The sequence below is a fragment of the Eretmochelys imbricata genome, chromosome 5 (genome assembly GCF_965152235.1).
Source record: "Eretmochelys imbricata isolate rEreImb1 chromosome 5, rEreImb1.hap1, whole genome shotgun sequence".
Lineage (NCBI taxonomy): Eukaryota > Metazoa > Chordata > Testudines > Cheloniidae > Eretmochelys > Eretmochelys imbricata.
In genome coordinates this window covers 38526834-38657590 of record NC_135576.1, presented here as the reverse complement: position 1 = coordinate 38657590, position 130757 = coordinate 38526834, and the positions used below count along the sequence as shown (strand labels likewise).

Below are 130757 nucleotides of genomic sequence, written 5' to 3'. Positions count from 1 at the left end.
TAGTTTGAATTTCTTCACTAATTTTATGTTCATCTGTGTAAAAGACCTAATACCCCAATAAGCTGTTTTTTAATAACATGATGAAAAAACTCCATCAGTTGTTTTGAAATACTGTAATAAGATATTAAAGAAATAAGATTTAAACCTATCTTCCAGCATATAGTTATTAATCTTTTAAATTAGTGTTTTATAACTCATATTTCCAAACTTGCTGGGTGAGTGAAGTTTTGATTTACTGTTTTGGTGGATTTTTTTTTTTTTTAAGCCCTTCATCTTGCACAAACTAGATGAATTGGCAAACAAATCTTGGGGAAGACCAAGATACACATTTGTGTTAGCACTGCCCATCTGTCTATGAGAGTAATGTATGTACAGCCACTATTTACATGGAATACCAAGTTTCCAAAAATTACTCCTCATGCCTGTTAATTCCTAGAAAAAATTTTCAGGCACTGGTGGAGGTGGGGAAAGGGAAATAAAGCTACATTTTCCTTCTGTGTATGTGTGGTAAGGAGAGGTTGCTACTGCTTAGTTTTCTTACAGTAAAAGCCTTGCTTGGTAGCTAGACACCTGAAGAGCAAACATTCTCTACTTCAATAATTTCTTATCCACATACTGGATTATTTTTCCATATCTTATGTGGCCAGACTTTGTAGCCAGCCTCTTTGCCCCAGGAAGTCCTATTTAACCAGCAAACAAAAGAATAGGTAGACAATAAGAAAAGAATGTTGCTGACCTATTTCTGGAAGGTGAGTAGTGATGCATAAAATAATCCTATCTCCTTCATGGTGTACACACTTGGCTCACCCCTAAGCAAGAGCAGAGGCAACTTCAGTTTCACAAGTCCTTTGGCCTACTTCTCTCCACCTCAAAGTTGTTGAAAGTAAACATCTGAGTTGGTAACAGTTGAAGGGGAACTCCTCCTTTCAGAGGGGTGGTCCTGACTCATCCTATAGGTTTGTATGTATGTGCAGTATGTTGTAATAGTTTAAGTTATTAAATCAAATTATTCTCAAATTCACTACAGTGCACAAAACCCTTTTGGCCACTCAAAACTATAGAGCCTGATGTAGCATTTTTAGTGACTCTCCTCTTTAATAACTAGACAGGCTTCTCCCTAAGTCCAATACATTTTTGTATAAAATGAATCAGTTTGTCTCTGTGCCCAAACCATGCTTGGAAAAACTCAGACCCACTCTCTCTTATGTTTTAGGTCAGAATAAGTGGATAGAGAAAATGGAACAATCAGTATGAATGGGTGTCTATTGTTACTGAGGGAAATTTGGTTTGAGTCTTGTTTCAAAGGTTTAGCTGAGGTATTAGAGCCCTCTGCTGGATGAAACTCTAACTTTAGGAGTTTCCTGAAAACCTAGTGCTCGCACTGTCTGTACTACATAGTGTACATGACATCTTCACTTTATAAAATAGTGGCTAAAATCCATTCCCAAAGCAGGATTAATGTCTTATTGGGAAAGGCGCTTTCTAGACATATATGAAGACCAAGCTCTTGTGCTGAAGAGTTTGCAAACTTGTCTAGATAACGTCCAAATAGGGAAGTGAGACAAAGAACAAGTAAAACAATACTGTTCATTAGTGAAGCTAAGCAAGGCGTGTTTTAGGGTTTATTGGCCTCCTGGAAGAAAGGTGGTACTGAGAGCAATTTAGAAGAGAGGGTGAAGGCATAGAGGGCAGTAGATTAGGCCTAGTTTAAATATGACTCTCTCAATCGGGAGAAAATCTTTGAGGGGAGTTTGAGTGGCTGGTGAGGGGAGATTATTTTGGACAGCTCTGGGGTAGAAAGGTGGATGTCTTGGAGGCCAGAACTGGCTACCTGTAATAGGAGTGTTAGGAAAAAGTGACCAAGAAAAATATTTGATTGAAAAGATGGGCAGGGGAGAAATCAGCAAGCATTTGTAGATGCTATGTTATCCTTAAACAATCAGTTTCCCATTGCCAAGATTATCAGATGTAGCAAACTTTTCACAAGACTGAAAATTCTCTAAAATAGAGTGCAGCACTGGTAGCTCATAAGTGGCTCTAGGTTGTGTGCGCACCCATGAATTTTCTTAAAGTAGCAGCAGAGAATTTTAATGTAGTTTTAGTATCATTAAGAAAAAAGTTACTACTCTTCTGGCTACGAAAACAAACAAAAAGCCCCCTCAGGCACTAGTCTATAAGTTATTCCCTTGTGAGAGCCAAATTCAATATTAAATGTTGGTCCATAAACCATGCCTACAATATTAGAGCCATATACTACCCTTTCTTCACAGACATATACTACTCTTACCAATGAGGTTTGGACATGTACTATTTGAAAGTACAAATATTGTAACTAAAATGTCAGTAAAATTTCCTGTTTGTCAGCATTACTGAGTGAGGAAAAATGGTATTAACCACCTTTAGGAGCACTGCTGTATAAATATTTAAATAGTCATTGGGTCAGAAAGAGAGGGACTGAGAATAACTCTACAGCCTGACAGATCACCCCTGACAGGAGGTGAGACAGGCCAGGTCCAGTTCCCCCTACTCCAGTGACTCTGTTTAGTTATACACATTGGAACAGCTTCAGCAGAAGATGCTGTAGGAGCTGTGCATCAGAACAGCCTGTAGTTCAGTGATTAGAGCACTCAACTGAGATGTGTGGGAGACCTGTGTTCAAACCCATTTTCCCCAGCAGCAGAAAGGGGGGGACATTGAACCTGGGTCTCCTACAATCCAGCCGAGTGCTCTGACCACTGGGCTAAAAGTTATAACAGAGGTGATAGCAGCACCTCCACCACCTCTGGCAGCCAGCTTGCGATTGAGATCCAGGCCTGAAAGTAACTTCTGAGCACACCTACGGGATTGGGTCTCACAAGTGAGCTAGGTTCTCCTTGGCCAGTCTTGTCTGGGTTCATGGATAGCACAAGGACTTAGGGGTGAGATAGACATCTGGATGGCCAGAATGAGTCAGCGCACGTGCCCAGGGGCAGAAACTTAGGGTATCTCAACGCAGCAAGCAAAAAAACATGGTAGAGTCTCATAGCCCAGGTCTACAGACTTGGGCTTATGTGATGGTGCTAAAAATAGTTGTGTGGAGGTTGTGCTCAGGCTATGAACTCCACCCCTATCTGGACATCTACACAGCTATTTTGAGTGTCAGCATAAGCCCTTCAAGCCCAAGTCTGTAGACCCAGGCTCTGAGACTCGCTGCTCAGGTTTTCCGCTTGCTGTGTAGGTGTAGCCATAGGCACCTAGGGAACTTTTACAGTGGAAATTTAGGTGCTGAGTGAGTTTATGCACCTACAGTGGTAGGCAGCAGCTGCATGGTGTTTTGTGAATCACGGTGGTACCTAAAACTGGGCCTTAGGTGTGTAGGTACCTCTGTAGTCTGGTACCTTCCAGTGCTTTTGTATAGCCATCAAAGTTTTCACTGGAGGAAAGTTTCCAGGTTCCTGCAAATGATTCACATGTTATCCCGGGCTTGCTAAGCAGATGTCCTGGAGACAGTAACCAGTAGAAAGTAGAAGCAACAGCTATACACAGCCATTCAGCTAGCTACTTATGGACAAACTCCTACACCCACATCTCCCCACATCTTTTCCCCATGGCTTCCCTTACCTATCCTCTACCAGCCCCTACACCAGCCCTCAATTATCACTAGTTCCATTCAGACACTCCCTCAAACCCAGCTGCCCTGTTTCTTGCCCTCAGTAGCCTTTTGCCTGTGCTCCTAAAATACCCTTTGGCACTCACTTACCAACAGCAGCTGCCACGTTTTGTGGTGTTCCTTGTCTACCCCTGGCACTGCTTAGAGAAAGGTGTATTGACTTGGAGCTGAAGTTTATAATCCTATACAAATTTGATGATGAGCCAATTTGAACATCATTTGCATAAAATGTCACATGGAGCTGCACAAAGCTTGGCAGTGATGTTTGGCAGTGATATTTACAATGCTGGTTCTAACTAGAACCAGCATTGTAAATACCTCTCCTGAACTCTAGATGCTTCAGAGCCTGGCCTTTTTCTGTAACTACTTCTTTTAGATAAAGACACTACTCTAGGCTGCTGAGAGAGGCATGGCTGCTGCCTGCTGCAGGCAGAGACTTCCCATTCTCTCTCTCACATTTCTGCCTGTGCTGGCCATGTTAACTCATTCTCTCCTCCACTTCTGTCCCATGGGAGCAGTAGGTGCTATACTGCTCTCCCAGGCCTTACCTAGATTAGGGTAAAACCAGAGGTGAAAGTGGGCTGGTATGTTGTACTGGTAAGACGTGGGCGCCGGGACCAGCCTGTACACAGCAGATGTTAAAACACTGCCGCAGCAGTGCTTTAATGTTGCTGCTCCTTTTGCCCCTCCCTCCCACCAGGGCTACTGACCGGGGCGGGCGAGGGGAGAGGGCAAAAGGGGTCCCTGCCCCAGGGTCCGGCTATTTAAAAGGGTCGATGGCTCCCGGCCACAGCCGCTGCTATCATGGCAGCGGCTGGAACCCCAGGCCCTTTAAATCACAACCAGAGCCCTGGGCAGTGCAAGCCGGGCACTGTGGAAGGGCCGGCTGGGGGAGGCTGACCCCAGCCCCACCCCTTCTGCCCAAGGCCCCGCCCCTTCCAGGGGCCCAGAGCTAGGCCCCCATACCAGTAACTCTTTTATGTTACTTCCACTCCTGGATAAAACATGTGTTGCTAGCATATGTTAGAAAAGTCTAGTGTAGACAAGGCACACCGCTCAACTGGTAGCGTTAAAACCCATAGGGGAGTTGTATTAATTTAATTTGAATATATGGGCCCAAAGAGCCAAAGGTGTTAACATGACCCTGCAACTGTCCAACATTAAACAGTTTTAAACAAGGGTTGGGGTTTGGTACACAGAGACCTCAGCCTGCTTAATCCCATGGCAAACACACCATTAAAAATCTTTTTAACCCTTTATTAAAATACAAGAAAAAAGGAAAAACCAGTTAAAGTATTTCAAATGTAAAGTATTAAATAAGGCTTTCATTTTAACAACATGCTTTGTTCCTTTTCTCTCGAGCTGAAGAGAGCTTTTAGAGGGAACCCACTATCTGATAGTCTCTTGGATGGCTAAAAAGATGGTACTAACCACAGGCGAAGGAATATGTCACCCTACACACAAAGGTACCTTTTAGTTCATGCCAGCAGAGTCTACGCAGCAGTGTCAGTGCTCTGCAATTCACACCCCCATCTGCAGAGCCACTTCTCCTGGAAATCTGCCACCCCATAGGCAGCTGCCACCCTCTTTAACTGCCTGTAGGTAGGGCAGCCTCTGGGTGTGGGGGAGGCAGCAAACTAGGAGAGTTCCACTAGTCTTGCTGTTAGGATCCTGGAGTTAGAATCCTGCACAGATGCTAGTTTTGGGGAATGAAACACTCAACAGAGCAAGAAAACGTACTTTTATTGGTACTATGAGAAAAAGAATTGATTTCAATCCTTTCCTTTGGCATGGCCTTAAGTCTGTGCTACATTTCAAAGAACTTGGTGTGACCTTGAACCTCTTCAACCCAGTATCTACAGAATGGAAGATGTGGTGTCTAATTACAAATTGATTAGATAATTAAAATGAATAGATTTCATAGAATCATAGAAGATCAGGGTTAGAAGAGACCTCAGGAGGTCACCTGGTCCAACCCCCTGCTCAAAGCAGGACCACTCCAACTAAATCATCCTAGCCAGGGCTTTCTCAAGCCGGGCCTTAAAAACCTCTAAGGATGGAGATTCCACCACCTCCCTAGGTAAGCCATTCCAGTGCTTCACCACTCTTCTAGTGAAATAGTGTTTCCTAATATCCAACCTAGAGCTCCCACACTGCAACTTGAGACCATTGCTCCTTGTTCTGTCATCTGCCACCACTGAGAACAGCCAAACTCCATGCTCTTTAGAACCCCCCTTCAAGTAGTTGAAGGCTGCTATCAAATCCCCCCTCACTCTTCTTTTCTGAAGACTAAACAAGGCCAGTTCCCTCAGCCTCTCCTCATAAGTCATGTGCCCTAGCCTCCTGATCATTTTTGTTGCCCTCCGCTGCACTATCTCCAATTTGTCCACATCCTTTCTGTAGTGGGGGGCCCAAAACTGGATGCAATACTCCAGATGTGGCCTCACCAGTGCTGAATAGAGGGGAATAATCACTTCCCTTGATCTGCTGGCAATGCTCCTACTAATGCAGACAAATATGCCTTTAGCCTTCTTGGCAACAAGGGCACACTGCTACCTCATATCCAGCTTCTCATCCACTGTAATCCCCAGGTCCTTTTCTGCAGAACTGCCGCTTAGCCAGTCGGTCCCCAGCCTATAGCAGTGCATGGGATTCTTCCGTCCTACACGTGAGCCAAGAACTTCCGGATGCCAAGTGGTAGAGGGCACAGGGGTACAGAGATCCCCTGAGTTCACCAAAAGAACACCTTGTCAGGTCTCTACTTAAAGTCTGTGTCACACTGGTCATCATAATCACTGCAAAATATATGTATGGGTGTTGTGTAAGGAATTATGTATATCTACTGAAAATTATGTTCTTAAATTCTGTGACTAGGGACTGGTCATCAGAGAAGTAAAAAGCAGGTTTTCTTTCAGGCAACAAATGTTTATCCATCTGTCTGTTTACATGTAAATTAGGTATTGTATGGTTCAGAAGGGGCAGTCATTTAGCGTCTGAGTGGATTGGTAATGAAGGATTGTGAAATCGTCAAAGAGAGGACATTGACAAGAAGAAAACAAGGGAGAGCCCTGTTTGAAATAAGGACAATGAACTTTTGTGAGTATAAATTAAGGGGTATGGAGATACACCCCTATTCCTTCAACGTGTGATGACGAGACGCCAGTGGGCCTGATCTTATGAGAAGGGATCTCAGCCAAACTGGTTGAAAAGGCTGAGAAAAGGACTTGGTGTAAGTTATTTTGTAGTAGATGGGGCAGAATGCCTTGTGAGCTTAGGCTTTAAAAATTGTGTTATGATTTTTTATACGATTTATATGTTATATATTATAACAATTTATAAACAATTTATATGATTTTTTTTCATTTCCCCCCAATATTCTTACTTTCTGTCACTTGAATCTGTTCTTTGACGATAAGCTCATTCTTGTATTTTTTCTCTCGCTCTCCCTCCTCCTGCCAATGGTGTGTATTAAGTAGACTGGGGATCCTGAATTGAATCTTGAAAGCAGGGGGTACTATTCCTTCAGGAGTAGTGGATCTGAGTGTTCTATGAGTGTTCAATGAAGCAGGAGCGGGGCACTCCAGAGGGAAGCTTGGAGGACTCAGAGGTTGGTGTGTGCCCATTGCAACCTGTACAGAGAGAGCAAGGCTTGTGGAGGCCTGCAAGGTTGTGCCTATGTTGCCAGAGGCTGGTGGATTCAGGGAGCTGCTTCATAGTAGACACAGAAAAGACTTCCTGACACTAAGGGCTCACATCCCTGTGTTATCCTGAGACACATCATAGGAGGCAAAGGTCTATCTAAACATGATGAAAATCTGACAAATTTAAACCAAATAGGAGTATTTCCAATTCTCTCAGCATTCCATGAACAATTCAGACTGATTAAGCATGAAGTAAGGTGTGACCGTGGGACTTTTTTTTTTGGTTAGTTGTTTTAATTTTTTTTTTTTAAATTGCATGGCAATATGGATCCTTGTGTTTGATTTCTGTGACACAGAGAACACATTTTCAAAAACAGGATATAAATTTGTTGATGACCACTTGTTTGCATTTGGTGCCCAGCTGCATGACTGGGGAATGCCCAACAAATGCTGTTTGTGCTTAAATTGCAAGTTTTTCCAGGGGCAAAATTGAGGGTTCAGATATAAAGGGGCCTGCTTTTAACTCTGCTTTTACAGGGATGTAACTCCATTCATTTAGTTCCAGCAGAGTTACACAAACTTGAAACTGAAGTAACACAATGGTGACTCAAGAACTTTGGTGAGAACCTTTTGAAAATTCAGCCAATTAAGCATAAACTCACATGCCACAGAGGCCCATGAGCATTTGTGAAATTAACAAAGGAAAAGTGGTAATTCTCATTATTAGCTCTCTGACATTAAGCAGGCAGAAAATGTCTCGTGCACCTTTGTTCATAATCCTGCTCTAGAAGAGAAGTGTATAATCCTTTATCATAAAGTAAATCACCTGATACCGTTCCAAATTTGCAGACTCGAAACTTAAAATCCATGTAAAATTTGAGATCAGTGTAAATTACTCTTTTGGAAACTTAAATGCTTTATTTGAAGTTTGTAGAGAATATTAATGTTGTAAAACCAGTATATTACATGTATCGCCCATGAGCTTTTTGACGAAATGCATATGTGCTTTGGAAGTGCCTTGCTACTTAGCCCTGGTCTACACTAGGAGTTGAGGTTGAATTTAGCAGTGTTAAAGCGATTTAACCCTGCACCCGTCCACATGACAAAGCCCTTTTTTTCAACTTAAAGGGCTCTTAAAATCGATTTCCTTACTCCACCTCCACAAGGGGATTAGTGCTGAAATCGGCCTTGCTGGGTCGAATGTGGGGTACTGTGGACGCAATTTGACGGTATTGGCCTCTGGGAGCTATCCCAGAGTGCTCCATTGTGACCGCGCTGGACAGCACTTTCAACTCAGATGCACTGGACAGCTAAACAGGAAAAGGCCCGTGAACTTTTGAATTTCATTTCCTGTTTGGCCAGTGTGGCAAGCTGCAGGTGAGTGCAGAGCTCATCAGCAGAGGTGACCATGATGGAGTCCCAGAATCACAAAAGAGCTCCAGCATGGGCCGAACGGGAGGTATGGGATCTGATTGCTGTATGGGGAGAGGAATCCGTGCTATCAGAACTCCGTTCCAGTTTTCGAAATGCCAAAATATTTGTCAAAATCTCCCAGGGAATGAAGAACAGAGGCCATAACAGGGACCCGAAGCAATGCTGTGTGAAACTTAAGGAACTGAGGCAAGCCTACCAGAGAGGCAAACGGCCGCTCTGGGTCAGAGCCCAAAACATGCCGCTTCTATGATGAGCTGCATGCCATTTTAGGGGGTTCAGCGACCACTACCCCAGCTGTGTTGTTTGACTCCTTCAATGGAGATGGAGGCAACACAGAAGCAGGTTTTGGGGACAAGGAAGATGATGATGATGATGATGATGAAGTTGTAGATAGCTCACAGCAAGCAAGCGGAGAAACCGGTTTTCCCGACAGCCAGGAACTATTTCTCACCCTGGACCTGAAGCCAGTACCACCCGAACCCATCCAAGGCTGCCTCTCAGACCCACCAGGTGGAGAAGGGACCTCTGGTGAGTGTACCTTTTTAAATAGTATACATGGTTTAAAAGCAAGCGTGTTTAATGATTAATTTGCCCTGGCATTCGCGGCCAGTACAGCTACTGGAAAAGTCTGATAACATGTCTGGGGATGGAGCGGAAATCCTCCGGGGACATCTCCATAAAGTTCTCCTGGATGTACTCCCAAAGCCTTTGCAAAAGGTTTCTGGGGAGGGCAGCCTTATTCCGTCCACCATGGTAGGACACTTTACCACGCCAGGCCAACAGCACATAGTCGGGAATCACTGCAGAACAAAGCATTGCAGTGTATGTTTGCTGGCATTCAAACAACATCCGTTCTTTATCTCTCTGTGTTATCCTCAGGAGAGTGATATCATTCATGGTCACCTGGTTGAAATAGGGTGCTTTTCTTAAGGGGACATTCGGAGGTGGCTGTTCTTGCTGGGCTGTTTGCCGTTGCTCTGACGGAGGGAGGGGCGACTGACGACATGGCTTACAGGGTTGGCTTACAGGGAATTAAAATCAACAAAGGGGATGGCTTTACATTAAGGAGAAACAAAAACAACTGTCACACAGAATGGCCCTCTCAAGGATTGAACTCAAAACCCTGGGTTTAGCAGGCCAATGCTCAACCCACCAAGCTATCTCTCCCCCTAGTATTTCAGGCAGGACTGAATCTCCATTAAACTTTTCAAGGTGCCCCTGACAGACCTCATCGAAACAATTGTCGGCTGTTGATTTCACGGAGGGAGGGAGGGGGGAGCAAATGAATACAAAACAAATCTGGTGTATCTCTTGTTTTGATCCACTCCATCTATCTTTTACATCTTTGGCTGCCAGCAGACGGTGCAGCAGGACTGCTAGCCATCCTCATCTCCTGCCTGCTCAGCAGAAGATGGTACAATAGGACTGCTGGCAGGACTAAAGAGAATGACCTGGTCGAGTCATTCCTATTTTAGTCCCTGTGCCCATGTCTGCCCAGGCACTCCTGACCGACCTTACCGAGGCGGCCAGGAGCACCTCGGACATGATGACAATGGTTTTCAGGCCTATTGCACCATCTGCTGCCACAAGGCAATGGGTTGCTGCTGTGTAGCAATGCAGTACCGCATCTGCCAGCACCCAGGAGACGTACGGTGACAGTGAGCTGAGTAGGCTCCATGCTTGCCGTGGTATGGCGTCTGCACAGGTAACTCAGGAAAAAAGGCGCAAAATGATTGTCTGCCATTGCTTTCACGGAGGGAGAGAGGGAGGGCCGACGACATGTACCCAGAACCAGCGACGGCAATGTTTTTGGCCCATTAGGCATTGGGATCTCAACCCAGAATTCCAATGGGTGGCAGAGACTGCGGGAACTGTGGGACAGCTATCCACAGTGCAACGCTCCGGAAGTCGATGCTAGCCTTGGTACTGTGGAAGCACTCCGCCGAGTTAATGCACTTAATGCACTCAGAGCATTTTGTGTGGGGACACACACAATCGACTATATAAAAATGATTTATAAAAAAAAGACTTCTATAAATTCGAACTAATTTCGTAGTATAGACATACCCTTAGTTTACTGTTTGGCAGATAAAAGCTGAGTTATGTGTGTTTTATGTTGATGAGATATGTGTATGTATTACTAACGTGTGAAGTCTCATAATTGCTGTTGCACAGATTTTCAGTTAGATAAAATTTACTGGTAAAATGTTAGTTAGGTTTTGAATATGGGTACTTTATGGTGATGTCACACACAAGATAGATTTTAGAAACTATCTCGTGTGACAGAATTACCAATGTGAGATCATTTCTGCAGGGCTCCTGTACTATAAAATTTAGCAGTACATCACTGGTAATAACTGGGGAAAAGAGAAAATGCTAGTTAATATGGACTGAAGCTGCTGTTTCCTGTTTCCTGGAAGACAAAACAGGACAAACACGTACAAAAGGGGAAAGAAAAGAACAGTAAAGATAGCAAATGCAGCTTCTGTCTCTGGTGCTGACTTTCACTTGCAACCTCTCTGCTGGAAAAACACAGGCACAGCCTTTCAGCCTTATCAGCGTCTCCAAAACCTGGCAAACTTGTTCCAGTGTGGGGCTGTGTAGGGCATTGTTTTGCTTGGTTTTCTGGTCACAGGCTCTCAGCGGTATTGTAAAATATGTAGTATTGACTGGCTGAGCCAGACTTTTATTAGACAGAAGGAAAAAGGAGAGGGATAAGAAGAAGAAATAAGGTTGGGGGGGGGAGAGGGAAGGAAACTTGCGGGGGCGGGGGGTAGGAGAACAAAGTCTCACATTCCAGCCAGCACAGGTGACTGGTAAAAATGTTCTTTGGGGGACTGAATGAAACTTAATAGCAACTGTGCTCAGGAACATTTTGTGTCATTCAGAATTGAGCGATTCCGACAGCAGTGGTTTTGGTGTATAATAGTGTATATGTAAGGGGACTGTTGCCCCCTTACTAAAATTCAGTAGGGATGTTTTGGTTGGCTAGCTCCCAATACTAAAAGGGGAAGTATCGACAGGAAATCAGGACCCTGAGACTGACAGTCCCTAGGAGCAATGAGGAGAGGCCAATGCTCCAGGTCAGCCTGAATGACAGGGCGGGCCGGCTAATCAGAGGGCGGACCGGCTAATCAGGGAGTCAGGAGGCCAGGGAGGTCCTGTCCTCTGTGTGAGCTCGAATTGCCTGGGTCAGACAGAGTGGGGCCGAGCTAAGGAGAAAACAGGGGCCCAAGCTGAGCTGTGCCAGATCCAGAGGGACCAGAAAAGCAGCCCAGAGAGAGCTGACCCTGTCCTGGGAGCAGAGCTGCAGCCCCAAAGCCAGAGGCATAGCCCAGAGAGAGCAGACTTGCCCTGGGAGCAGAGCTGCAGCAACCAGAGCCAGAGGGGCCAGAGAAGCAGCCCATGAAGTAGGTCAGTGCTGGGAGCAGAGTCACAGAAGCAGCCTGCAGAGCAGACCTGTCCTGGGAGCAGAGCTGCAGCAACCAGAGCCAGAGGGGCCAGAGAAGCAGCCCAGGGAGCTGGAGGCAGAGCAGCAGCTGTTCTGAGACAGAGTGGGGCTGGAGCTGAGACAGCATGGTGGAGCTGGAGCTAGAGCAGTCCAGAGCCGGGTGTGGTGAGCAGCTGGGGAGAGCAAGGGGGGACCCTGGGCAGCGGGCCCAGCACAGGGAGACGCCTCAGCCAGGAGGCTCTGCAGACCAGACTCAGAGGGGGATTGGTAACCCCGACAGGGCGGGGGCAACACTGGGAAGAAGGGCCCTGCCACCTAGAACCTGAGAGCGTGTGGCCACCACCAGAGCGAGTGTCCGACCCACAGCGTCCCTGCAGCACAGCCAGAGCCTGAGCAGGAGGCCTGGGACTTACAAGAACACACTGTGAACTGCCCTCACATTCCAGAGACACTGTTTGTGATGTTCCCTGCCACAGAGCGGGGTGATGTGTTTCCTTTAACCTTTCCCATTTTTCCTTATTCTTTTTAAAATTAATTGTTGATTAAATAACTTGCATTTGCTTTAAATTGTATGTAATGGTCAGTGGGTCAGAGAAGTGCCCAGTGCAGAGAGAGTACCCCAGAGTGGGGACACCCTGGTCCCTGTCCTATGTGACCACAGCAGGGTTGGGGGTTGAGCCCCCAAGGAATCTGAGGCTCAGCCTTGTTGGAGTTATGAGGACTCTGCCAGACAAGAGAGTGGAAGGGGAATCCTCAAGAGCAGGGAGGCCTCTGGTTAAAGGAAGTGGGAGCGAGGACTCAAGATCCTTTTGCCAGCCCACTTCACCGGGGTAGTGCAGAAGCCAGGAAAGTTCCCCACAATAACAGGATTATTCCCCTGCTTACATATATATTCAAGCTGCAAATAGAAACATTGCTTGCTTACTGTATACAACATTTGACCACAACCCAGTGGCCAGTCTGTTTATCTTGTGTTAGTCCACTTACATCGGTAGTAAAACACATTCAGCAAGAACACAAAAAATAAAAACCTTGCTCTTACCTTCTTATTCCAGTAGAAGTTGTCTGTTTCCCTTGGTAGCATAAATTATCACAGCTTCTGAAGGATCAATGTCTTCAGTGATGTCAGATTCAATGTTCAGGATAGCCAAAGCTGAAAACCTTTCCTGGCTCATTGTTCTCAAGTATGTTTTAATTTGATGCATTGCTGAGAAGGATGTTTGAGATTTTACTGAGCCAGCAGACAGTGAAGAGCTAACTGAATCAGTTTACAGAAATCTGAGGCTGTTAGCTTGGATCTCAGATTTTCTAACATTACAACCTGTCCATGAGATTCAGTATCAGTATGTGCAATCTGCATTTCAGATTTTGCTAAACTGGCATTGCTTGCTATGATCTTCCCTTAGATTTCCAGCACCTTGTCAACTGTGAGAGGTTCACAAGTCAGAATGGCATTTACACTTCTGGCAAGCATTGACGTTTCCTCAGAAAACCTTCTTTTAATTTCCCCATTAATGTATTAATAACTGGGGGAAAAAAGTGGTTGGCACCACTTTTGCTTAAGGTTCTGGGGTTCAGCTGGAAGGTGTTCTCTTGCTCCACTGCTTGAGTACACAATGAAGTTGCTTGGTTTTAAATTTTACCTTGGTCTCCAAACACCTTTTGTCTTCTTCTCCCTTAACAGAAATTCCTGCATTTTTGGCATTTTGCAAAACATCGTCCCAAATACGATTCCATGATTTTTTATTTCTCAAGTTTTCCAAACTTGTGGTAGTAGTGCTAAGTACTTTTCCTGTTCAGGAGAGTGTGACCTTGTTGGTTTGCAGGGCCTTGTGTGTGATCTAATGATCAAAAACTAATAGATGTGATAAAAATCCGTCTTTTGCACTTGTTGCAATAAACCACTTACTTCAACAAAACTTCAGTTACTTCCAAGCTGGCAGAGCTTGTTTAGATACTAGATGATAATATGAAATTAGAATAACTAACATGAAAGCTAAGTCAAACTTCAGAAAAAGAGCGTCACTTGCATTTTGAAGTTATTGCATGGAGGAGAAAAATCCATTTGATAACACCCTTACTGAAACGGTAGAACATACAGGATTAACACAGGGTCTTACCATTTTACCACACACCTACAAGTCAGAGCTGATATGAAAACTGTGTGGGTGGGGCCCCACCAGCAAGATCGAAGGAAACACTATGATGAAAAATCCACTGCTCACCACTGATACCAGCTCCTGGAGAGGGATATAGATAGGACCCTCCCAAATTCATGGCCCATTTTTGGTCAATTTCATGGTCATAGGATTTTTAAAATAATAAATGTAATGATTTCAGCAATTTAAATCTTAAATTTCACGGTGTTGTAACTGTAGGGATCCTGACCCAAAAAGGAGGTGCCAGGGGCGGGGGTGGTGGTTTGGAAGGTTAGTGTAGGGAGGTTGCAGTACTGCTACCCTTACTTCTGCTGCAATGACTTTGGAGCTGGGCAGCCGGAGAGCAGTGGCTGCTGGCCAGGAGCCCAGGTCTGAAGGCAAAGTCACAGCCAGCAGCAGTGCAGACGTAAGGATGGCATGGTATGGTATTGCCACCCTTACTTCTGTGCTGCTGCCTTCAGAACTGAACCCTTGGTCAGTAGCTGCTACTCTCTGACCACCCATCTCTGAAGACAGTGCAGAAGTAAGGGTTGCAACACCATGACCCCCCTAAAATAACCTTGCAATCCCCTTTTCGGTCAGGATTCCCAGTTTGAGAAATGCTGGTCTCCCCCATGAAATCTGCATAGTATAGGGTTAAAGCACACAAAAGACCACATTTCATGGCTGGAGACCAGATTTCGTGGTCCACGACACATTTTTCATGGCCGTGAATTTGGCAGGACCCTAGATATAGATAATCTTAGCAGAGTGCTGCCCTTGGGACACTGCATATGTGCTCCATCTTTTACATATTTCGTATCACCCTAAGTCTAGTGAGTGTCTGATAGGTGTGAAGCAACCACCCTCAGCTGCTGGATGAGAGAATCGCCCTCTTTCTTATGCTACTGCCATATAGCCTGCAAGATGCTGTGAGTAGGGGGCATCTCCACAACACTATACCTCTCCCCGTACCTTCCAGGCTACCAGTGAATATCTCCAGTGCTCTATTCCTCTTTCAGCCTTTTAAAAAAAATTATTTGTATTATTTTATCCCCCCAGCCCACAAATAGATTCAGTACCTACCTCTCCTGTTCATCACTTTCCTAAATAGCAAGTAAACATTACAATTGATTATTGTTAGTTTTAGTGCTGTCCACAGGGCTTCAAACAGCATAGAAAACAGTGAACACTCTAGGTGCTCACAAGCTCCTTAAAGGAATAGTACCCTATTCCTGTATATGACAGTTAGCTGAAGTAGCTAGTGTTTTTAGTGTTGCTATGAGACTCAGACAGTGGCAATGTGGCTTGGTACACTTTAATGGAGTGTGGTGAACTCTGTTTGTGGCTAGAATATCTTAGCCTCCTTTCTGTTTTAATTCCAGAACTCCATCACAGACATGCCAGTTTGATCAAGTTTGTGGAAACATACAAAATGGTTTCTAATGTTGTATGTGAGTGATTCCCAAACTTGTTCCGCCGCTTATACAGGGAAAGCCCCTGGCGGGCCGGCCAGTTTGTTTACCTGCTGCGTCCACAGGTTGGGCCGATCGCGGCTCCCAGTGGCCGCGGTTCGCTGCTCCCGGCCAATGGGAGCTGCTGGAAGCGGCGGCCAGTACGTCCCTCGGCCCGCGATTCTGTTTCAGACAGAACCATTAGATAATCTAGTTTGATATCCTGTATATCACCATAGAATTTCATCCAGTTACCCCTGTCCTGAGCCCAGTAACAAAGTGTCTTTGACTAAAATGTATATTCAAAAATGGCATCCACTCTTGATTTGAAGACATGGAGAATCTACCATTTCCCTTGGTAGTTTGCTCCAATGGTTGATCACTCTCGTTAAAAATTTGTGCCTAATTTCTAATTTAAATTTGTCTGGCTTCAGCTTCCAGACATTGATTCTTGTTCTCTCTTTCTCTGCTAGATTAAAGATCCCTTTAATGCCTAGTATTTTGTCCTCATGAAGGTGCTTACACACCCTAATCAAGTCAAATCTCAATGTTCTTTTTGATAAACTAAACAGATGGCGCTCTTTAACTCTCTCGCTGTAAGGCATTTTCTCAAGCCCTTGGATCTGTGCCCTCTCCAGTTTTTGATAATCTGTTAAAAAATGTGGACACCAGAACTGGATGCAGTATTTCAGTATTGGTCTCACCATTGCCATAAATAGAGGTAAAATCACCTCCATGTTCTTACTCATTTTTCCTGTTTATATATCCAACAATCACATTAGCCCCTGCACTGCACCGGGAGCTCCTGTTCAGTTACTTGTCCACTTCATTAATGACTTGGATACCAGAGTGGAAGATGGGGAGTATGCTTATACAATTTGTGGATGACACCAAACTGGGAGGGGTTGCAAGCACGTTGGAAGACAGGATTATAATTCAAAAGGGCCTTGATAAATTGGAGAATGCATCTGCAATCAAGATAAAAGTCAGTAAAGACAAGTGCTACACTTAGGAAGGAAAAATCAAATGCACAACTATAAAATGGGGAATAACTGGCTAGCCAGTACTACTACAGAAAAGGATCTGGGGATGATAATGGATCACAAACTGAGTATGAGCTAACAATGTGATGCAATGGCAAAAAAGAATAATATCATTCCGGGGTGTATTAACAAGCATCATATATAAGCTATGGGAGGTAATGGGCCCATTCTGCTGGGCACTGGTGAGGCCTCAGCTGGAATAAGGTGTCCAATTGTAGGTGCCACTCTTTTGATAAGATGTGGACAAACTGGAGAGAGTCCAGAGGAGAACGATATAAGTGATCAAAGGTTTAGAAATCCCAACCTCTGAGGAAAAGTTAATAAAACTGGTCATGTTTAGTCTTGAGAAGAGAAGACTGTAGGAGATGGGGGTAGAACCTGATAACAGCTTTCAAATATGTTAAGGGCTGCTACAAAGAGGACAGTAATCAGTTGTACTCCATGTCCACTGAAGATAGGAGAAGAAATAATGGGTTTAATCTACGGTAAGGGAGATATAGGTTAGTGTCACACGTAAGCCACCACTACTCCCTGGCTCTAAGCACATGCTGCCACATTCAGTCTCAAGTCTCAGTCAAGGAGGTTTATTTATTTAAATTTTTTATAACAAAGGATAGCAAAACAAACAAGGCCGTCTTAGCTCATTACCCAGGCTTCAGGGCCACCCCTCCCACAGGACTCTGGTACTCTAGCTCCTGGCAGCTTCCTCACCTCTGCCAGCTCTGCTCCCCTTTTGGAGCTGCAGCCACAGGATTGTTTCCTTGAGCTCCTGGCCACCTTGCTCCAGGGACCCACCACCAGCATTAGCTCTACTCCAACATGACTGCTCCCCAGCCCTCTTTAATTAGCTGGATTAGGATCAGCTGTTCCAGTGCAGAGGAGCTAGACTCAGTCTATCCCCAGAGAGCAGTTACCCTGTGACCGTTAGCTATTACAAAAAACTTTCTAACTATCAGGATAGTTGAAAACTAAGGGAAGTTGTAGAATCCATATCACTGGAGGTTTTTAAGAACAGGTTGGACAAACAACTGTCGGGGGGGGTCTAGGTTTACTTGGTTGTGTGTTAGCAGGAGGTGGCTGGACATTTCCAGCCCTATATTTCTATCATTCTATACTCCTACGTTGGGGTATATATACCCCACATTGGGATAGAATTGGGTTAAGCAGTTTTGGGCTCCCACACCACTGCCGCTGCAAAGCCTGCACTAGCTAGAAGAGGAGTTTAAAAGAGAGCCAGGCAGCTCAGTTAGCGGAGGAAATAGCACATAGGCTAGTGGAGTAGCCCAGCAGCTCATGTGCAAGCATATAGCAGAAGCCCTTGCTGCAGGAAAGGTGGGTCCACAAACAGCAGCTATCCCAGAGCAGGGATTAATTTATCTCTAAGGATTAAGGAAGCCTTCACTTGGATTGTTTGGTACTGCGATCATGCCCAGGGAAAGTAAGTAGTAGGAAGTGTCCCAGGGAGACACTTGATATTGCTGCTACTTGTAGAGCCCTTAGTCAGCGCCTAGTGGAGAGGGAGGACCCAAGTTCCTCTGCCAAACCTCTCTCATGAAACAAGAGCAAACCCTTCTCCAGACTAAGGGGGAATACAGATGTTGTGAGATCTGAGTCAAGGGCACGCAGCCCATAGGAACCTGGAGGAGGGCTGAAGGCTCTTCATTTTGTGGGGACATTGGACATCTATATCTTGTTGGATTCTGTTACTCTGGAAGGGAATTGACTCAACTGGTAACCTGGCTGGAGGGCCAAGGTACTACCTACTGGAAGAGGGACTGCCACAGAGCTGGAGTGAGTGCTGGCAAGGGATACGCAAGACAGGGGAGAGCTGGGAACCAGTGACCTAAGTGCTACGCAGCACAACAGTAAGTCACAGACCCCTAAATCCTTTCCAGAGTGACTGTTTTCCAGTCCCGCATTTGGTAGGTATGGCCTATGTTCCTTGTTCCTAAACATGTTTTATTTGAATCCAGATCTCTCTGTAAGACTACTCTCGCCTCATCATTATTTACCACTTTGCCAAGCATTGGGTCAGCCACAAATTTTATCAAGAGTGTGTTTATATTTACTACCCAGTCATTGGTGAAAATGTTAAATAGTGTTGGACCTAGTACTGATCCCCGCAGAACCCCCACTAGAAAGACCTCCATTCGGTGATGACTTCCCGTTGACAACTACCTTGACAATTAGCCATTTCTTAAACCTTTTAACGTGTGCTTTAATGATGACGTATAGAGTGGTCACGTTCCAATCAGAATGTCACATGGTACTGTGTCAAATGCCTGACAGTAGTCTAAATATATTACATCTATTGTATCGTCCTATATCAAACTCATCACTGCAGTATCTGAGTGCCTCCCAGTAGCGCATTAAGCAAAGTGACTATACATCTGTCATATGGTGTTTGTTCTTTCATCCTCTCCACAAGGATCGAAGAGTGTGCAGTGCAGTGTCTAGTTCTGGCTGGATTTTAGGTTTTGTTTTTAATTATTTGAATATACATGTTGCTATGTGTTTATATTAGAGTAGACATAGACAGAGGCCTTGCACTTGGAGCAGAAGGTGGTGAGGTTTATGTGGGTCCTTCGTTCTTGGGGGCGTTCAGTCACGCCCCTCACAAAGTTCTGTCTACTGCACAGACAAGTTTCATCCTTATTGTAGAGAGTTGTTCTATTGTGCCTGAGGAGCGGAGCTGCTGAACGTGATCTTTGTTCAGGAACGTAGGAAATCTTTTAGATATTGTAATGCTGGCAGACTAGATGCCAGCTCATGCCAAAGCCCCTAGGCCTCACTGAACACTGACAGATGAATAGCTGGAAACCAATCTGGCTCACCTGTGTGTTAGCATTGTTAAAATAAGTATTAAGTTTATGAAAATGTTTTTAGTGTTTAGACTTTATGGAATGCTTATAAGCTGCTGCAAGCAGTAATCTCATTTATAATAGCCATATCCCATGTTAGAAGGTAATATTTAAGTGTTTGCCCTGGAACTGTAAACCCTCAGAGTCAGGAGAAAAGCACTACCAAGTATGAAATACTAGTTTGCCACAGGAAGTGTTATCACCTGTCCAACAAAAGAAGGCCCATAGACATCAGACAAACCAATGTGGAACATCAGTGGACAAATTACTTTCATTTCTTTCCCCGTGCCCATGAAGAGGAGATGTGCATGGGGACTGGTCCCATCAGCTAGAACTATGGGAGAAGGAAATAAAAATCTCGGACAGGAAGAAACTGCATCTCTATGCTGCTTGGACTTGGATATGGCAAGATTTCTAAGAATAAGCAAGGGATCCACAGCTACTTAGCGTGGGCTAGGCCTAAAGGACTTAGAGGGCTTGCATATTAAACAGCAGCCTCTATTATCTTTTGGAACCAAAGACTGTAACTCATTTGTGTGTGTGTTTGTGTATTTTACCTGGTCTGTCGCACTACCCACCTCCAGCTGGGAAACTTGTAAATAACTCTTATTTCCTTTTCCTAGTTTAGTTTATTACAGGATTGGCTACAGGCATTGTCTTTGGTGTGAGATCAAAGGTGCAATTTACCTGGGGTAAGTGACGGTACTTTGGAACTGGGAGTAACCTGAATAGTACTGTGATTTTTTTTTTTTTTTGGGTGTAATGGACCACCTACCACAAAGGCAATCTTATCTGGATATGCCTAATGGATTACACTGCTCAGGTGCTGAAAGAAAGGCTATCTGGAAAACTAGTCCTATGTAAAAGAACTTGTGTAGCTCCAATGGTATGTTACTGTCACTGAATCTGAGTACCATCCTGAGCTCTGTGTGTTTGACTCCAACCCAAGACAGATATCTGAAGTTAAAAAAGCTGGCATTCGGCTCCAGTCTGCCTCTGTCAAAGCTTTTTTATTTCTGGAAATTATAATCTGAATACAGCAGAATATTCAAAAGGCCCTGAAAAGCAAACACTTGCTGGGAGAGGTGGATGATTGGCGTGCAAGAGTAGGGGAGAATAGCAGGAGAGGGTTGTGGATCCAGGTGATGGGGAGGGGAGAATTAGGACACCAGGAAGAGGGACACAGACAGAATTTTGTTGCCATTTAATTGCTAAACAAAGGAATGTGTGTTACCTCAATTTACATATAAACAGTAAATAGACCCATCAAGCTAACAAAAGGTGGAAGCAAACCATACACTAACAAGTGGGGAAGATGACACAATAGTGTCTACATTTAACAAGAGAGCGGTTGCTCTGGGTTGCACTTTGCAGAAGAATCCATTTCAAAGGTTTACTGGCATAGAAAGACAGGGAACTGAACCTGAAGTGATAAGCAACAGAATCAACTGACTGTATACAATATTACTGTATTATAAAAGTGTACAGTGTGGTTCTTTTCTGAATGCTAATGACACACTGGTGATTAATATAATTGTGAAATGTATGTATTAACACTACATAAGAAATTATGGATACTCATTGATATTAGGCTGTATAGTCTGCCCAGACAGGAGAGAAAAATCACAGGAGGACAGGAATGGCTACAGATCTCATACGTAAATTAAGCAGGGTGGAATCAGAAACAGTGGAAGCCCCATTTACATAGAAATCATACAGGTGCATGGGAAGCCCATAGGAAGGGAAGAACATCATGAGGTCATCCTTCGTCTTGAAACAAGTTAATTGAACTTTGGAAGATACAAGGAAGGGCAGGAGCCATCTGTGGCATCCATCACTAGACAGACACAAGAGGCCAGAGCTCTTGCAACCTGAGAAAGATGGGTCCTTCAACCAAGCGGGGTTGAAGTCTCTGGAACTGCATATAGGTGAGAAACCTGAGTAGGCAAAGTTCTTTCACAAGGGAAGCCAACATCTTGCACTTTTGTGGAAGATCTTGACTGAGGGAAAGTCAGCCATGGCTAGGAAAAAGAAGGACTGAGAGAAACAACCTTGAATAAAGCCTGTATCTTCCGAGATTAAGTTGTAAACTCTTAAAAGTGTATTTTGTTTTACTTGTAACTCTTTCTATCTTCATTCCTTATACTTGAATTCACTTAATTGTATATATATTTTTGTTAATAAATTTATTTCATTTTTACAATAAACCAGCTCAATGCTGTTTTTCAAGGGAAGGGTGTATTTACTCGGTTAAGTTAATAAACTGTGGTGTATTTTTGTGTCTTTCGAGGAACAAATCAACCAAATTATATCTCTGAACTGCCCAGGAGAGAGCTGGACATTGCAGAGCACGTGGTTTTGGAAAAAATCTGGGACTGGGATTATGTGGGGGTCACACCGCAAGTAGTAACTAAGGCTGGTGGAAGCCAGAGTGGGGCTGTAGACAGGCTGCTGGGGTCAGAGCTGCTGAACCAGGGCTGTGAGCACACAGACACTCAGGGTGCAATCTGCATGCTGGGAGGCTGGTTGTGAGCAGCCCAGCTTGGGAGCTACAACAGCAAAGCATTGGGAGGCACCCAAATTACAGGGTAGACAGTGACACAACACTTCATGGTCTGGACTGCACCCAGAATGTGACACTACATCATCCTGCTTCTTTCCAAACACAAAACAGAAATAATTATTGAATACTTTCTGAATCATTATTAACAATATGACCATCTCTATCTGGTAATGTGCTTATATCCCTATACCATTTCTAGAACGTCTTTAGTTCCTAATATTCTTTAAAAAACCCTTTTTATTGTGCTTTAGCCCTCCCAGCTATGGATTTTTCCCTGTTTTCCCTTCCCTTATCACTTTTCTACACTTCATAACTTCTAATTTCTATTGATTGCTATCTATATCTTATTTCTAATTGCATACTCCACTTCAACACTGAATCAGGATGGACTTTTAACCAAAGTTTTCCTCTTTCTTGATTGTGGAATCTTTTTGTCCATCCAATAAACTCCTCTTAAAAAAATCCCAGTTTCTCTCTAATTTTTTTCTCCCAATCAACGTCACTCATAATTTTCCTCATCTTGGTCCCTAGGCAAACACCAACATCCAGTCCAGTGATTAATTTTTTATCTGTCGTAATAAGGATCAAAATAGCATTCCCTCATGTTGGATGCTGTACCTTCTATATTAGAAAATCATCTATAATTTTTAGTAACTGGATGGAAGTTTTATTACTGACCACGTGAAACCTCTAGCATATCTCTCCCAAATCCAACTCCCCCATAACAGCACCATTTCTTTTAACACCTTAAGCATCTGTCTGTAATGAGTTAACTCATGCTGTGGGCATGCCACTCCACACACCTCTTCTACCCACTCTATTTTTCCTGAAGAGGTTATAGTTAATGGTTTCAAGTATATAATTTTTTTCCTCATCAAGGAGAATTTATAATTCCTCTTGATGGTTACCCAGACTGCTAGCATTGATATACAGTATGAGCAATTGAAAAAATTCTCCTCTTTGCATTCTTTGCCACATCAGTACAATTTGTTCTTTGACGCTTTGGGTTTGAGTTTTGCCTCCTTAACACTCTCCCAATGTGTTGGTAATTTAATACCCTTCTAGCTGCTCCAGCTAATCTCTAGTTGAGAAATTTAGCCCCCTACTTGTGAGGGGTGACCTGAGACTGACTTTGTCATATACAGCCAGTCAAAACCCAGCTCTTTATGTGTTTCTTTCATTAATCATAAAGAAACAAGTAATTTAAATTTGATCACATTCAATCACATTAATTTGATTACTTTTTTTGGAAATGTCATCTTACACTGATGTGTTTAAATAATTTTGGCCATTGAATAAGGAGCTGGGAACCACCAATAAGGAGCTGGCACCGCACCATGAATATTGTACTGGGAATAAGGAACCAACTTCAGCTTCATTTGTTTTAAGTTATTGTAACACTTTACAAACTTTTGTCCACTTTCCCACATGTAGGCTCACAAGTAGGGTAAATTTGTAGGTCCAGTTATTATAACAGACCCACGCTTTAACAGGAACGGCCCAGCACATGTTATAGCAGACACTGACAAAATCTAACATAGACCAGGTAATGTGTGAGCAGCTGTTAGCACCTTTCTAACCTGGGTGAGACAACCTGAGGGTATGTCATTTTTTGGGGGGGGAATGTGTTTTTAACACAAGTTAAATTAAATACCCTTACCAGAAGACAGAAGCAACTGGGCTTCTAATTCAGATGAGCAGCTTGAGTACGACATCATGCTCTCCCATGCCTTGAACTTGAGCTGCTACTCTGAGGCTACGTTTATACTTATGATAGTACACTCTTACATGTGATTTGTTGTGCCATAACTCCCCTATTAGGCCAGCTTCCACAGGGCAATAGGGCACCCTCCCAATGTCCCTTCCAAGGACTCCCCCTCCGTCACCTCCCAATGCCCTTTCCAAGTGCCCCCCGCCATTACCCTCAATGCCCCCTCCCAGTGCCCCCTCCATCTCCTCCCAATGCCCTTTCCCAGCACCCCCCTCCAGCACCCCTCAATGTCCCCTCCCAGTACCCCCTCCCTCCCCTCCCAACGCCCTTTCCCAGTGCCCCCGCCATTACCCTCAATGCCCCCTCCCAGTATCCCCTCCATCTCCTCCCAACGCCCTTTCCCAGTGCCCCCACCATTACCCTCAATGCCCCCTCCCAGTGCCCCCTCCGTCACCTCCCAATGCCCTTTCCCAGCACCCCTCAATGCCCCCTCCCAGTGCCCCCTCCCTCTCCTCCCAATGCCCTTTCCCAGTGCCCCCGCCATTACCCTCAATGTCCCCTCCCAGTATCCCCTCCATCTCCTCCCAATGCCCCTCCCAGTGCCCCTGCCATTACCCTCAATGCCCCCTCCCAGTGCCCCCTCCGTCACCTCCCAATGCCCTTTCCCAGCACCCCTCAATGCCCCCTCCCAGTGCCCCCTCCCTCTCCTCCCAATGCCCTTTCCCAGTGCCCCCGCCATTACCCTCAATGCCCCCTCCCAGTATCCCCTCCATCTCCTCCCAATGCCCCTCCCAGTGCCCCCGCCATTACCCTCAATGCCCCCTCCGTCACCTCCCAATGCCCTTTCCCAGCACCCCTCAATGTCCCCTCCCAGTACCCCCTCCCTCTCCTCCCAATGCCCTTTCCCAGTGCCCCCGCCATTACCCTCAATGCCCCCTCCCAGTGCCCCCTCCATCTCCTCCCAATGCCCTTTCCCAGCACCCCTCAATGTCCCCTCCCAGTACCCTCTCCCTCTCCTCCCAACGCCCTTTCCCAGTGCCCCCGCCATTACCCTCAATGCCCCCTCCCAGTGCCCCCTCCCCGTACACTCCCCCGAGGCTGCACAATGCTGGGAGCTGGCCGATGCATTGGCCTCTTTGTCCTGCCCCTGCCCCTGCAATCAGGGAGCGATGAGGGGTCACGTGGTCACTTTGCAGTCCAATGAGAGGGCAGCATCGTGGGGGCCCTAATTCAAACTCTTCTTCGGCTCCGCCTTGTCCTGTGTCTTGTCGGGTTTCCGTGGAGACAGCGGGGCCTACCGGGCTATGGAGCCGCGACTGGTGGGCCCCGGGCCCTACCGGGCAACCCGGCTGGTAAGTCCCCGGCCGGATGCTGCAGCATCCGGCCGTGCCAGGGCATCGAGCTCGGCACAACCCCCCCCCGGCGCAGCTCCCCCCCCCCGGCCTCGCGCCCCCCCCAGTCCTCCTGCCCCGGACCGGTCCCCAGAGCCTCCCGATCCCGTCCCCTCCGAGCAGTCGCCGGAGCCCCCCGCCTCGCCCCCCTGCCCTGGAGCGGTCCCTGGAGGCGAGCCCTCCGACCTCGCGCTCCCCGGCCTCCCTCACCCCCTTGCGGTCCCCGGAACCCCCCTGTCTCGCCCCCCCAAGCGGTGCCCGGAGCTCCCGGCCTGACCCCCCTCCCAGCGGTCCGCGGAGCCCCCCTTCTCGCCCCCCCTAGCGGTCTGCAACGGCAGAGCCCTCCCGAGGGGTGCCTGGAGCCCCCGCCCCTGTCCTTCGGACTGGTCCCCGGAGCCCTGTCTAGTTCCCCTCCCCCCGCATCTGCCTCTTTCCCTCTCTAGTCTGCCTCCAGTCGCCTGGCTGCCATATCCTGGCCACCCCCCACCTCCGCAGTGCTGCTATTTGTAGTCTCCTTGGTCTCTCCCTCTACCTGCAGCCTTCTTCCTGCCCTCTGCTATCCCAGCCCCCAAATGGCCTCCCACGACTGTATCCTAGTCCAGTAGCTTCACCTCCTGGCTCTGAGCCCCAAAATACTGACACACACTTGTACACTCGCACCCTGCTGGGTCTGTTAGACTGTGAGCTGTTGGGGGAGAGAAAAGGAAGAGTGACACCAAGAAGGATGTTCAAGGTTTAATAAAAGCAGAAGTGACCTACAGTGAGCTCTTCCTTATGCACAAACTTACACCAGTTTAACTAAGGCTGTGTCAACACTTAAACTGCTACAGCAACACACCTGCAGGAATACAATTGCGGTGCTGCAGCTATGTTGCTGTAGTGCTTCAGTGTAGACACTCACTACAGTGACCGGAGTCGCTTTAGTAGTTAATCCACCTCCCTGAGAGGCGGTAGCTAGGTTGATGGAAGAGTTCTTCCAACATTGTGGAGTCTATGCTGGGGGTTAGGTCAGTTTAACTGTTACACAGGCATGTGGATTTTTCACACCCCTGTGTGACATAGCTTGGTCAACCTAACTTTTTAGTGTAGACCTGGCCTTAGGGCTAATGTACACTCAGCAATTGAAGGAGCAGAGTCTGTCACTAGTAACTCACCTCCCCAGGACATAGTAGCTAGGTTGATAGAAGAATGTCTATTTTGGGGGTTTAGGTGGGTATAGCTGTGGTGCTCAGGACTTTTGATGACCCGAGTGTCATAGCTACGTCAACCAAAGTTTTAAGTGTAGACCAGGCCTAAAAATATGTGTGTGTTTTGTTTTAAACTGATTTACTTAAACCGGTGCAAACTCCTCTGCTTCTATTTCAGTTTAAGAGCGGTTTATATTGTTTTTAGTTTAAGCCAGACTGGAATAAGTCACTCTGAAACTGAGTACCTTCATAGGCATTTGCACTGGTTTCACTACATGGGTTTTTAAACTGATTTTAAATTAAGCTGGTGTAGCTTTCTCATGTAGATGTACTCTAAGGTATAACTTTCAGAATGTATTAAATGAGGAGTTGATACTTTACTCCATGCTCTATTTAATGAATATTCTCTATGTTCAGCAGATTTATTTAACTTGCTGGGGGCATGGCACTGGAGATGTAGCAGTACAGGTATTTTTCATTCTGTCTAGTGGTTTTAGTCCTCAGGCTAACAGCAAAACTTTGGCCACAGTTGTGACATGATTGATAACTCCGGGACCTGAATATTTGCAGTTTTATTTTGTATCCATTAAAACCAATGCCTGCAAAATGCTCTAATTGTATTGGTATTGATTTCACATACAGCATCATTTCACCCATAAAGATTATTTTTAGAGCTCCTGTAATTGTATCTCTCTCCCCCCCCCTCTTTTCCAGTGGAATCAGACCATTGAACTCTTTCGTGAAGGGATGCCATTACGGAGGCATCGTAGTCTTTTCAAAAACTATGAGTGTTGCTTCAAAGCCTCAGAGGCAGTAGACTGGTTACATAAACTGCTCAGATGTAACCAAAACTTTGGCCCAGAAGTGACTCGTAATCAAACAATTCAGCTGCTTAAAAAATTTTTGAAAAATCATGTTATTGAAGATATCAAAGGAAGATGGGGCAAGGAAGACTTTGAGGACGACAGTCATTTATATAGGTAAATCATTGTATGATGTATCCTGGGTGAATTTAGTTCTTGTGAAAGTAAGGAATTAATGACATTAGTTAGGGGTTTTGCAAACCCACTTACTTTGTGCATCTACTTATCTCCAAGCATGCTCACCCGTTATCTTTTATTACAGTCCTGCTCTTCAGTAGACCCAGAGATTCTATGTTATTCTAATATTAGGAATCAAGTATCAGGGAGTAGCCATGATAGTCTGTATCCACAAAAACAACAAGGAGTTCGGTGGCACCTTAAAGACGAACAAATAAATCTGTTAGTCTTTAAGGTGCCACTGAACTCCTTGTTGTTAATATTGGGAATGTTACTTGAAGCACCCTTGTATCTGAAGTTTTATTTTTTGAGCAACATATATAAACAGTTTCTAGTCACTCCCAAATAATCTGTAGTATACAAACCTAGTTTTTGCTTACTGTGACCAATATTTTTACTAAATAAATCAAAACATACACTAAAGTCCCCAATGGACTAACACTTATGCATGTGATTAATTATACACGCTTGAGTACTTCCCTTGGTGGACTCCTGACTACACTTCCAGGAAGTTTTGGTCCTCGTTTATCAAGGGCATCTGGGAAAATCAACTCCAGAGATAACTCCATTGAGTTTCTTCTGGGTCTCTTCCTCCTGTTTTCTTTCTCTCTCTTAGCCTTCAGCCCCCTAAATTCCTTACTCTGCTCTGATGTTCAGGAGTTTCTGCAGGGGCCATTTTTTCCAACACCTTAGGGAGAGAAGAGACAGGTGTTTTCTGAATCTGAATCCTTCTTGCACTGTTAGATATCGCTTAGCATGTGAACAAGACTCCACCATCCCTGTCTATCCTGAACTGCTCTTTGTGTGGCCTCTTTGTTAAGTCCCATAAGTTTTCCCTCTCTCAGTAGTGTTAAATGGAGGGATTCTTTCAGTTAGTGCCTTTATGTTTTCCTCCAGCTGCCTAATAGCATACCTGCCATGGTAGTTGTTCTGGCTTCATTCCTAAACCATGTACCAAATATTTTGATTGTCTTTTCTGGATAACTTTAGAGATAGAGGGTTGATGAACTCTGATGATTTTCAGCATTTGTTACAAATTCATTCCATTTATTACCTTGTATTTTTCCAAGGCATTTGCTTTTGAAGGCATTTAGATGTCTGTCTGGACCTTTCACCAGCTTCCAGCTTTCACATTCATGTATTAAGATGGAAATAACATTGGAATTGAAGATTTGTAGTTTGGGGTGTAAATTGTAGATTTTCAATGACCAATTCTTGTTTAAACTGGAAAATGCGGCTGCAAGCTTGCTCATCATGATATTATTTCCTTCTGGACACCCCCCATTGGCTTGCACGTTCCTGCCAAGATGTGTGAATTAATTCACTTCTTGTATTCCTTTGCCTTCTAAAGTAATGCTTGAGTGGGAGTTTCTGGAGTTCTTATTACACTTGTTTTTTCATAACTGATTAGTAACTTTGCCTACTTTGCTATGCTGGACAGACTTGCAATCTCTGCTTGCATGTTAGTAGAACTGTGGCTTAGAAGAGCTACGACTGTCCAAACACTGGGTAAATCTCAAACAAGACTGGAGGCTACGTATGTTGGGTTAAAAAGAAATTTAGGTCACCAAAAATTAAAAATCAACTGTTCATTGAGACCATCTTAGGAGGATGGGACAATTTTTTAAAAATTCCTGTCACTGGGGCCCTCTTCCTTAGCTACTTGAATTAATAACCAGGGATTTATCCCTAGGAAATACCAGTGTCTATTTGTTGTGTGGAAGAGCTGAGATTACTCAATTCAGACAGCTATTCCTTGGTCTTGGTTTGAAATAATACCATGAGATATATAATATACAGATCCCATATTTTCATTGTTCACAAATAAAATATTTTATTGTGAAATTTGGATATAAGACTGCTCTATCTTGACCTTTAACCACATTTGAGGCACTCCAGAGCAAACTGGAAGATCACAAAACATTTAATTTCTAAGACGTATATAATTTTGGTTGAAAAAGATGTTGATCGGAAAATAACCCAGATGAAAAGGTGGGAGAGGGATTTGGACAAGTTGATCTAGATGTACAGGTCTCTGTATGGCAAAGGGGATATACATCTTCAATTAGTTTAGCTCACAAATGAAATTTTTATAAATTACTGTGTAGATGGCATTAGACTCCAGTTAAGATGCATCATATTTTTGCTACTAGGGATGCACTCCATTTGAGGGATTGCAGGGACAGGGGAACATACTTGCACATGTGGTGGTTGTGTCTAGAAATTAGATGGTTTGGGGAGAAAATTATTAAAGAGATTAATCTTATAGCAAAATGCCAGCTTCTGAGAGATCCCCTGACCAGTTTACTTAATGCTCCAGTAAGGATCTACATTTTAAACAGAAATGACAAATTTAATTTTTTTCATTGTTAGCAGCAAGACTTTGTATTGAACGTTATTGGAAAAATGTGACTTCTCCTATGGAAGTGTGGTGTAGTAAAATATGGACCGGCCTTATAATGGAGAAATTTTCATGCCCAGTACATATACACAAGAAGTGCCCCCAAAAGTTATTTAGAAATTTGGTCACTCTTTTTAGCATACTCTGAAAGGGGGGACTCCTCAGCCACCAAGCCAGAATTGCTAGCTAGGTACTTCTGAATATTAACCTGATTCTGATAAACATATTACACCGTACTATACTTATTACTTAATGTTTTATTGTAATTTCACCTTAATAAAGTTTCAAAAAAGGAAGGGAAAATAAAGGGCAACATCATCAGCAAAATCTAGATCTTCTAGCGTACTGCTGTTGAACCGTATGATGGTTGCGTTGTATCCATTTATACTTTTTCTCATAATGAAGTTAATGGGAATACCCAACAGTAGATTTTATTCCTGCTATTTCTTGGTGCAACCTATGCCCAGTAGGAGTCCATCCAACTCTGGACCTCCAGAGCTCGATCACCATCTTGGGAAGAAAAAGTTCTGGATGAAAACACCTTCCAGATTGTGCTCTTTCTTTCCCCCCTCCCCTCCCTCCCATGGTAAAACTATATTATCTGGTCAGCCTGAAGGATACCTACTTTCATGCCTCAATTTATCCCAGGCATTGGCAGTCCTTCCCTTTGACTTAGGGGAATCTTTATTTCAGTTTGTCTCCCCACTTCTTCCTATTTTTACGTTTCAGGCTTCCAATAAGATCCTGGTAGCATTGCAAGGGCATATACCTATACCCTTATTTTGACAATTTTCTCATCCATGCCTTCTCTGAGTCCCAGGAGATTCACTCTCAGGACAGTGTTCTTCAATATCTTTGTTTCCATGGCTTCCTGATGAATCTGCAAAGCTCTCTCTCCCACCCTGGTAATGCCGCACTGAGGAGCGGTGGTATACATTTAAATGGGGTAAAGCAGGTTGGGAGCCCTGTTCCAGGTTCTTATTTCCTCTCTTGTCTTGGTAAAGGCTATTTTTCATCTGCCAGGCCATTTCATAACCTGTGTGGACATAGTCTCTTGGGCTTGCTGCTTGCCTTCACCTTGTTGGTTTGGTCAGGTCCTCTCCTTCACTAGTCCTTCTCAGGTTGAGTGGAGCTTGGCAGGCAATCTCCTTTTGTAATGCTGGTGCCGTGTAGTGCAGTTCATTTCAGGATCAGGTAAAAACTGATGGAGAGAAAGATAGCAGGAGATGAAAAGGGATACTGGAAGGAGAGGAAGACAGACCAGGATCTCACATGTATCCGGCTGGAGTCCTCGCTGGTGCAGCGCTGATAGTCAAAAGTTGTCCCCACTTGGTGTCATGATGAAAATCCTTCTGTTGTGTGTGCAGTGGGGTGGGAGAAGTTCCTTTCTTTCCTCCCCCACGTCTTTTTTTTTTTTTAAGGGTCCCGAAAAGGGGCAATTGGCAGACTTGTCCATCCTTTTGTTATTTTGTCCACCAATTAGATCTAATTTTTTAAGCACCAATTTTGGTCCCTTGATTTCCAAGTCCCCATCTCCTCTTGTTTACTAGTCATATCTTAAAAGTCCTTGGGTAGCATCAGTAGATCCTCTCTATTTTTAAATAAATTCTGTCTTTTTTGTCTCCTTCTTACATCTTTTCTTAAACAATCGTATAAAACAGATCATTGTGACAATGCATTAACCTTTACCTACTTTTCACCTGCTAGGCCCCAATTATTACATCATCATGTGCTGAGCCATTTTGTAACTGTCATGTACCTAACGTGTTGGATCTGTTTTCACCTTTGGCTATTTCAACCATACCCAGCTAACCTAGTGCTATTCTCTGAGAGAATCACTTTGTTCCTCCAGTCTTCCCTTTTGACAGCTTCCATTTCCTCAAGAGGGTCTCTACATCCTACTTTCTGACCCTTCTTTCCTTATAACCATTATTATTCAATATTTTATATTGCAGCTTTTCAAATTGGGGTGCCTACATTGGGCTACTTTTCCATTCAAGGGGTTTGGTCTTTCGCCAAACAGAGGCCAAATATCACTCTTCTATAGCTCAGGGCCTTCTTCCTAGTCCTTTAGGCCTGAGAGCTCCGTGTCATGAGCAGACATGTCTTGATTCAATGTGGCACCAGGGCTGCTGTTGCCTACATGAATAGATGGATATACTAAAGCCACCTTCCCCTAGTAGAGGTTCATATTTTCTTCTGGTGTGTGGTTTCTCCAGGGCAAGAGCACTACTGTTGCACAACGGCTCAGCTGTCATTCACTCACTCCTGGGGGTCGATCTTTTTTACCTCTCAGGATGCATAGTTTTAAGGTGTGCAGTCCTACAAGCATCACACTGTCAATTTTCTTTGAGTAATGGTTGCTACATCCACAGCCTGTCTGAAATATTTCTTCCTAGCATGTAAGAAGATAGAGACATTTGAGAAGGTAAAATTATACACCAGTAATTCCCTTTCTCTTTCCCCGCTTGCTTGTGTCTCTTGCATATCTCCTCTAGTCTGTCTTGTCTATTAACATCTCTTTAGCCCAGGAAGTCATTAGTTGATCGGAAGAAGGCTGATTAGATGCTCAGATAGGTAACTTGATTGCTTGCACTTCTGGTAAGTGGAGCCAGAAAGCAATCTATTTAGAATCTTCTTTCCGAGAATGAGAGGTGAGGAGGAACAAAAGGAATTCATGTTAGTAACTTCTCCTGTCTTCAACTTTTGCTAGCTGATAATTGGCTGGGGTCATCAGAATAGGTAAAATTCATTTAAGTGTTGTCTGGGTTTTTGTGTCCACGTACTCCCATGGTAACAACCACCGTTAAAATATTTGTAACGTTTTTATTAAAGATAGAGAAAAGAAGAAAAAACTTAATATTTGAAACATAAAGAATTAAGACTTTCATTTTAACAATTTCTCTTAATTCCTTTCCTTTAACTCAACAGAATCTTTCATTTGAAAAAACCCTGTTTGACAGTGCTTTTACATAGTATTAATGGTATTAATTGTCCTATTCGGATCGTCCTATTCACCGCAGCAGTGAAAGGAGCAGACCGTGGGGCCGCCCAGCGGCTCCACGCCAGCAGCTCCTCTGGCGTGACTGTAGCACCTCCAACCATGCCTCCAGCCCTTCCACGCAGTGGCGTCTCCTGTCTGGGGTCTGAACTGCAGGGCTCTCCTGGGAACTGCAGTGGCGAAAGAAGCATAATGTGCAGCTCCTCTGGTGCGGCTGTACCGCCCTGGGCCCTGCCCCCCAGCCCTGTCCTCTGGCGGGGCTGCCTACAGACCCTGGACAGAGGACGCTAGACACAGCCGTGTGGAAGGGCTGGGGGCGGTACAGCAGCTCCATGTTCTGCTCCTCCAGTGTCTTTCCAGTACAGCGTACCGGCTACAAATATCCTACTGGTATGGCATACCGTATCGTACCACCCTAGTTGCACCACTGGATGTGGTGAGATGATTTAGTTGTCCCTGCCTACAGGCCAATCTCCTTTCTTCAGCAGCAGCATATGCCCTGCACACTCCCCATGCCCTACCCTAGTCATAAAGGGGCAGCTCCCATTTCTGTTATATAATTTATATCACTATTAACAAAAACAACAAATAGAACAATAAATGATGTTCAAAACTGTTACTAAATATAAACAATATTAACCTATTTCTAAAAAGTCTCTTCTAGGGAACTCACTCACATATGTTCTTGACGGGTTCATTGATATTCCTTCTGAAGACCCATCTTTCTCTGGTATCTTGACCACAGTTCTTTGCTCAAGGGAAGCAATTTCATGGAGCTAATATGGGCTTTTTCTTTTTTAATTGTGATGCATGTGGGTGGAACCTGTGATGGGTCAACAAGTATTTGGATCAGGGTGTGCTCTGTGACTGGTCCATGACACACTTTATTGAGAAGGAAGATACATACGGATCTGTTTCATGTGCTGTCTATTTTGCTTTGATGCGTTGTGCAACTGTCTTGAGAGCTAACGCTTGACAAGTTCTGCATGTGCCATCTTATTATTTGTCGTTCATTGTTGTGAAACTTCAACTCTAAGTAACCATTAATCAGTGTAAATGTGGTGGTGGTGTTTTATTATGTTGGAATGAATCTCTGCTTGGGCAATAAGCATTGAACTCCAGGTGGGTAGTAAGGAATGCTAACTCTCTAATTTTCATGCCTCTTTTCCCCCTTCCTCCCACATTTTGAGAGAACTTTTTGAGGTATTTTTGTATGCATTTATATAGATTTTAATCTCTGGCAGATTATATGTTTTACCAGTATCTTTTAATTGACGTAGCCTTCATTCATTTTCTGGTTTATTTTTATGATCTTAACTCATCTATTTTAGTAATAATTTCAAAACTCTTTTGAAAGATTAAACCAGGTTAATAGATCTTTGATCTATAGGTGCAACTGCTTACTATAATTCTCATTTTCTTTATGAACCTTGAATACCGTGTGCAGTTCTGATTGCCCCATCTCAATAAAAGATATATTAGAACTGGAAAAGGTACAGAGAAGGGCAACAAAAATTATTAGCATTATGGAATGGCTTCCATTTGAGGAGAGAGGAAAAAGACTGGCACTGTTCAGCTTGCAAAAGAGACAATTAAGGGGAGATCTGATAGAGGTCTAAAAATCATGACTGGTGTGGAGAAAGTAAATAAGGGAGTGTTATTTACTCCTTCTCATAACACAAGAACTAGGGGTCACCAAATGAAATTAATAGGCAGCAGCAATGTTCCCTCTAATTTTTTCCACCCATTTGCGGAATGAATTTTGCTATGTGCACCAAGGTGATGTGCGCCACCAGTAGAAACAAAAAACCTAGAGATAATATATATATTTTAAAAAAGTTACCATAGGGATAATTACTCCAACCAGGACAGGTCAGGCATTTTAGAACTCACAACTCAAAGAATTAAATTTAAGCATAAGAGAGAAATAAAAATGATGAAATATAAAATAACGCTTTGAAAGAATAAAATTACAGAGAATATATGTGCATTGCAGGAAGTAACAACAACAACAATAATACAAGTGTGTGAAAGACTTTGTGTGTATGTGTGGGAGACATAGACTCTGTGTGTGACAAAGTGTGTGTGTGTGTGTGTGTGTGTGTGGGCCGTGGAGGGGAGAGGGATGTGTGTGGGTGTCTGAGAGAGACCCACACACACACACACACACACACACGTCTCTCCCCTCCACGGCCCCGAGGCTGTGGGGGAGAGGCACCTCTCCTGTCCCAGCCGCAGCCCCGGTCGGAGCTGGGGCTGGAGGGGAGAGGCGCCTCTTTTCCCTCCCCCCCCAGCACCCCCAAACACCCGTCACCTCACCCCGCTGCCCCCACCCTCCACATTCTCCACGCTCAGCAGTGTGCGTGGCTGGTGCACAGACCCTTGATGACCTCATGTGTGGCCATGTAGGCACGCACCTGAGAGGGAACACAGCAGGTTTAAAACAAACATAAGAAAGTACTGAACTTCTTCACACAACACACAGTCAATCTGCAGAACTTGTTGCCAAGGGATGATGTGAAGGTTAAAAAAAGAATTAGATAAGTTCATGGAGGATAGGTCCATCAGTGGCTATTAGCTAAGATGATCAGGGACACAACCCCACGCTCTGACTGCCGCCAAGGCTCTGACTGCCAGATGCTAAGACTGGATGACAGGGTATGGCTCACTTGATAATTGCCTTGTTCTGTTCAGTCTCTCTGAAGCATCTGGCATTGGCCACTATTGGAAGACAGGACACTGGGCTAGATGGATCATTGGTCTTACCCAGTATGGCTATTCTTATGTTCTTATGAACTTGGAATACTTTTTATTTTATTTTAAAGTATGCAGTAAGATTGTGACTCTTTCACAGCTTGTTTCTTCTTATTGCATGAAAGCTCAGCTATCCTGAGAAATGGTTTTTCTACATTGTATCTTATAATATACAAGATAATGGTTCAGGTTAACTAACAGTACATGTTTCAGTGTATGACTATATTGGTTGATCCATGTTATAGTTAGAGCCCTGCACGGATACAAAAATGTGGATCCGTATCTGATCCGCAAGAATCAACTTGTATCCGACCCACGATCCACAGTCCGTCTTTTATCTGCATCCGCACCATACCCGCAGCAGCACGCTATCTCACAGTGCCTCTATGGCTTAATAATTGTGCATACTATTATTGTTGTTTGTTTGTTTGTTGTTATTTTAAACATCAATCTTATTATACAACAGGCATCAGAACAAATAGCCTTTTACACTAAAAATAATAAAATAAACGTCTCAAGTCAATACTGCTCAAAATCACAAACTGAACTATAAAATAAAAACTGTCACCTATTTAGAGCGATTTATAAAGTCATCACACTTAGAGCTCAGTAAGCCCAGTTTCTTTGCACCAGCCACTGTTCTCCCTGTGGAAGCATGCAGGGGGAATACTATCGCAGGGCTACAGTGCTTAATTTTTGCTGGGGCTGAGCCCTGGCACCTTTCAGCTTGGCAAGTCATCCTCCTAGAGGGATTGTGAGGGGGCAGTGAGGAGCAATGACAGGCGCTCCATGACAGTTTCCCCATGTGGATGCAGGAGGGGGGTGCACAGTTTAGGAGGTAAAGGGGGCATAGGAGGGGGAGTGCAGGGGGTAGGGGCGCACAGGAGGGGGGTGAAGGTGCTCTCTGGCTGCTCAGCCAGTGCTTAATTTGTGCCATATCAGGTCAGTTGGAGAGGGAGGCAGCTGTTTCTGCAAAGTAAGTCAGTATGGCTTCCCTCTCCGACTGACCTTATACGGCAATGAAGTCAGGAGAGGTTTTCTAAATTGCTTGACCGCTTAAACTGCGGCAATAGGAGCATGTGGGATTTTACTACCTGTCTTAATCTATCGCCTCCCCTTTCTCTGTATATGGAGGGTGAGGGAATATGGGATCTGGAAGGTGGGAAAGCAGCCTCATAGGCTATGAGATGCAGACAGTTGTTTCACTGCCTTTTGAGACCCTATATTTAGAACTCTGCATAAATACAAAATTTGTGTTTGTGTCCCATCTGCGATCTGCAAAAATGGTCTGTGGATATAAAGTGGATATCCGTGGATTTGCAGGGCTCTAGTTGTAGTAGAATCACTTTATTTGTTTATAGTTCTGTCACATGTTACTCTTATAACAAACTAATCTCCACTCAACTCATTTCTTAATTAAATGTAATTTATCTTGTGACATTTTGTGACCTAAGGGTTTTTTCCCTGGTGAAAAGACTTTCTTTTGTGTGCTGAAAATTGTCCTTTCACATTCATGTCCTCCTTTCAAATATCTTCAGGCAGTTTTGATTCTGTCTGTAGTTGGATTTTTTTAAAACAAGATTATAGATCTGCTTTATAAATGCAATTCTGTTGGTATAGTACACTTGGATTTCTCCAAGGCATTTGACTTGGTACATCATGGCATTCTGATTTAAAAAATCTTGCATTATATGGACTTAATAGGGGACACATTAAAAACTGGCTTGCTGACAAATCTCAGTGTCAATGAGGGGGCCATTTCTAGAAAGCTTTCATGGTTCAACACTTTTTAATATTTTTTTTAATCAACTATCTAGATGATGGTATAAAGTCTTTGCTGTTAAAGTGTGCCCATGACACACAGATTAGTGGGATAGTAAAGGAGGATAGAGTACTGTAGCAGAGTGATCTGAATCACCTGGTAAAATGGTCACAGGCTAACAAAATGCATTTTTAATACAGTTAAATGCCAGGTAATATATCTGGGAACCAAGAATGCAGGTTATACTTAAGGGGTGCAAGACACTGTATTAGAAAGCAGTGACTCATGGCGTGTCTTCACTATGACACTAAATTGGTACAGCTGGTCGATGCAACAGCATTGATTTAGCGGGTCTGGTGAAGACGCTATATGTTGACAGGAGAGCATCTCCCGCTGACATAGCGCAGTGTAGAGACCATGTTAAGTCAATGTAAGTTACATTGCTCAGGGGGGATGGGTTTTTTACACCCCTGAGTGATGTAACGTATGTCGACTTAAGCGGTAGTGTAGACAAGGCCTCAGAGAAAAACTTAGGGGTCATTGTATAAAATTGCCTCAGCATGAGTTCCCAGTGTGGTGTCATGGCAAAAATGACTAATCTGATCCTTGCATGTATAGAGGGGAATATCAAGTAGAAGAAGGGAAGTGATATTTTGTCTCTGTATACAGCATTGGTAAGACTGCTGCTAGGATACTATGTTCTATTCGGGTGTCTGGGCTTCAGGAAGGATGTGAAAACGAACAGAACATAAGAATGGCCCTACTGGGTCAGACCAAAGGTCCATCTAGCCTAGTATCCTGTCTTCTGACAGTGGCCAGTGCCAGGTGCCCCAGAGGGAATGAACAGAACAGGTAATCATCAAGTGATCCATCCCCTGTCGCTGATTCCCAGCTTCTGGCAAACAGAGGTTAGAGACACCACTCTTGCCCATTCTGGCTAATAGCCATTGATGGACCTATCCTCCATGAATTTATCTAGTTCTTTTTTGAACCCTGTTATGGTCTTGGCCTTCACAACATCCTCCGGCAAGGAGTTCCACAGGTTAACTATGAGCTGTGTGAAGAAATACTTCCTTTTATTTGTTTTAAACCTGCTGCCTATTCATTTCATTTGGTGACCCCTAGTTCTTGTGTTATGAGAAGGAGTGTAAATAACACTTCCTTATTTATTTTCTCCACACCAGTCATGATTTTATAGACCTCAGTCCTATCCCCCCTTAGTCATCTCTTTTCCAAGCTGAAAAGTCCCAATCTTATTAATCTCTCCTCATATGACAGCCGTTCCATACCCCTAATAATTTTTGTTGCCCTTTTCTGAACTTTTTCCAATTCCAATATATCTTTTTTGAGACGGGGCGACCACATCTGCACACAGTATTCAAGATGTGGACGTACCATGGATTTATATAGAGGTAACATGATATTTTCTGTCCTATTATCTATCCCTTTCTTAATTATTCCCAGCATTCTGTTCACTTTTTTGACTGACACTGCACGTTGAGCGGATGTTTTCAGAGAACTATCCACAATGACTCCAAGATCTCTTTCTTGAGTGGTAACAGCTAATTTAGACCCCATCATTTTATATGTATACTTGGGATTATGCTTTCCAATGTGTGTTACTTTGCATTTATCAACATTAAATTTCATCGGCCATTTTGTTGCCCAGTCACCCAGTTTTGAGAGATCCTTTTGTAGCTCTTCGCAGTCTGCCTGGGTCTTAATTATTTTTAATAATTTTGTATCATCTGCAAATTTTGCCATCTCACTGTGTACCCCTTTTTTCAGATCATTTATGAATATGTTGAATAGGACTTGTCCCAGAACAGACCCCCCTGAGGGACACCACTGTTTACCTCTTTCTGTTCTCAAAAACTGACCATTTATACTACCCTTTGTTTCCTATCTTTTAACCAGTTACCAATCCAAGAGAGCACCTTCCCTCTTATCCCATGGCAACTTAGTTTGCGTAAGAGCCTTTGGTGAGGGACCTTGTCTGAAAATCTAAGTACACTATATCCACTGGATCCCCTTGGTCCACATACTTGTTGACCCCCTCAAAGAATTCTAGTAGATTGGTGAGGCATGATTTCCCTTTACTAAAACCATGTTGACTCTTCTTGAACAAATTATGTTCATCTATATGTCTGACAATATTGTTCTTTATTATAGTTTCAACCAGTTTGCCTGGTACTGAAGTCAGGCTTACAGGCCTGTAATTGCCAGGATCACGTCTGGAGCCCTTTTTAAAAATTGGCGTCACATTAGCTATCCTCCCGTCATCTGGTACAGAAGCTGATTTAAACAATTGGTTACAGACTACAGTTAGTAGTTCTGCAATTTCACATCTGAGTTCCTTCAGAACTCTTGGGTGAATACCATCTGGTCCTGGTGACTTATGGCTGTTTAATTTATCAATTTGTTCCAAAACCTCCTCTAATGATACCACAAATGCTAGGGAAGAAGGGGCCAGAAAAATGATCTTAGAGCTGGAAAACGTATGATTTGAGGCTTAAGGAGTTCAGTTGATTTAGTTTATAGGAAAAAAAAAAAAAAGGTTGAGAGGTTACCTCATTGCTATGTTTTAGGTACTTACACATGGAAAACATTTGATAGTGGGGTTTTTCAATCTTGCTGACAGAGGCATAAGAAAATTTAATGGCTGAAAACTGAACAAATTTAGTCTTGAAATAAGATGCAATTTCCTAACTATTAGGGTAATCAGACATTGGAAGACCTTACCAGTGGAAGTGGTTGTCATCATTTGGAGTCTTTTTTTGGTGGGGGGGGGGGAGGGTGTTAATATGTCTACACTGCAATTAAACACTTTTGTCAGCTGATTTGGGCTTGTGGGGCTCAGGCTACAGGGCTGTAAAATTGTGGTGTAGATGTTAAGGCTGGAGCCCAAGCTCTGGGACCCTGCAAGGGTGGAGGGTCCCAGAACCTGGACTCCAACTGGAGCCTGAAATTCTACACTGCAATTTTATGACATGGGCCAGCTGGGGGTGTTTAATTTAGGCATACCCTTAGACAAAATTAGGAATCTTTTGAAAAGATAAACTCTAATACATTTTCTAAGGAAAACTCCTCAGCCTGTGTGTGCAAGCAGTTGAGCCAGATAGTTGTGATGGTCTCCTCTGGACTTGGAATCTGTAACTCTGTGAATCCCCCAGTTCATCTCCTTCCTTCATGAGCCTCCTCTTCATGGGGAGAACAGAAATGCTTGCATTGCCCTCAGCATGCTCATAACCCTTGCAGCTCTGCATTAAAGACCACGACTGTCATCAAGTTTTATGCTTCAGGGCTTCAACTGGCCACCTGCAGTGGGCAGGAAGGAATTTTGTTTCCTGCAATTGACCAGATGTATTCAGAATTATTCATCAGATTTGGGGTTCGGGAGAAATTTTTCACAGGTCAGATTGGAAGGGACCTTGGATTTTTTCGACGTTCCCCTGTAGCATGGGGCACGGATCACCTGGCTAGGGTAGGGGTAGTCAATAGGCGGACTGCAGATCAAATTCGGACTGCCAGATCCTTTTGAATTGATCCCCAAATCTTTTTATTTACTTATAATTATTATTTTATTTATTATTATCATTATTTTTATTATTTTCTCTAGACTCTGGACCTTGACTGTACCTTGACCAAGAAATTTGGACCTTTTAAAAAAATTAATTGATTATCCCTGTGCAATGGTCATCTGGTCATATCTCAGCTAATCAATTCCATGCCATTGTGAAGGCTTTGTGGATTGATGGCAACTTAATCTTTCCTGTTTTCTGCTTGTGATACACAACTTAGTTTCCCGAGGACTGAAATGCTTTGGTCTAATTAAAGTCTTTGGGCTCGGTATAGGGATATTTGGGTGAAATGTGATGGCTTGTGATATGTGGTAGGTCAGCCTAGTTAAAATAATGGTCCCTTCTGGCCTTAAACTCTGAAATATTGGTGGCAATCTTTTGGCACTGGTGGGTATTCAATTCTTATCCTTAAATACTCAACATATTTTGTGTTTTCTGCTTAATATTTGCAGAGAGAGAAAGTCAGTTAGGCAATTTTTGAGTGAAATCAAGAATTTTGCATGATTTCTTCTTGAATAGACACAATCTTTCTTCAGGTATGCTTGATATATTTTTTTTGACTTGTTTAAGCCATCTATGACTGTGGAGTTTGGATTTCCAGTACCCAATCATGCTCAATATGCACTAAAACAACTTTCGCTTTCCATCTTTATTTTTCAGTATATTTAATATCCTGGGAGCTCCCTCTGGTGCACTTGCCTTAATGCTGCTTTGCAAATATGTCTTCAGCTGTAATGGTGTAGGTAGGGGTGAAAAAGAGGTGAATGTAGGTATGTTCCTTTTTTTAATTGAATCAACAAATACTACACAAGTTTTGGGGACAGTAGTCACCTTTATACTTTATGTAAACTGTTAAATTGATCCTTTTTATGGTGACTTTCAATGATGCAGTACATAAGACCATTACTGAAAGATGTAAAGGGTAGTCTTCCATTTCTGTTTTATAGGAGTGGAGAAAATAAGTGAGTAAACTCTGACTAAAACTTCCAGGCACATGGTCAAATGCCTAAATTGCTCATGAAATTAAACCACCAAAAATATGAACATATTAAGTACAGCCTAATGCAAGAGAATACTTATCATTTTGTAATGGCAAATACCTATGGTTTATACATCAGTCTTCACTGATTGCCACAATTTGAGGCTTCAGTGCTGTTGGGTGTTATATTTCATTGTGGTGTGTAAAAGCGTTGACACCTGTAGGTTCTGCAGTTTCTGGAATCTGAGCAGTTGCATTTAAAGTTGCTCAGAAAAAAGACCTGCACCTCAGATGGCTGGCTGACATCTGGGAGGATTGTGGCAGCTCTTTCACTACTGGTGGCAGTGTGGGTGGCACTGTCTCCAGTCACCACTTCAACCGTAAACTTCTCTGGGGCGTTGTTTCCCTCTTTTCCCACCCCCTCCCACATCCAATACTCTCAGCTGAAGGCTTCACTAACCCCAAAGGTCAGTCTTGGTTTGCTGTATCTAGGGTGCTTGCTATGAATAATTAATCAGATTAGCTTTAACCATCTCAAAGCCTGAGGTGGTCCGTCCGTTGGCTCCACAACCCAAAAGCGTGACTTTGCCTAAAGCTGAGTTCAATGCTATCAGGAGGAGGTGAAAAAGCCCACTAGTACCTCTTACTGTGAGAGGTATGATAGCCTACTTTACCTTCCTTCCAGAGGGGAAGAGGGTAGATCTGGGGTGTGACAATCTTCCCTCACTGTACAAAATGCTGGTACCGTTGTTTATTCTTAGACTGCCAGGAGTTGGCTCTATCAGTCTCATTTCCTCATAGCCAGTGCTTCTGCCTGTTAATCACTCTTCCTGAATCTATGGCTTCAGCAGGGAGGGCAGCAGTGGGAATGCTGAAACAATGGAGATGAAATGGAGGTTGCTTGGAAAAAAGGCGGGAGAGAATTATAGGCAAAGAGACCGTAAGAAAAGCACCACAGACATGGTCATTTAAAACTCTAAAAATGATGTAATAGTTGAAATACCAAAATGTTACATTAGTAGTGAGGGTATTAATTATATTGCTTATAAGACATACTACTAGAGTTGTGACATTTGTGTGGAGGAGGCTTTTGTTGTCTGTAGTTAGAGTTCATGCCCTTCTTTGGATACTGCTAAACCATCCCTGCCAAGGCTTTGACATGTCTCTGGTTTATAAAGATTCTTTTGAAGAGGGATTCTGGTGATGGTGGTTGTGACGTTAAACCCCATATTCTTCATGGAAATATGGTTGTGATATGAATATGGTACGACTAAGATATACTTTATGCAAGATGGCTCATGTAAGGTATCATTGGAAAGGTTATGATTTACTGAATGTGTTTATCCAATTTGTATGCATGTATCATTTTTATATCTGAAGCTGGGAATATTGACCATGTCTCTGTATTTCAAATGTGCTATGTTGGATGAGGCCAAACAATGGTAGTGGCTTCTTGAAGAAATGCACACAAGCATAAGGATCACCCCAGGAATTGTGTGCAATAGAAACCTCTCAGAGATAGCACTACACAATGGGAACTGTTTAACCCAGGTCACAGCAAAAAGCTTTCCAGCAAGTGGGGGGAAGATATAAAAGAGGGACAATGACAACAGGAAGGGTCCTCACTCTCCCTACAACAACACACCTGAAAACACCTGAGGAAAAAAGACTGAACTGTGAGAAGTGATGGTCCCAGGCTAAGATCTTTTAGCCTGTGTATGAAAAGCTGGGAAAGCGAAGGCAACTTGTGCCTTAAGAATCTGCCAACCTGTTTATCACTCAGGATGAGAATTTGTTAATTTGTATCTTACCTATCTAGTGTGTTAAGCTCAGTCTGTGGCTTTTGTTTATTTACTAAGGCAATCTGCTTTGTTCTGTTTGCTATCTCTTTAACCACTTAAAATTCACCTTTTGTAGTTAATAAACTTATTTCTTGTTTATAATAAAACCCAGTTTATGTAATTTCTAACTGGGAGGGCAAGAAGTTGTGCACGTTTCTCTTCACACTGAGGAAGAGGGTGGATTTTTGAGCTTGCGCTGTGCAGATTTTTCTATACAGTGCAAGACAGCATTATTTTGAGTTTATCTCCCAAAAGTGGTGGGCACGTGAGTGCTGGGGGAGTCCTCTCGCAGAAAGCTGACTTCAGTTTGTGACTGCAGCGGGGTGTGGCCCTACCTGTGTGTGTGTGCTACAAGAGGCCAGAGAGCCTAATTCAGCAAAGCAGGGAGAGGGAACCCTGGCTGGTTGAGCAAGAGAGGCTCAGTGAAATTCCAGTATATCAGGTGGCACCCCAGAAGGGGGATCCAACCTGTCACAGTGACGTTTTGGGAATGGGTATGTGTGTGTGTTCGTTTGTTCAAAAACGCTTCCCCATATAGGATAACCTGCACCCTGAAAGGACTTTTATCTTGCATACTGCTCTTCCCCCCCAAGATGCAGGTGCAGAGAACCTGCAATCTACTCAGTATTGGCTGAGTCGCTTGCACTAGCTAGTTGAGCTTTGAAGAAAGCCTTGTCAACAAAACTGAAGGGAAGAGTGTGTGTGTGTGTGAGAGAGAGAGAGAGAATCCCCTTGAAAATCAATGAAAATGTTTGATCAGTTGGAGGAGTGGGTAGTGAATTTTGGGGAAAATTTCTGTCACTCTAGTTAAAATGTCCCCCTCCTGTAGGAGACAGGCCTAAGTTCCTTGTTAGCTGGCACTTCTTGGGGAGCTTCCCCTTGGTTGTAGGGACTGTGCATGGGTGGTCAGGCTTAATGGTTAGTTAGGTTCCAAGCCAAAGATGAGAGACAGAGTCAGATGTCAAGCTAGGGGTCAAAGTGTTGGGTATAGAATCATAGAATATCAGGGTTGGAAGGGACCTCAGGAGGTCATCTAGTCCAACCCCCTGCTCAAAGCAGGACCAATCCCCAATTAAATCATCCCAGCCAGGGCTTTGTCAAGCCTGACCTTAAAAACTTCTAGGAAGGAGATTCTACCACCTCCCTAGGTAACGCATTCCAGTGTTTCACCACCCTCCTAGTGAAAAAGTTTTTCCTAATATCCAACCTAAACCTCCCCCACTGCAACTTGAGACCATTACTCCTTGTCCTGTCCTCTTCTACCACTGAGAATAGTCTAGAACCATCCTCTCTGGAACCACCAGAGAGTAGGAGGGTAGGATGTGGGAGCAGGGACCTGGAGTGAGGCAGGTACCAGGAATACATAGGAGTCTGGGTTAAGGAGGACAAGAACCAGGAACAGCCAGAGAGGCGGGAAGGCAGGGCTCAGGAATCATGTAAGTAGGCAGAGTCTATAGTAGCAGCCAGCCAGGGATTCCTGTAGTTGCTTGGACAACTTCCTGTGACTCTTCACGGTTTAAATAGAGCTTTCCAGCTAATTTGTGGTGCTGGATGTTTTTTCCAGTGAGGAACTTTGAGGGTGGGTCCTTTTGTGAGCTAGCTCCCTTCTCTAGTTGTTCAGGTGAGCTGCTTGGTAGTGTCCATGTGCTGAGCACTGCCTGGGGACCCGTAGGCCTGGGTTCAAGCCCATTATCCCTCACATTGGCTGGACACATTCTTCCAGGGTCCAGTTCCTCACCTACACTGGCTAGGGGATTGAGTCCCCACTTCCTAGGGACTATTGAGTTAGCCCTTCTGGGGGCTCTAGGCCCATATTAACTCCACCCACTACCTCTGAGAGTACTCCCAAATTTGTCCCAAGATAATGGGATAGGCCAGTCCCACTACCAGGATCATAAGAACGGCAATAGTGGGTCAAACCAAAGGTCTCTCTAGCCCACTATCCTCTCTTCCGACAGTGGCCAATGCCAGGTACCCCAGAGGGAATGAACAGAACAGGTAATCCTCAAGTGATCTGTCGTCCATTCCCAGCTTCTGGCAAACAGAGGCTAGGGACATCATCCCTGCCCAGCCTGGCAAATAGCCATTGATGGATCTATCCTCCATGAATTTGTCTAGTTCTTTTTTGAACCCTGTTATAGCGTTGGCCTTCACAACATCCTCTGGCAAGGAGTTCCACAGGTTGACTGTGTGCTGAGTGAAGAAATACTTCCTTTTATTTGTTTTAAACCTGCTGCCTATTCATTTCATTTGGTGACCCCTAGTTCTTGTGTTATGAGAAGGAGTGTAAATAACACTTCCTTATTTATTTTCTCCACACCAGTCATGATTTTATAGACCTCAATCCTATCCCCCCTTAGTCATCTCTTTTCCAAGCTGAAAAGTCCCAATCTTATTAATCTCTCCTCAAATGGCAGCTGTTCCATACCCCTAATCACTTTTGTTGCCCTTTTCTGAATCTTTTCCAATTCCAATATATCTTTTTTGAGACGGGGCGACCACATCTGCACACAGTGTTCAAGATGTGGACGTACCATGGATTTATATAGAGGTAACATGATATTTTCTGTCCTATTATCTATATCCCTTTCTTAATAATTCCCAACATTCTGTTTGCTTTTTGACTACCGCTGCTCATTGAGCGGATGTTTTCAGAGAACTATCCACAATGACTCCAAGATCTCTTTCTTGAGTGGTAACAGCTAATTTAGTCCCCATGCACTCACCAAGGCCACTGTTCTGCAGTGCTGGGCATTCCATCACACTAGTCTAGTCATAAGGGACTTGGCCTCTGGCTGAGCCCTAGACAGTCTGCCTCCTTCCAGGGTTGTCAATGAACACAAAAAAGAAACACAAATGAATAATCCCACAGCCTGAAGAAAGAGCACCTTACTAAACATGTTCCTGTTAAGCTGTGGTCCCATAGATTAATATAGGGAAAATAGTCCCCTCAAGTAGGTGGATCAGCATCAAGCCCTCTCTTCTTCCAGGGAGGTGCTGCTGGGCAGTGGTCATCTGAAAAGCTCTTGCCTTCAGTCAAACCTCTCTCCAGGAGCTGGAGACTGGGGTTCTGCTCTCCTTTCTGGTCTGCCACCAACAATACTATGTCTTTCCCTTTTAAGTTCCTCCAAATCTGACATTTCTTACAGGTGTTGTGGGATGGGGCTACCTAAACCCATATTAGCTCATTAACCCTGTATTGCCCAGTGTGAGATTTGTTATACCACATCACAGTTCACAATTATTGGATCGCTTTTTCGTATTAGCTACAGCTTTCCTTCTGCTTACCCAGAAGGAGTTGGAATCTAGACTTTCTTCCTGAACGCTTCAAGTTTCTCCAGCTCTTCTACCTTCAGGAGAAAGCCCTCCACAGAGAACTAGTCTTACCTCCTAGGCTCTTCTCTGTTTTTACATGAGTTTCATGTTTTAAGATTTGATTTATTTAATCATTACTGTAACAAGCCTTTTTAAAATTCAGATTTCCGATGTTATGAGTAGCTCATTGTTCAGTTGTATGATTGTGACACAAGCGGTAAATCATACAGTTGACTTGATTAAAGAAAAATAATACATTTTTATTTGGTTTTTGAAAGTAAAACACATCAAGACTGGACAGGCAGGAACCTTTCCCAAGCTGCCGTAAAACAAAGTGCATACACTATAGCAGGGGTGGGCAAACATTTTGGTCCGAGGGCAACATCTGGGTTTGGAAATTGTATGGTGGGCCATGAATGCTTATGAAATTGGGGGTTGAGAGGCTGAGGGCTCTAGCTGGGGGTGCAGGCTCTGGGGTGGGGCCAGAAATGAGGAGTTCAGGGTGTGGGAGAGGGCTCCCGGCTGGGGCAGGGGTTTGGGGTATGGAGGTGGGGTGAGGGCTCTGGCTGGCAGTACAGGCTCTGGGGTGGGGCTGGGAATGAGGCGTTGGGGGTACAGGAGGGTGCTCTGGGCTGGGACCAAGGGGTTTAGAGGACAGGAGGGGAATCCAAGGCAGGGGGTCGGGGTGCAGGCTCCAGGCAGTGTTTACCTCAGGCAGCTCCCAGAAGCAGAGGCATGTCCCCTCACCAGCTCCGTTGCAGAGGTGCAGTCAGGTGGCTCTGCACACTGCCCCGTCCACAGGCACTACCACAGCAGCTCCCATTGGCCATGGTTCCCAACCAATGGGAGCTGCAGAGCCCCTTGTCTGACCCTATGCATAAGAGCTGGAAGGGGGACATGCCGCTGCTTCTGCGAGCTGTGTGGAGCCACAGCATAGCACAGATCCTGGCAGGAGTTTGAGGGCCAGATTAAAATGTCTGAAGGGCTGGACGTGGCTCCACATCACCTCCATATACGTGCACATAACAAAATTTATGAGGCAGGGGTGGGACTGAGGGGTTCGGAGTGTGAGAGGGGGCTCAGGGCTGAGGCAGAGGGTTGGGGTGCAGGAGGGGGTGAGGGCTCTGGGGTGGGGCTGGGGTTCAGGGGTTGGTGTACCTGGGGCTACAGCAGGGAGAGAGGACTCCCCCTAGCTCTCTCTCCCACCACAGCAGCACCTGGGCTGGAGGGGAGAGGCACCTCTCCCTGCTGCAGCAGCTCCGGGGCTGGGGCCATGGGATAGGCGCCTCTCCTCTGGATGTGGCAGGTCCGGATTTCGGCTGAGTTGGGGCGCCTTTTCCCTGTTCGCAGCAGGTTTGGGCTGGGGCTGGGTGGGGGTGCCTCTTCTCCATCTGTGGCAGTTCTGGGCTGGGTTGGGGCCAGGGGAGGGGCCACGATTCCCCGGCTGGCAGTCCTAGAGGAGTGCAGGAGAGGGGCTGGAGAGGAGAGGAGAGGAGTCAGCGCTGCGGCCTCAGGGCCACAGCACAAGTGAAGTGGAGGGCCAGGCCAGTGGGGCTCCTGCTGAGTGTGGGCCTGGCACCATCATAAACCTGGTACTGGCCAGGCTGGGTTGGGGCCGGAGGAGGGGCGCCTCTCCCCGCCGCGACATCTCTCCCACTGCAGCCCTGAGTGCCTGCACAGTGCTTAATAGGCTGCTGCACAGCTGTGCAGCTTAGAGGGAACTTAGGTGATCAGCAGCTGCGTCTGAGCACCTGGGTTACCCTAGCTCAGGTGTGAGCAGCCACTGCAAGGTCACACTTGAGTTACTATGTTCTGACTGGTGCTTCGTTGATCTGTGTGTATCAGTGGGAACATAATCCAGGGTTCTTTGTACTGCTGTATGGTTGATTGTTTCCCAGTGAATTGTGGAAAAACTTGTCTTTCCTTCTGGGAACACAGAGAGGGATTTGGGAAATCATTGGAGGACTGTCAGCATTCGAATGACTTGCGTTGTGTCCTCACTGCAAAGGGAATGGGTTACCAGCTCACGTGAAATCTTTACTTGGGTTTTAGATTATAGACCAGTGATTCTCAAACATTTTTTACTGGTGACCCCTTTCACATAGCAAGCCTCTGAGTGCAACCCTCCCATCAATTAAAAATGTTTTTTTTTTATATATTTAACACCATTATAAATGCTGGAGGCAAAGCGGGGTTTGGGGTGGAGGCTAACAGCTCGCGACTATCCAGGTAAGAACCTTGTGACCGCCTGAGGGGTCCTGACCCCCAGTTTGAGAACCCCTGCTATAGCCTCAGATAGCTCGTGATGAAAGAACCACTAACCTAGAGAGATGAAAGAACCACTAACCTAGAGAGAAAGTGTTTTGTATGTGAATGAGAAGGATCTCAGGGATAACATCCAAGGAGCCCAAATTATCCCTTCAGTGAAGATGTAATCTAAGAGGTGCAAATGAGTGACAACCCACCTGATTCAGTAAGAAAGCAGAATCCACTTAAACCTTTCCTAGCAGGATCAACATCTCCTAATGTGGAGAAGTATTCAGACATACTAGATGTATATATGTGCACCCACATATCAAGTAATGTAGAAAGACACAGGTTGAAAATAGTAAATATAAAATTGCACAATATTTAGAAGCTTTTTTTTTAAGTGTTATCTTTAATGTTATTTAGGTTTCCTCCTTCCTCACCACTGAAACCATATCCAACAAGGCCTCCATATAGAAAGGAAGTAATTAAATTTCCAGACTGGAATGTTCCTGAAGCAGGCACTTCCCAAGAACACATCCCAGTGAAGCCTTTCATGATGGTAAGATTTCTTGTTTCCAGTTTCTAAAATATTTGATATTCTGAAGGGAAAATAGGTAATGGGAAGGGATAAAATAAACTAACAATCTTTTCTTTTTTGATGTATAGTGTTTGGCTGTAGAAAAATTGAAAGAAATAGATTTTTGTTATGTTGAGTTTTTGCTTAAAGGAAGTCATTGTTCTTTCATTTTTAATTATAGTTCATTGGTTGTTTTGATTTTTCTCTCTCAAATGGGTTGCTTTCTCATTTGATTATTTTTATGTTCACAAATTACATTACAGAATTTACCAAGTACATAATTTAAAGGATAAATTCATAAATTTGAGAGGGTTCAGAGAAGAGCTACAAGAATGATTAAAGGAGTAGAAAACATGCCTTATAGTGATAGACTTAAAGAGCTCAATCTTTTAGCTTAACAAAGAAGGGTGAGTCCATAAGTATCTACATCGGAAACAAATAGTTAATAATGGGCTCTGCAGTCTAGCAGAGAAAGGTACAACACGATCTAATGGCTGGACATTGAAACTAGACAAATTCAGACTGGAAATATGGCATACATTTTTAATAGTGAGAGTAATTAACCATTTTAACAATTTACCAAGGGTCATGGTGGATTCTCTATCACTGACCATTTTAAAATAAAGAGTAGATTTTTTCTAAATGATAAGCTAGAAATTATTTTGTGGACGTTTTATGGTCTGTGTTATACAGGACACAATGGTCTCTTCTGGCCTTGGAATGTATGAATCTATATATTTGACATTTAACTCATGTGCTAATGTATTGTAAAACAACAACAAATTTGCTTCATTCCAGGATAAAATGGTCATTTTGTTGGAATTGTATCGCATGATTGTTTCACTTGAAGGTTGCGCGACCGTATTGGTTTTTTAAAACTCTTATAAAGCTACAGTTTTTATGGCTTCCACATACTTGCTCACAATAAATGTTACTCATGGAGGAATTCCGCACCACTGTGGAATGCAGAATTGCCTGTTTTCCTCGCAGAATTTCTGGCCGCCACTAGGGGCCACTGGACTACGCGTAGCCCAGCTCGCAGTGAGCAGAGCGCCCAGACTGGCTGGGCTGGAGGCTGCACGCTCTTTGATCCTCATTCTCCCAGGGACAGGAGAGTGCCCGGGAGACCCAGCCAGCTCTAGCAAAGGGTGAGGAAGGTCAGGGCCAGGCCACACCGCACCATGTCCTCTGGCGGGACAGTAAAGAAGTTGGGGAGGAGTAAAGGCTCTGGGTGTCCTGGTGTCTGGGCCGGGGACTGCCCTGCAGCTGGGCTCTGGGGGGAATGGGAATGCAGGTGTCTGGGCTCTGGGGGCCCCACACTGCTCTCTCCAGCAACTCCAATTGGAACTGGGTTGTTTGCAGGGGTTTCTTTAACTCTCTGCTCCTGAGGGAATCTTTGTTCCTGTTGTCTGTTTTGTTGACATACTTATTGACAGGTATTTTGAAATAAAATACCAAAATAATTGAAACTGGAGTGATTATATTGTGTTATTTTGACAAATAAAATATGCAGAATTTTCCAGAATTTTAAAATGTAGTGCACAGAATTTTTAATTTTTTGGCACAGAATTCCCCCAGGAGTAAAATACGCTGCAGCTATAGAGAGCAGTTGTGTTGGATTGTTTTGCTGTGTGAACTTGGAGGATCTCTCTGTTTTAATCCTTACCTGATCCCAGCATTTCCCAAACTGCCTCCCAGACTCCACATCATAAACATGAAACCAATTGTGCTCTAGCTTGCATCCCTGACATATGTTGTTTAAAGGCCTGAGCATTTTACTTTATGCATCTTCGTGTCTCCAACCCTCCTCTGGGCTAATCCTGTGTGTTTGCGCAAGCACACACTCCCCATGCACACTTTGGAAATAGGTGCAGATTTTGATAATATGATAATGTCTTTCTTACATGTTTTGATCAGTGAAATTGTTAACACTGTTGATATTTCAACTGTCGTTGGCATCTAAGTTATCATCCCTTGAAATTAATGGCACAGTTCAGGCCGCAGAGCAATTGTTTCAGGATTTCGTAAACACAGTCAGAGATCTCTGCTACTTTTAGCATGTTAGCTTGGGCAGAGTTAGCAGTTGTACATCTACTCAAGCTGGAAATTACAACTCCCAGCTGCAGCGCAAACATAGCCAAAAAGCTAATAGAGTTCAACCAATGCAGTATGGGCATGGCGGTGCAGGCTAGCTGCCTAAGCACAGCCCTGCTTGAGATCCTAGGTATGTACTTGGGTGGCTAGCCTGAGCTGCTGTGGCCACACGGCTATTTTTGGCATGCTAGCTCGAGCAGAACTAGTGTCTGTAAATCTTCCCGAGCTGGGAATTAAACCTCCCAGCTGCAGTGTAGACTTATCCTTCGAAGGTTTTCTTTGCAACCATTTATAGCTACACCTTTTTTTTATTTATATATATATATATATGTAATATAAAATTAATCTTTAAGACGGTGGAGAGCCATTGAGAGGTCTATGCACACACTGCTGCACCCTGCCTCCTCCCCCCCAGTCCGCTGCCCTACCTACTGCCTTTCTTCCATTAGGGTGCACCTTTCATTTTGAGAAATAATACCTAAACCCATGCTATTGAGGCCATGTTTTTTACTCACCATTCTTCTAATCAGGGGCTAGATGGAGTTCCTTCTGCTGTTAGTCAGTAACATGGCTTAACTTGGTTACAGTTTTTGGATTTATGCAGAGTAGGACTGCCAACTTTTCAAGTTCTGCTCCTCATTCCCCTTCAAATGTCAGCAGTCACTCAAATAAGCTAATGTCAATGAAACAAGCTATATCAGCCTGTTCCTTAAAGAAAGACAGGACAGGCATGCCAGTTGCTCTTGAATGCAGTGACAGGATGATAGCATCTTCAGTTTAATTCCTTTTTAAAGAACTACCAAAAAAATCTTGAGGCACAAGAGGAAAAGGCACATCCATTTGGAACTTCTGTAGTGGGTGGGAGATGTATTGTGAAGCAGGGAAGGTGGCAGATTAGCAAGGTCAGTGCATGCAGCATCACCCTCTGATGTACCTAATCAGATAAACTCATTCGTTACTGAAGTATGTGAGACTCATAGACTTTAAGGTCAGAAGGGACCATTATGATCGTCTGCTCTGGCCTCCTGCACAACACAGGCCACAGAATCTCACCCACCCACTCCTGTAACAAACCCCTGACCTATGTCTGAGCTATTGAAATCTTCAACTCGTGGTTTAAAGACTTTAAGGTACAGAGAATCATAGAATATCAGGGTTGGAAGGGACCTCAGGAGGTCATCTAGTCCAACCCCCTGCTCAAAGCAGGACCGATCCCCAATTAAATCATCCCAGCCAGGGCTTTGTCAAGCCTGACCTTAAAAACTTCTAAGGAAGGAGATTCCACCACCTCCCTAGGTAACCCATTCCAGTGTTTCACCACCCTCCTAGCGAAAACGCTTTTCCTAATCCAACCTAAATCTCCCCCACTGCAACTTGAGACCATTACTCCTTGTTCTGTGATCTGCTACCACTGAGAACAGTCTAGATCCATCCTCTTTGGAACCCCCTTTCAGGTATTTGAAAGCAGCTATCAAATCCCCCCTCATTCTTCTCTTCCGTAGACTAAACATGCCCAGTTCCCTCAGCCTCTCCTCATAACTCATGTGTTCCAGTCCCCTAATCATTTTTGTTGCCCTCCGCTGGATTCTTTCCAATTTTTCCACATCCTTCTTGTAGTGTGGGGCCCAAAACTGGACACAGTACTCCAGATGAGGCCTCACCAGTGTCGAATAGAGGGGAACGATCACGTCCCTCGATCTGCTGGCAATGCCCCTACTTATACATCCCAAAATGCCATTGGCCTTCTTGGCAACAAGAGCACACTGTTGACTCATATCCAACTTCTCGTCCACTGTAACCTCTAGGTCCTTTTCTGCAGAACTGCTGCCGAGCCATTCGGTCCCTAGTCTGTAGTGGTGCATGGGATTCTTCTGTCCTAAGTGCAGGACTCTGCACTTGTCCTTGTTGAACCTCATCAGATTTCTTTTGGCCCAATCCTCCAATTTGTCTAGGTCCCTCTGTATACTATCCCTACCCTTCAGCGTATCTACCTCTCCTCCCAGTTTAGTGTCATCTGCAAACTTGCTGAGGGTGCAATCCACACCATTCTCCAGATCATTTATGAAGATATTGAACAAAATCGGCTCCAGGACCGACCCTTGGGGCACTCCACTTGATACCGGCTGCCAACTAGACATGGAGCCATTGATCACTACCCGTTGAGCCCGACTATCTAGCCAGCTTTCCATCCACCTTATAGTCCATTCATCCAGCCCATACTTCTTTAACTTGCTGGCAAGAATACTGTGGGAGACAGTGTCAAAAGCTTTGCTAAAGTCAAGGAACAACATGTCCACCACTTTCCCCTCATCCACAGAGCCAGTTATCTCGTCACAGAAGGCAATTAGATTAGTCAGGCATGACTTGCCCTTGGTGAATCCATGCTGACTGTTCCTGATCACTTTCCTCTCCTCCAAGTGCTTCAGAATTGATTCCTTGAGGACCTGCTCCATGATTTTTCCAGGGACTGAGGTGAGGCTGACTGGCCTGTAGTTCCCAGGATCCTCCTCCTTCTCTTTTTTAAAGATGGGCACTACATTAGCCTTTTTCCAGTCGTCCGGGACCTCTCCTGATCGCCATGAGTTTTCAAAGATAATGGCCAATGGCTCCAGTAAGTGACCTGTGCCCCACACTGCAGAGGAAGGCGAAAAACCCCCAGGGCCTCTGCCAATCTGCCCTGGAGGAAAATTCTTTCCTAACCCCAAATATGGTGATCAGCTAAACCCTGAACATGTGGGCAAGACTCAACAACCAGACACCCAGGAAAGAATTCTTTGAACTCAGATCCCACCCTATCTAGTGTCCCATCACAGGCCATTGGGCATAATAGTCAAAGATCAATTAATTGCCAAAATTAGGCTATCCCATCATACCATCCCCTCCATAAACTTATCAAGCTTAGTCTTGAAGCCAGATAGGTCTTTTGCCTCCACTTCTCCCCTTGGAAGGCTGTTCCAGAACTTCACTCCTCTGGTGGTTAGAAACCTTCATCTAATTTCAAGTCTAAACTTCCCAATGGCCAGTTTATATCCATTTGTTCTTGTGTCGACATTGGTACTGAGCTTAAATAATTCCTCTCCCTCCCTGGTATTTATCCCTCTGATATATTTATAGAGAGCAATCATATCTCCCCACAGCCTTCTTTTGGTTAGGCTAAACAAGCCAAGCTCTTTGAGTCTCCTTTCATAAGACAGGTTTTCCATTCCTCGGATCATCCTAGTAGCCCTTCTCTGTGCTTGTTCCAGTTTGAATTTATCCTTCTTAAACATGGGAGACCAGAACTGCACACAATATTCCAGGTGAGTGTTAGGGGGCTTATTCCTTCACCCACTTACTTCCCTAGTTCTTCTCGCAGGAACAGAGAGCCACAATACCCAAAGTCCAAAGGTGCAAACAATTCGATGTTTATTGGGGTGAACTTCCAGCAAGCATGATTCCAGTTTCCTTCCTTAGTGTCCCTCTTCCCAGCTCTGACACCACAGAGCCTTACCTGTGTCCCTGTTCCCATTCCGGCCCTTAGCTAAACATGATTCCAATTTCCCCACCCCCATTCCCTGTTCCCATTTCACACACCCACCCACTTCCTGATTGACTGCAGACTATATAGTAAAACTTGAGTTCTGCTTAGCTATACCTTAACCAATCATTTTCCTGAAATTTAACTAACCAATCCTGACATACTGTAACATGATTATGTACCCAATTATATCCCACCACCTTAATTAGTTTACACCCAGCAAAATTAATTATACAGCAGGCAGAAACAATCACAGAACCAGACAGAGACCATGCAAATAAGCAATAGCAAAGTGGGAACTATAATGACAAAACAATACAGAAGTGAGGATTTCACATCCCAGCTATTGATAAGTGAGTTCTTGCCAGACAGGATGCTATCAAACTAAGTTTCCTTTTACATTTTCTAGGCACTTCCCTTTCTCTGGAGGCGATAGGCATTATCAGGACAGGATTGTATTCCTAACAGCCCAATAGCACCTTATTTCAATATGACTAGTTTGGAATGTGAGGATGTGACCGGTCGCTTCCCAGCTTATGGCTGCTTCTGTTGCTTAGCCAAAGATCTTAGCCTAAGCACAGGGCCTCAGACTGTCACAGTAAGAGAAGGACCTTACACCGGCAGACAGTGATTTTGATTCTTTCTTTTATACCTCTATAACTAGCTAAGTGATAAGAATACACCTAAATTCTTAGAGATAGGCCTTTACAGACAGGCCTGAATATCTATATCCTAACAATGAGGTCTCACCAGTGCCTTGTCTAACGGTACTAACACCACTTTATCTCTACTGGAAATACCTTGCCTGATTCATCCGAAGAACGCATTAGCTTTTTTCACAGCCATATCACATTGGCGGCTCATAGTCATCCTGTGATCAACCAATACTCGAGGTCCTTCTCTTCCTCTGTTACCTGCAAGTGATGCATCCCCAGTTTATAACAAAAATTCTTGTTATTAATCCGTAAATGCATGACCTTGCACTTTTCACTATTAAATTTCATCCTATTACTATTACTCCAGTTTACAAGGTCATCCAAATCTTCCTGTATGATATCTCTCTATATTGGCAATGCCTCCCAGCTTCGTGTCATCCGCAAACTTTATTAGCACATTCCCACTTTTTGTGCCAAGGTCAGTAATAAAAAGATTAAATAAGATTGGTCCCAAAACCGATCCCTGAGGAACTCCACTAGTAACCTCCCTCCAGCCTGACAGTTCACCTTTCAGTCGGACCCATTGTAGTCTCCCCTTTAACCAATTCCTTATCCACCTTTCAATTTTCATATTGATCCCTATCTTTTCCAGTTTAGCTAATAATTCCCCATGTGGAACCATATCAAGTGCCTTACTGAAATCAAGGTAAATTAGATGCACTGCATTTCCTTTGTCTAAAAAATCTGTTTCCTTCTCAAAGAAAGAGATCAGGTTGGTTTGGTACGATCTACTTTTTGTAAAACCATGTTGTATTTTGTCTCAATTACCATTGACCTCAATGTCCTTAACTACTTTCTCCTTCAAAATTTTTTCCAAGACCTTGCATACTACAGATGTCAAACTAACAGGCCTGTAGTTACCTGAATCACTTTTTTTCCCTTTCTTAAAAATAGGAACTATATTAGCAATTCTCCAGTCATATGGCACAACCCCTGAGTTTACAGATTCTTGCTAATGGGCTTGCAATTTCATGTGCCACTTCCTTTAATATTCTTGGAGGAAGATTATCTGGGCCCCCTGATTTAGTCCCATTAAGCTGTTCGAGTTTGGATGTGGTAATATCTACCTGCATATCCTCATTCCCATTTGTCGTCCTACTATTATCCCTAAACTCCTCATTAGCCTCGTTAAAGACTGAGGTAAAGTATTTGTTTAGATATTAGGCCATGCCTAGATTATCCTTAACCTCCACTCCATCCTTAGTGTTTAGCGGTCCCACTTCCTCTTTCTTTGTATTCTTATTTATATGGCTACAAAACCTTTTACTATTGCTTTTAATTCCCTTTGCAAGGTCCAAATCTACATGGCTTTTTGCCTTTTTCACTTTATCCCTACATATACTGACCTCAATAAGGTAGCTTTCCTTGCTGATCCCCCTCATCTTCCACTCCTTGTAGGCTTTCTGCTTTTTCTTAATCACCTCTCTGAGATGCTTACTCATCCAGCTTGGTCTACAACTCCTGCCTATGAATTTTTTCCCCTTTCTTGGGATGCAGGCTTCTGATAGCTTCTGCAGCTTTGATTTAAAGTAATCCCAGGCCTCCTCTACCTTTAGATCCATAAATTCTTCAGTCCAATCCACTTCCCTAACTAAGTTCCTTAATTTTTTAAAGTTAGCCCTTTTGAAATCAAAAACCATAGTCACAGATCTATTTTTGTTTATCCTTCCATTTAGTTTGAACTGAATTAGCTCATGATCACTCGAACCAAGGTTGTCCCCTACAACCATTTCTTCTACGAGGTCCTCACTACTCACCAAACCCAAATCTAAAATGGCATCCCCTCTTGTTGGTTCAGCAACTACTTGGTGAAGGAATCCGTCAGCTATCGCATCCAGGAAAATCTGAGCCCTATTATTATTACTAGCACTTTTCCTCCAGTCTATATCTGGGAAGGTAAAGTCTCCCATGATCACACAATTCCCATTAGTATTTACTTCATTGAAAACATTAAAGAAGTCTCTATCCTTATCCAAATTGGATCCCGGTGGTCTATAGCACACCCCAAGCACTATCCTAGGGGATGCTCTAGTAGCTTTTTTCCCCAATGTGATTTTTTGTATCCATTCCATCACTTCTTATTTCTTTACAGTCTACCTCATCATTGATATACAATGCAACTCCACCACCTTTGCCTTTATTTCTGTCTTTCCTAAACAGCACATACCCTTCAATACCTGTACTCCAGTCATGACTACTATTCCACCATGTTTCTGTTATCCTTATATCTGGTTTCACTTCCGGCACCAATAGCTCTCGTTCCTCCATTTTGTTATCTAGGCTCCTCACATTCGTGTACAAACATCTTAATTTTTGCTGTTTGGCTTCTTTCACATTCTTTACCCGATTAGGCACAGACATTCTACCGCCAGTATCACCTATTAGACTGGTATCTACACTACCCCTCCTCCTTATGTCCATTCTCCTACCCACGGCTGTATCCTTTCTTACTTCGTTTTCTTCCCTCTCAATGCTAAAATCCGGCGTGGAGATTACCTGGACATCTCCCAACCATCTCCCGCAAATTCCTAGTTTAAAGCTCTCTTAATCAGTTGTGCCAGCCTCCATCCTAGAAGTCTATTTCCCTCCCTGCTCAGATGAAGTCCATCCCGAGAGAACAGTCCTCTGTCCATGAATGCTTCCCAGTGGCTATACACCCCAAAGCCCTCCTTATAGCACACTGCCTGAGCCATCTGTTGATCATCATAATCTTGTCACACCTTTGTTGCCCTTCTCTAGGAACAGGCAGAATCCCACTGAAGATCACCTCAGCCTCGATTTCCTTAAGCGTCTTCCCCAGTCTGGCATACTCTCCCTTGATACTTCCAGCGAGAATCTAGCTGTATCATATTGTTCCCACATGAAGGACAATCAGTGGATTCTTTCCCACTCCCGTTCGGATCCTCTTCAGCCTCAGGTCCACATCCCATATCTTGGCACCCAGCAGACAGCACATCCTTCTGTTCTCTGGATCCGCTCTTGTTACAGGCCTGTCTATCCTTCTAAGTAAGGAGTCTCCAATCATGTAGACCTGCCTTTTCCTGGTGATGGTGCGATTCTTCGGTCTATCCCCTGTTCCCTCTGGCTGCAAGTCCTCTCGATTCCTATTGTCCCTTGCAATCCTCTGCAACCCATGCTGTATCCTCCTGGGGCTCATATTTGGTGTTGTTATCTCCATTGACTCCTCCCCTCTTCTTTTAGGACTAGCTGCTCTTCTCTTCTTCCTTGCCCTCTCACCTTCAGTGACCACCTACTGTGCCCCTTCTTCATTTTGCAGCTCCGCAAACCTGTTCCTGAGCTCTATTTCTCCTTCACTAGCCCGTCTTTTCCGCTGCCTGGTTCTCTTAGTCATATGCCTCCCAGCAGTCTCTCCTCAGCGTTCTTTGGTCCTGCTTCCATCTGCAAATCTGAGTTTTTCACTTCAGCCTCCTCATGTCTTTGCTTCATCATCCGCTCGAACCCCCTTCTAAACTCAACCAGAGTTTCCACCTGCCTCTCCAATCCTCGGATCTTTTCTTCCATCAGCTCTATCAGGTGGCAGATGAAACTCTTTTTAGGTACCCCCTCCAGGATCATGTACATGCTGCAGCTTCCACATGCAGTCATCTTCATTTTGTTTTCCACTGCTGCCTCTGTATCTGTCACAGCCTTCTCATCTAAGTCCTGTTAGTCCAGGAAACACAAACCAAACCAAAACACCACCACCCAGAGCAAAACAAACCCCCAACAAGCACCAAACCACTGCCAGACCACCACACACTCCCTTCACTACCCTGTTTGTTCCTCTGCCTGGCTCTCTTAGTCTTCCCCCCAAACTCCTCTTGCCAACTCCCACTCAGACTCCCCTATTTACAGCTCTGTTTGCTGGCTCCTGTGCTGCTGCAGCTGTCTTAGGTCAATCGTCCGCCCAGACCTGTGGAAATAAAGACCACTCCATACAACGCAGTTGTCATCTTTTAGGCTAAAAAGGAAAAACTCCTAGTAATTAAGAAAAGTTGCTATTTGTTCCCTTCATGCTAGCTTTGATTATTAATATACAGTATCCTGACACTCCCACCAGTGCATACTGTTTCACTTGGGTTCAAAGTGTGACCTCTGTGTGGTGGTCATACAGTCTTTCATTCTCTGCTGCTTCAGTTCTATCCTTTCAGTCAGGATAGAAATGACTATTGGCATCCTAGTTTTTGTGAAGAACTAGCTTTGCTGGGTCTCCTCAGTTTTACCTGTTTGCATTCGTTTTCTGTCTGCATTACACCTGCTAGGACTTGCTACTTAAATTGCATCAGCGTGCACAGAGCCAAACAAGATGAAGACCATGAACTGGTCTACACAGCATGGCAAAATGCATCAGAGGGGCTGCCCCATGTAGACCCTGCTGGCCTGCTCTAAAAGGTACCAAGTTTGCTTTAACATAGTCCTGTTTGAAACACATTCAAATGCTTCACAAGTCATACCCCTCTAGTGTGCTTTGCCAGTACCGTGTACATAAGACCTGAGAATGACTCTCTCACCTGGTTGTTCTTTGGGAATTCTTAAAGGGTAGAGGCTGTTGTTAAATGCAAATGTATGATCGAATAAACCTTACACATGATTGTAATAATCTTTGTACAAAGTATGCTTTGTAAAGTATCATTTGAAAACTCATAGTTTGCTGGTCAGTATTGTCCTGGTAAAATATGTGTGGCCACATTGTATGTGAAGTTATAAGATCCCCCTGTATGTTATTAATGGATGTTCCAAACCCCGCAGCTTTCCTAGGCAGAAGTCAGGTCTGTCCTAAACAAAGGAAGGAATTTGCACTTGCCTTAATTTACATTTAAGTACTAAACAGCGTCATCAAGCAGGGAGGGAAAACAAAGGAAGTTCAAGCAGGTGAAAAAAACCAGTAGCTAATATCATTCCCCCTAGATTCTTTGTCTCCTTGGTCTCAGCTGTAAATGTTTTCAATTGGGGGACTGAAACTATAAAAAGAAGGGACAGACATCCCTCCCCCCACCCATTACCTTCACTGCATCTGAAGAGACAGAACAAGTAGCCATTGGATTCTGTGGGGAGGGATCCTGACCAGTGAGTTCAAGTTGAAGGGGCTGGGCAACTCTATTTGGGGTAACAAGTAGTGTGCATATTATTCCCTTAATGGAATAACGGGCTCAATATATTTGTACTGTCCAGGAGAATCATAGAATCATAGAATATCAGGGTTGGAAGGGACCCCTGAAGGTCATCTAGTCCAACCCCCTGCTCGAAGCAGGACCAATTCCCAGTTAAATCATCCCAGCCAGGGCTTTGTCAAGCCTGACCTTAAAAACTTCCAAGGAAGGAGATTCCACCACCTCCCTAGGCAACGCATTCCAGTGTTTCACCACCCTCTTAGTGAAAAAGTTTTTCCTAATATCCAATCTAAACCTCCCCCACTGCAACTTGAAGCCATTACTCCTCGTTCTGTCATCTGCTACCATTGAGAACAGTCTAGAGCCATCCTCTTTGGAACCCCCTTTCAGGTAGTTGAAAGCAGCTATCAAATCCCCCCTCATTCTTCTCTTCTGCAGGCTAAACAATCCCAGCTCCCTCAGCCTCTCCTCATAAGTCATGTGTTCTAGACCCCTAATCATTTTTGTTGCCCTTCGCTGGACTCTCTCCAATTTATCCACATCCTTCTTGTAGTGTGGGGCCCAAAACTGGACACAGTACTCCAGATGAGGCCTCACCAATGTCGAATAGAGGGGGACGATCACGTCCCTCGATCTGCTCGCTATGCCCCTACGTATACATCCCAAAATGCCATTGGCCTTCTTGGCAACAAGGGCACACTGCTGACTCATATCCAGCTTCTCGTCCACTGTCACCCCTAGGTCCTTTTCCGCAGAACTGCTGCCTAGCCATTCGGTCCCTAGTCTGTAGCGGTGCATTGGATTCTTCCGTCCTAAGTGCAGGACCCTGCACTTATCCTTATTGAACCTCATCAGATTTCTTTTGGCCCAATCCTCCAATTTGTCTAGGTCCTTCTGTATCCTATCCCTCCCCTCCAGCGTATCTACCACTCCTCCCAGTTTAGTATCGTCCGCAAATTTGCTGAGAGTGCAATCCACACCATCCTCCAGATCATTTATGAAGATATTGAACAAAACCGGCCCCAGGACCGACCCCTGGGGCACTCCACTTGACACCGATAGATGGAGAGGATGGATAGTACAGGACATAGGTTTCTGGGGGGAAATCTGGGAGTGTGGTGGGGGTAATCCCGTGGTAGTCTTTAAGGCTGGTAAAAGCCAAGTTATGGCTGGCTGGCTGCAGCACACACAGACAAATTTGGGAGTGACTTACATGCTAGAGCAGGGATGGGAAAACTTTTTGTCCCGAGGGCCACATCTGGGAATAGAAATTGTATGGCGGGCCATGAATGCTCACAAAATTTGGGTTGGAGTGTGAGAGGGAGTGAGGGCTCTGATTAGGGGTCCAGGCTCAGGGGTGGGGCCAGAAATGAGGAGTTCAGGGTGCGGGAGGGGGCTCCGGGCTGGGGTGCGGGGGCAGGGAGGTGAGGGCTCCAGCTGGGGATATGGGCTCTGGGGTGGGGCTGGGGATGAGGAGTTTGGGGTGCAGGAGGGTGCTCTGAACTGGGACTGCAAGCACTGCTCTGACATGAGCTCCTTCTGCAGCTTTGGACAAATCACTTAACTGAGGCAAAGATGCTTCCCATCTATAAAATCTAAATAATACTTACTGCTCACGGATTTTACGAGCATTTGTTATTGTTCATAAAGTGCTTGGAAGAGGAAGCATGCTACACTGTGTAAGTGCTATACTATTTTATCATTGAAAAAATTGGTAGGTGAAGGAATGTGCTCTTTTTTCTTTTGTAATCCAGAATTCTGAAATGTGGTTCAAACGTCACAGTATAGCAATAGGAGAAGTACCAGCTTGCAGACTTGTGCACCGCCAAGAGTTAACACAGGCAAATATAGAAGAGATATGGAAATCCATGACGCTATCACAGTAAGTGTGTTTGTGAGTCCTCCACCTTTACACTAATGTGTATAGTGGGCAACAGTCTCACCTTCTCTGCTACCTCTCATAATTTCGCCCATTCTTTACTGCTATACTGCCATTAGGTGTATACTTGCTAAACTAATTAGACTTGCTTATTATTTGACTATCAGCCTGTGATTTGTGAATAATCTCTTTTGTATTTAGCAGTTTTAACAATTCCTCTTTCTATGATACTATATAGCAAATTTTTCTGTATGTGTTTGTGTTGTGTAGTGTGGTGAAATCTTTCTCCTCACTTCTCTTTCCACGATGGTAAAATTCAAACAGCTCTTCTGGGAACATGAAATCCTAAAAATCACTAATAAAAAGTGCAATCATAGAATATCAGGGTTAGAAGGGACCTCAAGAGGTCATCTAGTCCAACCCCCTGCTCAAAGCAGGACCAATCCCCAATTTTTGCCTCAGATCTCTAAATGGTCCCCTCAAGGACTGAACTCACAACCGTGGGTTTAGCAGGCCAATGCTCAAACCATTGAGCTATCCCTCCCCCAAACGTTTAGTTTGAGGACATAGGAAATGGAAGATCTGATCAGCTGGGTGAAAAAAATTCTACAAGCTTCCTACATATAGAAATAAGCTGTAAAATTTTAACAATGAGGGTAATTAATCATTGGAACAGTTTATCAAGGGTTGTGATGGATTCTCTATCACTGGCTATGTTAAAATCAGTATTTGATTTTTCTTTTTAAAATGATACGTTCTAGTTCAGTAATCCCCAAACTTTTTACCGTGCACCCCACTTACACCTGTCTGCGCCCTCTGCCCCACAGGATCCAGGGCCGAGGGGATGGGGGGGCAGCTGGGGTTGGACAGAGGTAAGGGGGCTGGGGCTGGGGGCCGAGCCCCAGGTGCGGGGCCAGGAGCAAAGCTGGATGGCGCTCCCTCCCTGCCCTCTGTGGGGGCTGACCCGGTCCCCAGCTGTGCCCCCTAAACATTCCTTAGCACCCCCCTAGGGGGGTGCACCCCACAGTTTGGGGACTTGTGCTCTAGTTCAAAAGGAATTATTCTGGAGATGTTCTATGGCCTTTGTTAGATAGGAGTTCAGACTAGATGATCGCAATTGTCCCTTCTGACCTTGTAATCTATTAATCTATATTCTATTATTATTATAGGCAATCCAACATTAATATCCTGCACAATGTAGGGGGCTGTCTATTTTGTGTGTGTGTATGAATTTTATATATATATAATCTTTTTCCTCTGGTTAAAAAATACACTGGCTGTTTGACAACACAGGTGGAACCTAACCAATAATGTTTATAGTGTAAACTGTTAAAATGGCATGTTATTTTTATGAGATGAACTGGATATACATCAATGAAATGTGTAGCATGAAAATATTAATGATCAAATAACGTTCTTGAAACTGCCTCAAGCTTCCACACCCCAAAGATGACAAAAACAAACAGAAAGGAATTAATTTAAACAAGTGAATCGTTCCCAGTTTGTTTTTTAATATAGATGATGTAAACTATTTATTTATTTTAACAGCTTGCAAAAAGATTTGGGCCTGGATTCTCTGGATGAAGTATTGGATACAAAGCTTGTGAACCCAAAACATATCATCCACAATGTGTACAATGTCAATAAACAGGGCATCGTCATTTTGGAAGACAAAACAAGTGAGTGGGCTAGAGATTTTTATTATGTTTTTAAGCCTTCCTATGTTGATTATAGCTCTTTTAAATTATTTTTTTTTCTTTTAAGGCTGTATTGTTGGCTGTCTTGGGGTCTTTTAAGACTTGTCTACACTGGAAAGTTTTTTCCTTTAACTACACCTGTATTATTAAAGTGGAAATCCCTCCCCTAGTGGGGACACATTTATGCCTGTAGAAAAGTGCTTATACTAGTACTGATTATTCCAGTTCAGGAAGCGAAATAGGCTATGTTGATATAAGGCACCTTTATATCTGTGTAACTACATCCACACTAGGGCTTATACCAGTATAAATATATTGATTAAAAAGACAATCCTAACTAGTGTCTTTATACTGGTATATCTTTTCTAGTGTTGACCAGGCTTAAGTCAGCCACTAATGGCCTTTGAAGAGTCCTACCAGTGTGAATCAGTTTTTGTTTTTTGCCCTGATCCACCCACAGGCAGTTCAAGGTTTCAAGATGCAAAGGTACTTGAGAGTGAAGGTGGAAGATTTTCTCACTAACACAAGGTCAGGGCTCCTTCATCCTTCTCCTCCCTTCACTCTAGGTGTCAGAGGAGTTTATGCCTTTTCCTACTGTCATATCAGCCCCCTACAGAACTTGGGCTTCCCTCTGAAGTACCTGGCACTGGCCCCTGTTGGAAGACAGGATACTGGGCTAGATGGACCTTTGGTCTGACCCAGTATAGCCATTCTGACGTTCTTATAATGTCTCTGAAGCATCAAGACAGTATATTCTTAAATCTTCCACAATTTCCCTGTTTTTGACTGAAAACTCCAGCCAAACCTTATATTTTAAAATTACTGTTAAAAATATATATTTTGATGTACTAGGGGAAATGTCTCAGTTGAAATTTAGATGTTTGCCACTGTTTCATAAACTACTTTACTGCTATGTTTCTCCATAAGATTGGAGTAGTATAAAATTTGGCCAGTGGCATGTAAGAGAGTGTATCCTTGGAGTAGCCCAACTGGCAGTATTTTAAGGTGTTGGAGAACTGTAATCTAAACCACATTTACTGAAAGATTTTGAACTTCTCTTGTATTATGCCAGACTGTTAACTGTTTTAAATTCTCATCTCTTCTCCACAACCTCCTTTCTGAGAAGAAGAGCTACCTCACTGGGTACTGTCAGCAATGAAGTGTCTAGCAAATTGTAAGTATATCACCAAATTCTAATAAAAACAAAATTGAAGTAACTCCTATCTCACTTCACCGAATTCATTTTATTTAAAGGGTCAGAATTATGTCCTCTGATTCATATCCTAGAAAGTAGAGATGGAAAAGATCTTTAGGGTCATCTGGTAAATACTCTTGCCAAAGCAACATATTTCCTGGAGTATATGAAGCTGTTTTGCTTTTAACTATTTAGCTTTCATTTGTGACAAATCTCTGTAAAATGGTCCAATGACCTTTTTGTAGGCATGTGGCTATAAAAATGTAGTTTTGTTATAGCAGGAGTTTATGCATATTGAGATTCAAGAACCATGTTATTTATGGATGGCTTAGCCCCATGTAAATTAAAGCAGCAGTTAGAGTGAAAATAAATTAAGTTACAAAAACCCTCAAAACAAACAAAACTGACCGTGATGGTGATTGTGAAATGCTCAGGGAGAATAGGGAGGCTACAGAAACAGAAATCGCAATAATAATGGGGGATTTCAGCTATCCCTATATTGGCTGAGTATATATCATGTCAGGATGGGATGCAGAGATAAAATTTCTAGACACTGTTAATGACTGCTTCTTGGAGCAGCGAGTCCTAGAACCCACAAGGGAAGAGGCAATTCTTGTTTTGGTCCTAACTGGAGCACAGCCTCTGGTCCAAGAGGTGAATGTAGTAGAACCGCTCCGTAATAGTGACCATAATGTAATTAAATTTAACATACTTGTAGGGTGGAAAATGCCAAAGAAATCCAGCACTCTAGCATTTAACTTTAGAAAAAAGGGGGAACTACACAAAAATGAAGAAGCTAGTTAATTCGAAATTAAAGGGAACAGTCACAAGAGTGAAATGCCTGTAAGCTGCATGGAAATTATTTAAAAACACCATAAAAGAGGCTAAAAGAAAATATATGCTCCAAATCAAAACAAACAAATAAATAAATAAACAATATGAGTACCGAAAAGAAAAGAAAAAAGCTCCATGGCTAAACAATAGAGAAAAGAGTGGTTAGAGACAAAAAGGCATCCTTTAAAAATTGGAAGTCAAATCCTACTAAGGAAAATAGCATAAACTCTGGCAAGTCAAGTGTAAAACTATAATTAGGCAGGCCAAAAAAGAATTTGAAGAACAACTAGCAAAAGACAGAAAAGCTAATGGCAAAAAATGCTTTAAGGACATCAGGAGCTGAAGCCTGCCAAACAGTTAGAGCAACCACTGGACAATCAAGGAGACAAAGCCATTGCAGAGAAGCTAAATGAATTCTTTGCATCAGTCTTCACTGCAAAGAATGTGAGGGAGATCCCTGCCTCACAGCCACTCTTTTTAGGTAGCCCCTTTCTGCCAGCTGAACATCTGAGCTGTATCAGGAAGCTAGAGAAGCAAATAAGAAAGGGTATGTGCTGTGAGATCCTCCCGTCCTCTGTGGCCTCTGACCATGAACACGGCTTGGAGGAGCCTTATGACCTGACCATGGAGAAGGACTGAGAATGGAGAGAGCCGTTGTTGCAGGAGAGGAAAAAGGACTGAGAAGTGCATTTGGAAATGCACCAGGACATCATGGGTTTGTTCAGGTAACAAACTCAGATGTTGCAAAGCATTATTGACCTATGTGCCCAAAGATCCAGTATTCAGTAGCCTTTCCAAAATCATGGTTGGTGCTCCCATCACACTCAACATAAAAGATGACAGCATGGTGTACATCCTTATCCCCTACTACTCCATGCCGGCAGACAACAAGGAGAACCATAGCTATATACCAACTGTGAAAATCCCAGGATCAGCCACAATACTTTATGCTGAAATAATTTTTTTGTATATGAACATAAATGTTCATTGTTTACTTGTGTTTTTTTTACTGGGGGTTTTAAAGTATGGTTCATCCTGTTAGCGTTGCTTAAAGGTTTGTACCTTATATGTTTGCACTTTAATTTTGTTGCCTGTTTTTTGCACACAATAAAGTTTTGTTTTTGGAAACTTACTGTATATTAGCTTATACCAAGCATTATAGACGCATTATAGAATTTGATAATGGGAGGCGATAACCGACCAGTATTTAAGCTTCGTTACAAGACAGACGATTTCATAAAAGTGTCACACAACTCTATATTGTGGCTGACAAAATGTTTTTTTAAAGCCTCCCTCAGATGTATAGCTGTTGGCTCTTCTAATAACCCTTGTGTCTGGCTATTCAAATTCTGCAGACAGCTTGTCCATCTCTCCCCTCCATCCTTGCGGTAGCTCTCCCCCCTTCACTTCGCAGCAGTATTCAACATGCAGCTATACTGCTGATCATGTTTCTCTTGCTGAGATCCAATCTAGTGAGTAAACAATGCCACTGACCCTTCAGTCTACCAAAGGCACATTCAATAGCCATTCTGCATTAGCTGAGCTGGTCGTTGAATCTTTCTCTGGTGCTATCATGGTATTCTTTGTATGGCTTCATGAGACAGGAAAGCAAGGAGTAGACTGGGTCCCCCAGAATCACTATTGACATTTCAACATTGCTAATGTGAATGTGCTTACTAGGGAAGAATGTCTCTGCTTGCAGCTTTTGGAAAAGTTCTGTATTCTTAGCGATGTGAGCATCATGTGCCTTCCCTGATCAGCTCACATTGATATCACATAAGTGTCCGTGGTGATTCACTTGTCTTTGTACAACCACAGAAAAGGTATCCTTTTCTGTTGATGTGCTTGCTGGCAAGGTGGGCTCATGCCAGAATAGGGCTTTGTGTGCTATCTATTGCCCCATCGCAGTTTGGGAACCCCATGGCTGCAAATCTTATCTACCATTTCCTGCACATTTGTGAAAGTCACAGTCCTGTCAGCAGCGTACACTTCATAGCTCTATACACTTGGATGACAACAGCCTCCGGTGTGGATTTTCCAACTCCAAACCGATTGACCTGTGACTGATAGCAATCTGGCATTGGAAGCTTCCAGAATGTGATCACCTTTTGCTTCTCCACTGTCAATGCAGCTCTCATTTTGGTGTCCCTGCGGTGGAGGTCTGGAGTGAGCTTAGCATGCAGATCCAGGAATGTGGCCTTTTGCATCCCAAACCTGCTTTACAATGTGATTCCACTAATCAGTGCTCATTTCTTGGTCTCAGAAGCAGCGATTCAATGTGAGGAACTGGTCCATGAATGCCGTCAGCAACCTGGCATTTTATTTACTGTGGTCATCGGCATCCAGTTATTGTTGTGTTTGAACATCTCCATATTTTCTTCATTGCATACTCGGTTGTTGTAGTATTCATTCAAGTTCTGCAAAGACAGGAGAATCATGTGTCCTGTAGTAACAAAGGTCATTTTAACTGCACTGAGCTCTGCAGGATCCATGCTGCTTCCAGAGAGATGGCAGAAACTAAAAAGCGGTGTGTGGGACTGTGGAAGTTTTTTTTTTAAAAGGGTGCATAAATAGAGAAAGTGGCATAGATGGAAACTTCTGTGCTGCCTTCAGAGCTGGGCGGTTGGAGAGCGGCAGCTCTGGGTAGGTGCCCAGCTCCGAAGGCAGCACTGCCTCCAGCAGCAACAGCAGCACAGAAGTAAGGGTGGCAATACCATACCATGCTACTCTTCTGTGCTGCTGCTGGCTGCCTGAAGATGGGCAGTGGGAGAGCAGTGGCTGCTGGCTAGGTGCCCAGCTCTTAAGGCAGCGCCGCCGCCCACAGCAGTGCAGAGGTAAGGGTGGCATGGTATGATATTGCCACCCTTACTTCTGTGCTGCTGGTGGTGGCAGAGCTGCCTTCAGAGCTGGGTGCCTGGCAAGCAGCCACTGCTGTACACTCTGCCTTCAGAGCTGGGATTTCACAGGGGAGACCAAATTTCACGGTCAGAGATGTGATTTTCGTGACCATGAATTTGGTAGACCCTTAATTATGATAAGTGTTAGGCAACCTGAGCTACAGGATGGCTTTATAGCTCTGTCTATAATCCATACATGAAGTTTGGTGACCATCTTTTTTATATATTTTTTTTTGAAAGCGGAATAGCTTGTTTTGAGAGTGGTGCTTTGAAATGAATAGTATGTAGGATGCTGACCGTTCATATGAATGACATATGTCCAAGGTTCAAATGTTGTGACAGCTGTGGTAATTACATAGTCGTTGTGACCCATCAAGGATCAAATAAATGTCTATCAATTCACTGTTTGAGAACTAAGGCTTAGAAAAGTCTGCTGCTTTGAATGTGTGTGTACTGATGGCTAAAGTGTTTCTAGCCGTGGAGAGTAACAAAACATTGAATCTTAAAGCAGGGAATGTTACCTATTGTAGTAAAATATTTTTGCTATGTGTTTGAATATTACCCATCTAGATGTTTCAGTACCTTCATAAAAAAAACGTTAAAAGCAGAGTTGGTATTTTTATCTCTGATGTGGTTCCTTTTCCTAGCAAAGACTAAGAAGCCATTTTGAATCTCATAAGTTTTGCAGAAGTCTGTCATAAGCAGTCCCTGTTTGTATGTTCAAGAAGCACTACTACAGCCAACTAAATTTAGTGAAGAAAATATCAACTTTTGGGTTTTTGTTTCTTAAATCTGATATTTTTTCCCCCTCCATTTCAGTTAATTGGCTGTAGTAGCACCTGAAAGTTCAGACAGAAACTGCATATGTCCTCAGCAAAAGCCTGGGAGAGGAAACCACAGCAGAGGTACAAATATTAACTCTGCTTTAACTTTTGTGTCTGAAATTACTGAGTGCGTTTACATAGGTAACAGCTATTAATGAATTTATTTTGAAAATAAAAATCATATCAGTTGCAGTTAGATAATACTGATTAATGTCTTGCTCTTTCCTTCAATTCCAGAATGATCTTAGTAAGCTATGTCTACACCAGCACTTTTGCCGGTATAACTTACGTTGCTCAGAAGTGTGAAAAAAACACACACCGAGCGACATAAGTTACACCGAAGAACACGGTGTGACAGGAGAGTGTCTCCTGCCAACATAGTGACCACTGCTTGCTGGAGGTGGTTTAATTATGTCAACGGGAGAGCTCTATCCTGTTGGCATAGAGCAGATACATGGGAGATTTTTACAGGGCCACAGCTGCACTGGCCATCTGGTTCATATTCCTATGAACGTGTAGTATTTGGAGATAAATGCTTATACTATCCGAAACCTAATTAAGTAACAACTTCAAACATTCATCTCTCATTGCCTAGCATTCTAGTACTAGTGCATTTCAACCAAGGGATGTAAAACTTGAGAGTAATACTTTGATTAAAAGAAGGTATTGTGTAGAGCAGTGTCTGAGGCTCCCTGGAGGGCCGCGAGCAGGCGTCTGCCAGGCAGGGCCAGTGTTAGACTCAGTAGGGCCCAGGGCAGAAAGCTGAAGTCCCACCGCATGGGGCTGAAGAAGAAGCCTGAGCAACTTAGCTTCCTGGGGGCCTCAGGCAATACCCCCTAACGTCAGTCCTGGCTTTTATATGCAGAAAACTAGTTGTTGTGGCACAGGAGGGCCACGGAGTTTTTTATAGCATGTTGGGAGCGCCTCAGAAAAAAAAATGTTGAGAACCCCTGGTGTAGAGCAGTAAATAGCAAGGAGTGGACTCATTTTAAGGGCAGTAAGAACTGTATGGGTATTTTTTCATGTATTATGTCTGTTTTCACTCGATTAGTTGCAGTTTGTGTAACTACTACTTTGAATAATTAATTTAAATTTTTCCCTTTTGAAACTTTGCTTGTATTGGCTAGAAACGAAAATAGGTGACCCTGTTTGTGGTTTCATTTCCTCTCTTAGGGCCCAGTTGTTCAGATTTGAAGCAACCTACATACTTAGGATTTGAAAGAGATGTCTTCAAAACAATAGCAGACTACTATGGCCAGATGAAGGAACCTCTGCTCACATTTCATCTTTTTGATGTTTTCGTCAGTGTGTTAGGTAAGTTGGCTTGTAATATAATAAATAGAAGAATTGCGAACAATTGTGCCTTTTCCACCCCATTGCCACAAATTATCTTAACTTTTATAAAGATTTAACAAGTCTCTCAAATTTTTTTATGTGTTCCTTCCACTTTAGCTATAAATAGAATATTCTAATACTTAAATGTATTTTGAAAACTAAGACAACACAGTGCTATTGTTACATACCTTAAGTTGTGTTATGAGGCTGAAGGCCTTGGACCAGGTTTTTAAGGGTATTGAAGTGTGGCTCCACTCAGCATTGCAAGGCCTGAATGACTTAGATAGCTAAACCTTATTGTCAAAAGGGGCTCAGCTCTTAAGTTTTATTATTGACTGTCTCTCTGTGCACTCTGTATACATTTGTGCATGTTTTTACTAGCTAGTATTAAAGTCTCTGCTTAAAAAATCCTATTGAATTAAAATCTTTCCCTGTTCTTTCACACACTTTTTGTGTGTGTGTTTTACTTCCATTGTACATTGTATTTCACTTCACACAGCACTGACAGGGTTTTATTTCACAGCTGCAGTACTCTTCACAAATAGAATACAACCCCCCCCCACTTCACTTATACCAAAGTTTATGTGGAAATGAAAAAAGTTTTGCACACTTCCAGTTAAAAGTGACTTATGCACTTTTGAAAATAGGATGTAGGCAGTACTGAAAGTTTTTACTCCAAGAGCACAGACACCAATGTTCTAGTAGCTGGCCTTTGGAGAATCTTTGTTCTATATGTAACATTGAGGAGGTTGCATTTCCATCTTCTAAAGAGAACCTGGTCTGTAGTAAAATATAATGGTTATGTATCGTAAGAAAAATTCTGTCTTGTGGCAGAAATGTATAGTGTGTTTTTTAAAAGTTTATTAGGAATATTGTTTTCTACAAATAATGGTACTGGAGCCAATGTTAAAGCTTGTTATTACTAAGGATATCTGAATAAATAGGCTTCAAACCTGAGAAGCAGCGGTGCAAGAGAGGGCATTCCCTGGGCCTAAGAAAGGACAAGCCCATGAAGCGGAGTGGAGTGCAACCTGTGTCTGACCAGTCCTCTGCCCCCGCTCCACAGATTGCACCACTGACTCTGCCCCGTTGACAGGCTCCGTTGAGTCTGGTGTGGGACCAGCTGTTGGCACTGGGGAACATCGTGGCACCAGCAGGATTGTGGTGCCGTCCACCAGGGAGGTATTCGTTGTGGTCAAGGACTTGCTGGCACTTTCGGTACTGCCGTAGCCGGCAGTGCAAGAGTCGGCACCGGTGGTGAGGGTGAGCAGAAGGAAGCATTCTGCCCTGAGCTCTCATTCAGTACTGGAGCCCTTGTTACCGTCTAGAGCAGGGGTGGGCAAACTTTTTGGCCTGAGGACCACATTGGGGTTCCAAAACTGTATGGAGGGCTGGGTAGGGAAGGCTGTTCCTCCCCAAACAGCCTGGCTCCCACTTCCTGCCCCTGACTGCCCCCCTCAGAACCACCAACTCATCCAAATCCCCCTGCTCCTTGTCCCCTGACCGCCCCCTCCCGGGACCCGCCACCCCCATCCAACCCCCCTGTCCTCTTACTGCTCTGACCCCTGTCCACACCCCCGCCCCCTAACAGGCCCCCCCTGGGACTCCCACGCCTATCCAACCCCCCCCCCACCGTTCCCCATCCCCTGAATGCCCCCCCCCAGAACCTCTGCCCCATCCAATCCCCCCCCCCCCCCCCGTTCCCTGCCCCCGTACCATGTCACTCAGAGCACCAGGACTGGCGGCCATGCTGCCTGGCTGGAACCAGCCACACTGCCATACAGTCTAGAGCACTAGAGCAGGCAGACAGCTCTCACAGCCACGCTGCCCGGCAGGAGCTCGCAGCCCCGCCGCACAGAGCACTGGCGGTACGGTGAGCTGAGGCTGTGGGGGAGGGGCCAGGGGCTAGCCTCCCTGGCCGTGAGCTCAAGGGCTGGGCAGGAGGGTCCCGTGGGCCGCAGTTTGCCCACCTGATTTAGAGAGAAGCTGGCCCTGTTGATGTTGACATGGGCTTCCCTGCTTCAGCACCAATCCCTGGATATGCTGCACTGGCCCTTGGAGCTGACGCATATAGCACCGCTGTGGTTCCCGACGATGACTCATCATCAGAGTTTGAGGTGGAGTTGTGCACCCAGCAGAGGGGCCGTTACCAGTGCCCCACCAGACAGCCCTACATGGTGGTGGATCACAGTGTGGGGGTTCCTACCAGATCAGTGGGCATTGGCCCGTGCAAATGCAATGGCCTTTTTGGAACCCGGGGGGTTTTCCCCCGTGGTCTGGCCCTCTTTCTAGCTTTTCCTACTCTGTGGTGTTAGAATGGCTCCTCTGTAACACCGAGCAGTGCCCAACCTAGACTCCGGTACTGATCCCAGTACTGATCCTCAGGAGCTGGAATTGCGGGTTTCGGTCTGTGCAGAAGGAAAGGAGAAGGGCCCAGTGCAGGCCTCCTCCTCCCCAGACAAGTCAATGTCGGGGATGGGCAGTTTAATGCCCCAGGACGACTTCATGGCTCACCAGGAGCTATTGAAGACAGTGGCCTCGAACTTAGTGCCGGAAGTGGATGTAGTTAAAGAGTCCTCCCACAGCCTGGTCAACCACTTGGCTATGGTGGTTGAATGTGGCTCTACCTCTAAATGAGGCCATCATGGGTCCAGTCAGAAACCTGTGGCAAACACCATCCTCTCTGCCTGCCACTTCGAAGAGGAGAGAGAAGTACTTTGTTCCCACCAAGGGGTACAAGTACTATTACTCCTACCCACCTTCTGGGTCTCTTGTGGTCTTGGCGGCCAACAAAAGAGAGAGGCTGGGGCTGCCAGGGGTGACCCCCAAAGCAAAAGACTCAAAGAAGGTGGACCTTTTTGGCAGAAAGGTACGTTCTACTGGCAACTTACAGCTCCACATCTCCAACCAGCAAACATTGCTAGGGAGGTAGGATTTCAGCATCTGGGACTCCCATATAAAAGTTTAAGGACTTGCTCCCCCAAGAGTCCAGGCAGGAATTCTTCACTCTGGTGGAACAAGGGAAGGCTATAGCCAGGGCTTCCCTACAAGTGGCCCTGGATGCTGCAAATGCAGCAGCCAGAGCTATGGCATCCGCGATAGCCATGTGAAGGTGCTCTTGGCTCCAGTCCTTGGGCCTACCAGCAGAAGTTCAATAAGCCCTTCAGGACCACACTAAGTCTTCTGAAGGCCAAGAGGGACAGGGCAAGGGTTAAGCTTATAGCCCCAGCCTGGCCAAACCAGCACTGGTTTGGCACTTGATTGGACTTATCAGTAATTGACCCTAATGCCATTACCTCCCCTCCTGGACCTGATCTTGCAAGATCACCGCCAAACCTACAACATCCTCCACCTGCCCACATGGAAGCTCCATGGTTAAATCCAGTGGAGCTGGCCTGTTTGGAGCAAGACTGCCAGGTTTTAGTAGGGAACCATCTATTAGAGCTACCTATGTCGCCAAGTGGAAGCGTTTCTCCGTTTGGTCATTCCCATTGAGGCCTCTTGTCCGCTAGGCCACCTCTCCAGACTGTGCTGAAGTATCTGCTTCTGCTGAAACAGCAAGGCCTGGCTATTTAATCTATTAAAGCACATCTAGCGGCCATCTCAGCTTTCTACACTCCAGTGGATGGTTGGTCATTTTTTTCGCATGAAATGTCCATTCATTTCCTCAAGGGCTTAGAAAGGCTATACCCACAGATCCAGGAATCCATACCCCTGTGGAACTTAGACCTGGTCCTGTCAAGACTCTCAGGCCCTCCCTTTGAGCCTCTGTCATACCTTTCCTGGAAGGTCATCTTTGCAATTACCTTGTCGAGGAGGGTCTCTGAGATTAGGGCCCTTACTTCATAATCCCTGTACACTGTGTTCTTTAAGGACAAGTTACAACTTCACCCCTATCCCGCATTCCTCCCAAAGGTGGTTTCACAGTAATCAGACCATCTTCCTGTCTGTTTTCTTCCTGAAACTGCACAAGAATAGGAAGGAGTAGTGTTCGCACACACTGGATGTTAGGCATGCCCTACCTTTTTACATAGAAAAGACCAAGCCGTTCCATAAATCCATGGAGCTATTTGTGGCAGTAACACATAGGGTGAAAGACCCAATTTGGCATGGAGAATTTCATCCTGGATCACTTCCTGCATTCTCATGTAGTATGAGCAGGCGGCTATGCCACCACCTGCCATCCTGACCACCCATTCTACGAGAGCACAAGCTTCTTCAGCAGCGTTTGTTGCCCAGTCCCAATCCAGGACATTTGTAGAATGGTGACCTGGTCGGCAGCACATACTTTTTCCTTCTACTATGCCATCACCCAGCAAGCTAGGGACGGTGCTGGGTTTGGTAGGATAGTATTGCAATCCGCATGTCCATGAACTTTGAGCCCACCTCCTAAGGAACTGCTTGGTAATCATCTAACATTGAATGGACATATGCAAGCACTTGAAGAAAAGACAGTTACTAGCCTTTCTGTAAATGTTGTTCTTCAAGATGGGTTGCACATGTCCATTCTATGTCCCAGCCTCCTACTCCTCAGTCGGAGTTAGCCAGCAAGAAGGAACTGAAATGGTGCAGGGTTGGCCGGTCTCTTTATAGAGCACCATGAGCGCATGGCACCAGAGGGCGCTAAAGCCAACCTGACGGGTACCACTGAGGGAAACATTTCGGGTGACTGCATGGGGAGCACACACATCAAATGTGGGTTGGACATGTGCAACACATCTCGAAGAACAACAGTTATAGAAAGGTTAGCAACGGGATAGGATGGGCAGAGAGCAGATGTGTTTTATAACAGGAGGGCATAGAGGGTATACATATTACAATATGTAATATGAACTGGAACAGGACTTGAAGACATATGTCTGAAGTTGGTCTGTTAAGAAGATTTAAGTTAGGAATAAGGAAGCTACTCTTACTCTTGCTCTTTATAGCAAAAAATTCAGTCCTAAATCTGTGGACCCAGGCAATGGCTCCTGAATCACTGGAAAAAAAAAATTAGAATACCTAATAATGGGCAACAGAACACGTTTTATGAGAACAATGCCAGACAAATTTGCAGAAATGGATAAATTAATATGTAATTAAATAATACCTTGCAAAGGTAAACAATACGAAAGAAGTACAGACGCCCCCTGACTTACCTAATCGTTCTGTTCCGGAAAGCCTTGCGTAATTCAAATTTTGCATAAGTCGGAAACGTATACTTGTACGTTACGCAAACATTTCCGCAACTCGAAAATCCTATTTCTGGCTTATGGAACTTTTTCTGTAAGTGTGAATTTGCATAAGTTGGGTCTTGCGTAACCGAGGGAGCGTCTGCAATGAAATAATTGAGATGCTTTGATATCGACATGATACGTTCACTTGGATGTATAGGGTGAGGACCTTTGTGGGTCTCTAATCATTCCTTGTCAGAGAGAATGCCTAACTTCACATTACCCTGCTGTTGGCAATGCTGTCTGATCTCCCATTTCTATATGGAAAGCAACCCTATTGGGGGAGGGATAGCTCAGTGGTTTGCTAAACCCAGGGTTGTGAGTTCGATCCTTGAGGGGACCATTTAGGGATCTGGGGCAAAAATTGGGGATTGGTCCTGCTTTGAGTAGGGGGTTGGACTAGATGACCTCCTGAGGTCCCCTCCAACCCTGATATTCTATGATTGATTGAGTTCAGGGAGGGGAAAGCTGCATGATACAGCAAGGTGAGATGATCCAGCCACGGTTATTAAATTTCAAACATTCTTGCATGGTAACTGTACCAATACATTAATCTTTCGTGATGAGAGAGTTCAAGCTTCTTGCTATTTTGTTTCTATCAGCATTTCTTTCACAAGACTGTGACTGCTCCTTTCGTAACCACAAATACCATAAAGTGACTTTTTCCCTCTCTCACTCACCAGGCTGTGGTGGTGGTAATGTTTACATTTTTCATTTTCAAATTTACTGGAAGAAAGTTACGTGAATTCCTGAACTAGTACACAAGGGGGAAACATATAAGTTCAAATTGTATTATTGTTCAACTTTGTGTGATGGAATTCTGCTAGGGGGTCAGAGGACTAGGTAGGAAAATTTGGAAAATAGATTTTAGATGTGTGTTCTTAAGATTTTTTGGGGGGAAACTGTAACTAGGAAAGGTAATTAATTTAAATAAATCTCTCAAATCTTGTTTAAACCAGGTCTGCTACAGAAAAACAAAAAGGCCATTGAAGCACTTCGGGTTTCCTGTCTTCTGCTGCCACCAGAAAATCGGAAAAAGCTGCAACTACTGATGAAGATGATGGCAAGGATCAGCCTCAACAAAGATCTACCACCTCTTTGTGACTCAGCTGGGACCAGAACACTGGTATGCATATTTCTAATGTGAAAAACCGAGCAAGGCTTATGAAATCTTGAAACAACATAGATGAAAGATTCTTGTTAATACATACAAAATACAGTACACTTTGGAGATGATAGCAAACAAAGTTCAGTTGATGATTTCAGCCATATAGATCGTGATTGATGAGAGCACCATTTGGAAGTTGGAAGTTCTCCCTGTTTTCATGGAAATGGATAACAGTCATGAGTTGTAACCTAAATACTTGGTCTCCCACAGTATCAAATTTGTTTAAACTGAACAGGCTGCTGTACTTTGAGAACCTCTGGTGCCTTCAGGGTGAAACTTTGACAAGCAATTTATTTGTAAAAGATTCTAGTGAGATACCATATTTCTTTTTTTTTTATATTCTAACAGTTGAGGAAAAACTCCATGGCTATGTTACCGCAGTTTGAAAGAACAAGTAGGGGCCACTTAAAGATTATTATGGTTTTAATATGGAGTATCGGATACACAGAGGATGGTTTTGGCCATGAGGCTTTTACTGCAGCAGAGTGCTTCAGGGGAGGGGAGGGATGGCTAGTTTCCCACTCCCCCAGATAGCAGGATTTCGGATGGGCTGCTATAGAGGGAAGTAGTGTGTGTGGGAGGGATGGTGCCTCTAGTAATCTGCTTTCCTTTCTCCCCCTTCACAGAAATTGCATCTGGGGGGACGGTGTGTGATGGGAGATGCTTCAGGTGGACTGCAGTCACTGCCTTTTTCAGACATAGATTAAAGGTTAAAGAGAGATTGTTGTGTGTATACAGAGCCCAGAATTTGATTTACTTAGTGCTCATCCATAGGAAAATGTATGCCAGACTCTCAATATTTTTGTTCACCACTCTGCTATAAAAATGTTGGCTTTAAGTGCCATTTTTATTAGATTTTGACAAAGCCATGGTTTATGCTCAGACCCTCTCTCCAACCCTGTTTCCTGTGTTGTGTTGCTGCTAACACCAATTGCAGTATAGTGAGGACAAGGAAGTACAGTAAGCAGTGCAAAGTCACATTGCCATTTGTTCTATTAGACATAAATGGCAAAGATTCCATGTGACATAGAACAAAGGGGATAGTGAAAATAGGGCTTTCTTGCCTTTGAGTATTTTGCAAATAAAAGCACAAAAGAAAATTAATCATGTCCCTTTCGCTGTAAAATGAAATCAGAGTGAATGCACCTATATTTGTTTTTAGTGATTAAGATTTTAATTAACTATACATGATAACTTGATTAAAACCTCCTAAGTGCCATTATTTTTAGTGGTGTAATCTATCCTCTGTGTGTATTCTATACAGTGTTTTAATGTAGCAGTTGAAAAGTTAGTCTGTTGCATGTGGCAGAGAAGTAGAACTCCGTTTGCCTGCTGTGCTTACAGTGGCAAGTAGTGACTGGAAAATAGACAAAAGATGATTGCAATTAATTATTACAATTATTACAACTAATGTGGTAGCTTGCACCTGTGTCTAACCAGCTGTGGTAATTTGGGTCCAGAGCTGCATGACAATGAGCTGGACAGCTTTCTGGAATCTAGTTAGAATTACTTAGAAACATTTTCTTTGTTTAATAATAAGGAAATCCAGATAACCTTGTGACTTTCCACTACGTAACAGTCCATGATTTATTATAATGAAATACTACTCTTGTTTTCTATTTGGTTTGATATCCCATGTGAAATGGCTATCTTTTCAGGTCTTAACAATAACGGAGTTTATTTCCAGTAGTCTAGGTTTGAAATAAAGGCTAGACTATGCAACTGCACCACTGGAACAATCTAATATATAGTGCAAACAATACATTCATCAGTCTGGTTTAACAGTTTCACTTACACCAATATTTAAACAAGTATTGTGTATTGGAAACATGTTGCTTCTGTTGAAGTCTACACTTTGAAACCATTTACAATTTTTCCTGCAAACAAGGAAAAATATATACGTCGTTTCCTGATTTTTATTTCAGATGGTTCAAGCGTTTTCTCGTTGCATCCTCTGCTCTAAAGATGAAGTGGATTTGGATGAACTGCTTGCTGCTAAACTAGTAACATTCCTGATGGACAATTGCCAAGAGATCTTGAATGTTCCCTCCTCCTTACAGACTGTCATAGAGGAGCATGTAGTACATCTCCGAAGAGTCCAGGTAGGGCTAATAGAAGTGTTTGTTCTGTCATCACATGACATTTCTCCCTTCTGTTCCTAAAAACAAGACAAGTCTTACAGCTTTTGCTATCTCTCTGATATCTTAGGCATTGCATATAGCATGAATGAATTGCTGCTGCCAGCAACACGTTATATACATTGTATATTTATACAAACACTAAGTAGACCTCAGGTAGTTCAGGCAAAGTAATAGTGAAGGGGGAGACTATACCCATTGCATGTCATGAAGCATTGCTTTTTGGTGATGATCTAATGAAACATGGTGGGGGCGGGGATTTGCGACCTGATTTAGGGTAAAATTTTCAAAAGCTCCTAACTGACTTGAGTTCCTAAATCCCAGTCGCATTTATGAAAGTTTTATCTAAAATTTAATTCAGTGACAAAACACCAACCTGCACGTGGGGAAGGCTGGGGGTTGTAGCAGTGGCTGAGCTAGTGATTCATGGCTTGGGGGAGAACATTTTATTCTTCTTGATCTCCAGGGCGATCCCAATTCTAAAAGGATGAAGAGGAAAACAAAGTAAAAAATCAAAGAGAAATAAGAACCCTAGTTATGGATAGCATGTAAGTTATTTTCAGCCGTACTAAGATGAACCGACTCGAGAAGGCACTCAGCCAAATTTAAATGAATCCTTAACTGCTTCTTCTGTCAGGGATAAAAATCACTATCCACTTACTGCAGGTGAACTCCAGAATGTATTCAGTCATACCTAACCTATAATACTAATGGCTATCTTGTTCACCTAGAGCCAGGAAGTATCTTTTCCAGTATGGCAGGACAGAGGTCAACACAGATCCTCATTCAGCAACTCCAGCAGATGGTCTAAATTAGCTGGCTCACAAATTTTGAAGCTTAAAAAGGAAACTTAATTATTTCCTTTTTCTCCTCCTGGGCTGGTTCTGCTTCAGAAGTATGGGCTTCAAATGTCATATAAAAGGGAAGCCTTGTGGAATTTCAAGGGATGTCTTCTCTTCTAACATGTCTGCCACTATATTTATATTTTAAAAAATCTGGATATTAGATGCCATAATCACAGTGCCACCCTTGTAGTCTTGTGCAGGAATTTATTTTTGATTCTTTTTAGTCCCTCCCAGAGAGAAGGTGTTTGCCACTTTTTGTTAAATCTGTTAAGGGAAGTCAAGCTTCACAATGGCTTAGCGCCACTCAACCTTTTTATGTTCAATAGTTCTTCATAATCCTAATTTCACTTTCTCACCAGTCCTGGTGATTGATGTTTCCTGCAACTCAGGAAAATTTCTTTTTGCTTTATAGAAAAATGAGATTCTTTGTCTCAAGACCTATACCTTCCCTTAATAACCTTGTCCCTTGTATTAAAGGACTTGCATTACCCATTCTGCCATGTTCCCAAACCTCACCCTTTACACCAGCCCTCCCCAAGTATGGAAGGTGGACAATATCCTCCTTGCCCTCTTCCAATCCTGCATGTATAGACATTAGTCTTAATGATCCTTCATTACCCTTTATGAGAGAGGACTTAGTTCCCCTGATAACTCCCAGCGCAGCTTCTGAGAATATCTGTAGGGGCATGTTCAGTTAGGCAAACCTTTGTGAGTCATTTGCCCCAAAGCCATCAGTACAATTTATTCATACAGAAAGTACATACAGGATCAGAAGGCTAGAACAATGGGGAGAAGCAAGATCAACTCCTTACTGAGGCTGTTGTACAAACCATTAGCTAACACTGTGTTTCGCTGACTTAGCAGAACCTCTCAACTGTTTGCGTTTTGTTGTTGTTTGTTTGAGTTTTACCCAAGTCATTCACTGATTATTTGAAGGTAGGATGGGAGGGAGTTTAATGTAGTTCACTCTGTGCTTTACTTATTTTTTCAGACTGATTTCGCGACTAAATTTAAAATAATGACTTCAAAGTTTGAGTCCTTTTTGTGACTGATTTGGCAAGAGATAGATTTATCTTGTAAAATCTTCACAGTAACACACGTAGAACTGCAGCCTTAAGTGTTACACTTTCTAATACTTTTCTGCTCTGTCTTTCAAAGCTTTAGTGTCTCTGAAGAGCTGTGAAGTTTGCTATTGTATAACACTGTAACATGCCGGCTCCTGTTAGATTAGTTTGGATTGTGGTTTTGTTTACTCTGTCTCATAAATGAGTGGTTGTATGTTTTATTGTCAGTCATTTGGACGACATGCAAATCTTCCTCCCTCCCCCATACCAATAGAGTTAGGTGTGTTTACTATGCCTACAGCGCCTTAGATTGTTTGATTAATCAATTACTATGTCTTCTTCTTTTTCTTTCATATGGCTTGTAGTTGTTGTTACCTACTCAAATTTATATCTAAGTTTGATAGCTGGCACATTGCCGCAGCAGTGAGCTGGTGAACGTCCTTCAGGCCCCCGGCAAAAGAATGAAGGGGACATTCAGCTATGATGTGCTCTATCGTTTTGTGCCTGGTGACCACAGTCGCATACAGGTGTTTGCCTCATTTTCCATTTAAAGAGGGTTTGTCCACATCTCCCATGAGATGTCCTGATGCGATTCAATCTGCACCAGTCTTTCCGACATAAATCAAAACCTGGTGGTTCCTCAACAGGATCAACGACAAGCTGTTTGTTTTGAGCGGTCAAGGTGCTCTATGTGACTCTCCATTGAGCCTCAGCATCAAAGTTGGGTGTAAGGATCTTAATACGGTTCCATAGAGGGGTGCGGAATTTTAATCTAGTCCTTGGTGGGTTCTGCAAGTCATGGTGCAGTTGGATCGTCGTATTTGCATTGACATGATTAAGAAAGTGAGATGTCTGAGCAGCTCTTCTAATCTGTGGAGGAGGCTGGATGTGCGACAGGACCGGGGAGCCAGTCAACTGGAGTAGATTTGAGCATCCCCGACACTATGCGCATAGCATTATTGAGTTGAGTGTCAAGGAGTTTAGTGTGAGTGCTATGAGACCACACTGGTGCACAATATTCAGTTGCAAAATATACCAAGGCAATTGTTGCGGTTCGTAAGATCCGTGGACTGGAGCCCCAGGATGTTCTGGCCAATTTTCTGATAAGCGTAAAAAGGGACTTGACCTTATTGTGGATGTTCTCGAGATGTTGTCGAAAGGTCAAACTCTGGTCCAGTGTAACGCCAAGATACTTTGGATTAGCTTCGTGGCTGATGCTGTCACCGCAGATCTGCACATCAAGTTTGGTGTTAGCCATTTTATTGTTCAGATGAAAAGCAGTTACCATGGGTTTTTTTTGGATTAGGCCTAAATTTCCAGGATTGGAAATAATCAGCAATTGTGCTAAGATCCTGGGTTAGGGTGCAGCTGATGGTATGGAGGCTTGCATGCTGAACAGCGAGGGCATGAATTTCCTTGACTCCGTTGCTGGTATATCTGCAGTGTATAGATTAAAAAATATTGGGGCCAGGACAGAGCCCTGAGGGATGCCCGAGTTAAGAGTTCTTGGTCTCCTGCCTCAATGTGGCTGGTAAGTGAAGCTACTTGGTCACAGCAGCTCCTCTTCAGGCGAAATCCTGTCTGCTCCAATGGGAGGATGTCTTCAATAATATCAGCCAGACGGTGGAGCAGCACGTGTTCCATGAGTTTGCTGGTGGTTGAGAGGAGAGAGATGGGGCAGTAGCTGATTATGTCCTCTGGGTGTTTCCCAGGCTTCAGTCGGGCAACCACTGTTGCCTGTCACCAGCTTGTTGGCACTTCTCTAGTTCTATGCATGACAGTAAAAAGCGCCGCCAGCCATTGCCGTCCCCCTCTCCCCAGATTTTTGAGAAACTCTGGAGGAATACCATCAATCCCTGCAGCTTTCCAGCTTTTGGTTTCCAACAGCTCAACATTGATCTCCTTGACAGAATATGGGGAAGAGAGTGGGGATTCCTCTGGGCATTGTTGAAGGTTTCTTCAGAGTTCCCGCTGGAACTTCTGACATGTAATCTTGTCTGTCGGAGTCTTGCTGTTAGAAAGAAGATGAGAGGCAACAGCATTTGCTGTCACTTTTTGTTAAGTGTTGCGTTTTGGCTGGATTCCTCCAAGTTGCTGCAAAAAAGCCCTTGCCTTGCGGCTCGAATGGGTGAAGTCTAGGCTTTCAATGGTCACTTTCCAGGCGCGCCAAATTCAAGGACCAAAGCAGCATAGGGCTTTATCTAGGTTGCCTCTCTTTTCATATTCCCTCAGGAGAGACTGATTCTTTTGTCCAGCAGGGGGTGAAAGCCTTGCAGTGTCCACACGGATTGTACTTTTTAGTGGTTGATTTTAGGATGTTTGTAAAATGACCAAAGTTTCTAGGTACCGGTTACGAGCCGTGAGATCCGAGGTTCTGTTTCTGAAGTGTAGGCGGGCCAGTCAGCCTTGCAGAATTTCCAACGTGGCTTTGTCACAGACTGCAGAAGAGGCATTTCTAAGCCAATCTGGAGGATGACTGGGCGATGTTGGCTATGCGGGAAGTGACTCAGGATGGTTCTTGTTGTGGCCAGTAGGACACCTGCGCTATTACGGGTCATAAAACACAGGTCAGGGTTGTGATCCTTTGTCCACATCGTAGACCAGAAAGATCCAGGTTGCTTCGGATCATAGAGCAGGTGGAGGTCTTCAAGGAAGGCCCATTCTGTGATCTGCTCCCCGGCTGTGTCATTTGAGCAGTATCCCCAGTCTTGGTGATGGCTGTTAAAGTCACCTGTGTAAATGGCCAGATGAGGAAGGTAAGGTAAGATGGGATCAGGCCACATGATGTTAGGTGGCTTGTATATGTTTACTATAATGATGTCCCTGATTCTAATCACTTCCACTGGTCGCTAATTCTTTCAAACTTCCACATCCACTAGTCCATTTCACATATTGTTATTTTATTATTATTGTATTATTGTTTGAATATGATGGTCTTCGAGGATCCACGAGGGGTAATCCGCTTTTCCCCTGGACATCCCTCCAACATTAAGTTGGTATATTCGGAGGACTGGCCCAACTGTTCTTTTTTGGTCCTAGAAAGGATAGTTTGAGGAAGTGTAATTGTTGCTGCGTTCACTGGGAGGTCGGTAAAACAACTTCCAGTGACCAACTGCCAACATTGTTGTGTTGGTGGATTTGCACAAAACACAGAGCACAAAAAACACCAGCACTTAACAGAAACACCACATGAAGGTTGTCATCTTGCTCCCAATTACTATGAAATAACGTAGAACTGAGTGACAAGGAAAAAGTGTAAGATTAAATTCATTAATTTGGAGTAAATGCTTGTCCATCTAAATCTGCACAGGAAATTCTATTGTAGTGTTCTGCAACTGAGTTAAGATTGCAGGGTGTCCTACATATTAAACTGTCCATGTTAAGATTCTGGGACATGTTTTACATGGTTTCAAGGGTTTTTTTAGTGGTCATAATAGTACTCTGCCCCTCTCTGACATCTTTCAACCAAGGATCTCAGTCAACTTTCTAATCTTTGCTTTACAGGGATTTTGGGAAATATAATTCATCCCTCCCTGCCAATAAAGTGGTGTTGGAAACAGTAGAGGACCAATCAAAGGGTTATGGATTTCTGAGACTGCCAAATCCCTCTTTGTGCGTGCCCACACACACACACACACACACACACACACACACACACTCTCTCTCTCTCTCTCTCTCTCTCTCTCACTATACCCTTTTGGCAAACTCTGCAATTTCCCGATGGAGGAAGTATGTGGGGGAGGGTGGGGGAGAAGAAGCCGCTTAGTAGTTGGTCACTCTCCTTCTGCCAGCTAGCTGCTTCTTGGTGCTATCCTCACTTACTCAGATCCTATCACTGCACTCCCCCGCCTCTCCTCCACACTGTCTGTTTCCTAACAACTCTATTTATTTACCTTCTTTCCACAAGTGCCAGGGTTCTCTCTCTTCCTCCTCTCCTTAATTTATGATGAAGTGCTTTAGTGATTCTGTATTTCTACAATAAATGGCCTGGGTGAACTGAAGCATCAACATGTTTCTTGATTTGATCAAGGTCACACAGTGGTCAGTGAATAACACCGGCCCTCTCTTTAATCAAGCCAATTTTTCCAGATTTATTCTTGAAATTACAGTCCTTTCCCCCCCACCCCCTTTCTCCTTCAGATAAAATATGCAGACGCTGATACTGATACAACTCTTCCTGCTCCGTCGTTTTGTCGCCAAATCAGTACAGATGAATTTGAATACCAAAGAGTAAATGGCTCTCAAGAACCACTGGCAGCTCTGTTGGAAGAAATTACAATGAATAAAGAAATATCTGTTAAAGACAAGAAGAAGAAGCTGAAGCAGGTAAAGAAAACTCTCAAAAAATCATTGCTTGTGTTTTCTTTTCAACCTCTGTGTATGTGATGGATTTGATATTATTTGCTTCTCATCTTTTACATCTGTATAAAGACCAGTTTTATAGTTGTTCAATCCTTGAGGATTAAGTTACAGTGAACTAAAGACACATCAAATCCTGACTGAGAACATCCTCATGGGGAGGGATGCAGGGGTGTTAACATACTTTTATGTATGCAAATTGACTTTGCACTTTTGGTTGATTTCCTTTTACTTTCCTGAGTGTCCCTGTGTAGACATGGCTTTAGATTAATGAAGTTAAAAGATGGAAATGTTTTTTTGTGTACTTTGAGATTTTGAGGCGTTTTCATAAAAAAGTCTGTATCAAATTATAAGCTTCCAGTTCTCAAAAGGAAAAGGAGACTGGCGTTAAAACTTAGAATGTAGACACTCTCTTGTAGATTGAATAATTGTAATTTATTTTTACTTTAATTTCTCACAGTAGGGGCTTTGCAGTAAACAAATCCTATTGGAAAAGACTACCAAGTTTTAAATGCATAGTTCTAGACTGCATGGCACAGGAAAGCATATTTTTACTGACTTGTGTAACTGAGATTTGCTTTGTTTGTTTCTTTTTTTAAGTAGTTGAATTAGTAATGTCAAGCTTTTGCTGTGGAGTTTTGTTTAAACTGTACTTCTTTTTTAGTTTCAGAAATCCTACCCTGAAGTGTATAAAGAACGATTTCCTACTCATGAAAGTGAGGCAGTGCTGTTTCCGGAAAAAAATAAACAGAAACCACAACTGCTGATGTGGGCATTGAAAAAGCCTTTTCAACCATTTCAAAGAACCAGAAGCTTTCGAATGTAACATTTCCAGAGTCATTAGTGAACTGTATCTCAGTATATTAGCGATCAGATAGATCTTGTGCAAATGTAACCTAAATAGCATTTAACGACTGGAAAAAAGTTTAACTACTGAAACAGTGGGAAAAGGTTGTAATGGCAAAATGTTTTGGAGGGGATGCTATATTGAGCCATTATCAGTATTTTTGTCACTGGCTATTTTTAATGATTTGTTATTTTTAAGTACAAGATGGGTAATCATTATGAATGATAATATGGAAAAAATTCTTTGCTTTTATACTTTTAGTTGTCATTTCAAGTGTTAGATGTATTTTTATGTGTGTATTTCACTGTCTTGTTTGTCACTGGTCAACAGCATTTTTCCTGAAAAGGAGATTGTATTATCTTTGTTTATAGCTGGCATGCCTGAGGGATTAAAACATTGTACATACTTGAGTGAACTTGAAACACTGGATCTTGTACTGCATTGCTGATTGTGTCTCAGGTAGTAGCCCTGATATATTTTACAATGCTGATTTCAACAGTGTACCCTTTGTTTCCTCATTTGTATGTTGCACTGGGGCCTGATCCAGCACCTGTTGAAGTTCCATTGACTTCATTGGTGCATGGCCAGGCCTTTGAAAACTCACATGATCTTACTAAATATTGCTGTACAAAATTAGTTACTAACTGGATGGAAGTTACGCATTTTTATCTGAAAATCAAATGCCTTATATTTTCTGTGAAAAGGGAGGTATTTGTGGCAAGGTCAAAAATTAAATAAGAACTACAGATTTTATTTTTAATGAGGATGCATTTGTTCTATATAACGAATTCTACTGTTCTTTTGTATATATTTTGGTTGTACTTGAACTGCAGCACTTCCAATTTTTTCAGTTATTAAAACAAAACTTTTAAAGGTTATTCCCTGGAGGCAGTGGTTTTCATCATAGCCGTCTGTAATGATGCTGGTTCTGGTGGGACCCAACTGAGAGTGCCAATTCAGGACAAACTGCTTAAAGCAAGGCAGTTACAGCCCAAGGCTGTGGTTTCTATGCACACCAAGGCAACCCAAACCAGACAGACAGAGAAGACTTTGGTTTTACCCCACTGGCTAACCACAGGTCACACAAACAATTCCCTTAGACACTCCAGTTTCCCAGTATCACCACCAGTGCCACACGTTATGGGGATGAATGGTTATGAAAACCAATACCCCAGTAAAGGAAAAAAGGTTCTCTCAATCCCAAAGGACCAAGCTCCAGACCCAGGTCAATATACAAATCAGATCTTACCCACAAATAACGCTGTTGCCAATCCTTTAGAATCTAAAATCTAAAGGTTTATTCATAAAAGGAAAATATATAGGTGAGAACTAGAATTGGTTAAATGGAATCAATTACACAGAGTAATGGCAAAGTTCTTGGTTCACGCTTGCAGCAGTGATAGAATAAACTGCAGGTTCAAATCAAGTGAAGTGAGCTGTAGCTCACGACAGCTTATGCTGTAATAAATTGGTTAGTCTCTAAGGGGCCACAAGTACTTCTGTTCTATCCACAGCTGGGATGGGTCATCAGTCCTTGGGTCAAAGCTTCAGTGTAGCAAAGTTCCTCCAGAGGTATGAAGCAGGATTGAAGACAAGATGGAGGAGCTGCAGCAGCTTTTTATATTTTCTTGCCATGTGGTCTTTCTTTCTTCGTTCCAAAGACAAGCTGTCCATCACATGGCATGGAAAAACCTCAGAGTTCTGACCATAGGCACATGCCTGCATACGTTGCTGAGTCACAAGGCGTGTTTGCCTTTTCTCAATTGGGTCAGTTGTATAGCTGATGGTACTTAATAGGCCAGCAAGCAGGGTAGGCAGAGCTGACACCAACTTGTCTGGGGTGTCACCCAGGGTATGTCTACACTACGAAATTAGGTTGAATTTATAGAAGTCGTTTTTTTAGAAATCATTTTAATATATTTGAGTGTGTGTGTCCCCACAGAAAATGCTTTAAGTGCATTAACTCGGCGGACTGCTTCCACAGTACCGAGGCAAGCGTCGACTTCCAGAGTGTTGCACTGTGGGTGGCTATCCCACAGTTCCCGCAGTCTCCGCTGCCCATTGGAATTCTGGGTTGAGAGCCTAATGTCTGATGGAGCTAAAACATTGTCGCGGGTGGTTCTGGGTACATATCATCAGACCCCCGTTCCCTCCCTCCCTCCCTCCCTCCGTGAAAGCAGCAGCAGACAATTGTTCTGCGTCTTTTTTCTGTGCAGATGCCATACCAAGGCAAGCATGGAGGCCGCTCAGCTCACTTTGGCAATTAGGAGCACATTAAAGCACATTAAACACCAAACAGGAAATGAGATTCAAAAGTTCGCGGTTCTTTTCCTGTCTACCTGGCCAGTGCATCTGAGTTGAGAGTGCTGTCCAGAGCAGTCACAATGGAGCACTCTGGGATAGCTCCCGGAGGCCAGTATCGTCGAATTGTGTCCACAGTACCCCAAATTCGACCCGGCAAGGCCGATTTAAGCGCTAATCCACTTGTCAGGGGTGGAGTAAGGAAATCGATTTTAAAAGCCCTTTAAGTAAAAAAAAAGGGCTTCATCGTGTGGAAGGGTGCAGGTTTACATCGATTTAACGCTGCTAAATTCGACCTAAAGTCCTAGTGTAGACGAGGGCCCAGAAGCATAGCATAAGTTTGAAATACAGACATTATAGAGCTAATATTCATAACTTCAACTATAAAAATGACACACACACATAGACAGCATAATTATAATCAGCAAGGTTATAACCATAACCTTGTCTTAGACAGCTCATTTGACCCCCTTTATATAAGATTTGGTGCCACTATAGGGCCTTGGTTGCAACGATGATCTATACGATCCCAGATTATGTCAATAACGTCCCACCTTCATATCTGTAATGAGCCACAGTTCTGAAAGAGTTGAGTCTGAGTCTCCACAGTGGACTCTATTGTAGGGTTGAGGGTGGTTTAAAAAACCTTGATCAACTTCCCACTTTCAAGTTACAAGGAATATAAAGAGGTTGGCTGTAGTATGAAGGCTGGTTGGTAACTGGCTAATCTTGTCATTGCCCCTGAGAGAGCAGAGCTCTAGGTGCTGAACTATAATCAGACCTGAGGGTGTTCCCTGTGAATTGTAGGAGCTTGCAGCTTAAATCCCTGGTCAGGCAGGAGTGGATTGAATGATCCCATCCCAAGGAGAGTGACCGCTCAAGGTCTGAGATGTGAGGTACCCCCAAGGAAACCACAAATCAGTCAGGTGCAGTTACCTCTAGAACTGAGACACTTAGGACTTGTTTTCACAAACTAGTTTCAGAAACAATTTTCCCATGTAATTTTGCTTTTTAATTCCACAATAGTCGTAAGAACAAGGCTTGGGCAAAGCACTACTTCCCACCCCTTTCCCAATTTTTACTGGCTTCTCTCTTGTTCCATCTTAAAGAAGGGAGTGTCAACAGCCTAACTAGCCATTTAAAAAAAAAAATGAAATTGTTGCTGAGATAGATCGGCAGTGGTCTTCATCTTTCTTCGAAAGATCAATTTTACCATAGAATATAAATTCCTTTTTACTACAGGTCTTCTTTTTTCTATCTGTAACCCATGCTAACACACTGGGCTCGTTCTCCCACCTAGTGACTTGCTCACAGAGATTTATCTGCCACTGCCTCCAAGTTTATGGAGCAGGTCCTTCAACTCAAGTATAGATTATGCTTTCAGATCATTAGTTTAATCACCACAGGCAACCCCTCCAGGGGTGTGAATGCACATGCATTTGTCAAATTAATATATTGTGCACTGAACAGCTAAAGTGCTTTACCATCCTTGCAGTGTATGCCAGTATGTTACTGTCTTTGTCAATTTGGATATGGGGATGCTGAGGCAGGAGTGTGCAATTTCCACAATGCAAAGTGACAGAGATGGGATGAGAATCCTAGGGAACCTGCCTCTGAACCTCATGCTCAAGTACTTGCCATTCACTTATTTCACATGAATTTTTAAAATGAACTCTTGTTGCTCTTTTGATTCTGATAAAAGAAGTGAGTTTCTATTCAAAATAAAGCTTTGTTGTGAAAATTAAATAACAACATACAAGGCCCCCTTTAACTCTCTGTTGTGGGAAAGGAGCAGGATCATGTGCTTGTATCACCTGAGGATGATGAAGTATTTTCCATTCCATTCGTAATCAAGGAGGATGTTAAATGTCTACTCGGGATAAACCTTTTAAAAACAGTAGGCCTGGATAACTTGTACTCAAGAGTCTTAAAGGAGCTGGCTGCAGAGTCCTCTGGCTTGCTAATGTTAATTTTTAATAAATCTTGGAATACTAGGGAAATTTCAGAAGACTAGAAGAGCACTAAAGTTGTGCCAATATTCAAAATGGGTAAAGGGAGATGAGCCAGATCACTGATATCAATCCTGGGCAAAATAATGAAAAACCTGATACGGGAATGAATTAAAGGATAAGACTATAACTAATGCCAGTCAAAATGGCTTTATGGAAAACCATAAAAGGTGTCTGTAGAGATGTAATCTACTTGGACTTTTGTAAAGCTTTTGACTTATTACTGCATGACATTGATTAAAAATTAGCACAATACAATATCAATAAAGCACACACAAATTGATTAAGAAGTGGCTAACTCTCAAAAAGTAGTCATCAGTGGGAAATCATTGTTGAATGGGGGTGTTTCTAGTGGCGTTTTGCAGGGATCAGTCTTAGGCTGGATACTATTCAACATTTTCATCCATGATCAGGAAAGAAATATAATATCACTGCTGATAAAATTTGCAAATGACACAAAGATTGGTGAAACTGTAAATGATGAGTACAGGGCAAGCATACAGAGCTATTGAGATTGCTGGTTAACCTGGGTCCATTCAAATACAATGTATTTTAATACAGCCAAGTACAAAGTTATACATCTAGGGACAAGGAATCCAGGCCATAACTACAGAATGTGGGGCTGTATTCTGGAAAGCTGTGATGCTGGAAAGGATTTAGGGGTCATAGTGGACCAGCAACTCAACCTGAGTTCCCAGGGTAATGTTGTGGCAAAAAGGGCTAACACAATCATTGTATGTATTATGGGGGAGGAAGGTGATTTTACCTCTGTATATGTTATTGATGAGACTCATACTGGAATACTGCACTAAATGGTGTCAACATTTTTAAAAGGATGTTGAAAAATTGGACAGTGCAGAAAAGAGCCACAGAAATAGGTGAAATTTAATGGCGTGTGATATGCAAGAAGTCAGACTTCAAAAAAAAATGGTTTAACAGTCCCTTCTGGCCTTAAACCATGAATCTCCTCACATCAGGAACATAACTCTGCACTAACTAATTAGTTTCACTTACAGCAATTTAAGGCTAACAATATATGTCATTAAAAGTTTGATTTGCTCTCCTGTCCTGTAGCAAAGTCGACAGATCCTTTAGGACTGAGCAGGGAAATCCTCATGGGTCAGAAGTACTCAGTTTATGTTCTACAGATTAAAACAATAACACTTATGCAGGTATAGGAAAAGACAAGCCATCAGCTACAGTTAACAAGGCACAGGTGCTTCCCTCCCCTACTCTAATTGTGGGGTAAGCGAACGCAGCTGTGCTCTTCCCAGGACTGTAGTCAGGCTAGCAGCTAAGTCTTTTTGTTCTAATGCAAGGAGTCTCTACTGAAAGGTAAAGGAAGGATAGAGGCATTGAAGTATATTCTGCTGATTGGCTCCCAAATGCTAAGTATGATTCTTAATGTTTTCTTTGTTTTGTACTGGTTATGAACTTGATTGATACCTGGAAAATGTGGTATGGGGGCTAAGAACGTATTCAGTGTTTATCTGGGGCTATGTGCAACTGCTCTGAGTAAAACTGATGTCTGGAATAGAAAATTATCTTTGACTTCAAAAGTGATATGATGAATTGTCTCTTGTACCCGTATGAGCCTTGGGCCTCCTATGCTTCCTTTTTCATTGCTATGTTTTTTGTTTTCCCCTGTGTGATAATGATGCTTAGATATATCACATGACTCTCTAGAATTTTAGGATTAGTTTATAGTGAGAGAACCTTCCTGTAATTCAGCTGTACTTCCTGACAATCAGTTTTTGGCAGGGGACTGTCTAGCCCCTGGAAGCCCCTGCATTAGGAGGGTAGAAAAATAGATTAAAAAAGCAACTCTGTGTGTGTGTGTTCAGCCTGACCTTTGCCTCCTGTTATCAAGATGTATTATGCAATTTTAATGTTTAAATATAATGTTCATGCTTAGAGTAAACGTTATTAAAAGCAGCTATCTGATGTTCTATCTTTACAGTTAAATTGTGGAGGGAGAGTGAGCTTCTGGATAGTTCATTCTCTGATGAATATGTGTTTGTAGTGGCAGCTTTCCTATTGCCAAAGGGATAGTAAACAGCTTTGGTGATGGAACCTACATTAAATATCTGGGGTTTGAAAGGATCCTTTCTCCCTCCCCCAGCAATACACAAGGGGTTTGTGTGTGTGTGTTTTTGTTTTGCCTCTGTTTTACGAGTTCTATCATTCAATAATTCATGATTCAGCTTGAGGTCAAAAGCTTCCCAGTAGAGGTCAGCCTTGTGACATTATTCTACCTATATAACTAAAGGAAAAGAATGGAGACAGAGTTGTGTAGTTAATTGTAGTGCACTCGATATAGATCTTACTTTATAAAATGAAACTGAAATTCCACACTCTTTGCCATCTCAGAACTGGTCTGATATTACTGCTTTACGGTTACAGTATCTTCAAACCCCCCCCAATAAATTCTCATTATATAGCACAGAAATGCCTATTACTTGTTTAAACAAAAACACAAACTATCTCTCAATATCCTGCCTATCAGCATAATAAACAAATATCCAGCTGTTGATTTGGTTGAACAGAACAGGGCTGTATTTCCAGTGTTACAGAGCTGTCTGTGAAGCTAAATTTAAAAAAAAAAATCAAGAGTGAATATAAAAATAAACTATTTAAATAGGGGTGGTTTTTTTGTGGTTTTTTTGTTCTTTGAAATACCTTCTTAAAACATTTCTACTTTATCACAACATAATGCTACACTCCCATGTTTATAATGACACATTTAATTAACATTTGTTTTATGTTCCTGGTTTGTGCCCTAGCATCACTAATGAGTTCAATAAAACTTTGGGAATACTGAGTGTTAGTTGTAGAGTCACTTTCAGAGACAGAACATAATCATGACATTTTTATTAGACTTCTTGCAAAAACATGGGGTTTTGTTTGTGATGATAGCAGAATTCCCTCACTCCCCCACACAGCAGCTCAGTAGCACAAGAGGTTATAGAAGCATGTAAAACACTGACACTACAGTGTCCCATAAACACTGTCATTGATAGGCCTGTACCAGTAATACATAATTACTAGCAATCTGCTTGTCTTCACTGCAGTGTTTAACTCAAGTTTGTCCACACAAACAACCCCTTAACTCAACTGTTGATGGTGCTTTTAATTCCAGCTGGCTGACTCATCAGATAGGTATTGACTATAGCTTGAGTTGTACAACTGATCAGATCCTAATAACACTCTGCTCAGTTTGAGTTTTATTTCACAGTGTGATTTTGCAAACTCAGGAGGACTTAGTTCAGATGTAGACAATTTGATTTAACTCTGCAGGGAAGACCTAGCCATAATCCCAGCTAGTGGAGTCTACTTCAGGGAAAGTGGTTGTGGTCTGGTGGCTAGAGTATGTGACTGGGAGTCAGAAACAGGGGCTGTTTCAGATAGTGATGTGAAAGGGAGACACTTTAAGGAAATTCTCAATATTATAACTTCATCAGTGAGTGAGGACATCTGACCACAGACTCTCAATGTGGTACAAAATCCTAAAACTAATGCTAGGCTCCTCGCATATTTTGGATTGCAACAGACGGATATTGTTCCGTCTTCTGCTATTAAGGAAACCGTGCCCTTTCCTCTTAGGGTTTATCTACAAGGGGATGTTAACTACATAGCAATAGCGGAATAGCTTAGTCTGTTATAGCTATGCCAATTAACTTCCCCTTGCAGACATAGCCTTCATGAAGGATGTTAATGAAGTCTGTGTCTGATCAGCACTTCTGGAAATCAGGTTCCTTTTTATGTAGGTGCCTAACTTTAGGTTCACACACTTGAAAATTAGATTCTAGTCCATGTACGAGGTCGTTAATGGGACTTTGATTGACTGGCAGGACCCTGGCAGTGAACTTTTTGCAAAATGTAAGAACTCAATTTCAGCCGGTGGCTGACTGTACTCAGAACAAATAATGTGACCCAACTTTTCACTGCAGAGGTGATCACAGCCCACAAGACATGGCACAGTTCTCCACTGATGAGGAGGAGGAGGAGGAGATGCAGGGAAAATACCCCTTATCTCCCCATCACTCCTCACCTAAGGCCCACCAACCAACATGGAGCCACTGGGTCCAAGTCACCAGCTGAACCAACCATGGTGCGGATCCCCATGGATGTACCCTCCTATGGCTTTCCCAATGTACTGGGCCCATTGGGAACCATGGAGCTCATCTAGGGGTCAGCATTCTAGACCATTCACAGTGCATGTACATGAACTGTGCTTTAACCCAGAGTCTCCCACACCACAACTCTTGGAGACACAGGAATGAGGAGAGGACACGGAGACAGGCACAGACCATGACACATCTCCTGTACACAATTCATCTTCTTTATGTGCTTACTCATGTCGATTCCATTTTAGGTGTACGCATGCCCATGTGTGCAGCTGTCAGAGATTTTTTGCCTTAGCAGTACCCATGGGGCTGGCTGTAGTGCCCTCTCGAGTGCCATGTTCACACTGCGGTATATCTGGCACTGCTGGCCAATGCCCTCTCAGTTCCTTCTTACTGCCTGTGGTGGTCAGTCGGAGCACCTCTCTTGACTAAGGTTCCCTGAGAGGGCAAGCTAACTGCTAAGACCCCTCTGGGGGTGGGTAAGCACTGTAGGTCGCTGGAAAAGCAATCCTGTGGCAGGTTGCAGCCGCACCGCCAATTGCCCAAACTCTCCCCCGGACTTTGAGACGTTATTCCCCACTGAGGGGTCGCTGATCCACATCTAGATGTCGGTCTCAGCTGCTGGCACCACGGGACTGCTCCCCCTCGTGTTAGCAGTCCCCCCGGCACCGTTACCTCTGACACCAATCTCCCTGGTACCGGGACCATTCTTCCTGGTATAGTCACTGGATGCTTACACCTGGTCAGCACTCACCCGTAGCCACGACCAGCAAGCAGACCCAGGCGTTGACGATTCTTCCCTGGTCACAGAGAGTGGTTCCTCCAGTGTGGAGGCCCAGTTCAGTTTCCCCGATCTCCGCAACTGGAGTGGGCACTGGAAATGGCTCTGCTGTCCACAGCAGCGCAGTGGCAGCTAGGCCAGTGGCCAACACAGTGGCCGTATTGGGGAGCACGGGGCGTTCTGGTGACGACGATGCCCCCTTCGCAAAGCACATCAGTGGCTGAGTCAGAGCGAAGATCGATGGCCCCACCAGCACCGGGCCCGGTACCGGAAGCTCACTCTGAGGGTGGAGGATCTGGTGCCCACTGCAAAACCTTCCTCTCCAGTAGCTGCTGAGCCCTCAGCACCTCCACCAGCAGCTAGGGCAGCCTCCTCTTCCCAGATGACTTTAAAGAACACCAAGCCCTTCTCAGGTGGGTGGCCAAGAACTTGGGGCTGGAAGTGCAGGAGATGGTGGAGCAGGAGGACACCCTTTTCAATGTCCTTTCAGCCTCCATGCCCGCCCGGATCGCCCTATCCATACACAATGGGGGTCCTTAAGATTGCTAAGGCTCTGTGGCAGTCCCCATCCTCCATCCCACCCACCTCGAAATGGGCCGAGAAAAAGTACCTTTGTGCCGGCCAAAGGTTTCGAGTACTTGTATACCCACCTCCCACAGGCTTGCTGGTGGTGTCGGCAGCCAACAAGAAGGACAAGCAGGTCCCCAGTGCCTCTACCCCCAAGAGAGAAGAGGCCAAGAAACTTGACTTATTTGGCAGAAAAATGTTATTCAACTGCCAGCCTACAATTCTGGGTAGCAAACCATCAGGTCCTGCTGGGCTGATACAATTTTAACCTCTGGGATGGCCTCTGTGACAAATTGGATCACAGAAAACCCCTGGGGGTTGCCAACTGATGTGCCAAGACTACTTCTGCCCTGCTTTCCCTGCCAGCTTGGGACTCCAGCACGCTGTCTTTCTGAGCCAGACACGCCAGTATGCTCCAACACAGACCCAGGGTCCGAACCATGTGCCCCAAAGCTGCAGACTTAACTGAAAGCAACTTAAGAACTGTTCCTGCCTTTAACACTCAGATGTCCAACTCCCAATGGGGTCTAAACCCAAATAAATCCATTTTATCCTGTATTCAGGGTAAACTCATAAATTGTTTGCCCTTGTCAAGGTTCCTTCCCCACTCTGAACTCTAGGGTACAGATGTGGGGACCTGCATGAAAGACCCCCTAAGCTTTTTCTTACCAGCTTAGGTTAAAAACTTCCTCAAGATACAAACTTTGCTTTGAATCCTATGCTGCCACCACCAAGCATATTAAACAATGAACAGGGAAAGAGACCACTTGGAGACGTCTTCCCCCCAAGCCCTCCACCCCCTTTCGTGGGGAAGGCTTGATAAAAATCCTCACCAATTTGCATCGGTGAACACAAACCCAAACCCTTGGATCTTACGAACCATGAAAAAGCAATCACGTTCTTAAAAGAAGAATTTTAATTGAAGTAAAAGAATCACCTCTGTAAAATCAGGATGGTAAATACCTTACAGGGTAATCGGATTCAAAACATAGAGAATCCCTCTAGGCAAAACCTTAAGTTACAAAAAGACACAAAAACAGGAATATACATTCCATTCAGCACAACCTATTTTACCAGTCATTTAACAAAAGGAAATCTAATGCATTTCTAGCTAGATTACTTACTAACTTAACAGAAGTTCTGAGGGGTTATGAAGAGCATTCCTCATTTGTTCCCAACAAAAGCATCACACAGACAGACAGACCCTTTGTTCCCCCCCGCCTCCAGCTTTGAAAGTAACTTGTCTCCTCATTGGTCATTTTGGTCAGGTGCCAGTGAGGTTATCTTAGCTTCTTAACCCTTTACAGGTGAAAGGGTTTTGCCTCTGGCCAGGAGGGATTTTATAGTTCTGTATACAGAAAGGTGGTTACCCTTCCCTTTATATTTATGACAGCCCTCTATAACACTGACAGAGAGATATGCACATCTGTTTGCTCCCCCCCACCCCCCCAGTATTAATACATACTCTGGGTTAATTAAGTAAAAAGTGATTTTACTAAATACAGAAAGTAGGATTTAAATGGTTCCAAGAAGTAACAGACAGAACAAAGTGAATTACCAAGCAAAATAAAATAAAACACACAAGTCTAAGTCTAGTACAATAATAAAACTGAATACAGATAAAATCCTCACCCACTAAGCTTCCTTTTGCAGACTAGTCTCCTTCTAGTCTAGGCTCAGCAATCACTCACACCCCCTGTAGTTCCAGTTTCTTTCAGGTATCCTAGGGGGTGGAGAGGCTATCTCCTTAGCCAGCTGAAGACAAAATGGAGGGGTCTCCCTGGAGTTTAAATAGACTTTCTCTTAGAGGTAGCAACCATGGTTCACATTCTTCTTTGAACGTCCTCAAGTAGACTTCTTATGTGGATTGGAGCATTCCAAGATCCATTGTTCATTAAGTGCTTCTTGATTGGGCACTTACTTTGCACATTCCTTTCTCCAGAAGCTGACCAAATGCTTTACAAAGGTTACTTAAAAATCAAGCCAGTACACAGACAATATTCATAACTTCGAATAAAAAATGATACATGCATACAAAGAGAATTAATAGATTCAGTAGATCATAACCTTTACAGAGATATGTTACATGGCATATGTAGCATAAAACATGTTCCAGTTATCTCAAATATACATTCATAAGCATATTTCCATAAAGCCTTGTGGAGTGCACCATCACAGCCTCCAGGAGTTCCAGGACTCCCTTGGTCAGGGTCAGGAGTTCAGTACCCTTGTAGAGGAAGGGACTGCAGCAGCCAGATGCTCCCTGCAAATGGCATGAAATGCAGTGGACTCAGCAGTGAGGGTGGTTGCATCGGCGGTGGTTACATGATGCAGCTCCTTGCTGCAAACGGTGGGCCTTTCCCAGCATATGCAGGCCTCAGTTCAGGACCTCCCCTTTGATGGAGCTGGGCTCTTCTCCAATCAAATGATGCCAGGCTACATGGGTTGAAGGACACGAAGGCTATCTTTCGCTCATTGGGCATGCATACCCCACAATCTGCCAGAAAGCCATTCCAACCTCCACCACCATGAGGCCATGGCAAACCCAGCAGGGATCTACAAGGCAAAGGGACACGAGATGAGGTGGCTATGCCCCCACCATCAACCTTGGTGGGTGACTTTAAACAGTTTCAAGAGCTGTTCAAGAGAGTCGTGCAAAGCTAAGACATCCTACTAGAGGAGGTAAAGACAAACCAGCACAAGTTGGTACAAATACTGCAACTGGCATCTACCTCCATGACTGCCCTTCCCATCAACCAGGCCTTCTTGGATCCTGCAGCGACAGTCTGGCAGACACCTGCTTCTATTCTTCACACCTGCAAAAGAGCCGATAGAAAGTGTGCCCCCTGGGATGGCACATAATATTTTCTATTTGCACACCTGCCTGCCAACTCCCGAGTTGTCAAGACAGTAGATCACTGTAACAAACAGCCACAATTGAAGGTTACACCCCATGACAACAAACACAAAAGACTTGACTTGTTTGGACACAAAGTATATTCCTCCAGCACCCTTCAGTTTCGAGTGGCCAATTATTCAGCACTACTGCCAAATACGACTATGACAACTATGGGAAACTTGCCCAGTTCACATCTGAGCTCCCAGAGGAAAAACAGACACCATTCCAGGCCATTGTCACCGAGGGCCAGCTCATATTCAAAACAGCCCTTAAAGCGGCGTTGGACACGGCAACCAGAATGACAACCACAGCTGTAGTAATGCACTGAGCCTCATGGCTTCAGGCCTCAAAGATACCAAAAGAACTCCAGACAAAAGTAGAGGATTTACCTTTCGACCAGGAACAACTCTTCTCTCAGAAGACGGATGAGGTGCTTCATTCAGTGAAGTACTCTTGGGCCACGCTCTACACTTTGGGGATTTACACCCACCCCTGCAAAGAGAAGGCGATACCAACCATATCAGAGACCTAGAGACTCTTCAAACATGCAACAACAACAGCGACCATACGATAATCAATGCCAGTGTCAACCATCGCAACGCTGGTGAACATCTCAATCTCAGGCTCTGACTTCTCAGTCAGCATCTCCAAAACCACAATTTTGAAAAGTCGGTCGAGGGTCTGAACGACCTCCTTCACAAAACTGCACTCATACCCAACCCATCCCCAATTTTTGGCCATTGACTCCGGCCCTTTTACCACATCTGGGCCACCATAACATCAGACCAATGGGTGTTGGAAGTTATCAAGTCTGGATACACTATTCCCTTTACCTCCTGCCTGCAGACATTTCCTACCTCCTACATAGAACAAATCCATTTGAATTATGACCGACAACATCACCTACATTTTCTACATCAACAGGCAAGGAGGCGCTCACTCACATTCTCTGTGCACAGAAGCCATGAGACTTTGGAATTGGTGCATAAAACACAGTGTAAACATCTCGGCGCAGGTTGAGGTTGTTAGAATGCGACAGCAGACATGCTCAGCTGGTACTTCTTTCAGGATCATGGATAGGAGATGAACAGAGAGGTCCTGAGTTCAATCTTCAAACGGTGGGGCATTCCCACCATCGACCTGTTCACATCCCTGATGAATCGCAAATGCGTCATGCTCTGCTTAAGAGCAGGACTGGGACTACAGTCATTAGGGGATTCCTTCCTCTTCAAATGGGAGGCACAACTCATGTATGTGTTTCCACCAACACCAGTGATATAACGCGCGATACACAAGATACGAGCAGACAGGGCCAACATTATTCTTATAGTCCCAACATGGCCCAGACAGGCATGATATCCTTGCCTGTTACACATGGCGATATGCGCCCCGCAAGCTCTCCTTTGCTGGCCAGATCTGCTCTCTCAACACAACGATCGCATTTTCCACCTGAATCTGGAGATACTCCATGTACAGGTGTGGCTCCTGAATGGTTCCACCATGTTGAAATAACCTACTAGGAACAAGTTAAACGTGTTATTAAACAGCAGGAAACTGACTACGAGAAATACCTACCTTCAAAAATGGAAGTGGTTCTCTATCTAGTGTCAAGGAAGACACTTGATGAGTGATTCAGCACCATTACCATTAGTCTTAGAATACCTATTCGAGTTAAAAAGCACTGGCTTAACGATGAGCTTGATCAGAGTCCATATTGCAGCCATTTTAGCATTCTACCGAGAGATTGATGGCACTTTGACTTTCGCACACCCAACTACAAAACTCTTTCATAAATGTTTACCCAGACGTGTGAAAACCTACACTAACATGGGACCTCAGTCTGGTACTGAAATGCCTCAACAGACTACCTTTCAAACCATTAGCCACTCGCTCATTACTCCACTTATCAATGAAAGTAGACTTCCCCGTCACCATTACCTCGGCCAGAAGGGTGAGCGAGATAGGGGCACTCACGGCAGATCCTCCATAAACAACATTCTTCAAGGACAAGGTCACGCTATGTCCACACCTTTTAATTTCTTACCGAAAGTAGCCTCAGCATTTCACATGAACCAATCTATTCAGCTACCAACATTCTACCCTAAGCTTCATGGTACTCCAACAGAAGTTGCTCTACACACACTAGACGTTAGAAGGGCATGAGCGTTCTACCTTGAAAGAACCAAACCTTTCAGGAAATCCCCTGAACTTTTATCTCTACTACTGAAAGGAGAGGTTATATCCACACAGAGATTATCCAAATGGATTTCCACATGCATTCAAATGTGTTACCATATCCGGAATACAGAACCACCAGAACATGTTAGAGCACATTCTACTCAATCCATTTCAACCTCAGTAGCTTTCCTCAATAACGTTCCAATACTAGAGATCTCTAAGGCGGCCACTTGGGCCTCCGTCCGCACATCTGCAAAGCACTGTGCAGTCACACAGGACCCCTGGGCTGACGCCATAGTGGGCCTCACAGTACTTACCTCAATGACTCGAACAAACCCAAAGTCTCTTCAGCCCTCAGAGAGGCACTTCTCTAGTCACCTAAAGTGGAGTACCCACAGGGACACTACTCGAAGAAGAAGAAGGAAAGGTTACTAATCTTGTGCAGTAACTGGAGTTCTTCAAGGTGTGTCCCCCTGAGCGTGCGTCACTACCCACCCTCCTCCCCTCTACTTTGGAGTTCGCAGTGAGGACTCTGCAGTAGAGAAGGAATTGGAGAGCTTGAGTTGTGTGCACGCTACTTGCGGCACAAATGGCACCGCGAGACGCCTGCTGCGCATGCATGACCCGCATGGATACTGCTACCATAAATTTCTGATCGGTGCTGGGACGCATCACTACCTGAAGTGGAGCACGCACAGGGACACACATCTCGAAGAACTCCAGTTACTGCACAAGGAGAGTAACCTTTCCTTACTGACCTCTTTCCCACAAAGAAAGGAGATGGAATATAAGGAGAAGAAAACTAATTATTGGCAGTGTGGAGAGACTGAGAGATGTGATCATTTGGGGCACTTTTAGTACTAATTCCACAGCTATGCTTGGCACTTAGATACCATGACAATAAGTACCTTAGAAATATGGAGTGAGATTCCCCCAACCCCATATGCTGGGGAAAGAGGCTCTAAACTTTGTGGATCTTTCTGACAAAGAACCCTCCTGATCCAGAAACCGAGGAGTACAGCTGCAGGCTTTTGTCTAAGAACCCCTTCACAAACTCTAGCATAGTGGGGTGTGCTGGGACAGGGCTTGGGGCAAAGCCACAGCACCTAAGGATGTGGAAATTGTGAGCAGTTTCACAAAGGCAGCCTAGGACAGGCTGCCCTTCACAGCTAAGTTACACTTAGGGCTGCTTTGGCCCCTGGATCAAGTCACCTTAGCTGCCTCAGTCGCCTCAGCTGTGAGTTCTGTGCTACAGCTCTGCAAAGCACAGCACAATATCTGGCAAATGAGGTCTTTTCCTCTTTATGATTAGAAATATGACACATTCTTCCATATAATCTGCATTTAAGAAGCTAAATGCTAGGGTTAAGTTGCTAGATATTAAAAATATCCACAAGTAGTCTCTGTTTTAATCATTTTCCTGAGAGATGCAATCTTCCATAACAAGAACATTTCAGACTTTTGCAAACCATCAATCAACTCGAGGAATGCAGAGACATTCTCCAGTAATGAATGGTGGAAAGATTTTTCTAAATTAAATCCAGACCACACATTTTACCATCTTATACAAATCTTAAAGCATATAGGAAAGATTATGGAGGATCCCTTTTATAGTGAACTCATCTGTCCTCAAACAGTTTCTCTCTCCAATTGAGTGCTCGGTGGGGAGGGGGCACGATGTGACTCTCAGACCTTTTTCAGTGCTATGGTACTTCAGAAATCATTCATATGAGTAAAATTGGGAAATGATCATAAAACAAAGCTCCTAGAACATGCAATTTATTAAGGGGCCAGTTCAGAAATGCTCTTAACCACGTGCTTAAGCCTATCCATATACAGGACAGTACTTAAGGATGGGTTTGCCTCCTCTTAAGTGCTGGACACATTTGAAATACGTCCAGTTTCAGCACCACTAACTCTTCATGTGAGAAATGTTCTGTTGGATTATAAAGTCATGTTTTGTTTTGTTTTTCTTAAAGAAAAATTGCATTGTATCTAGTTGTAAAGGGTAAAGTAACAGTAAACTTACTGTCAATCAACTTTAAAAGATTTTGAAAATCAGTGCACCATCAGAGGTGTCACAGGCAGTAATGCCTATAGTTTAGGTTGTCCAAAACTTTCCATTGTAAGACTCTGTTTGCAGTTTCTTAAAACTTTACCAAACTTTCGCTGGCTGGGCTGAAATTTTCTATGCCAGCTGTTTGCCTCAGACTAAATGTACGGTTTGGTTTGGTTTGGTTTGTTGGAGAATCTCTCTAGTGCCCTCAGTGCTCCCCCTGCTGGAGCTCCGGCAACCTGATGGAAAAGAAAGAAGCCTAATTGGAATGCAGAGGGGGGAGGAGCCAACTCCTGGGTGGTACAGAGTGGGGGTGACTAGGTCAAAAAGCTGCGGGTGGGGTGGGATAGGATGTAGAAACAAAGTTGGGACTGGACAAAAGAGAGGCTTGTGGGGCCAGGACAGTAGATGTCTGGCTTTAAGGAAACAAGGGTCTGTGACTTAGGTTGCCCTCTTTTCAGAATCTGGAGTAGAACCCATTTCCCTTGCTTTCAGCAAATAGCTATGAAACCCACTGAAGAAATATGTCCATCTCCCTCTAATGACTGGCCCACAAAGGATGGCAGCCTATTACTGCTGTCAGTTCTCCATTAGCTGAAGTGGCAGAGGTCTGTGCTGGCATTCTAACACTGCTGATGAACCATGGGGGAGTTAATATAGTTCCACAAGATTGAATTTCTTGATATTTTTTTCCACTTTGCTTTTTTAAAAATGTAGGAAATCAGGAGACTGTCCTTACTGTTCCTGCAATCCTCTGCCTTGTTCACCAGAGACCTCTCAGCTTGGCACTTAACCAGCGCATGGGGCTGTTCACCCTGAGTGTCTCCTGTCTCATGCTCTGGGAGGTGAGGGCAGCCTTGCCTTCTGCTTCTTTTCCTTTCCTTGAGCAGGTCCTGCAGACGGGCACTCTCTATGCGCTTCTTACCCCTGGCCCTCCAGAACTCATCACTGGGCCCCTGCCATGCAAGTCTCCCCGGCCACCCTTGACATTCTACCTGAGGTGGCTGTGTGGTATCCAGCCAATCCACCTCCATACCACACCCAGAAAATATCTGTATGTGCTCATGCTTCACACTGTCCACTTCTGCACCCCTGTGTCCCGCCAATTGTGGAGTGTGAGGAACCCTGGTGGACCAGTCTGTACTCCACTCTGGTCGCACAGCCTGCTGGGGATGTTAGTTGGTTGCTCCTCCATGGAGCCATAAGCACAGGCATGTGCCTGGTGCGGATCATGAACTCTCCTGGTGCTTGTGCCTTCTGCAGTGAGAGGGAGACCCTGGCACACATCTACATAGGGTGTGTCAGGTTGCAGCCCCTCTTCTGGCTCCTCCAGAGCCTCTTACTGAGGTTCTGGCTGCACTTTTCTTCTCACCTCCTGATCCTGGCACCTCCCATCCTTGTTCCTACAAAGTTTCAGGACCTCCTCATCAATGTGCTCCTGGAACTGGCCCAGATGGCCATCCACCCATGGGTAGAGATTGGGGGGCGTTGCCCTCCCCCCAACTGTATACATTGATAGTGGGGGGGCACAATTTAAATGTTCTGGGGGGCATATGACTTGCCCCATGCATCACCTCCGGATCTACAGAGGTTTTCAAACTGGGGCACAACCCCCGGGGATGGGGGTTAGCAATGATGCCAGGCAGCTCTGGGAGGGAGTGCCACCTCTACCCCGACTCACTCATTAAGTACGCTGTACTTTAAGTACCACTAACTATCCGTATATTTAGAATTTAGACCTATACCTATTAATGTTATTAAACCTCCTGCCCCCAAATACAGAAGTCAAACTATGCCCAGTACCCCCCATGCCAGGAGAAGGAAGTTGGATGGGGGTGCTCTGCAACTGTGGTGCCTATTTCCAATCCCTTGTGAAGTCATGTCTCTGAGCAGAGATCCTCTGGGTGGCCTCCACTAACTCCCTAGTTGCTCACTGCTCCTCAAAGGCACTGTTGGAGGTTCTCTGCTTGGTCTCCTCTCCCTGATTTTCCACCCAGTGACACTCACTCCCATCCCCTTTTTTTTTTTTCATTTGTTGTCCCCAGTATTCAATTATATCCTGGGTCCACTAGCCCCTCCTGCCTGGCTAAAGGGAAGGGCCTTTAGCTACAGGCAGGCCTAGGCCCATCATCTCCAGGTACCCACAATAGGCACATACTTTCCAGCTTTTGCAACAAATGAAGCAGGGGGTCCTCCAGACAACAGCAACACACTCCTGATTCTCTCCCTGACCACCATCCATCCTGTGCTCTGAATGAGGCAGAGCTCCTGTAAGAAAAAATAGTACTGTCATATAATTAAAGACTGTGTCATAATGCCTATGCATAAGGGGGCAAATTAAAGTTTCTCAGGGAAACTTATTTTGGGCATTTGCTAACTTTTGAGTGCTTGACTGTCCAACCATAACATTGTTTTAATGTATTTATTAATATAATATAGCTTTGTGTACAGCACCATGGCTTTGGCTGACATTTTATACCATAGGTGCCGACTCTGTGGGTGCTCCGGGGCTGGAGAACCCACAGGGAAAAATTGGTGGGTGCTCTGCACCCACCGGCAGTTCCCCTTCCCGCCCCACCCCAGCTCGCCTCTGCCTCCTCCCCTGAGCACGCTGCCGAGTCCTGCTTCTTCCCCCTCCCTCCCATCACTTGCACCGTGAAACAGCTGGGCGGGGAGGGGGGAAGAGGAGGAACGCGGTGCGCTCGGGGAAGAGGTGGGGCCAAGGGGCAGCGAGCTCCCACTGGAGCCATGGAAAGCTGGCGCCTGTGTTTTATATCCAAAATAAAATGCCTTGAAGCTTTCAGACTAGAGCCTCAATCCTGCAACTGACTGTATATAGGCAGAGGAATCCACCTGGCCTAAATAAGGCAGGACCATGGGCTAAATAAAACATAACATAGAAAAGAATGACAATGAACCATTAGTTATTAGTTAAGATAGTTTAATCCAAGGCAGACTGCGAAGAGCTACAAAAGGATCTCTCAAAACTGGGGGACTGGGCAACAAAATGGCAGATGAAATTCAATGTTGATAAATGCAAAGTAATGCACATTGGAAAACATAATCCCAACTATACATATAAAATAATGGAGTCTAAATTAGCTGTTATCATTCAAGAAAGAGATCTTGGAGTCAGTGTGGATAGTTCTCTGAAAACGTCCACTCAATGTGCAGAGGCAGTCAAAAAAGCAAACAGATTGTTGGCAATCATTAAGAAAGGGATAGATAATAAAACAGAAAATATCATATTGCCTCTATATAAATCCATGGTACACCCAATTCTTGAATGCTCTGTGCAGATGTGGTTGTCCTATCTCAAAAAAGATATATTGGAACTGGAAAAGGTTCAGAAAAGGGCAACAAAAATTATTAGGGGAATGGAAAGGCTTCCGTGTGAGGAGAGATTAATAAAACTGGGACTTTTCAGCTTGGAAAAGAGACAACTAATGGCCTATGATTAAGGTCTATAAAATCATGACTGGTATGGAGAAAGTAAATAAGGAAGTGTTAGTCACCACTGGTGAAGTGGTGTAAACCCCAAGAAGGGGACGAGGCTTGTTTGGAAGCGCAAGCGAAAGGCTGAATTTTAAACGGCCCAGAGCTGTGGCTGAAGACCCTGGAGAGGGCAGATAGACAGTTTCTTTTGGACTTTCTGCTTCCCTGGAAGGCTATCATTCTGATTGTGTGATCCAGCTGGTGGGCTGAGCCACCAAAGACCCACCAAGTGAGATCGACAACCTACAGGGGGTGCCAGGAGTGTGAAAAGGACTGCAGAACTGCTCACGGCAGCAGGAGGCACCCTGGAGTTGAGTGGCCTCCATCACAAGACTCAACTGTTTTGTATGTAGAGTTGGGATTATGTTTGCCAATGTGCATTACTTTGCACTTATCAACACTGAATTTCATCTGCCATTTTGTTGTCCAGTCACCCAGTTTTGTGAGATCCCTTTGTAACTCTTCCAGTCAACTTTTAAGACTTAACTGTCTTGAGTAATTTTGTATCATTCGCAGCCTTTGCTACTTCAGTGTTTATTTCCTTTCCACGTAATCTGTGAATTGAAAAGTCCCAGTACAGATCCTTGGGTGACCCTACTATTTACCTCTCTCTCCACTGTGAAAACTGATCATTTATTCCTACCATTCATTTCCTTTCCTTTAACCAGCTATTGGTCTGTGTGAGGACCTTCCCTCTTACCCATAACAGCTTATTTTTCTTAAGAGCCTTTGCTGTGGGAGCTTGTCAAAAGCTTTCTGAAAGTCCCATGTACACTATATCCACTAGATCATGCATATCTACATGCTTGTTGATCCCTTTAGAGAATTTTAATACATCGAAGCATGAATTCCCTTCACAAAAGCTGTGTTAACACTTCTCCAAAATATTGTGGTTATCTATGTGTTTGATAAGTGCATTCTTGACTATCATTTCAACCACTTTGCCAGGATCACCACTGGAGCCTTTTTAAAAAATTGATATGACATTAGCTATCCGCTAGTCACTTGGTACACAGGCTGATGTAAGCAATAGGTTACATACCACAGTTCTGCAATTTCATATTTGAATTCCTTCAGAACTCTTGGGTGAATACCATCTGGTCCTGGTGACTTCTTATTGTTTAATTTATCATTTTGTTCCAAAATCTCCACAACTGAAACCTCAGAGTGGGACAGTTCCCCATACCTGAGCATTCTTTTAAGGTGGCCGATCTGAGGATCTCTCTCTGACCCTGTGCACTGAAGCCAAATGCAGAGAAGCTAAATGAATTTTTTTGCAATGGCCCTGTCTTCCTTGAGTGCTCCTTCAGTATCTTGGCCTCACTGGCAGGCTTCCTGCCTCTAACACATTTTAAAAACTTTTTTGCTGTTTAGTTTTTGTCTTTTGCTAGTTGATCTCAAATCTTTTGGCCTGCCTAATTATATTTTTACATGTGACTTGCCAGCGTTTATGTTCTTTTCTGTTTTACTCAGTAAAATTTGACTTCCAGCTTTTAAAGGCTGGTTTTTTTGCTTCTAACTGACTCTGCTGTTTAGCCATGGTGACATTTTTTCGTCCTTTTACTATTTTTTTATTTGGGGTATATCTTTAGTTTGAGCCTCTTATGTTTCCATGCAGCTCGCTGGCATATCGCTCTTCTGACTTTTCCTTCTAATTTCCATTTAATCAGCTTGCACACTTTTTTGCATAGTTCCTCTTTTGAAGGTAAATGCTACTGTAGTGGGTTTCTTTAGTATTTCTCCCCCCCACCCCAATAAGGATGTTGAATTTATTTACATTATGGTTGCTGTCATAAATATAAAGGGAAGGGTAAACCCCTTTAAAATCCCTCCTGGCCAGAGGAAAACTCCTCTCACCTGTAAAGAGTTAAGAAGCTAAAGGTAACCCTGCTGGCACCTGACCAAAATGACCAATGAGGAGACAAGATACTTTCAAAAGCTGGGAGGAGGGAGAGAAACAAAGGGTCTTTGTCTGTCTATATGCTGCTTTTGTCGGGGATAGACCAGGAATGGAGTCTTAGAACTTTTAGTAAGTAATCTAGCTAAGTATGTGTTAGATTATGATTTCTTTAAATGGCTGAGAAAAGAATTGTGCTGAATAGAATAACTATTTCTGTCTGTGTATCTTTTTTGTAACTTAAGGTTTTGCCTAGAGGGATTCTCTATGTTTTGAATCTAATTACCCTGTAAGGTATCTAACATCCTGATTTTACAGAGGGGATTTCTTTACTTCTATTTACTCCTATTTCTATTAAAAGTCTTCTTGTAAGAAAACTGAATGCTTTTTCATTGTTCTCAGATCCAAGGGTTTGGGTCTGTGGTCTCCTATGCAAATTGGTGAGGCTTTTTACCAAACCTTGTCCAAGAAGTGGGGTGCAAGGTTTTGGGAAGTATTTGGGGGGAAAGATGTTCCCAGACAACTTTTCCCCAGTAACCAGTATTTGTTTGGTGGTGGTAGCGGCCAATCCAAGGACAAAGGGTGGAATATTTTGTACCTTGGGGAAGTTTTGACCTAAGATGGTAAAGATAAGCTTAGGAGGTTTTCATGCAGGTCCCCACATCTGTACCCTAGCATTCAGAGTGGGGAAGGAACCTTGACAGTTGCTATTACCAAGCAGTTCAGCTATATTCACCTCTTGGACTAGATCCTCTGCTTCACTTGGGATTAAATCAAGAATGCCTCTCCTGTTGTGGGTTCCAGGACTAGCTGCTCCAAGAAACAATCATTAATAGAGTCAATACACTTTATCTCTGCATCCCGTCCTCAGGTGAGATGTACCCAGTCAATGCTGGGTTTTCTCTGCAGGCTCTCTAATCTCCCTGAGCATTCCACAGTCACCATCGCTATCCTGGTCAGGTAATGGGTAGTATATTTCTACTGTGTTACTCTTATTATCCAAGCATGGAATTTCTGTCTACAGAGATTCTGTGGCATTTTGATTCATCTAAGATTTTTAATATATTTGACTCTATAGTGCCACTCCCCCACCACCATGATCTATTCTGTCTTTCCTGTATATTTTGTACCCTGGTATTGCTGAGTTTCATTAATTATCATTGTTCCATCAAGTTTCTGTGATGCCTATTATCACGTATGTGAATGAAGAAATTTTGAAAATAATTAAGGAAAAACAACTTGCACTGGGCCTGAGGATCAATTTGGGAGGTTGTACTCTGTCAAGAACTACCAGTGCAAATATTAATAAAGGTGAACGTAATGAAAAATGCTTTAAATATTTGAGGAGCAAGCAGCCAGGCAATCAAGGAAGCAGTAGGGCTATTAAGCCAGACTGAAAATTTAGTGACAGGTCAGCTTGATACTCTTCGAACTGAATGATTTTGAATTAATACACTTTGACATATTATTCATGAGAGAAACTGGAGGTCAAATTCTCAAGACTGGGCTAAATTGTCCTGGGAAGATAGTGAAATGATAAAAAGGCTTTCTCATCTTGACAGGACAAGGGAATTAAATTCATGAGGAACTGACAAAGCACCAGTCTCTCGCAAATTGTAGCTCAAAATTATAATACTTGTATAGAGCTTTCCCAGGATTAGATTCAGGTAGGATCCATTGATGAAGAGTGGGAAAGGGGCCCACAAAATTTGTACCCAAAGCTCCTCGTAGAGGCCTCACCAATAGAGACTGACTCTTTTGCAGGAAGAAGCATTTGCGGGGCCAGAGCCAAATCTATTTGACTTCTGTTTTGGGGGAATCAGCTATGCCTCCCAGATGTATCCCATAATAGAGGTAGGAAAACATTACTTTGGGTCCCAGGGAACCACTCCCCTCCATATAGGACAAACCCATTTGAATATAAGTCTCTTGGAAAAACTCCCCATTCTCTCTCCACACCATAGTGACTCTGTGAGAGTTTTATTTCCATCAGAACAGCCCTTTCTTTAGAAAAGTGACAGTAGGAGGTATCTGGAAAGAATGGGCTGAGTGAATAAATTTATTCAACAGCTGCACGGAATGTTGCATGAGCTGATGGTGACACTCTTCTTTATTCACGAATTTCTTTAGCTAATAAATCTTTGTCTGCATCTGGCTCACAGACAGTTTGTGTATATTCACTGTTTGTAATTCACATCATGTAGATTAGTTGCATAAATCATTTGGTATTGGGTATATGATCTGACTGAATGCTTAAAGATGCCAAGAAGGGTTTTGAATTCTTGTATTCACTTGTAAAATTCACAACTCGCATCTCTGGTACATAAATTATTCCATCTTAAAATTTCGAAACCATCGATTAGTAGATGGAATACAAAAACTCAGTAGATTCGCTTGTGTCATTTACTTTCACTGTTGGCTCATGTTGGGGTAATTCATTAGTATTCTGGGTATGTTTGGCAGAACACTGCCACCTCTGGACTAGAGACAGACAAATTCTGAACAGAGCCAGGTTTTCTCTCTCACTAAGAGGTGTGTAGATAGAGTTTTGCCCTGCCAGGAACCCCACTTGTTGTCAATCAGGCTCAATGAAAGTTCCTAGGATTCACCTGTATGGTTTTCTTTAAGGAGCAGGGTATTAAAGTGGCCTGCAAAGAACATTTGGTTAGCAAGCTGCACAGTGGTCTGCCTATAGAACCTAAGCACTATAAATAGCTATAAGCACAAAATAATTCCTCTGTTACACTAAATATAAAAATCATTGAGCATATTCAGCCCTAAAACCTATTCTCCTTTCCCCTCTGTTCGGGGAACTGTGGAGGAGGTGGTCACCTTCACATAGTTACAAAACACTGTTTTATTTATAACAGAGGGATCTAAACATTCTGTAACCAGGAAATGGAGTATCTCCTGGAATGGACAAATAAAGATTAAAGCCTGACTCTGCAAGCTGAACTGTGAAATCCGTGGGCCTCCGTGTAGACACAGAGGTTCACCCATGTAGGTCAATGTGTAGGATTAGGGTATGTTTACACAGCCTACAGAAGTACGTCTCCTAGCCTGGACTGACAGACTCAGGTTCGTGCTAATGCTCTAGAAATAGATGTGTAGAAGGCTCTTGGAAGTTGTGGGTTGGGATGGAGCTCAGGCTCAGAAGCCTAGGGAGGGCCGGAGGTAGGTAGGCTTCAGAGCCAAAGCTCCAGCCTGGGCTGCAATTTCAGAGCTTTGTCAATACAGCTATGTTAGAGAGTTAGTGCGAGCTCCACTAGCCTGACTCTGTTGACCTGGGCTGGGAGGCTTGCTCCTGTGGGCTGTGTAGACATACCGTTTAATGGCTAAAGCTGGAAGTTGTTAGTACAAAGTAACAGCTTGTGGTACATAATGGTTTAGTCTGCCCCTTAAGGATAATGGGGCCTAATTGTCAGCCCACCCCCATCATGTGGCGGGGCCCTTTAAAAGTTTGAAGAGTCCAATTATATATACACAGACCTGGAAGATATTGGGAGGGAGGAAGTAGTCCTGGGAATAAGAAGTGTTTGGGAGGAAATCCTGTTACTGTTTAAGGGCTTGGGGCCAGAAGCCTTGTAGAGAGGGTGGGGCAAGACTCTCTCTCCCCCAGGCAACTGGAGAAGGGAGCCAGCATAAGGGTTGCCTCCTTCTGCATAGCAGGGCAGACACCAGGAGGTATCAGCAGGGAAGGGCTGGCTTGCTGAGCACTCTGAAGCCTGATGACTAATTAAGGAAAAGGGCCCAGCTGAGGGAGAAGCTGGTAAAGGCCCTGCAATTGGCTAACCCACAACTCAAGACAGTGAGCAATAGAACAGTGGTGATGACCTGTAATGGATATGCCACGTTATTTTCCAGCCTGCAGACAGAAGGGATTTGATGTACATGAACGGCAAGTTGGTGTCTGTGCTAGGAGAAAAGATTGTTGCATTGGAGGGGCCAGTTGAGATGCTAGTGAGAATCTGAGAAGTTCCTAGACAATCCTCTAAGTGAAGGGTATTTAAGGGGTTCATCTTGTTTTTTATAGTCCAGAAAACCCAGACAAAGTTCCTTTCCCCTGTTGGGTCACAGACATCATGCTATCTTCCTCATCCTCTGGTCAATTTGCTTTTTCTATTGCCTTAATCATTTTGTTTATGTTAGATGTAAATGTACTTCCATTGTCTCTGTCCTCAACTTGCTCAATTTATATTGGAGAAACAGCCAGAACAACTTCCCTTTGTCAACAACAAACTTGTTTAATCACTGAACTCATATTGCTTGGTCTAACATAGTTTAGTAACATTTCCAGCGCACACACAATTTTATACATGCTAACTGTACATACATCATGCAATAATATTAACGATCAGCATCTCACCAGTTTTTATATGATACCTTACAAGACACTATTTGGCTCAATATTCTGGCAACAGTATGTTGCATGTGCCTTTCCCAGTTGACATAAAGGGGTCTTAGGGTTATACCCATGTTACAGGAGGGCAGACTAGATGATCTTTCATAAAAGGATCTGTCTGGACTTGTTTGTAACCCAAATGAAGTGAGGCAGAGCTCACCTGCAACACATGCTTGACTGAAAGAGGGCTCAACAGGGTGGCCTCCATATTATCATAAATTGTAATTGTACCAAGTGGTCACAAGCTGTAATAGAGCCAAAATGTTGTGATTTTTTTTTTTTGCTTGTTACAATCTTTATTTTTCTTAAAGTCTCAGCTGCTGAGACATGTTTATAGGAGTTTTTTTTTTTTTAAGGAAGTTTCCAATAACTAGTTTCTAGGTGTTCTCCTTTTAAAAATAAATCATGTGGAAGTGATGTCTTCACTGATCTATGGTGTGATCAATATAGCTTGAAGTCTATGGTATTGTATTATTTCCTTTTCAAACTAATGAGGCCTTGCATTTTCTTTATAATAAGTATCAAGTACTGAATGCCTATTCAGAGTTGCTATTGATGTATGTATTCTAGCGATGACCTGCATGACTATAGTCTAGTCTTCAGTTGACACGTCATGAGATTTCACTTGGTTCTTTAAACTGACATGCAAGTGAAGCTCTGACTCACCTGGTTTAGTTGGCACATGCATTGCACACAGGAAGATCCAGTTTAAATGTGACCAAAAAGTCAGTTGATAAGACAACAACAAATACAGTGGAAATGATCGAGGCAAAAAAATTGAAAACATCTCTTACAAAACTGTCCTATAACTTTGCCAAAAGTAATGAAGGTATAAGTGATAAGAATGTAACAAAGTACGCTGCAGAGCATAAGCCAGGAGATATAACAGGTTAAACAAAATCTTCATGGTGTTGATATCAGAGAAACAAAACAAAAACAAAAAACACTTTTAGTGGGTGCTGGTAACAATTATATAACCATGCTTGATTTGTCTGGTATTATTAGAGAACTTAATTAATATTGCCACATGCTGCTTTATACTTAAAGCAAGGAAACTGCAGTAGTGAAAATAATACAGAATATGGTTTGACACTTTGGAGTTCGACCCAGAGCCAGTGAGGGGTTGTGTTACCAACTGCCCTACAACTGTGGGTGCCTTCAAAGCTATGCTGCTGTGACTCACAGCTCTGACACCAGCAGCCACCTTTTCAAGCATGCAGGTCACAGCCTGGTTTCTACTGCCTTGTTACTTTTTTGGAGAGTCACCCCAACACCCCATCCAAAATTCCCCAGATTTGTCTGTCTGTCTCTAGCGTGTTCAGCCTCCTCCTGGAATATTCACAGAACTTAAATTAGTTTCTCCTTTTAAAGAGTCAGTAATTGGCAATTCATTAATTTAACTTGTGTTTGACAAACACTTTTATTTCAATCATAGCACTGATGTGGTGTGTATATAGTGTAAAAGTAAAACCAAGTTTATTAACAAGAAGTCATAAGTTAAGAGATACCAAGTGTAAGGAATAAAGATAGAAAGGGTTACAAGCAAACAAAAATGAAAATACATTTCTAAGTCTAAAACTTAATTTTCAGCAAGTTAAAATTTTTGCCAAAGTAAGTTTCTTACCTAAACTTAGTTCCCAGAGACATCAACCTCCTTGGTTGAAGGACCCAATGTTCTGTGATTTCAAGAGCTCCAGCCCCTTGAATTCCCCCAACTGATAGACTATTCAAATGTTTTTTTGCCTGCCTCGTATCACCTAAAAATTCAATTGCTTTCTTTCAAGAGCTAGGAAGTCTTCCTGCTATTCTTCCCTTCCTATGGACTTCCCATCCCCCTGCTGATTCATATGCAAAGGGTTGGTCCAATAAAAGATATTACCTCACCCACTCCAATGCTTTACATTGTCCTTTTGGAGAGCATCTCTTTCTCTCTCCCTCTCTCTCACCCCACCTCCTTGTGAATGCCTGGAGGTGTGCTGAGCTCTCATGGGATATTTGTGGTGAGCAAGGCACTCTCTAAAGAGACACAAGCTGGCTCCTTCCCCAGGCTGCTTAACAAGTGTAAGCCCTAATTCCATGTTGAAGTAGTCTTGGTTTAGACTTCAGTGTTTCAGACTGAAGCCTGTTCAGGTTAGATTTAGGGTCATTATTTGCTGAATGGTATAGAGAGAGCCATGATACTAGGTTGGAAGTCCTCTCAGCTTTATGAGAATCTATTCATGATCAGTTTGGTTTTGTTTTACTCGCTCATTAGTATTTGTACTGAAAAAGGCCTCTAAGATCAGGGTTTTGTAGACCAGGATCACATGAGAAGCTTCTTTCACGCAACAAAAGCTCCAAAGGCCCAACCCCGTTATGTTCTGAGGATGGCTCCACCCTTCTCAAGGACAATGAAGCTGTTAAACAACTCTGAAAGGAGGTTACTAAACCACAAATCCATGGTCTCTGAAGTCACCGTCGGGTTCATTCCACAATGTTCGGCAATGGAACACCTTGCTGGTTCCCCATCTCTTGAGGAAGTCTGGCATGTCATCGCTCAGACAAAAAAATCACAAAGCACCAGGCCCAGACAGTATCCTAGCTGAGGTTTTAAAAGATGGTGCAACAATGCTCCAGCACAAACTTTGCCAACTACTCAACAAAATCTGGACCTGCAAAGAAATTCCACCTGACTTTAAGAAGGCCAACATTGTTACAATATCCAAGAAAGGGGAAAAATCTTTGTGTGGGAACTGCAGAGGTATTGCTATCCTCTCCATTGCAGGGAAGATTCTTGCCCAGATCCTACTAAACTGCTGTGACAGGGTCAGGCCAGATGGCTACAGGAGAGTGCTGGAAGGCAGGTATATTAGCCCCAGGATATGCAGATCCCTTTTCCCTTGGTAACTAAACAGAGGTTACTTTAGGTTAATAAGGACATCTAGGGCCAATCAAGGGCCTGCCAGAACCTGCTAAAAGCCTCCCCTCCAGCCAGATAGGGGAGCGCAATAGGAGTAGTGGGAGGAAAGTGCACTACTGGAGAGCTGGGCGGTGCAGACGTTGGCAAGCACCAAGAGGGAAAACCCCACAGGCACAGAGGCAAAGGGAAGGGGAAACCCTACCCAACAGGGTGAACAACCCTTCTGAGCCCCAGACATCTGAGGGAAGAGACCTTGCCAGGGGGAGAGACTAAACTGGGTGCCTGGTTTGTTGCCACCATGCCTGGAGGGACTACCAGAGACTAGAGGCTCCCCTTCCCCTCCCCCCTCAGGGAGGCCAGGAGGAACCCTGCTCAGACAAGGTATGGACAGCAAGTCTAGGGGTGTGGGGAAATTCTGAGGTATAGAGGAATATCCCAACCCACCGCTAAGTGCAAGAGCAGAATCCAGCGAGGCAGAGAAGGAGCTCTGTCACACTGCCTCCACCCCTTTGCCGAGGAACTCCTCCCTGAATCACAGAGTGTCTTCAGGCCATCCCAAGGCACAACCAACATGATCTTCACGGCACAACAGATTCAGGAGAACTGCAAAGAGCAATAGCAGGAACTGTTCATGGCATTCATTGACCTAACCAAGGCCTTTGACTCTAACAATCATGATGCCCGATGGAAAGTGCTGTGTAGATTTGGCTGTCAACAGAAATTCATTTCCATCATTAGACTACTCCATGATGGGATGACTGCCACCATTTTGTGCTACGGCTCAGAGACTAAACCATTCGCATTGGTGTCAAGCAGGGCTGTGTCATTGCTCCAACACTCTTCTCCATTTACCTTGCCGTGATCCTGATTCTCATGCATGACTGCCTTCATGACAGAATCGGGATTGAGTATCGTATGGATGGCCAATTCCTGAATCTTCAATGGCTCCAAACAAAATCTAAGATCATGAGAATTGGCATCACTGACCTTCAGTATGCAGACGACTGTGTCATTCTTGCACACCCAGAGGCTGACCTGCAAAGCACCCTAAATCTTTTTGCAGATGCCTATCACAGCCTGGGTGTGTCTCTCAACATTGGGAAAATCAAGGTACCTCTACCAGCCCTCATCTGCACAAACTACTCTTCATGCTCTACAAATCACCAACAGCAGAGAACCCCTGGAAAATGTGGACCATTTGCCATAACTCAGCATCCACCTCTTCTAAACGGCCAACACTGACACAGAAATAGAATACAGGATCCACTGTGCCAGCACATCTTTTGGAAGACCACTCAAATGAGTCTTCAATGATAAGACCTTGGTACCTGTTTGTAGATCCCTGGTTTACAAGGCAGTTGTCATCTCTGTCTCTATGGGTGTGAGACCTGGGTAACTACAGACGTCATCTCAAGCGGCTGGAGTGGTTCCAGCAGTGCTGCCTCAGGAGGATTCTCAGGATCAGCTGGGAAGACCAATTCACTAACATCAGCGTTCTCTCTGCAGCCAACATCAGCAGTATAGAAGTGCAGGTCAAGAAATACCACATTCACTGGGCTGGCCACTGTGTACATATTCGAAGAAAGTATTCTTCTCTCAGTTAAGTCAGGGAAGAAGGGCTTGCAGAGGGCAGTGGAAGCGTTACAAAGGGAGGAGTCAACCCAACAAACTGGGAGAACGTGGTGTGGAACAGAACACAGTGGCACCACACCATACAGCAAGCCACAGCTCACTTTGAGGACAACAGATATGCTCATGAGACAGAGAATCCTATAACTGGAAGGGACTTTGAGAGGTCATAGAATCATAGAATATCAGGGTTGGAAGGGACCCCTGAAGGTCATCTAGTCCAACCCCCTGCTCGAAGCAGGACCAATTCCCAGTTAAATCATCCCAGCCAGGGCTTTGTCAAGCCTGACCTTAAAAACCTCTAAGGAAGGAGATTCTACCACCTCCCTAGGCAACGCATTCCAGTGTTTCACCACCCTCTTAGTGAAAAAGTTTTTCCTAATATCCAATCTAAACCTCCCCCACTGCAACTTGAGACCATTACTCCTCGTTCTGTCATCTGCTACCATTGAGAACAGTCTAGAGCCATCCTCTCTGGAACCCCCTTTCAGGTAGTTGAAAGCAGCTATCAAATCCCCCCTCATTCTTCTCTTCTGCAGGCTAAACAATCCCAGCTCCCTCAGCCTCTCCTCATAAGTCATGTGTTCTAGACCCCTAATCATTTTTGTTGCCCTCCGCTGGACTCTTTCCAATTTTTCCATATCCTTCTTGTAGTGTGGGGCCCAAAACTGGACACAGTACTCCAGATGAGGCCTCACCAGTGTCGAATAGAGGGGAACGATCACGTCCCTCCATCTGCTCGCTATGCCCCTACTTATACATCCCAAAATGCCATTGGCCTTCTTGGCAACAAGGGCACACTGCTGACTCATATCCAGCTTCTCATCCACTGTCACTCCTAGGTCCTTTTCCGCAGAACTGCTGCCTAGCCATTCGGTCCCTAGTCTGTAGCGGTGCATTGGATTCTTCCATCCTAAGTGCAGGACCCTGCACTTATCCTTATTGAACCTCATCAGATTTCTTTTGGCCCAATCCTCCAATTTGTCTAGGTCCTTCTGTATCCTATCCCTCCCCTCCAGTGTATCTACCACTCCTCCCAGTTTAGTATCATCCGCAAATTTGCTGAGAGTGCAATCCACACCATCCTCCAGATCATTTATGAAGATATTGAACAAAACCGGCCCCAGGACCGAGCCTTGGGGCACTCTACTTGATACCGGCTGCCAACTAGACATGGAGCCATTGATCACTACCCGTTGAGCCCGACAATCTAGCCAGCTTTCTACCCACCTTATAGTGCATTCATCCAGCCCATACTTCCTTAACTTGCTGACAAGAATACTGTGGGAGACCGTGTCAAAAGCTTTGCTAAAGTCAAGAAACAATACATCCACTGCTTTCCCTTCATCCACAGAACCAGTAATCTCATCATAAAAGGCGATTAGATTAGTCAGGCATGACCTTCCCTTGGTGAATCCATGCTGGCTGTTCCTGATCACTTTCCTCTCATGCAAGTGCATCAGGATTGATTCTTTGAGGACCTGCTCCATGATTTTTCCAGGGACTGAGGTGAGGCTGACTGGCCTGTAGTTCCCAGGATCCTCCTTCTTCCCTTGGTCATCTAGAGTAGACCAGTCCCCTGCACTCAAGGCAGGACTAAATATTATCTAGACCATCCCTGACAGGTGTTTGTCCAACCTGCTCTTAAAAATGCCCAATGATGGAAATTCCACAAACTCCCAAGGCAATTTATTCTGTGCTTAACCACCCTGATAGGAAGTTTTTCCTAATGTCCAACCTAAACCGCCTCCAAGATTACACCTGTCACTTCTGTGGGGAAAATCTGCAGGGCAAGAATTGGGCTCCTCAGCCACTTAAAAACTCAGACCTCATCCTCGTATCAAGGGATAGCCGAAGATTCATGAATTACACAAATCGGGGCATTTGTGTTTGTTTTGAAGTCTTTAGGTTTGGGGACGTACTGTCTTAACAGGTATTGGGGAATAATATTATACAAAATACATCAGCCCAGCTTCTAATTGCCACTTTTTAGGAAAAATCTTCAAGCACAATGCTTTGTAACACCTGGGGATCTAGCTTGTGTAATGTAATTCTTTCCAGCTCTAAATTCTGTGATACATGGCAGCTTCTCATAAATATCTTATTTACATGGGGAGATAATTTTTAGTCCTAATGTTCTGGTAGGTACCTTGGAGCTTTCAGCCCCAAAAGAATGTGTTAAATGATGCAGTTGTTCTGTGGTCTGAATGTTTCACTTGTGCTGCATTTCCCCTTGTTCACTGTGCATGTGGTGTATATCTTCCCAAGGGTCCAGCCTAGAACAGGGAGTTCGGCTTTTGGGAATGGGATAAAGTTTTTGGTTTCTCTAATAAAAATAAATTTACTGCAAAGCGTGAACATAACGAGAATGTAGGCCATTTGACTTTTTCTCAGCCTAAGTAAGGTTCTCTTTGGTAGATGATTGTACTTTGTCATAATTTATAGTAAGAATATTCTTAGCATTGGTCTGCGACAGAGCGTTGTTGTATTTGCTATTTATAGATTTTAGCAGTTTAATAGTGTGATTTAAAACATTGTGTGTTATCTGACACACTTAGCAAGGATACATAAAGCCTCCCCCTCTTACCTCCCCCCAGCCCACGAAAACAAAGTAGCTTACTTTTCTGAATACACAGAGAATTGGGTCCATTGCTGCTGAAGAGTTAGCTTCCTTTACATTAGCAACTATTTGGCACTGTTTCTTGAGGCAATCTTCTGAGGATGACCGTCTATCCAGTAATCTCCTATCCCTGACCTCCCTCTTTTGGAAAGGGTTTCTGGCTGAGCAGCTTGGGGAGATTGGGAGTCCTGAGTTCCTTTTCTAATTTCACCTCCTGATTTGTCTGGCTGTAGAGCAAAGACAACACTGATCTTGTAGGATGATGATTTAGTGATAGACAAAGAATAAGTGTTCAACTGTGTTAGATCTGTCATTAGCCTCTAATACAGGGGTCTCAAAGTCCCGGCCTACGGCCCATCTGCGGCTCGAGAACCTTCCCACTGCAGCCTGCGGAGGAGAGACGCATGCAGCCAGTCTGCCGGCTCTGCTGCAGGTGCTGCCTCCCGCAGCTATCATTGGCTGGGAGAGAGGGACAGAGATATCATCACTAGTCGCTGGGCAGTCAACCATGGAGGCAGCATCATTAGTTGCTGGGCAGAGTCTGCCATGGAGACAGTGTCCCTTTTTTCCACAACGAATATAAACAAGTCTGAATACCGAACCCAACTATCTGATGCACACCTTGCTGCAATCCTGAAGGTTTCAACCGCTCAGTCGCTGAGGCCAAACGTCAACAAACTGACAGAATTGAAGCATTGCCAGATGTCTGGCAAACACTAAAAACTCTCTGGCAGGTGAAGAATTGTATAAAGTTGTATGACAGTTTTATTATTTCTAAGAAATTCGAAATAAAATATACAATATAAACGTTTTCCTTTCTGAACACCATCTTCAGTGACATTATTGGCCCGCTGGGAGGATTTGAGGACAGGCACTGGCCCTAAGATAAATTGAGTTTGAGACCCCTGCTCTAATATTTTTTAACCATGAGGTTTTCACTTGTCTGTGGTCCCTGGTGGAAATGGCTGCAGTCACTTTTTAATGGCTCCTTTCTTTCTTCTGCGATCCCAGTGTGTTGTATGGGTGACTGCTTGTGTGTTTGTGTTTGTCTCAGAGTTCTTCAAAGCTCTATAGTGACCCATCTTGCTTCATGTTTCTAAGGCTTCAGGGGGATAACTCATTGTAATGTAGAGCTACTCCACTTCCAATGTGAATTAACTAATGCAGAATGAGACACCAGATTATTTGGAAGAAAAACTTGTGGGGATAAAGGCAGTTTATTCTGAACTCACTAAAGTTAATAAACAAAAGCTTCTCCTAGGTAGCCAAACCCATACACTCTGTATGTGGACATCAAAACATTCAGTCAAATATTGAAAATATATGGAAACTACAGTGACTATAATAATGCAATGATCAGTATAAATTAAGAAATATCTATTTAATCTGGGTTCCCATAAACTTTCCAAGAGCTGCCTTGATGTTGTAAGAAGGTGTTTTGTGATACATAGGAAAATGAGAGTGCCTCCTGAAAGTAGGTCAAAGTGCCCAAATAGAAGGACAGATCCCAAGTAGTGACAACATTTCAAAGGGTAATGCAGTTGTAATATTTAGCAATCTATAACCTATGAATAAATTATCCAGGAAAAAGGCATCCTGGAGTATGTAGTAGGTTACAGAAATGGGGAATCCTTCCCACCTCCCTGAGCACTCTACTTACTACCCTGGGAAGGTGAGGACTTGCTTTGTTACCTATGTTTGGTTGGAGAGGGGAAACTGAATAATAGTTCTGTTGACAATAAAGCCACTCTCTGATTATTTTTAAATAGTCACTCACTGAGCTCAGGCATGTATATTATGAAAACAAAAATGATGCAAGAGTTTATCTAGTGCCAGATTTATGCTTATTAAAAAGTGCTTAGTGGAGTCAAACAAATACATTTTAAAGGTCATCTGACTGAAATACATGCAGTATAATGTCACCATTGTCAAGAAACTTAACTGAACAATTGTGTTTAAATAAGAAGAACAAATACCATTCTATTGCAACACACAAAAAGGGTCCAGTATTTAGCTCATAAAATAGCCAGAAGCATAGAAAATAAGTGAACTATTAGAGACTTTTTTTTCTATTTTAAAGGAATATAGGGATTACTGTTCCACATCGGACTGTTGGTGTATTTTGTCTGGTATTGTTTTACCGTCCATGGACAATAAAGGATGTTTTAGAGGAATTCCCAAGGTGGACCATTATACAATAATATACGTATAGGAAGGAACCCAAGGTAGCACACTGTCCTAAACACGAAAGCTGAAATCCTATGTAAATTTCTTTTCTAGCTACAGGGTAGTATAACTGGATAATATTCCCAATATAAATGTCTAATTCTTTGACATTGAGTTCTCCTTCTGTAAATACTTGGTAGCAGTGAGTTTCAAAGGTTAATTGTGCTGTAACTTTTAAAAACTTTTCCTTTTTGTCAACTTAAAATGTTGCCTTTTTAATTTCATTGGGTGTCCCATTATTCTTGGGTTAGAGGAAAAAGCACATAGAAGTCTCTATTAGCCTTCTCTGTTCTCATTGTTACTCTATATACCTTTGATATTATAACTTCTCTCTAAATAAAACTGTTTTGTTAATCTGTCCTCAGGCAGATTGTAGCCCTTCTCTGGACCTATTTTTCTGCTTTATTCCCCTTGAGATAGGGTGCTCAGATCTGAACAAAAGAGAGTCCATCATCAATTTATATATTGGTGCTATAATATTTTCATTATTATTCTCTTCTTTTCTTAATGCAACCTCATACTCTCTTTAATATTTGACCACTCATTCACATTGAGGAAATGTATTCATTACATTGGAAAAATGGGTGAACAGTGAGGTGGCAAAGTTTGCAGATGATACAAAATTACTCAAGGTAGTTAAGTCCAAAGCTGACTGCGAAGAGCTAGAAAGACACCTCTCAAAACTGGATGACGGGGCAACAAGATGAAATTCAGTGTTCATAAATGCAGTGTAACACATGTTGGAAAACACAATCCCAACTATACATAGAAAATGATGGGGTCTAAGTTAGCTGTTATCACTCAGGAAAGAGACCTTGGAGTTATTGTGGATAATTCTCTGAAAACATCTGCTCCGTGTCAGTCAAAAAAGCTAAGAGAATTTTAGGAAGCATTCGGAAAGGGACAGATAAAACAGTAAATATCAATGCCACTATACAAATTCATGGTAAGCCCAGACCTTGAATACTGTGTGCAGTTCTGGTTGCCCTATTTCAGAAAGAATATATTAGAAATCGAAAAGGTGCAGACAAGGGCAACAAAAATGATTAAGAGAATGGAACAACTCCCATATGAGGAGAGATTAAAAGGGCTGGGGACTATTCAGCCTGGAAAAAAAGATAACCCTGGAGAATATGAATGGTGTGGAGAAAGTCTAACCCTCCATGGTTTGGCCCAGTATGGCCATTCCGATGATGTCCCAATTCTAATTTTTAAGATGCGTGGTTGAGTGATCAAAATAACATGTAGGTGCAGCCAATCAGGACGTAAGAAACAACACCATGGTTAGGCTGGTTAACAGAAACCATTTTGGCTTTTCTCTGGAGCTTTAGTGGATTGAGGGAGGAGAGGGTTCTTTATCTCCCCTCCATCTAAACACACATGTACGAGCACAAACTACCCAGAATTTTAAGGAAAAATGAGCCTGTCTGTCCCCTGAAGCCACCAAAGATGCTAAGTGGGATGCAACAAAACAAATAGCCAGTAAGATTTATGTGGTATTGAGGAACTAGAGGCCACGTGGCCTGGTGGGATCTTCCAGAAGTTCTGATGTCTTGGACAAGTATCCAAATTGTGAATCTTTTGAATTTCCCCACTTGCAAAATTTTTATGAGGTTTGGTCAAGGTGAGGTAAGGGGGTCACACATTTATTTTTCTGCCCCTTGCATTCACAGTATTCAGGCCAATAGAATCAGTGATTTTATTTTATTTTATTACACAGTGGGGTCATGGTGGAAGACAGAGTGCCTCTATCTATTGCCAAGTTATTGTTGTCATCAGCAGTACTATGTCCACCACCTCAGACTTGGCTAATTGAATTTTGCGGTCCCAAATTCTGATTTAAATTCTCAACTTCTTGACTGGTTGATGCAGAAACCAATAGATCCCACGAATTCCTTGAGGCTGAACTGAAGTGTATGTCTCTGGCCCCTTCCATCCAGAGTTGACCTGTTTGTATCTCTCTCTAAATAATATCTAATATTTGTGTTACTTTGAGTGGTGGTCTACCCCATTTTATCTTTTCTTTAAAAGCCATAATTGCCAAAGATGGTTGTCACTGTAACTGTGCAGAATCTCAAATGTGCAAAGTTGTGAAAGAAGAATTTTTGTAAACTGATCTGTGAACGTTTTAAATTATGCAGAAAAACAAATTTTGAGGATTGCAAAATGGTGAGTGCTAGTTTCTAATTCAGTAATATTGCGAACCCTAAGCATTCGAGAATCATGAGACGGGACCCCCAAAATCATGAAAATGGCATGGATTTAAAAAAATCAACAACCTTCTTTACCTTCCAGTTTCTGGGCTTTTAGGACAAACTTAGGTGACACTTTCAAGCTTTTCTTCAAAACTGTGGAGGTAAACAAGGGCTAGAAACCATTTTTTAATGAAAGCTGAGGTTTTCATGTTCATGATTCAAGAGCTGGGGCTATAGTAAATGAAGAAACCACCAAATATCAGAGGACTGACCATAAAGTAGCGAGAGCTGGCAATAGTGACTGCATGTATTGTAATGAATCTTAGTGTTAACCTCTGTATCCAACATCTAGCCAGCAAAGGCAAGGGTAATATTGCCTGATGTCAGGGAGACCTGTCTTAGGGGACAGCGAGAGGCTGCATGAGAGCAGGAGTAGTAGGCTAAAGGTGGCAGCCTGGGAGCTGGCTGTGGAGGAAAGGCTGGGTAGCAGTGCGTAATAGCTGGAGGGACAGAGTGGTAAATGGGAGGACTCAAACAGTGGGGCTGGAAGGCCTGAGTGCTGGAGCAAGAGGACATAGGATTGAGTGAAAGGGTCATTCAGGTACTGTTAACTTTACTGCCTTAACTTTAACTGTGTAAGGATAACTGTGCAAAGGGTATTTGCAGTGTTTATTTCTGACAGATATTTATAAGAAGTATGGCTGTCAATTAATTGCAGTTAACTCATGTGATTAACTCAAAAATTAATCACAGTGTTAATTGCACTGTTAAACAAAGAGTACCAATTGAAATTTATTAAATATTTTTGATTTTTTTTATATTTTCAAATATATTCAGTTACAACACAGAATACAAAGTGTACAGTACTCACTTTATATTTATTTTTATTACAAATATTTGCACTGTAAAAATGATAAACAAAAGAAATAGTATTTTTCAATTCACCTCGTACAATACCAGAATGCAGTTTCTTTATCGTGAAAGCTCAAATTACAAATGTAGATTTTATTGTGTTACGTAACTGCACTCAAAAACAAAACAATGTAAAACTTCAGAGCCTACAGGTCCATTCAGTCCTATTTCTTGTTCAGCCAATTGCTAAAACAAACAAGTTTGTTTACATATACGGGAGATAATGATGCCTGCTTCTTATTTACGTCACCTGAAAGTGAGAACAAACATTTGCATGGTACTTTTGTAGCCGACATTGCAAGGTATTTACGTGCCAGGTATGCTAAACATTTGTATGCCCCTTCATGCTTCAGCCACAATTCCACAGGACATGCTTCCATGCTGATAACGCTTGTTAAAAAAATAATACGTTAATTAAATTTGTGACTGAATTTCTTGGGGGAGAATTGTATATCTCCTGCTCTGTGTTTTACCCACATTCTGCCATATATTTCATGTTATAGCAGTCTCGGATGATGACCCATCATGTTGTTCATTTTAAGAATGCTTTCACTGCAGATTTGACAAAACACAAAGAAGGTAGGGTTCCCTGCCATTTGGTTAGGGTTGCTATGGGTAGAGGTCCCCTGTGTAGGATTCCTATTCCTATGGGGAGGGAATTTCGAGCTAGCATTATGGTTTCTGTGGGTAGGGTTAGGGTTCCTATAGATAGGGTACTTGGAGGTAGGATGAGGGTTCATATGGATATTGTAGTTGGAGCTAGATTTATGTATCCTCTGGGTAGGGCTCCCTGCCATAGGGTTAGGATTCCTATGGGTAGGGCTCCCTGCCATAGGGTTAGGATTCCTGTGGGTGCGGTACTTGGACCTTGTGGGTTGAATATTTGCAGCTATGATTAGGGTTCCTATGAGTACGGTTCTTGGGGCTAGGGTCAGGTTTTGTATGAGTAGGAACTTGGAGCTAGGGTTGGGGTTCCTATGGGCAGGGTAGATGCAGCTGGGGTTGGGGTTTCTGTGAATAGGACTCTCTGCCCTTGGCTTATGGTTCCTAAGTATAGGGAACTTGGAGGTTCCTATGGTTTGGGGTCCCTGAGCGAGAATTAGAATTTTTATGGGTAGGACTTTGCACCGTAGTGTTAGTGTTCCAATGGGTGGGATACTTAGAGACAGGTTTAGGGGCCATTGCCCCTGAGGTTCTGTACTTAAGTCAGACTACCGAGATAACCACAGTGAATTGCAGGTGTCTGCAGCCTAAATCCTTCGTCTAGAGGAAGGGCCATTTTCTAAGACTCCTGAGTAATCCATTGGCTATTGGTTGTAAAAGAATTCCAGCTATGAGAAAACCCTAAAATCCAACTTGCAGTCTCTCCAAAATAACTACGCTAGTTTGGAGCTCTGGTGACTTTGCTTCTTAAGTAATACCAATATATTATATCGATTTTCATTTCATGAACTTTATAATCTTAAAAAAAAAAAACCCCACTAAAAATTCTCCATTGATTTTTTTCAAAAGCAGATTGAGGCTTTATTCCTGTTAGACCAGTTTCACTATGTGAGCTATCAGAACTGTCTGAGCTGCTGTTTGTCAAGTATTCAAACAAATGGATGCTAAATATGAATTTTTGAGGGGGTGGGGGCTGGGCCAGCCTGTAAACATCAGATATTGCTCAGTTTTATAATCTGATTTTAATATATCATTTTTTCACGCCAAGTCCCAAAACTCCCCCACTGATCCAGCAGCTGGTCACTACTGACCTAACTGAAGTGAGAAAAGGCTAAAAGGAAAAAAAAAAAAAAAAAAAAAGAAAAAACTGCTCAGGCAAAGAAAAAAGAAGCCAAAGCACACTTGAAACTATTATTACTGAATACTTCCCAGCTGGGCTGCTGAGTTATGGTGGGTTTTTTGTCTTTTAAAGAATATATGTGTGCACTCCTGTCTGACTGAAGCCAAGGATTCTGTCTTTTGCTAATTACTTTCTTTGTAGACTGGGTTTCTCTGATGGAGCCTTTATGAAACTGGTAAAATGTATGTAGTGAAACTGGAGGTTTTCAGCAATGAGAGGATGTATGCAACTTTGGTTTCTAAATTGTTTCGATTTCTAAAGCTTGTATTAAATGGAGCATAGAATTTAGCAAGTCAAGCCTACTGTCATTTATGCTAGAGTTTAGCCTTGTTGTTTCTGCATCAATCCTGACATGCTAGAATTTGAAAGCTTGTACTCCTGTACAGTAACAGGACTTAAATAATACTTCAAATGTGTGTACCTTAATGGAAAAATATTGGAGTGTTGAGCGCAAAATACAAGGTGAAGAGACATTTCTCAGAATTGGAGGTAATGATATGAAATGTAATGTTTGACTTTTAATCAGAAAACTTTGTGAAGGCCCCAATTAAAAAGAAAAAAAGAAAAAAAATATTTTCACATATAAATTCAGATTTTCAGTAGTTTGTATTGTTAAAGAAATTGGGTTAAAAGATACTACTGTATAAACAATGAGGTATGTTCTAGTGATCAGAGTGAATTGTCAGAAAATTTTGCTTTCTAGGGGCATACCTATATATTTTAGCTATCCAAGATTGTTAATATTTAATTTGGTATGGCTGAAGGGTTTGTAGCAACTTGTATGATTCACTAGCTTTAAATGGCCTCCTAATTCATGTCTTAGTGAAGCATACAACTTTAGTAAAGTCTTCTGTAGGGGAGCATGTAAACTTTTTTGTTTTTCTTTTGCCATTGTACTCTCTCAAACTCTTTTCCGTTAAACTTTTCATAGCTGAAGTTTTATTTAGATTGACGCTGTAGTTAACAGTACTACTTAATTATTAATAATCTGATTATATGAATATATATGAATATTATATTCATATAGTACCATAACGTGCACGCTGTCTTACAGACAAATAAGAACGGTTTGTTCTAGGATTTAATAGCCTCTATTTGGGCATAACACAATGAGTAAGGATTATTGTTGACCTCAGGGTTAGGGACAAGGCAGATCAGGATAACCGCAACAACAAAATCATCAGTCCGCTTGGCTTGGTGTGCAGATATCTTGATGGAGCATCGCCTGAGACAACTCCCAAGTGCCTGAAGGCCCCCTCGTGTAGGCTGGAAGATCAAAAATAGCTGAAATGTTAGATCAATCACCTGTGGATTTCTCACATTGCTTACCTTAATATCTACGTATTGTTGCTGAAAAGCATTGTGACATTGAGTATTTGGTTTGGGTCTGAAGTTTTTATATTCAAGATGGTGTCCTGGCCAGTTATATTATCAACAAAATGTATATTGGTGCTGTCTTGCCCAGGATATAGTGAATGGGCGGAGACCAACGTACCACTTCAAGAGGATACAAATGATTAGTTGGTGTTGGGACAATTAAGATTTCTTCATTTTCTCCATTTGATAATTTCTCCATTTGATAGCTGCTTTCAACTACCTGAAAGGGGGTTCCAAAGAGGATGGCTCTAGACTGTTCTCAATGGTAGCAGATGACAGAACGAGGTGTAATGGTCTCAAGTTGCAGTGGGGGAGGTTTAGATTGGATATTAGGAAAAACTTTTTCACTAAGAGGGTGGTGAAACACTGGAATGCGTTACCTAGGGAGGTGGTAGAATCTCCTTCCTTAGAGGTTTTTAAGGTCAGGCTTGACAAAGCCCTGGCTGGGATGATTTAACTGGGAATTGGTCCTGCTTCGAGCAGGGGGTTGGACTAGATGACCTTCAGGGGTCCCTTCCAACCCTGATATTCTATGATTCTATGATTTGCAACAGTATGAATGCTCCTAGTAAACACAGGCATGTGAA

At 43.5% G+C, this 130757-nt stretch overlaps 1 protein-coding gene across 1 annotated transcript; it reads left to right on the top strand.

Annotated features, from left to right (window-relative positions):
• Positions 1-25249: 25249 nt before the first annotated feature.
• On the top strand, positions 25250-88582 carry DEPDC1B (DEP domain containing 1B). The gene is made up of 11 exons (XM_077817275.1): positions 25250-25297; positions 27238-27503; positions 49871-50006; positions 63217-63344; positions 64890-65020; positions 66165-66212; positions 71962-72102; positions 78296-78462; positions 80430-80606; positions 86692-86877; positions 87575-88582. Exons 1-11 carry the CDS (start codon positions 25250-25252, stop codon positions 87734-87736), a joined length of 1590 nt encoding a protein of 529 aa, XP_077673401.1. The 3' UTR covers positions 87737-88582.
• Positions 88583-130757: the final 42175 nt, after the last annotated feature.

What these genes read in the sequence shown, in the direction of transcription:
- DEPDC1B (XM_077817275.1), top strand. Translation starts at nt 25,250, where the DNA reads ATGGAGCCGCGACTGGTGGGCCCCGGGCCCTACCGGGCAACCCGGCTG. An exon ending in CATTTTGGAAGACAAAACAA is followed by an intron (nt 65,021 to 66,164) that starts GTGAGTGGGCTA and finishes CTTTCTGAGAAG; the next exon opens with AAGAGCTACCTCACTGGGTA. An exon ending in TACATCTCCGAAGAGTCCAG is followed by an intron (nt 80,607 to 86,691) that starts GTAGGGCTAATA and finishes TTTCTCCTTCAG; the next exon opens with ATAAAATATGCAGACGCTGA.